General features: G+C 35.5%; 1 protein-coding gene across 1 annotated transcript; it reads left to right on the top strand.

The window, feature by feature from the left end:
• The first annotated feature begins 24,140 nt into the window (after positions 1–24,140).
• Positions 24,141–133,427, top strand: PIK3C3 (phosphatidylinositol 3-kinase catalytic subunit type 3). The gene is made up of 25 exons (XM_069468040.1): positions 24,141–24,258; positions 27,279–27,467; positions 31,927–32,070; positions 39,302–39,431; positions 56,916–57,002; positions 59,885–59,980; positions 62,565–62,636; positions 63,203–63,307; positions 63,962–64,054; positions 71,784–71,969; positions 75,624–75,778; positions 77,401–77,491; positions 81,053–81,120; positions 87,410–87,515; positions 89,003–89,119; positions 93,244–93,375; positions 95,253–95,381; positions 96,044–96,113; positions 98,044–98,108; positions 99,160–99,244; positions 104,155–104,229; positions 113,339–113,507; positions 118,074–118,164; positions 123,620–123,745; positions 132,872–133,427. Exons 1-25 carry the CDS (start codon positions 24,191–24,193, stop codon positions 132,884–132,886), a joined length of 2,664 nt encoding a protein of 887 aa, XP_069324141.1. The 5' UTR covers positions 24,141–24,190; the 3' UTR covers positions 132,887–133,427.
• The last annotated feature ends 10,752 nt before the right edge of the window (positions 133,428–144,179 follow it).

Here is a 144,179-nt window from a genome sequence, read left to right as displayed (position 1 = left end):
AAGCAATTATTTCCACTGCCAAAAAATATATTCCATTTAATAGATAACTTGCTGCAAGGTTTATTTAAAATTGAGCAGTCAAGGTTCATGTTTCAATTAAAACTTTCTTTTATTTACAAAAATGTAACTTGCACCAATATTGCATAAAGAGGAGCAGCTCCATTTTTTGTGCCATTGAATCTGCTTTTCAATTCTAATTTACATGTCACATGTCTTAATAATGAATGGAGCATGCAGTATAAAATACATAGTAGGGAAGTCTGAGAGAATTTATTTAAGAATAAATTAACTAATTTTAAAAAGTACATTTGCCAAGTATTTGTTGAAAAGTTTGTTCTTTAGTTTTTTTTTTTTGTTTGTTTGTTTTGTTTTATTTTAATGCCAACAACAACAATGTAAGGCCCTCAAGAGCAAAAATACATAGTGTCCTTTTCTGTAATTTCCAGATTTTTAGGTCTGATGGTGGCAGTGATCAAGCTAAGGATGTTAATGATAATGTAATAAAATTGATGGCAGAGGTATTCAAGACTGGCAAAATGAAAAATCTTATTTTTGAAATGAGCCCTTATAAACTGTCATCTCCTCCTTTTTTTTCCTTTCTCCATTGGCAATAGGCAGAGAATCACAAATAATTTCAAACTACATTATGTTCCTTGACACAGGGGACCATATCTTAAATCACCAGTTCTCAACCAAGGTGTCACGACACATTCACTTGTTCACAACAGCTGTAAAGTACTTTAAGATCTGCCTTAATGTATGATGTGATTAGATATTAATAGCGAAAATACTTAAAATGTAATTTTTAATAAACCAGTATATTTGAGTCCCTACCATGAACAATATCACTTTCTCTTACTTGCTTTCAAATTATGCTCTCCTTTAAGGAGAAAAAATGATGATATAACTAGCCTGTTAAAAATTGCACATAAAACCCTTCCATTTTGTCCATACCACATCCCTGTGGTAAAAACCTTCATGTATCTTCTTTTCAAATGTCCTGTCATTTTGTAAACAAGGGGAGATCCCAAAATTCAAGTCTGTCACAACCTAAATCTAACAATATGCTTCTCAATGGCAGAATTGGCATAAAAATCTTTTGTGAAATTTTGGATGGTGAATTTTTGCTTGAAAAATATAATCACCCTAGAAATCTGCTAAAAATATGTTTTTAATTGTCATATAACAGAGAAACAGAACCAGAGAACCATTACACAGACATTTAATCAAGTATAAATCAGGTATAAACCAGTAATACGAAAACCCAGATAAACAAAAATTCTCTTTCATCAGAGCAATGCATTTAACTGATAATTTCGTCATTTTTCCCTCTTCAAACTCTTTTTTACTATGTCCGTTAACAAAAAGAAAAAGAAAATGAGAAACTGCAAAGGGCATCCAAGCTTCCACGAATTTATAAGACCAAAAAGGGAGACATTTGGTTATATTCATTCCTGCAATAGATTGCCAGTCATTTGCAGTGCACTGAATAAAGAATAGTCGTTTTCAATTTACACTGGGGAGAGAGAATGGGGAAATTCTATAGGTAAAAAGGAAAATGTCACATTCACACAAAATACTAAAAATACAAAGTTGAGTGAGGGGGAAAAAAGAATGATTGGGAAGAAAAAGAGAAGAGGAGGAAAGAAGACGGTGGGGGTTGGGGTAAGACTGATAGAGCAGAGAGACTGAATTGAGTTTTTAATTTTAAGAGGAGTAGGAATTAAATTCTCCACCAGAAAAATAAATCAAGGGAACTTTTATAGGGTGACTAATACATTAATAACCTACAGAAAGAGCTGAGCTCTCAGGTGAAGCCAGTTCAAGGACAAAAGGGCAAGCTCCCCCTCTCGGAACACTGTCAAGGGATCTTTAATGAATGCACGGAGCAGAGACACAGAATCCAGAATTCTTAGAGATGCGCGTCCACATCCAGAAAGTCTCTTGTGTACATCTCTGAAAGGCCTTATTATTGACTAATGAGCTTGTCTGAAACACCTATTTGCTTTATTATTTGCAAGCAAACATACAATTATGCCTGAGCTCATTTGAGATTCCAACTTTTCATTTTTAATGCTGCTTAGTTAACGCGTAAAACCTTTCACAGCGTTCGTGACAAAAAGGTTACTCTTTCTTCTTTTGTGCCAGTGAGTTTTTCAAAGCAAGCTTCACCGGATGTCATTTTCTCTAGGAACTTTTTTCCCTCCTTCCATTAGTGGAACAGTCTAATTACTGCATAATCAAAAAGAGAAGCACACACGGCTGCCTGGCTTCACCACATCCACACAATGGTGCAGAATGCGTCTTAACAGTCCAGTGAACTGTCAGCGGCAAAAGTAATTGGAAATTGGGGGCTATTTCTTCATGTACTAGTAGTGGGAGTTGTTCTTGTGCTTTGTTAATAGGCAAATCACTCTCTCGGGAGGCTGGAAGTCTATAGTTTATAAAGACCCTTTATAATGTTAAAAAAATTTTTAAGACATTGCCTTACTCCCTCCTAAAATTTTTTTTTTCAATTACACATTAAATGACTTGGCATTTGAGGTAATGTTATCTAGTGTTAATTCACCTGTTAGGAAATTGCCTTTCTCTAGAACCTGGGGTTAATAGAGTGCAAAAGACCATTCTTATCAAGGGGTGAAAGAAAGGCGATTAATTTACACTATAAATTAAAACATAGAAAATGGAAAGAAAACAGACTCTGAGTTTGGGCCGTGCTCCTGAAAAGCTATTATGTTTTGTTGTTTTTTCTGTTTTTAATTTGTTATTTTTATCCACTTTCACAGGCCTCTAATCATTCCAGGCAGAACACACAGCATGGATGAAACTATACATGAAAGAATATGCTTCAGGAAGCAAAATTAATTGACATTGCAGGGAACATATTCACAGAGTCCATAGAGTTATAGCTGTGTGGCTTCTATTCACATCACAGTAGAATCATTTGTCTGGTTAATATTTGCAAAAGCACATTTGAAAAGGAAAACCATGAAGTGCTAAGTAGACTTGTTGACAAGCATTAGTCAGTCCTCTTTGTCATATTTCACATTTTAAAAAATAATGATGCTAATAATGATAAAGTCCATTTGTACCACATTCCAAATCCATGGAAAAGTAATGTAGGTCAGAGGACAGCTTCCAGCCAGTAAGCCTGGGAAACACTGTTTACAGACCACTATGCAGCTCTTTGTGAATATCAGTTATTATAAATAAAATCTATGGTGAATTAACAGTAAAAAATAAATAAATAACTGAAGTTATTTCTTTTCATTTCAGGAATCAGGACTTTGTTCTTTACTTCACTCATCTGCAGCAACTAAAGGTAACAACAGCAGGTCTTATCACATGCAAAATTGTAAATGAACTTACCATCCACTTCCTCAAGTCCCAGCATCCTCATAATACTGGGTTAAATACCTTCCCAGGAGCCCATACCCAGGTGCATCAAGTTAGACCTAATCATTTCCCTTCTCCCTCCCTGCCAATATTTACTTTTTTCATCATCCTTTCTTTTAAGACTCTGACGTAGGTAATCAAACCCAAGAATTTTGCCTGACCAACTGCTTACTGTAGAAATCAACTAAGTAATATGTGTGATTGATCAAGTGCTGCTCCCCGCCCCCCCACAAGTTTTGTAGCTTTGCGCATATTGCCTAATTTCTTAAGCCCCGGTTTCCTCATTTATAAAACTGAGTTGATAACCCTATAATAGGGTCTGGAGAAGATGCATATAAAGCACCTATCCCAGGGTCTAGCACATAGTAGATGCTCAATAAGTATTCGATATTGGATTATTATCCCCAGAGCCAAGCACAGTACCTGTCACAGGCTTGGGACTAAACCTATGTTTGTTGAATAGAATGAATGAATAAGGACAGATTGGGCCAGATTGTCATCAGTACCTGAAATGTCAGAGCAAGCCATCAATCAAGTAGCAATTATTTTGTGCATAAAATATCGTGCAAGTGTCAAATGGTTTCCAGAAGAACACAGCATTTTAGAGTGGTTTAGTTTACTCTCATGATAAAGCATAGATTACATAAAGGAATTATCTTTCAGTAAGGATAGAAGTTATCACAAATATTAACACTTAAGGAAATGGAATTGTCCTCATCGCTGCTACCTGGCATTATCTGAATTGGAGTTAGTTAACAATGACTCACTCTTCACTCAACAATTTCAAATGGTGGCCCAAATGACTCGTCTTTGCTACCCATTCTACTCGATCTATTTTTTTAAAAACAATGGCCAATTTTTAAAAACCAACTCAAGACTGTAGCTAAGAAATTTGAACATATCACAAAGTAAGTATTAGAAGACAGAAAGAAAATTTGAGATGCCCCTGACAAATTAGAAACGTTGCTATAAAATAGTAAAAAAAAAAAATCAGTGGGAACAATGGATTACATTTAGAGAAAATAAATAAGGAGAAAAAACTGAATAGACGAAAAATCTTTGCAAACAGAAAGAGGGTTTTTAAGGCAATGAATTCGGACTTGAATAAAACTCCTTCAATTTCTGGTTACATAACTTTACATACCTCACTTAGCCCCTCTCAGCCTCAGTGTTCTTATGTTTAAAATGGAAGGCATAATATCATCTGCAAGTTCCTTATGAAAAATAAAATGATAAGTATTCCAGGCACAGAGTAGGCACCCAGTAAGTAGCGGTGGTGGAGGTGCCAGTGACGGCAGCAGCGGAACAGCAGAAGCAGCAGGAACAGACTAGTCTTGGGGAGTCATATTTAACTACAGGCTAAATAAAAAGCAGCAATTTCATGCTGTAGGGAAAAAAAAAACCATAGTATTCTGCAATGTATATTTTAAGCATGTAATGGAAGGGGGAAAAAAACAAACGGCCAATAAACATATGGAAAAAAGTTCAATTTTACTAGTGAGCAGGGAAAAGCAAATTAAATAATAAGATACCATTACACGCCTATCAAATTGGCAAAGATTAAAAAGTGTGACAGTGTCAAATACAAGTGAGGATGTGAAAAGCAAGAGCTATGATAAGCACTTTGGAGGGCAATTCGCAGTATCTAGCAAAAGAACGGCACGTCCTCTGCTGCTCTCCAGTGGCATTTCTCCACTGGAGATACTGTCACATCTGAACACAAGGGGACATGTACAAGCCACGCTTGTAATAGATTAAAAAAAACCAAAATGGAACAAACCAAAATGTCTCTCAACAGGAGAATGAATGGATACGTAAAAGTGGTATATTTATTAAATAGAATTTCATAGCACATTTAAAATAAGTGAATCAAAGCTATGTGTATCAACATGAATAAATGTTTAAAATAATGTTAAAATGAGAAAACATGTTGCTGAATGATAAAAAATATATATACTACTTTGTATTAGTTTGGAAAAGTACAAATACATGATATAATACACACTAGATTCAGGATGGTAGTTTTTCCTGGGATGCGAATAAGACTAAAATCAGGCAGGAACATACAGTCTATGATATTTTATTTCTTTCAAAAAGACTTGAAGCAAATATGACAAGCAGATTAGATTTCTTAAACGTGGTCCTATGTATGCAGGAAGGCCTATCTAATCACATCATGTGGACAAATCTCTGGGGCTTAGAGTCACCATCTGTAAAATGAAGCGACTGGACCAACTAATCACCAAGCTCCCTTCCAGTTGAGAGATTCCATAACTCTGTGACAAGAACTTATAATGATGGGGCAGGCCAGTAAAGTTGTTCTCTCTGTCATAGCAAAAGGAAATCAATTTAAATTTAAGGAGAAATACTACTCAGCTCCCATAATCAAGACAGTGTGGTTCTGGCATAAGGCTAGACATAGAGATCAATGTAATAGAATTGAAAGTTCAGAAATAAACCCTTACATTTCTGGTCAATTGATTTTCAACAAGGGTGCCAAGATTGTTCAGTGGGGAAAGAACAGTCTTTTCAACAAATGGTATTGAGACAACTGGATATCCATATGCAAAAGAATGAAGTTGGACCGATACTTCACTTATACACAAAAATTAACTCAAAATAGATCATAGACTAAATGTCGGAGCTAAAACTATAAAATTCCCAGGAAAAAGCAAAAGCCATAGGAGTAAATCCTTGTGACCTTGATTTAGGCAATGTTTTCTTAAATACAATGCCAAAAGCAAAAGAGACAAAAGAAAAATAAAATGGATTTGATTAAAATTAAAAACTTTTCTGTTTTAACAGACAGCATCAAGAAAGTGAAAAGAGACAATACCTGGGATGGGAGAAAATATTTGCAAATTCTATGTCCAATGTACTTGTATCAAGAATCTATAAATAATTCTTATAAATTTCAATAATAAAAAGACAAGTACCCAATTTTTAAAATGGACAAAGGATTTGAATGGACATTTCTCCATATACAAATATACAAATGATATAGAAAGGAGCAATAAACACATTAAAAAATGCTCAACATCATAAGTTATTGGGGAAATATAAATTAAAACTACAATAAGATACCACTAGTATGTCTATCATTAAAAAGATAAACAATAACAAGTGTTGTCAAGGACGTGAAGAAACTGGAAACATTATACATTGCCAGTGGGATTGTAAATTGGCAACCACTTTAGAAAACAGTTTGGCAGTTCCTCAAAAAGTTAAACATAGCGTTATGATATGACTGAGAAATTCCACTTCTGAGTATATACTCAAAAAAACTGAAAACATATATCCATGAAAAAACTTGTACACAAATGTTCATAGCAGCATTAATCATAATAGCCAAAGAGTGGGAACAACCCAAATGTCTATCAACTGCTGCATGGATAAAGACATGTGGTACATCCATATAGTAGAGTATTATTCCACCATAAAAAGAAATAAAGTATGATACATGCTACAACATACATAAACCTTGAAAACGTTATGTTGAGTGACAGAAGCCAAACACAAAAGGTCACTGCTATGGTCTAAATGTTTGTGCTCCCCAAAATTCATACGTTGAAATCCTAACTCCCAAGGTGATGGTATTAGGAGGTGAGGCTTTTGTGAGTTGATAACGTTATGAGGGCACAGCCCTCATGAATGAGATTAGTGTCCTTATAAAAGAGGCCCAAAAGCCTGAGTGAAGTGGCTTATACCTATAATCCCAGCACTTTGGGAGGCCAAGGTGGCAGGATCACTTGGAGCCAGGAGTTCAAGACCAGCCTGGGCAGCATAGCAACACCCTCATCTCTACAAAAAATTTTTAAGATTAGCCAGCCATGGTGGCACATCCTGTAGTCTCAGCTACTCAGGAGGGTGAAGCAGGAGGATTCATAGGGAAATGGGGAAATAGAGAGTGACTGCTAATGAGTACTGAGTTTCTTTTTCAGGTGACAGAAATATATTAAAATTAAATAGTGGTGTTGGATGCACAACTTTGAATGTTAAAAAACACTGAATTATATGCTTTAAAGAGTAAATGTTCTAGTATGTGATTTACATCTCAATAAGCTCTTATTTTAAAATTTAAGGGGGAAAATTTGGGATTAGGTCTTGCAAAGAATAACTTGATTATCACAACTTTAGAATCATTAGAATTTCCTTGGAGAGCTCCAAGAAAATACATGGGATCATTATTGCAGAAAGGTTCCAGAAGAGAATATGTTACAACCTGTATTGATGTCTTTAGATTTTTTAAATCTGAAGTCATGAGGTGAGTATATACAATTTTATGAAATTTCTTCCAGTTTTATTTAACTATGAACCTAAGAATTCTGTTACTGAATATTGATTTTTCTTATGTTTCCCTCTTGGGCTTTATTTCTAAATACAAAAATGTGTTCTCTTTCTCATTAGATATGAGGAAAACCCTTTGTGGAAATTAAAATTCAATGTTACTGTATTCACCCATCATTGTGAAGGAAAGAGTTGTTCCATGTAGGTAGATATTAAAAAATAATTTAAATTTATCTGCAGCCAAGCCCCACATTGTGTTTTTCTTAATCCTATTTTATAGAAATAGCTCAAAAATGCTATATTTCCCTGACTTTTGAAGCAGATAACAGTGACCATACCCACCTTTTCTTCATGAAATGAGGTTAGCATTATGAATATCCATTCCCTGTAATACACTGCTATGCACTGTCTGGCTCTGCATTGGTTTTGGGTGTCAACTCCCCCCAGGCTGTCACCAGTCACTTGTCATTATGAATGACTTACGTGAAGGCTTTTCATACATTTACAGGATTGTTTCACTTTCCTAGCCCTCCCTCATATTTCAACCAAATTATTTAATATCAGTCACTTTTAAGGGTAAAAAAGAACTTTTTCATAGATAGAAAGTGCAAATAAAGGACGATTGCCCCGAACCTCACCGCAGCTTGACTGGTAGGTGGATGGCCCTTGAGTCCAGCCATTCTTTCCCTGTGGATAGAGGGCTTACGGTGGACTCAGGGTGAAAGAATGGAAGGAGTCCCAGTCTTCTCAGTCCCAGGCAGAACTAGAGGAGTTGGAATGGGCATCAGGACTTTATCTTCATAAGATAGATATAATGCCACTCCCAGAAGCCCTGTTCTGTGACAAGCACCCTTTCTTCCATCTCCTTTCCCTTCTCACTAATGTCCTTTCACTAAGGATGGTAAGGTGAGAGGGGAGAGGATTTTAGGGCGTGTGAAGGCACAAGAGAGACAGGATCAGGGTTCTTACCTTGACTTATTTCCTTCTGAGACAAAAGCAGAAGTACAAGGGATTAATTATCAAAGTATTAGCTTTTTCCTTTTTTTTTAAGACAGAGTCTCGCTTTGTTGCCCGGGCTAGAGTGCTGCAGCGTCAGCCTCGCTCACAGCAACCTCAAACACCTGGGCTCAAGCAATCCTCCTGCCTCAGCCTCCCGAGTAGCTGGGACTACAGGCATGTGCCACCATGCCCAGCTAATTCTTTTCCATTTTTTGTAGAGATGAGGTCTCACTCTTGCTCAGGATGGTGTTGAACTCCTGGCCTCAAGCGATACTCCTGCCTCAGCCTCCCAGAGTCCTAGGGTTACAGGTGGCAATAAAGCAATCCAAGATACTCACTGCCCTGTGGTTGCTCAAGCCTTGAAGTCCCTAGGCAGTCCAGCTCCTTCTTCCCACCATTCAGAGTCTTCTTATGTCTGTTTGGTCTGTTAAGTACAGGGATTTTTAGTTGACCTATTTCTTGGCCACGACCAAAAGTTTGGGGTATGATTCTTTAATTCAGACAGGTGAGACACTGTCCAGATTCACAGGTAGGAGCCAGCCTGACCAGCAATCTTCCCAGGTAAAAGTATTTTGGAGGAATGAATGAGTTATAAAATTTCAGTCATTGTCACTTGATTTGAAGAGTAGTTTCATCCCACTGTTGTGCGTTTTCATGTGATTTAACATAACCATCCTGTATTTTCATTCTAACACACACAAAAAGACATTTTACTGAAACAATTAGACAGATTCACATGAGAATATTCTATACTTAATTATGGTATGTATATTTCAAGATTTTAAAGAATAAATACTTTTTTATGAATCTCATGCTGGGCTTGTCTTCAAATCTGATCTTAAAATCTTTTTTCTTTGACTTTTAAAAAGCGTATTGTAATTTTTATTGGAAAAGTAATACATGCTTATTATGGAAAATAATATAGAATCATAATATAAAAAATATAGAAAAGTTTAAAGAAGAAACTAAAAATATCTTTAATCTTACTACTGTCAGTATTTTGAAATATTCTCTTTCAGTATTATTTTGGTTCTACATAGGTGCATTAATTGGATTCATATAGTGTGCTTAGCTTTAAATACTGCCTATTTAACTCTAACACTGTCCTGACCATTTCTTTATGAGACTAAAATTATTGGGAAATTTTATTTTATTGGCAGCAGAATTTGCCTTCTTAGGGATGAATCTTAATTTATTTGGACGATCTCCTTTTCTTGGACATTTAGATTATTCCTTATTTTTATTTTTTGCTACTATAAATAGTACTTTGTAGTATAATTTTTGAATAAATGTTTATCTTTATATAATTGTGATTATTTATTTAGGACAGATTTTTTCCTTCAATCTTTATGTTGTAGGACAATCTTATGCCATAAAGTTAATATCAGTATTTTGGTCTGTTCAGTAAAGGTTCTTAGTTTTGAATTTTGCAAAACACTGTGAAAGCATATAATTATATACATAGTTATATTGAAGGGGGTTGTGTTTCTAGTGAATATTTATATCTTTATTATTGGATGGTTTAATAGAGCTTGTGATTTCTTTCACTAGTCTCCATAATTACTCTGAATTAGTGATGAATCTCTCCTACCTGACATACTGGAGTTTTCCACTGAAATGTGAAGATTGCAATTTAATCTGAAATAGTCAACAATATCTTTAAAATGTACCTGAACACATGGCTGTTGTTTTTTGTGTTTTTGTTGTCTTTTTGCAGTGTTAGGTCTTTATGGTATCATGAGAAAATATATACCATGTGAATTCTTTATGGTCTGTAGGAAAAAACGTCGTTGAACAAACAATGTGTTTGAGAACAGCCATAGTAGCATGTAAATCAGTGGAATCTTTAAGTATCTTTGGCTTATAAAAATCACATGATTTTTAAAAGAAGTGAACCTGTTTATCATTGTAAAGCATAATATAATTAAGCTTCAGTAGAAAGGAGTACAAGAAATATCTCAAAGATGAAAAACAAATTGTTTGAATTCAGATGATTTCAGGATGAAAAGAAATTGTAGGTAAAGTTCTTCAGTTCCCAAAATGTCCAAAGGTAGACAAGATATTCGTATAAAAGAGTTTAAAGATTAAATTGCCTTAAATTGCCTTTTCTTCCTTCAGAAAATAGACACAATATGGCTCTTTGTTGCAACAGATCCCTTCTGTAATTGAAATGATAAATAAATAGAGCTGGGCAAAACCCGAGGTGGTTTGGAGTTTGAGCTGAGAGTATTGCATTTATACTTTCCAAGTTTCCTTTCTTAACTTGTGACTCTGGGGCTGAAATAATGATCTCTTTTTTTTCCCCTTTAAAATAAATCTTTCCCTGCTTCTAACTACCAGGGGAATATTATGAAAACATTCAGCACTAACATTACAGAACTAACATAGCTAAAAACCGTGCATCAGCATTGTGAAAAGGCCTATAATCCCAGGGAGAGAAAAACTCCAAACATTATCAGCAGTGCAAGGCTCTTTGCTGTTGATTCTGAGAAACAGTAAGTCTGGGGTTCTTGCTGCTCATTTAGCAAAAATAAACTGAAAGAAAGAAAGAAAGAAAGAAAGAAAGGAAGACAGACAGACGAGAGAAAGCAAAAAATAAAATAAAAACCTCATAGAAAACACTTCCTTGTGTTACTCTTCACCTTGGTATCTCATGACAATGTGACCTGTCATGTTGTCATAGTATGAGAGCTTGTATAAGGGAGGAATAAGAAGGAGAGGGTGGATAGAATGAGAAACATAGGAAGAACTTTAAGCTTCTGGGGTGTTGCTTCCTCCTCCATGTAGCTTTACCCATCCGGAGAAGACTATAGGTGGAAGACACCTGTTTTGTTCCACTTGCCTTCTCAAGCCAGTGTTGGGCTGGGCAGGGAATTTTAGACAACTCAGGTTAAAAAAGCAGATGTCCTTAGAACAATTATGACTATCCATTCTACTCTCTCTCTTTCTCTCTCTCTCTCTCTCAACCAAATGCTACCATCTTACCAAGAGTTTTCTGGCTCCTTTTGGTGTTTAGTAACTTTCACTGTAGTTTAAAATCCACTGGCATATCTCTATCACAACATGTACAACATTTTTTGGAGGGTGTGGTGGTGGTGGTAATTCTTTGTTTTACTGTCTTATAACTTGATTATGAACTCCTTGAGGGTATCCTTGAATCAAGACTGTACAGAGTACCTGTCATGTAGCAGGCATTCAATAGTAATTATAGTTGCTGATATTAGATACTTATTGAGTAACTACTGACTCCAAGAAATTATGTTAAATAATTTTACATGGACAATAAACAGAAGAATTAAAAAGAATTTAAAGGAATTAAGTAACTGATCCAAGGATCACCAGCTAATTGGGGCAAATCTAGCCCCAGGAGCCAGGCTTCTGATCAATAATGTTTCCCACACTTGTTGAATGAATATGGCAAGCTCTCTTGACCTCTCCCTGTTGTGATAACCAATTGTGACTACAGGTAGCTGATATTTTTAATACAGGAAGCTAAAAAAACTACCTTTTTACTATCACCAAAATAAGTGTAACTAGCACTAGTTTTAATTTCTTTTAAAATCAGAAGAAAAAACTGTGAATATAACCCAACCTGAATTATATTCATCTTTTACTAATGTGGTTGTAAACACACTTTTTAGTATTTTCTTATGACGCAAGGGGCTTATATGCCCAGGACCTAAGAGTCATGCCATGGCCCTGCTACAAGCCCCTACCCGTTCCCAAGTACACTTCCACCCCACTAACTCCTCCATCAGAGGACCAGAATTTGCCCCTAGTTATTGAGAGCCTGAGCTCCAGGCCACTGTTTTTTTCTCCATCCAAACTGTAATATCTGGAGTCAGCCCAACCATATACTGAAGCATTAACGCAAGAGGCCACATTGCTAGATCAGTCTCTCCACTGGATTGGAGATGTGTGTGTGTTTGGGTACATGCCAGAGACAGGGCTAAGGTTGGAACATAGAGTTGAATTTCCTGTTCATTCTGGATCAACATGGATATTGGGAAGGGGTTGAGTCTGCAAGTAGAGGGTCATGGCAGGCCTGATGAGAAAAGCTAGAGAAGGCAGAGAAAGGTATAGCAACTGAAGCAGAGAACAACACAACCATTTTGAGTTTTCGCCATTTATTCTCTCCCTTGTTAGATCCGGTTCCCCTTGGCCCCAGGAACAGAGAGGCAGAGTCATTGAGGCTGCAAAAAGGCAAAGGAGTTTATTGGCTAGCCCGAGCCAGGGTCCAAATTCCAGAGCACCAACGCAGTGGCCTCTCCAGGAACTAGGACCCCGCCCTGGGGTAAAGGTTAAGCTTTTATACTTTTCTGTATGCTAGTTTTCACATGACACGTTAGTCTGCACATGACACGTTAGTCTGTACACGACACGTTAGTCTGCACACGACATACTAGTCTGCACACGACACACTAGTCTGCACACGACACACTAGTCTGCTCTTCATCCCTCTTCAGTTTATTTGTTCTTTTTTAGAAGTGGCTGATCCCGTTGGCTTCCGGTTTGTTGACTCTAAGCTTCGGGCTTTTCGCGTTGGCGCCAGTTGTAGTTAATGTCATCCAGGGGAAGAGGAGGGTCTCCCACGGGGGAGGGGGGCTGTTGTTGCATACCTTCTAGTTTTTGGTTACAAGTGATACTGGGAACACAGAACACACGCCCTGTACAAGCCGTTCATGCGCTGATCATGTCTTGCTCTTCTTATCTACTTAGTTGGTTGGAGGGCCCCTGGACTCTCTAGCCCTTTATCAGGAAGTAACTTGCGGTTACATTCCTGGGGCTTTGTTTTCCTTTACTTTAGTGAAGCCTGCCATGGCTCCACTTATGCTAAGCACCAAGCCAGCAAGCCATATATACAGAAGCAAAAGTAGGCTTCTCACATCCAGGAAGCCTAGCCTATCATGGAGTTACCTTTGCTCTTATCCCTGTTTTTCATTCTGATTAACTATATTTATCAAACAACTAAAAGCAAGCATAGTCACAGAAGCGAATAGCATCAGTTAGAATCAAAGAGAGCACACATTTTTCCTACTATCAATTCCTGTTCTTCACCCTCTCTATAGCCTTGGTCACTCTCATTTACCTGACAGGGCTGGATGGAGGAAGGGGAGGAGGAGGAGATCAGTGTGCTCTTGGCCCAGTACTGCTAAGGATCTTCTTGTTTTCCCACCCTGGTTCAGCAGACCACATGCCCTCTGCCCGAGCGCCCCATGCCCTGAAAGTAGCCTGTGAGTTTTCAAGGTATTTCAATGTGTCCTGCAGGGAAAGCAAATGCTCATCAAAATGGAGGTAGAAAAAAATCCTGAATCCTTATTTTCCCCTGAAGCTTTCTAAGTTCTTGAAGTGCAAAGCACAGAGAAGAGCTCAATGTGTGTGCAGAGGGCTCTTGACGCTGTAAAAGCCAGCCCAAGAGAGTGCAGGCAGCACTCATTAGGCAGGAGCAGGAGAAAGTCTTTTCTTCAAAAGGCAGGAGGCAAGTTAGCAACGGATGGGGCAGACATGTTTGTTTTTTAGCTTAGGGTTAGTCCTGGGACCACTCTGTGGTGAAGGACAATTGCCTGGGGTCAGAGAATGACCCTGCCCCAGGCATCTCTCTCTCTCTTACTCTGTCTTTCTCTCTCTTTGTTAAAATACAAATTTACATCTGGAAGCAGCCCAGCTTCATAATTATGGAGACTGCCTCTGTGCAGATATAATCTCAGATTGATGGGATGTGGGGAGGGAAGGAAGAAGACAAAAAAGAGTTTATGAATTCACTCTGAGATTCAAATCACATCAGCGGCCCTGCCAGTCTCCTTAGGTATAAAATCGGGCACCACAGAAATCAGCACTGTACGTGTTGATGTTTCTTTCTCCCTCTTTTCTCTGAATCTCTGTCTACTCTCTTAACAACCTACTGAATGTACAGAATAGAGCCTTATCACCATCTCCTCCTGCCCCAACCTCCTTATTAATACATAAGGCAAAACAGAAGTAGGGTTTTTTGCTTTTGCTTTTTCTTAAATTCTCACTCTCTCTGGGGCTACCAGGAAAACTGAACATATTGGCTCACATTTGAAGAAACATTTTTCCTAGTTGCTCCAATGGGATGCCCTAAGGTTATTTAGTTTATTATTTGCCTCAATATTTAAAAGATTAGTATATTAATAAAAACAGGGATTTGCAAATGCTCACTGTCACCCACCTAGAAGCAGTTACTTAAAAGCTAAGCAAGTCTGCTAAACAATTTAACATCAGTACTTTTGTTTTTGAGTGCCAATATCTGTCAGGTACTGTTCTGAGATCTTTAGTAAATATGATAAAATATAGGTCATATTCCCATGCTGGTCAAGGTGACTAAAAAAGCAAACATGTGTAACAATAGCAAAGAAAAGGCACTATGCTAAATAAAAAAAGTGCCAATGGGCATAGCAATGTACCTTATACATTCTAGGTGTTCCACACATGTGTTGAATAAATAAAAGCTTATGGTTTATGTATAGTAATGCCCATAAATATATGTTGCCATTTTGTAGTTCTAGTAATCTCACCCATATAACATGTAAGTCTGGTTCAAATGGAATAAGAAAAGGTGAGTGTTATGGTGGAAAGCCTAGTAGGTGCTCATGGTTTAGGTGGAGAAAAGTTTCTCCTGCAGAGGTTAGTATCTATAAAAGTAAAAAAGTTAATTTTATTCTTTTAGAAAGAGAGAGAGATTGAGAGAGTGAGAGAGAGCAGGGAAATGGCGTGGCATCCCAAAGAAAGAGAAGGGCGTGCCAGCCCTGAGGCCAAGAGGCTTGCTGACTTTAAGGGGGACAAAGAGGAAAAAAATAGTGGTGGCTGTCAGTTGATAACAAAAGTGGCAGCAGATGTCAAAGTCCAAGAGTTGGTTTTCGTGGCTTATCGCAGGAGATGTGACTCTGCCCTCTGGATATGGTTGAGGCTGTAGCTCATTCTCCTGCTGTTTACTCAGGAACTCTGTAAAAGCAGATTGTCAAAAAACAATTTTAAAGAGAAAGATTTACATCTCTTTTTCATCTGCTCAGCTCTTTTCAGAAGTTGTGCAAAACAGAGCTCCCTCGGGGTACCTGTTAGCGGGAGAACTCATAGGATTGATATTTAACTGTTACTAGGAAATTGTGGAATTAGGTGTTTTCCTATTATTTTTGCAAGGCTGTCCCTTTCTTTGAGGTTCTTTTACTTTTGAGGTGAGATCATTTGTGATGCTGGAAAACAAAATCAACAAACCACAAAAAGATTATAAGTCATGACAGGACCAGGACTATTCAAATTAGTATTAGAAAAAGTAGCATTTTAGAATGGCACTGTTAGATCCCATTCCCCTTGGCCCCAGGAACAGAGAGCCAGAGTCATTGAGGCTGCAAAAAGGCAAAGCAGTTTATTGGCTAGCCCAAGCTAGGGTCCAAATTCCAGAGCACCAACACAGTGGCCTCTCCACGAACTAGGACCCCGCCCTGGGGTAAAAGTTAAGCTTTTATACTTTTCTGTATGCTAGTTTTCACACCACACATTAGTCTGCACACGACACGTTAGTCTGCACAGGACATACTAGTCTGCACACGACACACTAGTCTGCACTTCATCCCCCTTTAGTTTATTTGTTCTTTTTTAGAAGTGGCTGATCCCGTTGGCTCCTGGTTGGTTGACTCTAAGCTTCGGGCTTTTCGCGCTGGTGCCAGTTGTAGTTAACGTCATCCAGGGGAAGAGGAGGGTCTCCGACGGGGGAGGGGGGCTGTTGTTGCATAACTTTTAGTTTTTGGTTACAAGCGATACTGGGAATACACGCCCTGCACAAGCCGTTCATGCGCTGATCATGTCTTGCTCTTCTTATCTACTTAGTTGGTTGGAGGGCCCCTGGACTCTCCAGCCCTTTATCAGGAAGTAACTTGCGGTTACATCCCCGGGGCTTTGTTTTCCTTTACTTTAGTGAAGCCTGCCATGGCTCCACTTATGCTAAGCACCAAGCCAGCAAGCCATATATACAGAAGCAGAACTAGGCTTCTCACATCCAGGAAGCCTAGCCTATCATGGAGTTACCTTTGCTCTTATCCCTGTTTAACTGATTAACTATATTTATCAAACAACTAAAAGCAAGCATAGTCACAGAAGCGAATAGCATCAGTTAGAATCAAAGAGAGCACACATTTTCCTACTATCAATTCCTGTTCTTCAGCACCTTCTATAGGAAACTGGACTCCTTAGCTTCTGTACATTACACTGAAAAATACTTTCAATACGGTAATACTAAAGTTGATGAAGAATGTGAATACTAAAATGCATTCAAAATGTATCTGTATCATGTTAAATAACTATGCATCAAGTACTAATAAAGACAAAAATAGCATATTGTATAAGTTTACCCTTCAGAATATTTCTCTTTCTTCATATAGTTTTATATTGTTTTAGTTTAAATTATAAATAGTTAAATTCACTAAGATTTTTTTTTTTTTTTGAGACAGCGTCTCACTCTGTTGCCTGGGCTAGAGTGCCGTGGCATCAGCCTAGCTCACAGCAACCTCAAACTCCTGGGCTCAAGCAATCCTCCTGCCTCAGCCTCCCAAATAGCTGGGACTACAGGCATGTGCCACCATGCCTGGCTAATTTTTTTCTACATATATTTTTAGCTGTCCAAATAATTTCTTTCTATTTTTATTAGAGACTTAGGGTCTCACTCTTGCTCAGGCTGGTCTCGAACTCCTGATCTTGGGCGATCCACCCGCCTCGGCCTCCCAGAGTGCTAGGATTACAGGCATGAGCCACCGTGCCCGGCCCCACTAAGATATTTTTAAATTTTTATCAGAGGGTTATTGTGCTCAGAGAAGTCAGCCCCCTTGCAGAGGGTCCCAACAACAATATGTTTAATCAGTACATGTAAAAACTGCAGGATGAAATTCCAGTCATCAAAAGGGAAAAGAGAAGGCAGATAGAGTAGACATTGAAACTAAGGGTGAAGAGGAAATAATTTCACTGAACTCACAATTGTCAGTTAAATCCTGGATTTCACCCCAGGGTTGTTTGGGGACACTTGGAATCTGGGGCCCAAACAAGCAAAGAAATTGATTTTATTCAGTGTATTGCAATAGAGAGAATACCACGGATGCAAAGACCAGAGTTTCTTGGCAGAATGATTTTGTTGGGACTCAGAAACAATACTCAGAATAAAGGCCTCAGAAATAGTCTCAAAAACAAAAGATTTTTTTCTGACCTTATTGTGTTCTCCTGTCTCTCAGTCTCATTTTCCCCTGAGGTTAGTCATAGAAACTAGAATCCCTCTTTTCCAAGGCAGGTCAGAGGAAACAGAACCTCTTTTCCCCAAAGCCAGCCATAAACCTTAAAAATCTTACTCTAGTTTTTTTCTCACCTTTTGTGTAAAAACTGACCATATAAAAATTATCTGACTTTTCTTGTTTGACTGTAGGTCATAAGACCCCCATTTCAGAGAGGGTCCCGTTCTATACCCAGAAGGAGAGAATGCATACTCAGAGAGGCCAAGAAGAATCTATACAGACAGACCTTGCTGGATTTTCCCAGTCTGTTAACATTAGATTTTACCTTCTTTATCTAATTATACTTCTACATGGCTGCCTATACTTTGTAAAACCTGAGTAGAAAAAATATACAATTTCCCATATCTTTGCATCTTCATTCTGAAGTTTCCCACATACACATTAAATAAATTTATATGTCTTTTTTCTAATGAATTGCTTTTTCTGAGTTAATTTTTTAGCAAACCTTCAGAGGACAAAGGGAAAATTTTCCTTTAGCCGCCAAAGTTTGGTGTCCCAAACAAGATCAAAGCTCCGCTCTTCTGAAAGCCACAGTTAAGGGAGTCCAGGACCTGATCAGTTGGCAAAAGGGTAAGAATTTCTTACCAGCCAGGCCGTTTGCCTTTCTGTCTGTGCAATCCGGTTGAATAGACGGTAAAAGTCACTGTTTTCTCTGTAAAATTTTGATTAATGGGAAAATAGGATCTGTGTGATTGGTTTCAGGTGTAGCAACTCTGGTGTACCTGTTAGTACTTTGCGGTATGAATATTCATATTGTTGATCCCTTTCCTCCCAGCAATAGTATTTTCCTTTGTCTTCATCTTTCTGTGTTGTTCTGTCAATAAAGAGGGATACCAGGCGAGATTCCCTCTCACCTTATTTTATGTCCTTAAGAACATAACTTGTGACCAAGTGGAAGCACTCTCTCGTGGCCTCCATCATCCAGGGATTGTGATTTTCAGGTCACATCGGGTAGCCAGTCTGACAATGTCTGGGAATTTGAGACTTTTTGTTCCGGATGTGTTAAGCTCTTGGGAGACTTTGTCTCAACCTTTTTGGTCTGGCAACAAGACTCTTTTGCTATTTTAGCCTATTCCTGGGAGTAAATCTTTTTGGGAGAGATCTTTGAGATTGCTTCTTCTATGCTGTCTCCAGACCATAAAGAGACTATTGTATTAAGTCACTATTAAAATAAATACACCATTAAAAATTCTAATCCATGGCCAAAAGATAAATCCTTTAAATTAAAAAGAATCTTAAATTTAAAAACTTCAAGAGATCTCATATTCTAAATAATTACCTTATTTATATTTATGGGAAGATCAAAATTTTAAAAAAGACATATAATAGTATCACGACTAGCCTTAAAAATTCTTTTAACTAAATTAGAGAGCAAAAATATGACCTAAAAAAAGGTAAGATCCTTTACAAGCTCAAACTGCCTGCATGGTTAACAACAAAGTCTGCCCCACCTTATAGTCCAGTAGTTAAAATTCCACACTTTCACCACTGTGGCTTGAGTTCAATTTCTGCTCAGGGTACCAGTCCCTTTTGGTTTTATACTTCTTGACTTCTTGGGATACCCATTTACCTCTTTGGGGATGCCTCCTGCATCCTTGGTTAAACTATATTTTTGGTTACAATTTATTGGTTTCACTTTAAAAGGTAACTTTAGTAAAACAAAACAAAAAATAGTTCAAAAGCCAAAAATATCAACTGTTTGTCCTAGCTAAAATCTTATAAGAGATTTTAAAAGATTTTTTATTAAAGAACTTTATGGTTAAAAGTCAGCTTAATTAAAATCGGCTACTCAGTAGGGGGCCTAGATGGTGGACTAAAAACAGCCTGAACACTCTGCTCTCAAAGACAGGATTGAAAGTTGCAAGAAGATGTTCACCAATGGATGGATCACCTTGGAGAGAGCACTGTGAATCATCAGAGAAGTGACGGGAGACACCCAAGTGAAGGAAGGGGAAGTGGGGTGACCTACTCAGCAGGATTGGAGGTACCTGGGGAGGGGACAATGAGGAAAGAGAAGATTTTGGGGGGAGAGGATAGAGCATAAGCAACAAATATGTAGAGAAAAGTGAGTTGAACAGAAAATTGCAGTTGGTTGGATCACAAGAAGAGACTGTACCTTGAGAAGCAGTAGAAAACGGTACACCAAAAGTAGGCTGAAGAGGAAGAGGTCCCAGCAAGGATCCCTGACTTTTATTTCATCAAATGTGATTAGCCATTGAAGGGTTTTGAGCATGGAAGGGACAAACTCACTGTGATATGTAGTAGAATGTAGGCATGATGGAAACAATGGAATGAACTCTTATTTGAGCTTATTAGAAATCCTATTAGAAAATTTTGTTTCGGCCGGGCACGGTGGCTCACGCCTGTAATCCTAGCACTCTGGGAGGCCGAGGTGAGCAGATCATTTGAGCTCAGGAGTTCGAGACCAGCCTGAGCAAGAGCGAGACCCCATCTCTACTAAAAATAGAAAGAAATTATATGGACAGCTAAAAATATATATAGAAAAAATTAGCCGGGCATGGTGGTGCATGCCTGTAGTCCCAGCTACTCGGGAGGCTGAGACAGGAGGATCCCTTGAGCTCAGGAGTTTGAGGTTGCTGTGAGCTAGGCTGACGCCACGGCACTCACTCTAGCCTGGGCAACAAAGTGAGACTCTGTCTCAAAAAAAAAAGAAAAAAAAAAAGAAAATTTTGTTTCTTTTTAAGAAGTCTTAAGAAGACCTTCCATAGCTTAGAAGTGACCTTCAAGATACTTGAATAGATTTGGAAAAGGAATGCAGAAGGAAGAAGAAGAAAGCAGCCAAAGCAGGTCATAGCTTCCTAGGATGTTCTCACCATTAATTTAATTTGATGTCTGTCAGCATTGCAGAGGTTTAGCCCATCTATGAAGTCTTCTAGAAAACTAATCAAGTTCCAACTCTGTAATGACCCTCAGCAATTTACTTTAATCTCTACAGGACTCAATTTCTGTGTCTCTACATGAAAAGCAACAGGCAGTAGAGATTAGTACTACTTAAGGAGGCTTTTGCCTCACTCATTAAGAATGAAAACTCTCAGGCCTACTGAATTGGCCCATACCAACTGAATCAGAATCTTCATTTTAGTAAGATCCCCCAATGAATCATATGTACACTGGTCTAGAGAAGCTCTTTGTTCTCTTCTGAGAACATATATAGTCAAATCCCATTAATTATAGATTCCATAATTACAAATATGCCAGTTCATTGAAATCTATTTGTAATCCCCAAATCAATACTTGCAGCCACTTGCGGACATGCACAGAGTGGTGAAAAATTTAAGTCTGATGTGCATGTTCCCAGGTGAAATCAAACAAGGTGACATTCTGCCTTCATGTTTCAGCTTTAACACTGTATACAAGTATCTTTTTTGTGGTTTATTTAGTGTTATATATTTGCATTTCTGTGCTTTTTTTTGGTGATTTCATTGTTTGAAATGGCTTCAAAATGTGGTGCTGAAGTGCTGTCTGGTGTTCTTTAGTGCAAGAAGGCTGTGATGTGCCTTATGGAGAAAATATATGTGTTAGATAAGCTTTATTCAGGCATGAATTATACTGCTCCTGGACACAAGTTCAATGTTAATTAATCAACAACATAAATAAGGTGTTTCTAAACATAAACACACATAAAAAAGGGTATGTATTCATCATTTGATGGAAATGTTGTTACCAAAGGTTTGCAGGAACCTGATCCTGTTTTTCTCCTAGGAGCAATGGTTCAGTATTTGCTAATTCAGAGTTCACTGTGACTTTGTAGAACATAGCTACCACAAAGAACAAGAATCAACAATACCACTACTGGGTGAAGAAAATAATCTGAATATAAAATAAGAGAAAGGATATTATTCAGAACTGATAAACAAACATTTAGAAACACATAAAAAGTAACAATTTCAAAACAACTAAAACTTTGCTCCAATTCAGTATATTCCATGAGGTCCTGGAAAGGCTCTGTTCCTCTTAACTGTGGTGAATAGCCCTGGTATAGAACAATTTTGTTTTGTTTTTAGATAGAAAAAGAGACAACGATCCACCCCTGCATGTCGATTTGACTTGGTTTCTTTAAGAAGATGAAAGCCCTGGTGTTTTATTTCTCACATTCTCCTCATTTGAGTTTTTCTCTTTCCTTAGCAATCCCACCTTCAGCCCAACAAGCACCCCTTTCTTCCTGGAAGGTGTATTAACTTTGAGAATTCTTAAACTAATGCACGGCTCAAATCCAAGCAGATTCTCATGTGAACAATTCTCCATTCCCTACCCTCCCTTTCTTTTTCATTTCTGTGTTTTTCCTTTTAGTGTTTACATAAGCATTTTGTTCTTTTTATCATTAAAAGATAAATTCCTGAAATACAGTGGGGGCCTTTCATGGCCTTGCTAAAAATCTAGATATTTAGGAACAAAAAGCTTAAAGGACTCTTGGGAGATTCATTGCAAACAGGAAGATACCACAATGCATAGTCATCAGACTGGCCAAAATAAACATAAAAGAGGCCCTCCTACAGCTGTAAGGCAAAAGAACCAGGTAACCTACAAAGGAAAACCCATCAGACTAACTTCAGACTTCTCAACTGAGACCTTACAAGCCAGAAGAGACTGGGGCCCTATTCTCACTCTTCTCAAACAGAGTAACACCCACTCTAGAATCTTGTACCCTGCAAAACTAAGTTTCTTATATGAAGGCAAAATAAAGACTTTGTCAGACAAGCAAAAACTGGAGAAATTCATCAAGATGAGACCTGCCCTCCAGGAAGTACTCACAACAGTGTTACACATGGATCAGCACAATAAATACTCACCTCCGTAAAATTATCCAAAAGCTAAAGGTCAAAGGCCAGATTCCACAATGGCTCAAGAGAGAAAAAAAAAGCAACAAAGTTCAACTTTTGCTGTTGGACAGCTCTGATGATTAGAAACTTCAATTTTTATTGTTTGTTGAAATTACATTTCCTGTAAGTCCCAACCATTGGTGGCAGTTATACTTAGGAACAAATAAAAGCTGTTCTTTTTTTGTTTAAACTTTTAAGTTATAGAAGGATAGCTACCATGTTTTTCTTTAGCCTGTTTGTATCCCTTCCTTGTTTCAACAAATATTTTTGATAGCTTACTTTTGGCAAAGCATTGTGTATTAGCCATTTTTTTTCCTTTCCAGATTAAACAACTTCACAACTTTCAACTTTCCTTTGAAATATTTGTTTTCCTGATCCCTCAACATTCTAATTACCCTAATTTGCACATACTCTAGTGATGTCTTCCTAAAATGCAGTACCTAGAAATAAACACATAGAAAACGTAGATTATCATGAGTAATAATAAGTAGGAATTATTAAACTCAGCAATATATTATACGGAGGCACCAGAGGAGGCAGACACAAAAGTATATGGCCACACTATTCTTGCCTTCAAAGAGTTTTGAATCCAATTGGAAATGAAGATTATAATTTTAGATTATATTAAATATAAAAATAAGCATTATAGGGGCTAAAAGGGTTCACAGATCTGTGTTCTAGAGTTATTACTGGAAGTTTACAAGTTCTAAATAGGGTTGGATCCTGAAAGCTACATTGGATCTGAATATACCGAGTTTAAACAAGCACCCAGGTACTTTGGCCAAAGTAGCATAAATATTAGTAGGGCCTAAAATGAACCACCCAAATTTCTTTGTTTTCTGCTTAGTCTTTTCCCTACTCTCTAGAGCAGAGAAAAAAATCTTTGCTTGAGATTGCAAATTAATGATCAAATCTACAATTTTTGGAATGGCCACTGGAATTTAAACTTGGCAAAATTCTAATTTTTGTGCTTGCTATCTGTTTAGCCTGCAGCCAGAGAACCGAATTTCTTTTTGGGATTGATTTTAGGTACAGCTCAAGCGCAAATAATAGCATTGCTTAAAAAAATAAATAAATAAAAGAAAAAATTTGTTCCGTCAAGACAGGAAGATTGGAATGGAAACCAAATAGGGTGTGTTTCCGGAATCCTATTTACCCTTAAGCACGATGGTGGACATCTTAGGCACATGCGCAGAAGCGACGCTGGGGCGGGAAGTTCCGTCGCGTCGGGTCTCGCTCCGGGCAGGGATTGGCGGCGTGCGGGTTGAGGGGCGGAACAGGAAGCACCTGTGTTGTGGGTTTCAGCTGGTTAATTTCTGGCGTCTCTACCGCGCTTAGCTTCTCGCTGTAGGTGGTGCCTTTGCCAGGGGTGCCATGGGGGAAGCGGAGAAGTTTCACTATATCTATAGTTGTGACCTGGACATCAACGTGCAGCTTAAAATGTAAGAGACTCCTGGGGACACGAAATGGGATTCCTTGGGCATAGGGACGGGGCGGTGGAGGCTTGTGTGGAGTAGGGGGCGAGTAAACATGGTGCGTGGTCTGAAGGCTGGGATTAGGGCCGACCCAGAGGGCTGTAGCCAGGCAAACGTAGGAGTGAATCGTGGAGAGGGGCCACGAGGGAGAAGGATTAAAGACATGGTCTCTAGGAGACGGACAGCGGTAGGAATAAGCCCTTAAATTCCACAGTGTTTTGCGGTTTTCTAAGCATTTTGCTGTTCAGACTTCTGAGGGGTTATTACTGTTAGGTTTTACAAATGAAGAAATCAAGTTTCACCGTAAATAAGAGGGAGGAAGATCTTTGGAACGGGGCTGGAGCGTGGAGTGGAAGCAGCACATGGGTATAGTATTAATAGCATGAGAGGTGATAAAGGCTTCGGTTGAAAGTTTGGGCAGTCTGGCACTGTTAAAAGCAGAGCAGTTGGGAGTGAGTCAAAGATGAGGGTGCCAGGTGCAAAGGGACCAAGACAGTATGAAAAAAAAGTCTTGCAGAAAAACCCTGGGGGCACCACAGTTGAAGTAAAGACCAAGAGCATGACATCTTGAGATGAAAATAATGGAACTGTTATAACAATGGGGGACGGGCAAAACCGAGTTGGAAATTGTCTCTTTTAAAGTGATTATATAGGAGTTTTGTCAAAGCTTTTAGAAATTATTAACCACGTCATTCATAATCAGGTAAAAATTATTGTGTAGGTTCAGTGAATATTCAACAAATATGTGTCAAAGGGCTACATGTCTTCAGTATGTGATAAATACATTTTCTCAGTTGTCAGATGTACCTTCGAATGATTGATTACTTTTATTTTCATAAGTCAGTTTTTAGTCCCTGACAAATCCTTTACTTTTCAGTTTGCGGTGGTGGTAAAAATAATATGTCAACAACCAAAACTGTACCTTTGTATGGTACCTTCCTTCCATACCTGTTTTTAAGGTCATTTCTGCAGCATACACCACTAGACGTTTATACAGGATCTGTATTGTTATCATCTGATAAAGGGCTTTCCCTCAGTCTTGTGCCTCTCAGTATTTCTTGGACATATGAATGCAGTTTTTGAAACTTTTGAACATTAAAAAGAAATCGAAGAAATGAGTCCATTATTAACACACACACAGATACATATATTAAGTATTTTGAACTAAAGATAAAGCATAAAGCAGAAGTTTGGCAAAATTCAATACTAACAGTGCTGTAGCTTCTGAGACTGCAATTGTTGGACGTTTTGTTTGTTTGCTTGCTTTGGTGGAGGGGAGGCAGAAAATAGCAATTTAGAGTCATATCATCAAGAATAGTAAATTTTTTATTCTATTTATTTCTCCTAGGCCTTTTCATCTTATTTCTGTGGTTTTAATAATAACTTGTACATTGATATCTCTTTTCTTAGCATCATAATTGAATATCAAACTGCCCGTAGGACATGTTCACTTCAGATACCCTAAAGCACTATAAAGGAAGCTTGTCCAAAGTTGAGTACATCATTAGCTTACCTCCAACTCTGATCTCACTGTGTTTTGGTGATTGTTAGTTGCATAATCCAGCAAATTTGTTAACAGGGCAAACTGCAAGTCTTGCAGACATCCACCTCTTTCCTTCTCTATTCAGTCTCTCACCAAATTGTCTTGAATCTACCTGCTAAATTTCTTTGTTCCGTGCTCCATTTCTCTTCTACTGCCCCAGCTTTAGCATACCTTTTTCCTTTCTCTTTTGATGGAAATTCTTCTAACTGGATCTCCTTGCTTTCCGTCTCACCTCTCCAGTGGATTCTTATACTGCTGCTGAAATCATAAATACAAATCTTATTATTTTATTCTTTCAGTTCAAATAATTCCATTAACAGATTTTTAAATTGTTCTTTTTGTGCCAGGCACTGTACTGAATTTGTTGGCTACTTAGCTTCATTGTCCAGCCCTCCTTTCCATTCTCACCTTTAGATTCTTCCCTGTGTGAACTTTTATGCTTTCGCTGTATTATGCAAACAACTTGCAGTTCTCCAGACATACTGTCTTGCCTGTTTGCCTTTGTGTATGCTGCTCTTTCCCTTTGGGATGACTTCCTACCTCTATTGCTCCCACTCCTATATATTGTTCAGGCTCATTTCAGGTATCTTTTTGGGATACTAAGTCCCTGCCCCAAGCCAGGTTAAGTGCTCCTGAGACTCTTTGACTTATCTTACTATGGAGGGAGCTCCTCCTTGGCCTGGATTTTATTCCTAGCTCTATTATTTACTTTCTGACCTTGGATAATGAGTTTAATCTCTGAATCTCTGCTTCTTCATTTATAAAATAAGAATATGGTGAAAGTAAAGTAAGAAAGAATATATAAAATGCCTGGCACAATATCTGATATAATATTGATGTCCAGGAAATGCTGCTACCTCTTTAATAGTATCCTGTGCATACATCCTTTATGACTTATAACACTGTATTTTTTTAATTTAAAGAAATGAACACATAATATATGTACATATAAAAAAGTAGGAAGAGTACCCCCCAAAAATGCATTTAAAAAGTGAGATTTTTCTCCCCAGAAGTTGTGACATAACATTTTGTTTTAATACTTTATTGTTTATCTTATCTTTCATTTTTTGGCCCCTATGCCTACTACAGTAAATGTTTTCTGAAAGAATAGATGAATAAATGGTCAACTTGAAATGAATAAAATGAAACTAAGGCCTGGGACATTGGTGACTTCTAAATGGTAGATCAAGAGTTGGTGGAAGAGTTTAAAATTCCATAGCTTAAAATAGAGAAATATGTTGACGAAGATAGGAATGATCTTAGGTATGTTAGGATTTTAAGAGACCCATATTATATATAAAAGTGACTTTAATTTCATATACAGGAAAACATTGTTTAGGGAGTATAAGATTACCTTGACACAAACATAAACTCTTTTTATTGTACATGTGTGTATATACTCAAAAAATACATGTCTAAAAAATTGTTGTTCTTGTGCTTTCAGAGGAAGCTTGGAGGGGAAAAGAGAACAAAAGAGTTACAAAGCTGTCCTAGAAGACCCAATGTTGAAATTTTCAGGGCTATACCAGGAGACATGCTCTGATCTTTATGTTACTTGTCAAGTTTTTGCAGAAGGGAAGCCTCTGGCCTTGCCGGTGAGAACATCCTACAAGGCGTTTAGTACAAGATGGAAGTAAGTTGTTTTCCTGCATATGGTGGATTCCAGACTATTCTTCTATTTCTTTATGGAAGTTGCAAATGTTATTGTAATTTAGTAGGGATTACAAAGGAATTTCTTAATACCTATACATATTGATGGGATGGTGTGAAGCAGTAACATACTTAAAGTACTATGCATATCAGTATTGTAACTGCAGTTGATATGGAAGTAAATTTATGTTTGTATTCAGTATATTGACATTTTGATAAGCATATGACTGATTTACAATATAACTGAAACCAAAAACACATCTGTAGCATCTTTAAATTCTCTACCATTCTCTGCCCTTGAACACATAAACTCTTCTGCATAGTCTGGAATATTGTCTATCCTGACATTTGGAGCTTAGATCTTTAGAGAGATCTATTGTCATATGTTCAGATAAAAGTTTTATTATTTTACATATGAAACTTTTTTTTTTGGTTTCATGGTTTATTCAGCACGGTACATTAGCAAAACATTGTCAGGATGCAGGGTAAATATAATGAACATGAAGTTCTTGTTTTTCGAGAACAATATTGTGGATTCGTAATCTAACCTCTTGACACTTCTTATTTGATAGACTCCCTAGTGTAGTTCTAATGTTCGATCAGTGAGTTTTATTCACTACCCTGGTAGGCTTATTGTAGGGTACACAGGTTGTATGCTCTTAAGCAAGGAGTTTATACCCACAGTATTCATGGAAGACAAGATGAGGCCACATAGACAGCCTGGCTGTGCTGTTGAAGGTACCACCCAGAAGCCTGAATTCTGGTGATTGGGCTACATCAAAACCAATTATTTTAATGGTGTAATTTCCTTAGAAGATTTTTTATGGCAACAGATAGATATATGTACACACACAGCATACACATATATTTAATACTTTTTATTCTGGAAAATTTTAAACCTTAAATGTAGAGAGAATAATATAGTGAACTCATAAGTGTCCATCACCCAATTACTAATTACTAACTTATGGTGAATCTTATATTCCCACCATTATTTTGAAGCAAATTCCAAACATTGTAACATCTTAACTATAAGTATTTCTGTATATCTCTTTTTAAACATAACTACAGTACCATCATCATACCTAAAACAATGGACCAGAATTCCTTAATTGTATCAGAGATTCTTAAGCTGAAATCAGGAAATCTTTTTTTATTTTTTATTTTTTTGAGACAGAGTCTCACTCTGTTGCCTGGGCTAGAATGCCATGGCGTCAGCCTAGCTCACAGCAACCTCAAACTCCTGGGCTCAAGCGATCCTCCTGCCTCAGCCTCCCGAGTAGCTGGGACTACTGGCATGCGCCACCATGCCTGGCTAATTTTTTCTATGTATATTTTTAGTTGTCCAGTTAATTTCTGTCTATTTTTTTAGTAGAGACGGGGGTCTCACTCTTGGTCAGGCTGGTCTTGAACTCCTTACCTCGAGCTATCCTCCCACATTGGCCTCCCAGAGTGCTAGGATTACAGGCGTGAGTGACTTCGCCCAGCCGGAATCAGGAAATTTTTAAAACTCTGAGATTATATGCAAAATTTTGTGTCTTATGTATTTTTTCAGGACAGAGGTCAAAGCTTTAATTAGATTTTTTGAGGTGACCTGTCATTCAAAAGAGAGTTAAAACAAATTTAGATCTAGAAGGTCACAAACTAAAGGGAATTCCACTTTTCTTGGTAAGGAAAATTACATAGTGGTTCTGTTCCATACTTTGGCAAAAAAGGAAATTAGAGAAAAAGCAAATTCCCAATTAGAGAAAGATTAAAATTTTTCTCTTCTTCCTCCCATTTGCCAACGCTTCTTTGCATTATTTTGTATTATGTATTTGCAAGGATGTACAAACTCCCATGTTTGCTCTCCAAAAATTTGAATTTTTTAATTTATATTTTTTAAACTATGAAACTACTCAATAAAATAAGCACTGTAAAATTATTAAAAATGACTTTTTGAAATTAAAATGTCTGAGACAGCTGTATAGAGAAAATAGATTGAGAAAAATACCTTGTTTTGGGTAAAATAACATGAGAATAGGTTTTATTTAAAATATATCCTTTTTCAGGGATTAAGGGAAAACATTTATAGATTTTGTATATCCTGCTCTTTACTATTCAGAAATTGAATTTAGTACTAATTCATCAAAACAAAAATTGCGCTCATAAAATGGAGGATAAAACTTAACAAAGCCATAATTCTTTATAAATACTTGCTTAAAAGAAATATTCTATAAACTGTGGAAAGAAGAAAGTGTACCATAAAAAGATCTCTTGCTATTAATATTAGAATATTTGCATTTCCTTAGTTCAGGTAGTATTCTGGGGGTAGTATGAGATTCCAAAGTTTGCTTTTTGAGTTTCTGATAGTGAGTTGTGAGAGTTCTAATAATGAGGAATTCAAGGAGAATTTATCCAAGTCTGTCCTATCATATCCTATTCCATCTACCCTGTGCTTCAATAAGAGATCCAATAGTGAGGGAAACTTGTACTTTCTTTAATTACATTTAGAGTAAATTCTCATTTTTGGTGTATATACTGCAAATTTCTAAGTTTTTTTATGTGAATATATTCTGTAGGCAAGTAGTTTAAATTTTTAAAAACATTATGTTCTACCTTGTCCCATAAAAGATTTGAAATGGCATTAGAGAAACACATATAATAACAATCTAATATAATTTAAAAATTACTAAGTTAGGATTTAGAAGTATATTAATCAGACTGGAGAGTTAGTGCAATGTTTTGTGGAGGCGGGCTACGTGGTGGATTGTAGCATCCAAATTTAGGCTTTACAGTCTTGGCATGTTTTGAAAGTTGCCAGGTGAATTTAGTCTTGAAGTTGATGAAGGATAGGGAATGGGAAAGGGATGGTACATGAGGAGGAAGAGAACAAAATAGTGTTCAAAATATGTAGCTTTTTGGTGTCTCACTAGATCTTTCCATAAGTTCTAGATTATCAAGAATAGTTGTCAGACTTTTTAGCTGCAGAATCGTTTTCTTCAGAAAAACTCTTTTCCAGAAGCCCAGTATGTAAAACAGATTTAAGTGCAGTTGCCTTCATTTAAAGAGATGTCGTGGCCTGGAGTTGGATAGCAAAAGGTTTGAGACAAATGAATTGGTGCGTCACAGGTATTGTCTTCTAGTCACTACAGGACAGAATATAGATGTGAGAAGTTTCACAATTCATTTTGGATATTATCACTAATTTTCTTCTTTAACTATTAACCTCTGTGGTTTGTTCATTGGCAAAATATGGCACTGCTTCTGCCCTACCATGTGGATTGATATTAAATAAATTCATTTAGTTGCACAAGCTTATCTGTAGTAGGCAATGGCTTTCTTAAGCATGCGATTTATTTTGTAAGAACTTCATAGAAGAAAAGGATTTAATGACTTTTTGCTTCTCCTTGATATTGATAGCCATCTCTAATTTTCTTGGAGGTCCTTAAATTTTTATGATGAATATAAATGATTTGTTGTTTAAGTCTTTGAAAATTTTGTTCATTTTCTTCTTTTTTTTTTTTTTAATTTCAGAATACTTACCAGTGCAGATGTGTTTGACCTAGACTGGGATATGCCCTTTTGAGAATAATTTTGAGTAAAAGGAGAAATAGAATTCTGTGTGTCTCCTAAGTATTAGTTTGTGTATTGTTTTATAGTATTCTTTTGAGATTTTAAAAGCCATCTGCTGTATAAGAGAGTTGAAATTATCAAATGAATGCAGTGTGAAGTTTAAATGCAGAAAAAAAAATACAGAAATGAATAGACGGTAAAAAAAGAGCTGTGCTGTCATTAACTATATTATCAAAAACAAACATTCCTTAGTGAGATAATATATACAGTCATGCTTTGAAAGCTTAAGGTGCTACTAGTTAAATATTATCAGTATTAATGGAATAACTTGAACAAAAAAAGTCTCACCTAAAAAAGTCAGATGTCTGTTTAGAGCAGTCGGGTAACTTCTTCATGTGATTTAGGTAGTAGATACTCTATGTAGACTTTTGTGATGTTTTGGTTGCTTTTTTTGCTTTATTCTCAGAAGTGCTTTTGAGTATAATATGAGTAATTTTGATTATTTTATCTTCAGAATGTAAAATTGTGTTCTAAAAATGATTAAAGAAAATCACAGTCTGATTCCAAAAGTTCTTATAGGTTGAAATGTTTTCCTAGGTTTTTATTAGCCATTGTCATATCCCCTTGTGTTTTGGTGGTGGTGTCTTGAGTTTCTTGATTAAAGGTTTAACAGTGCTATTTTTCATGAGCTCTTTTTAAAAAAATTTCATGTCTTCTATATTTAAAATTGAAGTTGCCTTTAGCAAAATTGAGGTCACTGACACATTATTTTTTTAGAGTACTAACCTAATTTTTTTGGAACCTTTTCCTCTGGCTAGAACTTCTTGTATGATTTGTTAATTTAAAAGAAAGATATATATCTGTTTCTGTTGATTTTATTTTCGTAGCTGGAATGAATGGCTAAAACTGCCTGTGAAATACCCTGACCTGCCCAGGAATGCCCAAGTGGCCCTGACCATATGGGATGTATATGGACCAGGAAAAGCAGTGCCTGTAGGAGGAACTACGGTTTCACTCTTTGGAAAATATGGGTAAGCATTCTATTTGTCTCATCTGTAGGAGTGTTGTAGCTTTCTGGCCCATTTATTTTCTGGAGGGCTTTAATAGTTTATACCCAGTCTGGTTTTCCAGTGAAAACAAGTTAAGTACATATGATCTGGTCATTCCTGAGACTGAATTTCGCATATATTTCCCACAGGACATGCAGATAGATTAATTAAAGAAACACAATTTATATTACTCTGGCGTTAGTGATTCATAATATGATTTCTGTTAGAAAATAGAAGTCATTGGGAACTAGAACCTTGCCTTTACAGAAAAAAAGACTGTAACTTTTGTTATAGGGTTCTGCTTTGTCATAATAGTGACAGAAAGGATGATAAGTAGGATTGAAAAGCATTAATTTGCTAATGATAGTAATTTTAATAGAAAAGTTAATTCAGGTTTTTAAAAATTTACAGATAATAGAAATTTATTGTAAGAAAAAAAAAAATTCCATAGTCCTGAAGGGTATTTTCTCTCTATCCCTTTTCTCCTGGGACAGAGAGATCATTCTGTCTTTAGAGAATTGGTGACATTCTATTACTCTTTCTACATTTATTCATTGAATTTTTCCCTAAAGAACTTGGTCCTTTATCAAATATTTAGTTACTCTGGTATATAGTTATATAGGAAAGGCAGATAAATGTTTAACTTTCTTTCCTCTTTATGAATTTTAAGAATAATTAGTTTGTGCCCTAGTAAGTTGCAAAGGTGATGATTGATGGCATTTTTGTTTTTAAGTTTCATCATGAACTTTTGGACTTAACCATTTTTGATATGTTTTAGTACATTGCTGTCTTTATTTTTTATAATGCTCTAAAAATTCCGTTTTGGTCAGTAGGAGCCCCATGTCCTTTTGGCAGTACTCTAGTAGTAATTGGTAGCTTCTTTGCTTTCTGGTAGGCAAGCTACTCCAGGTTTGTTGAGGAATTTTCTGCTTCAGACCAGGAATCTCTGAAAGAAGTTCTGGTTCCTTGTAGTGGAAAATGTAATAGACCTTAATCTGTCTGGACATTATCAGATGTCTTAATTTTTACTTATTTTACAGTTGAAAATGTTATTTAATTTGTACATTATTGTATGAACGAGAAGGGTCATATTTTGATGTTTATTGACTATTTGTGTTTGTTTCTATGTATTGCTTTTTGATATCCTTTGCCCTTTTTTTTAAATTGAGATAAAATCCACATACCATAAATTCTTTGCCATTTTTTAAATTGTCATTTCTTATTGATATGTAAAGAATCTTTGTAGATGAATAAAATTAGCTCTGTGTATTATGCTACAAATATTGCTTTTCCTGTTTGGCTTATTCTTTTAGTATATATTTGTTTATTTGCTGCTATTCATGGATCTTAAATTGTTATGTTGAATTGATCAGTTTTTATTTTTGGAGGGCTGTGAATTTAATGTTTTAGAAAATTCTTTCCCGTTTAAGATTATTATTTAATTTTTTTTTGGTAGAGGTGGGGTCTCTCCATGTTGCCCAGGCTGGTCCTGGCCTCAAGTGATCCCCCTGCCTTAGCCTCCCAAAGTGCTGGGGTTACAGGCATGAACCACCCTTCCTGGCCAAGATTAATTTTTTTAAAAAAGGCTTTTTTCTGTAATACTTTTATTCCTTTACATTTAAATCTTTGATTACCTAAAATTATTTTTGTGAAAGGAATGATGTATTGAGAATCTGCTTTTTAAAAACAAAAACAAGAGAATTGTATTTGTCCCAGTGCTATTTATTAAATAAGCCATCTTATCCAACTGTTGTAAAACAGCATCTTTTATATACTCAATTCATTGTGTACTGAAGTCAAACAGAGGCAATATAGTATATACAGTCCTGTGGTGGTTAGGAAAGCAAGTTGTAGAAGTAAATTATCTGGCTTCAAATCCTGGCTGTGCTTAATATCTATGTATCCTTGGGCAAGTTGTTTAACCTTATGCCTCAGTTTCTTCATCTGTAAAATGAAACAATGATAAGTATCTATCTTATAGAGTAGTTTGTGATGATTAAATTACTATATACATTTAATGAGCCTAATATATATTATATATAAATATTACATATCAGATAATATATTTATGTATTTAATAAATGTTATAATAAGCTCAATAAATATTAGCTCTCATTATTTCTGGACTATTCTGTCAGTTTTGAATACTATAATAAAATGTTTTAATATCAGGTAGTGATAAGCCTCATAATATTTCCAGGTTTGTTTCATCAAAATAATTTTATTTGCTCAATTTTTTAAAAAACTCATTGTTATTTGTTAGGAAATCTTACTGAATTCTATATGTTAATTACAGAGAGAATTGACACAAATTTTTCTCCAGGAATAGAGTGTGTCAGAAAGGCTTCTGAATTTATGAATAAAATCTAGATGTAATCCTATTTAGAATACTTGATTGCTAACTAATGTATAGATATTTTAATGTAGCTATTAAGGAGATATTTATTATTGAAATCCATACAGGAAAAGTAATTTAGACATAGTCTGAAACATTGTAACTTTCAGTTTTTAAATATACTTTTTGATGAATTAGCATGTTATATCAGAATGGACATATTGCTAAATCAGTATTGTTCTTTTTCCAGAGTGTTTGCTCCATATTTTTCTTTACTAGGGAGGGGTTTGCTTGCAACAGAGTTAACAAAAAAAAAAAGTACAACAGTTTATTACTCTTTAGTGGCTAAATGTGGAATGTTTAGTGGAAACAGCCAGACAGACCTCTTGGTTTTTCCTTTGGAGTTCTGCCCAGATGGTCTGGAATATCAGCTGACGGTTCCATCATAAAAACACCTTTGTCAGCACTCGTGGGTCTAACTTCAGGAAATTTTCTGACTGTAGGTGTGGGACAATTGAAATTTCCACAAGAAGTACAGTGTAAATGACCTGCCTAAATCCAAGTAAACTCTTTCTCAGACTGACGTTTGACAGTTAATTTTTAAGTACTGCATTAAATCAGTCGTAATCAACCTGTCTATAAGAATCATCTGGGAAGCTTACAAGAAAAGGGTCTGAGGTTCTCACTAATTCAGTAAGTCTGTGGTGGGGCCCAAGAATCAGCATTTTACATAAGCATCCTGAGTGATTCTGTGAGAGGTAGCCTATGGACCACATATTAAGAAACACTACATTACCCTTTGTCATAGTAGTCTATTTATGTGACCTAAGCATGCAGTTCTTTTCATGCATTCTTCTTCCTTTATTCCTTCCCTTGATACCCACTTTATTTGTAATTCTACGTAGATACCAGTAAAAGGAAAATTCTTTTACCTCTCCAAACCAAGTTGGAAATGTGCCTGGAAGACAAATCAGTAGTACTTGTTCTACTTTAAAAAGTAATTAAGCCCCAAGGATTTCCATAAAGGTAGAAGTAGCGATAAGTCGATGGTAACTTCAATGTACTTTCTGGCATTAACTGAAATAAGACTTTGAATCTTGGAAAATCATCTGTTTTCTCTTAACTCTAACTGGAAAATAGTTCATGCTAGTCCTGCATGCCCTGAACACATCAGATGTCAGCTATAAATGAAATGTGTTAGAAAGCGGCACTGATTCTGTGAAATTATCTCACTTAGAGCAGGGTTTCTCAAACTTGAGTGATTTGCTCCCAACTTTCAGAATTCCAGCCATATTTCTGTACTAAGTATACTCTTATTTTTATTTAACCAAGCTCATTTTTTTTTACTTACATTTATTTTAAAAGAAAAACTTGATATCCCTGCTGTACATGGAACACAAGTATTATTTAACATTGGTAGGTAATAGTAAAACTAAATACAATGAAAACAATTATGCTATTAAATTTTTGGAAATTGAAGCCAAAAAAAATCCCTAATGAAATACAAATTATATGAAATCTATTTGATTTGCAAAGTATGCATACAATACCTGCAAAAAAGGGTCATTCTTTAATTAGAATGGTTTTGTTTGCGCATAGTCAGATGTAAGGAAATACCCAGCTCACTGTGAATTTAAGGTGAAGATAAGGTTTTACGTCAACATTTTCTGAACCAGTACAACTCCTGTGTGGCTGTAGATTTTAATATAGGTCTGTGGATGCTTTGAACAGTAGGGAAGGAGTGCAAAAAAGCTAGATCACCAATTCCTATTCTCCCTAGACTGGCAATTGTACTGACCTGCACCGCAGAAGAAGGAACTCTAAGAAACCGTATGAAGTTAGAACAACACCTTTTTCTCTCTCTGTCCTTGAGTCTTGCCCTGAGGGTGAGCTGGGTTGCAGTGGAGAAAAGTCAGGCATTATCTAGTCAGCTATAGGACTCCTTGTTCTGCTTTGGATTGTGGAAGATGATCTTCAGGATGTTCCAGGTGCTGTAACAGAATGCAAACAGCCATTTATGCTGCTGGGTCAGGGCTGCATGGTGCTGTCATCCAGGGAAACAAAGCAATGGGAGTCTACTGGGTGGTCTCAACAGGAAGCTTGTGCAAATCTTCCACCTATCATCAAAAATCATGTCATGTGCCACCACTGTTCTGATAACTTAGAGAAACACTCCCTTAGAGCATAGTTTCCTCAAATATTATTTATACAATGAGATAACACCAATTACCCCTCACCTTTTTCCCCAAAGGGTTCTGGTATGCACTTAGTAGCTTTTAGAAGTGGTCCTCAAAGCACCTAATGTTGTAGTATTGGTGATCTTCTGCCTACCAGCTCTTGCTATTTTCTAGTATCTGTTGTGTGTACTTGAGCCAGTGTGAAGCAGAATTTCTTGGAGAGTAGTCTAATTAATAATTGAATGACTGATCTGCTAGGATAAGGGTAACCTAATTAATAATTGAATGATCTGTTAAGATAAGGCTAGAATAACTTATTGTCCTTAATTTGAAGGTTTAACTTGGGAGACTTCTAAGTAGTTAAAGAATGGATTGATCATCAGGTTGAATTGGCAAAGAACCATAGGCAAGTTGCAGATTTCTCTTGCGGTTGTTTTTCTGAACGTGAATTCTGGAGTCAAGGCACTTGCCGCTGTAGTGCCTTGCCTTGTACTGCCGCAAGCTGGAGCATCAACAACGGCAGCTGTTGATGGGGCCTCTGCTAGAGTCTGAAGGAGATCCTGCTGTGTTGTTTCTTCTGTCTTGCCTGTTTGGCTTAATTTCCCAAGTGGACACAATGCTCTGAGCATCTTCTGGCTTGCCACCTGGAGGCTGTGTAACTCTCTGCAGTGTTCCATTAGTGTCAAAAGAAAGTAATATGTTCACTTGATCATTTGAGTTACTTGGCATCACCCCTACGCTCCATGTCCCCTATCCTTAAATCTCTTCTCCAGATCCATCCCAAGGAACCTAAATCATTTAGTAAACTGACTTCTTGCCAAATGTGTTTATTTTTGATTCAGTTAAGTTCAGCTAGCCATAGTATTCACTTGGGGAAGGGAAGGTGCAAAGAAGGAAGGGAAGCCTTCTGCTATTTCGGAAGTTAACATTTAAGGATATTTATTTAAAGTGGTATTATCATCTCACTGTACCCAGTTCCTTAGAGTCTGCTCTAAGCAGGTCTGCTTGGTGTTGAATCTATATCTCAGTTGAAAGGGAAAGAAAATTAACTTTACAAAAAGCATGTGTATGTGTGTGTGGTTTTTTTTAATGCAACTTTTTGTTTTGATGTTTAACATGGCAAATAAATGTTGAGGATTTTGATTCTTCACAACCAGTTAGTGCATTTTGTATTGAGCCTGTAAGGTAAGCTTTTATAAATATGGTTACTGGAATCGCCTGTTTTATTGCCAACTTTAGAGACCTTATAACAGATATGGTCTCTAATCTTCTTGTGCTCATGAGCTTGTAGCTATTCTTTATAGTTCCCAATGTACATGTTTATGGCATTATTACTTATATACATTATATAATGTTCAGTGAAAATCATCTTTATTACCTCAGGAAAATCTGTGAAGACATTTTCCATTAGCCAAACATTATAAGAACAGTTTAAAAAGTTTATATAACCCTTTTATAGTTAGACAATTTTTTAAAGATTAAAAAAGTATTAGCATACCCAAACATGTATCTTATTTTTTTGAAATATAATTAAATACAAAAGTGTACAAAATACTTTAGACTTGCCTACTTACCTATGCACACTTCTAGTTTTTTCCTTTCCATAGCAGTTGATAACTTGCTCTTTCAGCTTTGGAGCAGATACTATTTGAGTAGACGTCATATTTGGAAGTCCTTGTTCAAAAACACTTAAAAAAGAAAACACATTAACAGAAGACCGTCTTTAACCCCCCATAAAAAACAAACTGAGAAACTTGACAGTGGCATAATTAAAACACATAGTTGTCTAAAACTCTTTGAGTTTGTTTAGTCTTTAGATCTTCTTGGTAGCTTTTTGAAGGAAGCATGACAGTTCAAAGGTCATATATTCTTTCACTCTGAAGCAGGATAACCAAGCTTAGAGTGAATTCTGACTATATGCTAAATTTCTGATTTGTAGCATGGGAAATTTTTTATATATGAACCCACTATTGTATGCACTTTTAGAAAATTCCTTTTATGGAAAAGAAGACAGAAGAAAAATCAACCTGTACAGCAAAAAAGCTATAAAAGCTAACATTTATTGAATACTTACAATATGGCAGTCACGTTTTAAGTACTTTTGACTTGTTCTGATTTATTTATTTAATTATTCCAGTAACCTTGTGAGATACAGGTACTCTTTATAATCTCATTTTATAAAAGAGGAAACTGAGGTACAGAGAGGTTGAATGACTTACCCAGTGTTATCTAGGTAACAGCACAGCTGGAATTCAAACCCAGGCAGTTTGACTTTACAATCGACTATGCTGAATTGTCACTTAAAGAAAATAGTTATATAATTATTTTAAATTTTGATTTCAGTCATTGTAAAGATGACATTCTTCCATTGGATGAGAATTTGATCTCTGTTATTTATAGGATCTCCACCAAAGTGGTGAAGAGTGTGTGCTCATTACTGATCCATCTCTCCTTTACTCTACCTGTAGAATTCTTTGCAGTAGTTCTGACTGCTTGGAGGAGGAAAGAATGGCATGTGAAAAACAGTGACATGGATTTTAGTTGCTTGGTTAATTGCTTTACATCCCACTGAGGGCTTAAAGCTTGGCAATAGAGACATGCATTTCCTTGTGTAGAATTCTCTTTATTTTTAGGAATCTAAAATTTCCTATAATGAACTGTATTAATTTACTTCTGCTCTGAACATTCTCTTTTTCTCTAGCATGTTTCGCCAAGGGATGCATGACTTGAAAGTCTGGCCTAATGTAGAAGCAGATGGATCAGAACCCACAAAAACTCCTGGCAGAACAAGCAGCACTCTCTCAGAAGATCAGATGAGCCGCCTTGCCAAGGTATAAAGGAGATGTTTGGAACAGGTGGAAAGCTCTGAATGATGTCTATTGTAGTATACCATGACATTATGAATTCTGTCAGATTTTTTTTTTTAAATTTAAATTTAACTTTTTCATAACAGTTTTATTGGATATAACTCATGCCATAAAATTCACCCTTGGAGAGCGTACAATCTAATGGTTTAGTAAATTCACAAAGTTGTGTAATATCAGCACTATATAATTTTAGAACATTTTCATCAGCCCTATTGAAACCATGTACCCATTAGCAGTCCTTTTCCATTTCCTCCTCCACCCAGTTCCTGGCAACTACTAATCTACTTTCTGTCTCTATGGATTTGCATATTCTGGACATTTCATATAAATGGAATCATACAGTATATGGCCTTCTATGTCTGAAAATCTGCCAGATTTGAAAATGTGAAGGACTTGCAGATATTTTCAAGATGATCACCTACTTTGACTGGTGACATAGCATTAAAGAGATTCTTAGGTTTGGAAGTGAAGATTCCTTCTACAATTAACTAGTCTAAATTTCTTTCACCCTCCTTTTTATAAGCAGACTGGGTTATTATTTTTTCTTTCACAACTATTTTAATCAAGTGTTTTCACTTAGAAGTACAAAAACTAAGCTCAATTCTATGGTTAAATTGTAGCACTGTCACTTTGTGCATCTCCTTCCACATAGCATTGAGTTAGATACTATTTAAAGATCCTTTTATAATTCTTACGTTAAGAGACTTTTCTTTTAATTCTTACCTGTTTTTTTCCTTTCCAATCTTATTAGTTTGAAGGATTCCTTTCATGTCTGGAGAAAGTTTTGATGCCAAGCATTTAACAGCTTGTTTCCTTTACCTACATATGGAAGAATTCCTAATTATAAAGAATAAGTGCTAACATTGTCTAGGCTTTGTGCTGCAACATAAAAGTTTTGTCAAGTTCATTCTTTCTTTTTATATTACTCCTTTAAGGAAAAATGGTGTCTTAGGTAGCTAATAAGCATATTAACCAATATATTAATAAATAAAATTTAATATTCAGTTCATCTACTCATTCTGGGATTTTGTTTTCATTCTTACATAGGATGTAGGAAAGTTCTCGAGCTTTTCATATGTCTGCCTTCTCTTTAAGAGTTTATCTTGGCCGGGCGCGGTGGCTCACGCCTGTAATCCTAGCACTCTGGGAGGCCGAGGTGGGCGGATCCTTTGAGCTCAAGAGTTCGAGACCAGCCTGAGCAAGAGCGAGACCCCATCTCTACTAAAAATAGAAAGAAATTATATGGACAGCTAAAAATATATATAGAAAAAATTAGCCGGGCATGGTGGCACATGCCTGTAGTCCCAGCTACTCGGGAGGCTGAGACAGGAGGATCCCTTGAGCTCAGGAGTTTGAGGTTGCTGTGAGCTAGGCAGACGCCACGGCACTCACTCTAGCCTGGGCAACAGAGTGAGACTCTGTCTCAAAAAAAAAAAAAAAAAAAAAAAAAAGAGTTTATCTTTTTAAACTACTCTCTGTGACTTTTATACACCTTGAATAGTTAATAGAAATTTTATTAGAATCAGCTCATTTATAGCCTGTGAGTCCCTATAATATGAAAAAGGTTAAATGTCAACTGCAAGAGGAGTGTAGCATATATTGAAGAAGCAAAAGCTTTTACATTGCCTTTTAAGAGCAGCATATTGTAGATGAAATTCTAAATTTGAGGGGGAATGGACAGAACCAAGAGATATAAAGCTGTATGGTTGCATAATTTATCTACTTTGTTTCTCTATTAATTAGGCTTCTGTTCACGTTTCTAATTTTTTACCCTAATTATTTTTGATGGAAGGTTTAAAAATAATTTTATAATAGCTATGATATTTTTCAGATATCAGTTCATGTAATATAATTATTGGAATTTGTTCGAGTTGGACTTCTGGCTTTTTAATGTAGCACAATCTTATGGTATATATTTCTCATTTTAATCTTTTGAATTTTATAGTAGAAAAAAAGACATGACTTGATAATGATCAACTTTTTTTATGATTGAAACAGTAACTTCTTAAGAGTTGTATGGGTTCATATTTATTCATTTAAAAATCCATGTACATTAGCAACTCTAGAAATGATGACTAAGCAAATGCAGAACTAAATGAGGTGTTGGAAAGAAGCCTTCTTAATGTTTTTGTTAATTGGTAACAATCATCATCAACAGTCTAAATTCCTTATAAAAGCGTATGGCAAGTGGGTCCTACTTTTTTAAGAGATAGTTATTAAAATTTATGTGCTGTCTGCATTGCTCAGAATGGTTAGCAGTTTTCAGATGTCTTATAAATCTTTAAAATGGGGATAAAAATTAATTAGAATAAGCATCTACAGTCCTTCTGAGAGTAATTAGAGCCGAGCTCTTTTACACATTCTTTTACCCCTAACAGAATTGTACTTTTAACTTTTTAATGTAGTATATACTTCAGAGCTTGCTATGCTGTGACAGCTTGTGTTAGTGTTAACTTATGTTCACCAAAGATTGAATAGAAACCGGGAATGACTTTTTTTAAGGGGAAAAAATTGCATCCTGTTCATAGCATTGTTAAAGAATTGCTCCTCTTTGAAGGAAGCTCTTTCTATTTCTTGGCACTTTGGGCTAATGCTATATTCCATTCTCGATACAGCATTTGGTTGTGCTGTTTGAGGTTTCAATACTGTTATATCCCTGCTGCTATTGAAGAAATATGTGTTTTAAAAATGATGTCCTGGGTTTGACAAAATTGGAATCTTGGGCACTTGGAAGCACCTTACAGTGGGAAGAGCACTGTACCGTTATTCAGAGTTTTGACCATCCTTCTAACTTGGGGAAATTAATTTTGAGCCTGTAAATTCAGAAGTTTAGAATGGATGATTTCTAAGTTCTCATGCAGCTCTTCATATTCTGATTCTAAAAGTACTGACATAGCAAGTAATTGAGATTATTTATCTACCTGGATTTCATAGTTATCACCTTAGTAGAGAATAAAGTTGTGGTTATCAATTTGCAGTTGTGAATGTGTTGTGTTCAAGTCATTTCATTTTTTCTGCAATGTGTATGCCTAGAGTAAAGCATTAGACAGGGCTTGCCTGATGTGAATAATGGGGCTGTGTGCTTAGATTTTGTTGTTGTTTGACTAGTACTTGTTTCTTAAGTGTTTAAGACAAACTTTCTGAAAAACAACTTTTTCCTTACCGAAAGCATGATCCATCTGCCTTGCCTTATACCAGAGAAAATATACTTTGATACTTGTTATGGGTCTTAACTTGTTAATTTACCAGAGAGAGTATACTTTGATACTTACATTCTTAATTTAAAATTATACTTAAATTACTTTACAATTTTAAGAACAAGATAGTGCCTGCACTCGACTAGTGTGTGCCTGCTCACTCACACGCTCACACTCTCTCTTTCTCTCTCATTTTTCTGGTTACACATTATAAAAAGTTCAGTTAGATTGTCACCCTCACAAAACATTTTGAGATTGTCTTATGTGTAAAAAACTTCTAAAAACTGGGACAGGATTTGTATGCTCCCTATTTCCATTTTCATACAAAAGGTATAGAGATTGTAGATGTAATGCCTATATTTCTCACAGTACCATTTTAAGAAAAGAAATCAGTATTCGAATAGGTGAGGTTTTAAGTAGTTAGAACTGAGTGGTTTATTTCTTGTTGCACTTTGTTTGATTTTTTAAGCCAATGGATTTATTATGATTGTTTCTAATTGTTGAGAAGACAGTTGGCTTAAGAGTAAAAAGTTGTACATAAATTTTAATATAATAGCAAAGCATGGTTACAATGCATCGTACCCATAAGCCTAAATAAGTAGCGTAGTGACAGTTTGTAAGCTGCAATGTAAGACAGTTGATTCGGTTACAGAACTGCTTCAGTCTTGGTTGCCTAGGGATACTGAGACAAGAGGACTGTGAAATGAAGATTACTCTTTGAACTGTGAAAAGATGGTGTTAGATAATTATTAAGCAAAAAACCTCAGCTCCAAGCTGGACTTAATACTCTTATTCTGATTTATGGCTCAACTATGAAAGTTGAATTCTAACTACAACATGAATAACCGAAGTTTAAAAGCCTGCTATGTTTGACAATTTTTGAAAGCCAAATCCTTTCAGAATGAACTTTAGTAGAATTAACCTATTTAATGATTTTATATCATTTTGTGAACATGCCTAGTTTTCCTTTGAGGCAAAATGAGTATGAGAAAAGGAAACAACTGTTTTTCTCAGTTCGGGTCTTATTTTTTATAACTTGGATTTCTTAGACTTCTAATAGGGAGAAATGGAATGCATTAAAGCATACTATTTCCTACCCCACATCTTCCTTATTTTCTCATCTTTCCCATCTCTAAATTTCTCTAGTTAATAAAGTTTATTTCCATTTGAATTGATTTGTGAAAATAATAAGAGACTAAACTTCTGGGGCATTTATTAAACTTTCATTGTCCATGACCCAGCCTTTTAATGGTTGTGGGCCTTCCTTGAGCAAATTTACTCATTGTTCCCATCTGCTCTGTCTTTCAGCTTGTCATATAATAGGAGTTTTATGACTAGAATACATATCCACCTGGGGTTTTGGATGTGACTACCAAGCTTTAGTGTTTGATTTATATTTGAATCCATGTCTTTAGACATGAAAGGTTAGTGCAAAAGCATGCTTCTCCACTGTCTCCGTTTCATTTTAGCAGCTCTGCTTGATGCCTTTGGAATGTGCTTTAGTTTCTGTCAATTTGATTAAGAGGAGGCAAAGAGAAAGTAATGACTATATGAAAAATGCTTTGTGGTCTGCGTGACACAGATAGGTTTGGGAATGTTGAGTAGAGTGTACAGGTGAGCACTGCCGCAGTGAAGAAGTGGTAGTGTGGTGGTGTTTCAGGCTGAACCTCAGCGTGCCTGTGTGGGTTCATTGTGGGTCCAACGTCCAGACCTCAGGTTTATTGCAATAGGAATTAGATTTTTTAGTTTGTCTTGGAATAGTTTCTTGAGATTAGGTTCATGCCAACCACTTCAAAGAGTTATTTATAATCTAGAGCTGCAATGGTTAATATGATAGCTAAAAATTACATTTAAATTTAGGTTAATTAGACTGGGTACAGTGGCTCACACCTGTAAATCTGGCACTTTGGGAGGCCAAGGTAGGACGATATCTTGAGACCAGGAGTTCAAGCCCAGCCTGAGCAAGAGCGAGACCCATCTCTACAAAAAAAAGAAAAAGAAAAATTAGCTGGGCATGATGGTGCACACCTGTAGTCCCAGCTACTTGGGAAGTTGAGCCAGGAACATCACTTGAGCCTGTGAGTTGGAGGTTGCAGTGAGCTATATTCATGCTGCTGCACTGAAGCCTGGGCAACAGAGTGAGACCCTGTCTCAAAAAATAAACAAATAAAAACAAATAAATTTAGGTCAATTAAAATTAAATAAAATTAAAAATTGAGTTACTCTTTCGCCATAACCACATTTTAAGTGCTCAAAATCCCCGTGTAGCTAGAGGCTATCTATTGGACAGTGCAGATATGGAATATTTTTGTTATTGCCAAAAGTTCTCCTGGACAGTACTGATCAGAGTGCCAGTTTACTCACTTGTAATGGGTGAGTACATCTTTCTGGTAAGCATATTACTTGTGTCTGCTATGCAGGGCACCATTTTTCAAGGTACCTTAGAAATTAAATTAGTCTTCATGAGATTGTTGATTTCTTAGTGAGCCATGAAGCAGTTAGAAAGTTTTATGAGGTATTTCTCTCAGTTTGGAGAAATCTAAAAAGGACTTTCTCTCTTTATAGCTTCAGTATTACTTGAATGTGCTGGTTACACTACATCTTTTGAATAAGCATTGAGAAATTATCATGATCACAAAATAATTCTTTAAAATTGAGATTAAGATATTTTCTAACATGACATATTTAATTTTCTGAAGTGGGATTGAAGTTTATTTTAAATTATTTTATAGCACTCTTTGACCCACTGAAATCAAGAAAATATTTTGCGTTGGTACATTGCATAAAATGGGTACTTGTCTCGAGGCATTGCTTAGTGGACCTTCCTGAGATTTTAGTTTTATGTATGTGGACAAGTCCTCTTTATCCCCACCAAAATCACTTGGCAGGTCAAAGTCATGCTTTAAATGTTGGAGACCAAAAAAATATATTACTAAGTGTCTGATGTCGTTATTAGTGCCATTATGACTAATAATTATTTTTATAATCACCTTGTATATATAAAGTGCTTTAATATCAACGAAACTTTTAGCATAGATTGCAAACTAAAATGGAAAAGGGATTAAGATCATGACTTTGGAGACATTTTTCGTTCAAGTTCCAGTTGTGTTTCTTGTTTGGCTATGATCTTGAACTAGCTGAAATCCTTATATGTAAAATAGAAATAGTAGTTATTTCTACTTTTGGGGATTATTATAAAGACTAAATGTAAGCGATTAAATATTTAGCATACTGCCCAGCAAGCAAATACTGAGCACTAATAAATGTTAGCTGCTGTTATTACTTTATTTTATTTTTATTTGGTTCTGACAAGTGTAGGATCAGGACTTGTAACCTACATTGTTTCTAAACTCATGAAAAGATGGAAATTTAGAGAAGTTAAGTGATTTATTTATGGTTACAGGTTTGGTAAATTGCAGAACCAGGATCTTGTGTAAATCTCTTAACAAAGATAAGTGTCAGTGACACATGCTTAAGATTTAAGGATTGAGAAGAACTTGTTTGCATGAAGAATATATTGTTCTTATTCAGAAGATTAAAACTGTGAAGCTAGGAGAAGAGGGAGCTAGAATACGAAATAATGTATTCACTGCAGGTCCCCAGATACGGTATCAAAGGTGATATCTAATAACTCAGTAAATGGTGACCTGTCTGTGGTAAGCCCCCATTACATATGTGTGCTGTGAATGAGCTGGAGTTATGAATGATACTTATGGTTTCACTTGTTACCAATACGTTCATTAAAACCAATAAAAAACAGTCAATCTTAACATTTCTTTTCACCATAGTCAGTATAACCTCAAAGGACAAAGACCTAGGAGGAAAGGAAACATGATTGTGAAAAAGGTGTATATTGTTCAAAGAAACTATTAATAGGATAGGACCTGCAGGATACAAGCAATGTAAGAACCCCATGGTAAGTATATAAAAGACAAAACTAACTGATGCTATAAAATTGTGGAAACATTCTAGAGCTGTGGAGAGGAAGTAGCTGATATTTTATTCGTGTAATCATGAAAAATGGTGCAGCTAGAAAGTTAGTAGTGATTGTAATGAAGTTTCATTTATTCAGCTCAAACTTTTGTCAGAATACTGCCTTGATCACAGGATCATTTTTCAGAGACTGAGGGAAAAAGGACACTGCTTTTCTAGGCTAATTATAACAACTATGAAAGAACTGTTTGGTGAAAGGAAGTAATAGGAACTTTGGAAAAAACTGAAGATGTCACATTATACTTTGGGATTGCAATTATAGTCAAGGAGAGGAATAACAGTCCAAGTTAGAAATAAGTCAGTACGTACAAAGTTTGGAGAAAGGAAAGACATTCCATTGATTTGAGACTCTAAAGGGTAAGATAGACCCCCCAAAACCCAGTGATTCTCAAGGGGGTGATTTGGCCTGGACATGAGAAGGCTGTGGGTAGAATTGTCTAAAACTTGGAAGGAAAAATCCTTAAGGCTAAAAAAAAATTTTTTTTATATTTTTCCTTTTGTTTTGAATGGACTAAAAGCACATTGAAGAAGTAGGTCTATGGTAAACAACCCATTTGATTTTGAGTTTTGTCTTCTTTATCAGAGTGCTGTTCAGCCTAGGGGAGTTAGCCAAATAATTTAGTTAAGTGGTAACAAGCCCGAGATTGGTGAGAAGAGGTAGTAAAAAGGCATTCATTGTAGATTTATTCAGTTTCCCTAGTCCTGGCAAACTAAATGCCGGTGTTTTAAAATTATATATGTATGTATTTAAATTTTTATTTTTATTATAGAACAATTCAAACAGAAAAGTACACAGAAGTATGTAATACTCATCCATATTCACTATCAGGATTGAACATATGTTAACATTTTATCTTGTTTCACATCTTTCTAAAAAAGATAAAAAATATCACATAAAGATTGCCCTCATTCTTTCATTTTGTAATTTGCTTTTTTATTTTTTTAAACTTAATGCTGTTTTTTGATACTTTGTTGATCTAATATGGCTCACGTGCTTGCATTTAAACTGCTGCATGTTATTCGATTGTATGAGTAAATCCCAACAACTTCAAGTTTTTGGTGTTTTTAACCAATACGATGTTTGATAGAAACTGTAGTTTCTGGAACAGTGTTTAATAGAAATAGTAGTAGAGGCATCCTTTTTTTATTCCTTACTTTAATGAGAATGCTTTTTACATTTAACTATTTGGTAAGATGTTACCTATTCTTAGTATATTTCTTTCATCAGGTTAATAAAGTCTTATTTTACCAAAACTTTACATGATGAATGAATGATGAAACTTGCCAAAAACATTTTGGGGTTCTTTTGATCATGATTTTTCTCCTTTAATTTAACATGTAGATAAGAGTTCCCACAGTGGCACACACCTTTAGGCCCAGCTACTCTAGAGGTTGAGGCAGGAGGATTGCTTGAGTCCAGGAGTTCAAGTCCAGCCAGGGCAACACAGTGAGATCCTGTCTCTTAAAAAAAGTTAACATTGCAGGCCTAAGGCTGCTATCTTTAGAAAGGCCTGCTTGCAAATGTGGCCCTTGATTGGTTTCTGAGAACTGGGTTTCTGAAACAAGTCCTAACTGATACACGTTTTACTGTGCCTAGACTGTACCGTGTGATCTATGGTGAACACCTGCTTTCTTTCTGGGAGTCTAGAATTTTGGTAGTTGTGAGGCAGAGAATGCCTGTGTGACCAGCCCCCAGTAAAATCCCTAAGCTCTGAGTCTCCACTGGGCTTTCCAGGGCCACATTTTTCCTGTTAGAGAAATAGGGTGTATCTCTTCCCTGGTGAGGAGGAGTGAGCATAGAAAGCTTGTGTATAGATTTCTCCAGTCTCTACTTATGTCTTTTTCCTTTACTGACCCATCCAAATGTATATCCTTACTGTATCACTGTCATAAATCTTAGCTGTTGATTACAACTGCCTCTGAGTCCTACGAGTCCATCTGGTGAATCACTGAACCTGTGTGTGATCTTGGGGGGTCTCTGTAACAATAATTTGGTGGATTTACATTAATATTCTGTGTTCTTGGAGTAAGTCCTGTTTGGTAATTGTTTTATTTTTAATTGCTTAATATAATTTGCCAATTTCTCCTGAAATTTTGCATCTATATTTATAAGTCAAAATTGCCTATAATTTCCCTTGTTTTCATTGTCCTTCTCTAGTTTTGGTATCACGGTCATATTGGCTTCAGCAGGTTTTGTAGAATCAACTTATAAAACCACATGACTTTCAAAAGGGAAAATTCTTCTCTATTCAATATTAAGGCTTAGTGTATGGCTATGGTCATAATAACGACTTGTTCTTTTCTTCATGTTTTGATTCCTTGACTTATGTTTTATGTCTTTATTGTTTTATTTTGAGATACTTATTTCTAATTTTCTATATCTCATTTTCTGGTGGATATATTCTGTTGGTATGATGACCGACTAGCTTTTGTTGGATTATGATTTAAGATTATAAATTTATCTTTTGAAAGGTTTACCTTTCTAGATTTTTATACCTATTTTTCTGTTATTTTGCATCTTTAGCTGTTTGTTGTGGGAGGATTTTCAGTTTTTCTTAGTTTTCTGTGTTATTGAAACTGGAATCAAACCCAATGTTATTTGCTTATCTGCAGTTGATGTTAGAGGAACCTGGAGAATGGGAAGAGGTATATTGAAAGACTAAGATCAGCAAATGTTTGGGTTTTAGAATTGTGTTTTACGAGGTGATTTTTGTTATAAGTTTTACATCATTTCTTGTTACAAATCCTAGAATAGGTTATCAAATTGATGATTTATGTGGATTTTTAAATCTATACCCATGTAATGTTATTTTGTAGTTAGATTTTAGAGAAATGGGAAATATGAAAGTATGCAGGGAGGTGTTTTAAAAAATGAAGGAATTACCTTCTATTTTATACTTTTAAGATTGATAGAACTATCAAAACTATTGGAAGATTTAAATAGTAATGAGATACATTGTAGCTGGGGAGAAAGACTGCTAGTCAAGACCCTTGAGTTACAGATCTCAAAGTCAATTATTGCATAAGCAGTTATTTCTGTATTTTTGGATATATTTCATTGTTAAAATGTGGTCAGTTGAACTTCATTATATCTGCTAATTATAGGAATAATAACAATGCCATCGTTGTTGTTATATTTTTAGCTATTCTGAAAAGGAAATTAACCTCAGGGACTATTTTGTTTATAGGTTATAGCAAGTTAAGTATACTTTCCTTGGATTCTGAATACATTTCTGCCTTGAAGAAGTTGTATGAAATAATGTTTATGAATAAACTGGCATTCTGGATAAATTAATAGAATAAATTATTTAGAAGGGCCTATTGATAATCTTTTCCCCTTCTAATAATTATGTAATTTAATGTTTTCCCAGGATAACACTAAGTTTCTAAAGTTACTTTCTATTGATTCTGTATGTTAGAGCTTTTCTTGGGAAGTTGATATTCTTTGTAAGAAATATCTATACTTAGTTAAGTCTTCACTTAGGCACCTCACGTAAAGATTACCAACGTTTGTTACCTACAAATGAAAACACAGAATCCTGGCTATAAAATTTGGGTTGGGTGGAAGAGTCTCATATTTTATTTTTTTAAACGTTTTGTAAATGACAATAATAGACAACAAAATTATGATAACTGCTGAAATTATTCAAGGCTATCAAACTTATTCAGTGGCACCACCAACATCACCAAATATACCTCTTAGTTATGGGTTTTTGTATAAATTTGTAGTGTAGCTTATATAAATTGTTTATTTGATTTGATTCTGTGTTGCCATTCTTTTGTGTTATAACAGAAGGGTTTGGGAATACCTTGTAAATTTATTCCTAATGCTACATGGTACCATCCTTTTTATTAGTTACTTGGTTTGCTTACTGTTATCTAAGACTGTCAAAACTTTTAGATTTGTCTTGGAACCAATGGTAGCAAGTAGACTAAATTAGTTTTTGCCAGTGTAATATTAAGCCCTAAAAGAGTATTGATTTATGTTCTGTAAATCTATTGTCTGTCTTTACAGCTATAGTTTCTGCCAGAAAAATAGAAAGTAGCGTGCTTTTAAGACAAGATTTATCTCTGAGAAGTTTAACTAAATGAAACTTTTATGAGGCAAATACTACTCTTCCTGAATAATAAGATTTACATGTAAAGTTTGAAAGTAAAATTGAAGATTTGTGGCCAAGACTTCATTAATCAGGAAGATAGAAGAAACTCTGATGCTTGCTAAGAATTAAATACACAGGCATGTACATGCTGTTTAACACACATGCACATACTCCTAATTCCTTTTTAAATCTCAGTAGTTCAAATGAATTCTTATATACAACTGCATTTTGCCATAAGTTATAAATTACTGTATTTGATTTAAAATTCATATTGCCTTATGTTTTTTGAAGAATTACACTTTTTAATAATAGAAATTTATGAAAGAGCCATAGTGCATCATGCAGCTATATTAGCAGACCAATAATGATACTTTGTTCAAGAACTTATTCATTTAGCTCAGTTCTATTCTAGGCTCAGGGAGGCATGTGAGTTGAAAGAGAAAATTATGGCCCTTAACTTGAGGGAGTTCAGAGGAACAAGATATGAAGTAGTTGAAGAAATGCAATCTGTATGAGCATGCTGGAAAAAATATTCCTATATATGGTAGTACTAGACATTTTTATTGACCAGTATGGCTACAGATAGATGTTTCAAGAGAGAAATTTTAAACATTAACGTAGGTTCTATGAATTTGAAAATTTTGTCTCTCAAGTGACAGAGCAGATTTGTTTTATTTGTTTATTTTTAAGTGGCAGAGAAAAGTAGAAAAAAAATACAGCTTTGTCAATTTTTTTTCTTAGATTCCCTAGGAAAGCATATATGTGTCTGGCTTAAGCATCCTATCTATTATCTATTGTATAGCTTTTTTTTTTTTTTGCAAAGGCCCTTTGTCTTGCAACTCTCTCAAAGTTTCTTAAATAAGATTTGATACATAAAGCCTATAAATTTCCACTTATAAGACTTTTTATGAAGCACGTGTTGAAAAATAGTAACATCACCTAATTTATATGTGTCTTTAGTTTTAGTTGGATCTAGTTGAAAGGCCCTTGGAAGAAAGAGAGAGAACAATCATGTTTTAATGCTTTGTTCTCATTTAAGATGGTAAAGTTAGTTAAATTGATCAGACAGACTTTATTCTTTGAGTTTTTATGATGAAGTAAAATCACTTTATTTAGCATCGTCTTTATGAATACTAATCTTTAATGGTTTTATCAACAGATTTCTCGACAACTGTTTTTAAAATAACTTTAGCTTTTAAATAACTTTTGTTTTTTTCTTATTACAAAGATAATATACATCTTCTACAGTGGTAGAATATTGTTAAAGCATGAAGACGATTATGAAAATCACTCCTAATCCACACCCGAAGATAACTATCATTGATATTTTTATAAGCATATATATTATGTATGAATGTGTGTGCATTTATTTTTAAATTGGGATCATAATGTGTGTGTATGTTTAATTGAATCCTGCTTTTACACTTAATAGTATCTCAGAGTTGTTCCAGATCATTTAAGATATACGTCTATAACCTCATTTGTAAAGGCTGGAGAGGTTTGCATAGTGTGGATATACCATAATTCATTTCAGCAGTCTTTTGTGTTTGGATATTAAAAATGCTTGGAAACCTTTGCTGTTATAAAGCCACTGTCTACTTTAAATTTCCTATTGGTTTGAAATGAAAAGTGAGTATCTGATGGCCTAAAATCAGGATCAAAGTTTAGGGAATATCTTCAAATTCTTTCATTTCCTCAGTTAATATTCTGACTTATGTGCTTATTTTGTTTTCATAACTAGGTATTATCTTCCTTGAACAATCATACCATCTGTTAGTAAACAAAACTAACCTACTTTTCATAGCATCCGTGAACTTGAACCATGTATCTGGCATTGTTTAATATTAATAAATGTATATTGATTGATGTCTGAGGGAGGGAGGGGTGCGAGAGGTAAAAACTTACAATGTACACTATTCTGGTGAAGGACACACTAAAAGCCCTTACTTTAGCATTGTACAATTCATCCATGTAACAAGAACAGTTGTACCCCTTCATATTTTGAAATAAAAATTAATTTAAAAAAAGATGACGTAGGTATATGAATATGAAAGAAGCTGACCAAGGCAAAATTTGTAAAGCAGAAATCATTTCTTTCCAGTTTTCTTTTGAGTCAATGTGTGTCTGTATGTCTTTTTGTCTCTTTCTACCCATTTACCTCCTACAGATTTTTAGACTTGAAACAGATAAACATTGTTTTTCAGTCTTCCTTACTCTTTCCGGTATAAAAATCTAGATCATGATGAACCTTAAGAAAGCTGATTCCCAGTGTAGTATCTTATGCATATATAGATCTTCTCACTCGCCACTCTGAACAAAACTTGATTTATTTAATAAATAGTTATCGAGGTCTATGATTCTGGTCTCTCTAATACTTGAGCACATTAAGTTTACTGATGTGCTGACAAACAGGTGATTTCCTCTCCCTGGAAAGTTTCATCCTGTTTGTTTGGCTAATTCCTTATCTTTCAATCTGCCTAAATGTTACCTGTCTGAGATACCGTCTCACCCCGACTCCCATTATTACTTTCATGTCACTGTTTCAATTTATAGTTAGACTTTTAAGTGCTTACCGTACGAGTGACTCACCCCTCTCCACTCTGAAGGCAGAGAACTTGCTTATGTTGTTTAACATTCTGTGGTTATCGCAAGGGCAGAGGACGTAATGGTAGTTTGTTACTTACACTAGCAATCAAGTAACATATATTTGTGTTCACAGTATATAAATACTAGGGAAAATTAACCAAGGGCAGGAATCATTTTTTTCCCTCCAGTTTTCTTCTGAGTATTTTCATTGTTTTCCATCCTGTCACCCATCCACATAGAAAATCTATCAGTAATTATAAATAGTCATTGAATGAATAAGTGCTAGGTTGTGTCAACCATTCAGAGTGCTAGCACTCACGAAGTTTATAGTGTAGTGAGATAAGAATAAGGAGCAATGAACTATGAGTTGTGGTGATCGTGGACATCCATCTGTTTCTGAGATCATGCACTGCTTTGACATTCGTTTTCCCTGTTGTTCTTAGTCTGTGTGGAGTGCTGTAAGTTGGCCTACTTTTAGCTCTGTTCTTGGTACTTTTATTAAACAACTCCAAATCTGAGACATCTTCCTCAAGCACATACTTTTGTTATTCTATTAAATCTGATAATGCATAGTTAGTACTCCAAGAAATTTACTGGGCATGTTGTTATTTGGTTCTTGGAGACCTTCTTATTTAAATAGCTCTTAAAACCCCTTGCTGTTTAATTATTGGAGAAGTTAAGTTAGGGCTTAGTTATTTTTGTGACAGTGGGTTTTTCTTCCCAAACTCTGTATGACTTCTTGTGAATTCTGTAGAAACCTATTTTCCCTAAAAAGTGAAAATGTCACTTTTTAACCGATTTCTTGACCTATCTCCTTCCTAGAATGAGCATCCTAGTGAGGATTATTTCTTCATAAGCAATGGAAACAGATTGAACTACTTTTACCCTGCTGCTTAACAGAATGCAGATTTTCTCTTTGGAAAGATGTAGGTCACTGACATTTCAGGCCCAGAATGAAATATAAAGTGTTATGCCAGTAATGAAATAGTAGCTCAGTACTCTCATCTATGCTTTAAAGTTCATTTTTGGTCTGTAGTGTCTATAGAAGTTCCTGGATTGGGGATAACTAGGAGCTGCTTTGTATTGGTGAAAACCACCCAAGGCTGTCTACATTGTTATCACCACCTACAAGAGGTACAGTGACATAGATTGAGGGCTAATTAGAATCTCTGCTTACAACTTGTATAGTGCTTTATAGTTTCATAAAATTTTATAAAATTTCTAATAATATTTTGAATCCAATTACTACTTGTTTCATCTGCATTGAGCCCTAAAAGTAAAAGGCCTTATGATTTGAAGAATTGAAAAGAGACTGTAGTGTACTGAGTTAGTTGGAGAGTTAGATTATTTTCAAGAGGAAGACAGAGGCTAATCATTTAGCAATTGTCATAGCTAATTCTAGACTGTCCCTGTTGCCTAAAGTCCAGCCAGGGGCTGACTTGGCCCTCTCCAAAATCTACCCCCCTCCTCCTTTGTAATCAAACAATCAATTGTGTTATGTGCATGGACTCTGATAAATATCTAATAAGTGCTGTGCTCTAGCTGGTCTCTAAGGGTGGCCCTCAATGAACCATGCCTCCTGATAGTCACACTCTTCTACATTAGATCTATACTATACTGTGACTCACTTTAACTGACACAGTGCAGCAAAAGTGATGCTGTGTCTGTTCCAGGCAATAGAGCATGACAGCTTTTGTTTCTGCACTTTTTGGGAACATTGAACTACTGTGTAAGAAATTCAGCTATTCTGTTGAAGTTACCATATTGAAAAACCACTTGGAGAGGGAGCAGCACTGAGAATACATGGGTGAAAAGAGAGGGCCCACCACCCTGTTATCCCAGCCAAGCCCACCCTTTTCCACTCGGTGTTAGACATGTGAGTAAAGCCATCTTGGATATTTCAGCTTAAGCCGCCAAATGACTGAGTCACAGTCTCTTGAGGAGTTATAAGTGAGACCAATAGAAAAAATTATTCAAATGTCCCTTAAGAAGATGACTTCTCCAAATATCATGAGAAATAACAAAATGAATATTTTAAGACACTAAGTTTTCAGGTGGTTTGTCATGTAGTGTTAGGTAAATAGGACAATGGCTAGAAGACATTTTGAGTGGTAACTGTTCAGTTTTTCAGAAATTATAAGATTAACTAAAACAGAGAAATATCCAGAATTTCTGCTCTCAGTCTCAAAGTCTGGTGCAGGAGACAAACATGTAAATAGTTGTCACAACATAAATGAAGCAGTTGTTTCATTTTGCACTCAACAGTATCTTTCCCTATCAAGGTATATAGATTTTTCTGTCTTTTTGACTATAGTATTTCATAGTGTGTGTGTGCCATGGTTTACTTAGCAGTTTCCACTATTGATGGACATTTGCCTTCTTGTATGTCTGATTTTTCTGTATTGCAAATAATGGTGCACAAATGTGAATGTGTTTTGAGGATAATTTAAACTTGTCCTCCATAGTGGCTTTACCAATTTTAGTATTGCAATGCTGACCATACATTCTTTGGTAGCTCTTCGTAAGATTGAGAAAGGTCATATTTGATATTGAAATAGGAAAGCTAAGCATACGCTATGTAGGAAGTAACACATATTAGCAGCAAACATAAATTCTGGAGCCCATGAAAATGACTTTAGAACATTTCTGATTTGTCTGGATAATTTAGTGAAGGAGGATAAAAGGCCTCATCACATTCTGTTCTGTGAGAGAGGTAATAATTGGTGTCAGTGTTTGGCGTCCTTGTAGGAATGTTGTCATGACGTGGACAATGAAGAGGAAGACAACTGACACAGATAAGCTAGTATGTAATGCTTTAATGCCCAGTTTTGCTTTATGCTATGAATTTGTTTAGAAAGAAAGTGAGTTTTGATACATTAATAAAGCTGATGTTTAATATTATACTTTCTACTACAAAACCTAGTTCTAATTTGCGGACCTTGGGACTTATCTTGAATTCTCTGTGGATTTGAAGAGTTGATGTATTATTATTTAATTTATAAAACTGAGAGTAGATTGGTATGTAAGACCTCATAGGACTCTACCAGCTACTGTGCTAGAAAGCTAAATCTTTGTTATCACTGTTTCCAAAATTAAAGCGTGTGTGCCTATGTATGGAGCTTAAACCTTACTGTATTAATTTGTAAGTCCCAGAGAAATGCCTTACTGTCTATAACTGTCATTTTTCATGTTTGTTAGACTGAAACATGGGAAGAAAAGAGAAACAGTGGTTTATTTCCTATTCAAGAAACTATTCTTATTACAATTCCCTCCCTTTTTAATGATCAAAATATAAGAAATATAAAATGGGGATAATTTCAGGAAAGATTTCATTATTTTTTAACATGTTAAAACATGGCAGATTGTGGACGTTTTTCAGAAAAATGTTTTTAAATTGTTTTTCTTTAAAAAAGAACAATCATTTACCTCTTGCCAAATTTCTTATCCTGATAGTTGCATATGATTTTTGTTGTGTATAGGACTATATCATATGTGAAATTGACATTACCATCCTTTATTTTCCTTTCTGTTAGATCTATATTAAAATTTTCCCCATTGTATTTGTTCTGCAGCTTACGAAAGCTCATCGACAGGGACACATGGTGAAAGTAGATTGGCTGGACAGATTGACATTTAGAGAAATAGAAATGATAAACGAGGTGAGTTATAGCCTTTTTTATTTTAAAATATTTTCTCCAGATTTCTAAGTTAACAATTTTTTGATAATTGTTTATTGTTGGGTATCTCAGAAATGTGGGATTATCAAGTTAACCTCTGTATCTCTGAATTCTATGCTGATAAATGGAAAATCTGGGATATCTGCCTTTCTTATTATTAAATGTAATGTCAAACCATAAAGTAGGTAGTTGATATCCTAAGATGTACTAAATATGTAAGTGAAGCCCTTTCAGGCATGTTGCCTCACCTTGTGTGTTCTCTCTCATGGCATCTCATGTTCAAGTTCAAGTCAGTGTTGAATAAATCTTCCATCAGCATAGAGGTAACTTCTCATTTCAGTTACCATAAATTATCTTTAGCAAATTCTCTCTCCAATTAATATATCGCTTGTCTTATGTACTACTTGTAGGATTCTGCACGTTTAATAAAGTTACGTGATTTAAGTAATTTTTTTCCTTGTCTCCACGTATTAGGCCAGTGTGTATGTTTAAAGATGACTTCAGGCCGGGCGCGGTGGCTCACGCCTATAATCCTAGCACTCTGGGAGGCCGAGGTGGGCGGATCGTTTGAGCTCAGGAGTTCGAGACCAGCCTGAGCAAGAGCGAGACCCCATCTCTACTAAAAATAGAAAGAAATTATATGGACAGCTAAAAATATATATAGAAAAAATTAGCCGGGCATGGTGGTGCATGCCTGTAGTCCCAGCTACTCGGGAGGCTGAGGCAGGAGGATCGCTTGAGCTCAGGAGTTTGAGGTTGCTGTGAGCTAGGCTGACGCCACGGCACTCACTCTAGCCTGGGCAACAGAGTGAGACTCTGTCTCAAAAAAAAAAAAAAAAAAGATGACTTCAATGAGAGTCTTTTCTAAAGTTGTAACAAAAAGAATTTTAGTTTTTGTATATTTGCTGTAAAATACCAGACGTTTGGCCTAACGTTCTGTGCCTAGAGAACAGAATTAATAATCATATTAGTCAAATTAGGAGAGAAGGATATCAATTTTGTGATACATCTAACTTACAATGACCACCATAAGGCACAGCTGATTTAATTTATATTCTCCAAATAGTTTTCAGCAGGTAGAAAGAGAGAGAGAAGTTTCTAATTTATGGTGAACTATTCTAAGAGTTAGATTTTACCATTGTTCTTTTTTTTAATGTATTGCTGTTTAACAGAATTTATATTCAATTTGAATATTTGGTATCTTTTCTAAATTTATTCGTAATACATTCTCATATACTCAAACTGGAAGAACGATTTACTTTTTGTAATTTTTATAATAGTCACATTCCAAAAAGAGTTTAATCAAAATGCTTTCTTATACTCTTCTGTTCTTCAACTTAGGTACCTCTGGGTGTAGAAAATGTAACGTTAGAGTTTACTTTGCCCAGCCCTTCTCACCCTCCCCACCTCTATCCTTTAAAAGATAGGAGACCATTATCACAGTAGACTATAATATACTTTATAAAGCTGAGCAATTTAAATAACCTCTTTAGACCTTTATGATTGTATGCATTAGACTTAAAGCTGTTTATAAAGCCGTTTTGGGTCAAGACTAATCACCTTTTTGACTTCATTGTATTTTCACTTCATCATCCCCATAGTACAGTCAGGGAGCCTCATAATGAAGTTTTGGTCAACCATAGACCACATGGTGGTCCCTAAGATTATAATACTATATTTTTACTGTACTTTTTCTCTGTTTAGATATACAAATACCTACCATCATGTTATAATTGCCTACAGTATTCAGTACAGTAGCATGCAGTATAGGTTTCTAGCCTAGGTAAATATACTCTATGATGTTTACACAACAATAGAATTGCCTAATGATGCATTTCTTAGAGTATGTTCCTATTGTTGAGCATGACTGTGTTTTGCTTTTTTTTAAGGGGACCATCTATATAAAGAAGCAGCATTTTTTTGTTAGGGAAAGACGTAATTATTCCCTAGTGTGGATAAAAATTTACAAATGACAAATCATTTTAAGACCATTTATAAATTGTGAAAAACTTGTAAAGGTTATACTTGGTAGGCTTAGATGGCCTCTGTCCTTAGTGGCATACTGTTTATTTATTTTATTCTATTTATTTATTTATTTATTTATTTTTGAGACAGAATCTTGCTCTGTTGCCTGGGCTAGAGTGCCTTGGCATCAGCCTAGCTCACAGCAACTTCAAACTCCTGGGCTCCAGCAATCCTCCTGCCTCAGCCTCCCGAGTAGCTGGGACTACAGGCATGCACCACCATGCCCGGCTAATTTTTTCTATATATATATTTTTTAGCTGTCCAAATCATTTCTTTCTATTTTTAGTAGAGACGGGGTCTCATTCTTGCTCAGGCTGGTCTCAAACTCCTGACCTTGAGCCATCCTCCCGCCTCGGCCTCCCAGAGTGCTAGGATTACAGGCATGAGCCACTGTGCCCGGCCCATACTGTTTTTTTAACTTTTAGTTTTTGTAACACTTATTTCTTTAGTTAGATTAGTCATATTAGTTTAAGGGTGAACTTTGCTTAAAATTGTTAGAAATAGAAAACATCTTTTATTTTTGGAATAAAATAGCTCTCTTGCAAATGTATGCAAAATACCTTTAAGATTTTATATAATAAAATCCACATGATTGAATAAATCAAAAACGTTAAGTTTGAGGAGGCAGTTGTAAGTACACTACTGAATAAAACAGGAGTGCTATATATAATAAAATAATAGTGCTGTACAAAATATTACATGCATATAATGAAATAAAAATTTGTTATGTTTTAACTTGCATTTGATATATGCATGTATTACTGAATTGGGAAAAATACATACGGATAAGATAATGTTGAAAATGATTTTTTTATGAAAATCTCTTCTCTTTTTTTTAGAGTGAAAAACGAAGTTCTAATTTCATGTACTTGATGGTTGAGTTTCGATGTGTCAAGTGTGATGATAAGGAATATGGTATCGTTTATTACGAAAAGGTATTTGCCTTAGAAATGTTTTTGGTCTCTAAAGTAGTGGGGAGGGGAAACATTAAAAAAAAATTACTGTCATTCCTGCTGAGATGAATTATTTGGTTGCAGGATAGCAGCAGACAGCTGTCAGCAGCAGCTGTTTATATATATACAAATCAAATCATATAGCTGCAACAAGATTACAAAAGCCAATCATTCATGTAATGTGGTTCTGGGTTATAGAATTCAATAAGTCAATAAATATGCAAGTGATTAAAAACTTTTTGATTAATTGTTCTGCAAATTGGCAAGTAGGTCACTAAAGCAATAGCTTTATTTACAATTATTATTCATTTGAAATGTAAAAATAGGAAATCTTATTTTTTACATGCTAAGCTGTGGAAAGTTAAGGATATGTTTGTTGACTGTGTATGTAAGGTGTTGGAATTCTGTACATGACCCCAACATAAGTATGCTTATTAATGACTTCATAAATGTTCATTTATTTATATAATATATGTAAAAGTAAGAAAATCATGTTACCATCAGGCCGAGTAATAACAAATAACGCAGTTATGGATCTGCTCTGGTCTGCTCATTATGCAAAAGAAAGTAGTTCTGTGTCTGGTATGTAGCTTCTTGAAAAAAACTGCCTTAAATGCTTGCTGAAAAGGCTTCATTTAAGTACTGTAGAAATAACTATGCATAGTAGGAAACCTCATAAACTAGGTATCTTCTTTTACGGTGGAAATAGTAGACAAGTGTTTAAATCAGTGCAAATGATGGCAGACTTTTGATACATGGAGTGATAGTGGATTAATATTTCTTCTGGCATATAACCAAGCTTATATGCAGTATATTTGTTCATTAGGAACAGCCCTTTTAAATTACATTTGCAGTTTAGTGTTATTTGTTCAAGCTGTCACAAGTGATTTTTAAAAAATACATACTTCAGAACTATAAATGGCTATTAGAAAGGTTTTTATAATGAAGGTTTTAGGGTTTGTATAGTTATGACCATTTTTTCAAGTTAATATTTATATATTTTTTTCCTTTAGCTTGTAGCCCTTTTACTGTAGTAAAGGAGTAGGAAATATTGACTTATTTTAGCCTTTTATTTTATAAATGATACTCCTTGGGGGAAAAAGAAAATATGAAGATAGTTGATTTAACATTGTTTATTAATTTATTAGAAAAACTATATCAGAAAGGGAAGTATAGGTGAGAAATTGTTTTGTCACAAGTACGTTTTAGTAAAATCTCTTATACTATATGTAATTTCATTGAAACCAATATTTTCTTCCCCTACAGAGTTAATATTGCAAAATCATGCTAATAGAGGCGGTACTTTTGAACATCAGAGATGTGAAGGGTCTTTTGAAAGACAGCTTTGATAGCAGATGAAATAATAATAGAATAGAAATTAGAAGAATTTCAAGTGTTTTTGAAAAGGTTCTTGACCCCTTTCTATTGCTTCCTGAAAATTGCTCATAAATTAATGCCTGTCTACCCGCCCTGTCATATTTCCACTTAGTGTAAAGATTGCTGGGCCAGTGTATTGAATCTAATGGAAATAGACTTTCTTGTCACCTGTCTTTCGTGACAGATAGCCTTAGTGAAGATTACTTGTCATAGTTGGGCTGATAAATGTGTTTTCTGGTGTTGTGCCTGAGAACAAACCTGTTAAACAACGGCTGTGGGAATTTGTGGTTTTCCGTAAGACTCAATTACTGAACTGAAGTCAAGTCAGAGTGTTTCCCCTCTCTCAGTGTCTCCTGATTTTGTTGCACATATCTAAAATTGAATGTATGCTCACATTTGGAAAGTGATAGAAAAGCTTGATGTGTCTACAATCGTGAGAAAATGAATTTTGACCTTAATTAGTTTAGCCTTTCCCAGTATATTTGGCAGTGACATTTATTATGCTGACTTACCTTTCTTGCCCGAATTGGATAAAAATAAAAGCCACACTCTTCAAAAATGATAATACTAACAAAATAAGTCTGCTTTACTTCTTAAAAATTGATTGATGTTTGTTATTCAAGTTTGGATTGTGTTGAGTACCTGTTCCGTTGAGAAACAATGTTCCTGCTTCTCTAGCTGTGTATAAATTCGAGTAATATTAACCCCCCATTTAAAATTCTCCTTTTAATGGATCTTAATTGTGGTACCTTAAAAAGTTACCAACATCCACTTAGTTTTTCCAAATGATGCAACACATCCATTGTGCCATATTGTAATTATTGTCTATGGTTTCTTGTTCTAAGTTTGAAAATCAGCACATATTTTTAACCTACTATTATTAGAATGAGGTTAATAAAAAAAGAACAAATAAGAACAATCTACTAATTTCCAAATCTCATTTCTGTGAAACTATTATGATACAAATTTTTGTTAGATTTTATTTTTCTCAGCAACAAAAGAGGTAAAAAGTGTATATGTGTTTTATAGTAGTTGAAAGAAGAATAAAGATTTTCAAAAAGAGAGGAATAATGTTCATTAAATAGAATTAAAATACATTGGAGTGCACAGTATCACGTATTGTTTCTTACCATTTGGTTAAATTTTCTTTTTTTTTTTTTTTTTTTTAACTTGCTGTGCTGTAATCCAGGATGGTGATGAGTCATCTCCAATTTTAACAAGCTTTGAATTAGTGAAAGTTCCTGACCCCCAGATGTCTATGGTAAGTTATTGTGCAAGTTTTTTATGAAAGCACTTTTCTCTAGAGTGATTATGACTTAGCCACACCATGCACCTTCTTTAAAAAAAAAAAAAAAACCTAATGTGTAACCACTTCAGTTATCTAGAAGTGATTCGTAAGTTCACTTCCACTATCTGGAATCAGTTTCAGATGGAATTTTTACAAGGAATATTAACATCCTAAAAATAATATCAGGATGCTGTAGGGTTGTCAGGGAAGATTTTAGAGTGAAGGTGATATTTGAGTAGATAGAGGATGTGAAAACCTTGAATATGTGGAGAGAGAAAGGTAGACATTTTAAGAAACTAGAATGGCATGTGCATGCACATGCATATTATGCCAGTGAGGGAGTTGAATTCATACTTAGTTTCCCAGTCTTGAGTACATACTTTTAAGTTACATAGGAGACTAAAGTTGTACCAGAATAAAACAGTAGTATAAAATGGTCTTGAGTAAATACCTATTTACTTTTATATTTCTGACTCACTATTGAAATTTCCTTTTGGTGAAGTTTGCATTCTCAATTAATATTTTCAAATAATTTATAGGAGAATTTAGTTGAGAGCAAACACCACAAGCTTGCTCGAAGTTTAAGAAGTGGACCTTCTGATCATGATCTGAAACCCAATGCTGCCACAAGAGATCAATTAAATGTAAGATAATTTATACAATATTAATATAAAAATAATTAAATGCATATTTTTGGGTATGACTGGTATCATATCATTTCACTTGAAAATTATTCAGATGTACATTTTTTCCAGGTCGATGAACCCGATATAACGTCAACAGTTTCACATATCTGCAGTTCTATTATCATTTGGGGGCTTTTAGTAAGTTTATTAGCTCTGAAGACAGAGCTACAAATAGTATGTGCTTTCATTATATAGCATTCTTAGAAACTGGCCCCAAGACGTTGCCTGTGAGAGGACTTTGTATGTACACATGTATTGTTATGTACATGGACTTGACAAGAGAAGAGTTTATTGTTTGTTTTTTTTTTCTTTTGGTGTGTGTGGAGGGTGTTGTTATTTTGTTTTGTTTTGTTTGAATTAAATGAGTTCTATAACTATATACTTTTATATGGAGTATGACTTTCTTTTTTATTCTCTTCACATTCTAGTAATATACTTTTTGGATGGATGAGTATAACAATTTTAGATCTTACTTGGCAGGATGTACATCTTCCTTCTTGTATTGTAATTCTATTATAGAAATATTTAAAGAAATGAAAAATTGTAGGTGAACTAGAAACATATAGGAATTACAGAGTTGATAAAATTAGTTCTTTTTCTTCTTTGTTGTAGATTATTGTGAGTTATCCACCAACCAAGCAACTTACGTATGAAGAACAAGATCTTGTCTGGAAGTTTAGATATTATCTTACTAATCAAGAAAAAGTGAGTGTCTTGAAAATATTCATATGTCCAATTTATCTCCAGACTGTTACTAATGATCAAGATGAGGGAACTGCCATGGAAATACAGAGTCAGTGTCATTTAAAAAAAAAAATTACAGAGCAATATATGAATACTCAATTTTTAAAAAATTACCAGGGTATACACACAAAGATACTTGTGTCTGTTGACATATAGACAATGTCCAAATGAGTTTTGAAGTCAGACTTTGGTTCAATGTCTAGCATTACATCTTATGAGGTAGGGTGAGGCAAATCATTTTGGAAGCTTGATTTCCTTATTTTTCTAATGGAGACAACTCTCCTTCACAGGTAAGATAATAGAGATAAATAAGCTGGCCCAGTGCCTGGTACATAGTAAGTACGTCCTGTCTCATTCTTCTTACCTCTTCGAACCTGAGTGACTGGGGGAATGTTTACACTATTATAAGAACTAAATTACATTATTCTGGAGGAGCCATGTGCCTAGAAGGAGAGTATGAGGAATATAATTTGAAATGTGGAAATTGAGTTGGTGGGGTAGTATACAGTTGGCATGCAGGAGAGAAGCTAGGTCAGAACTAGACATTTGCTTTCTATAATGAAACCATGAAACAGATAATGTTTCTGAGAGAATTGTGATGAAGTAGTGAGCACTAAACTTGAGTCTGGAGACTTAGTTTTGAGTCTCGCTGTTGCTACTAAGAAGCTTTTTGACTGTAGGCAAATTACTTCACCTATGTGAGTTTGAGTTTCCTCATATTTACTATGAGATGATCATATGATCATGAACTTTGTCTCTGTTTTCTAGTTCTTTTTTTTTTTTTTGAGGCAGGAGCTTTGCTCACTTGCTCCAAGTAGAGTGCAGTGGTGTCATCATAGCTCACTGCAACCTCCAACTCCTGGGCACAAGTGGTCCTCCTGCCTCGGCATCCTGAGTAGCTGGGACTACAGGCGCACACCACCACACCTGGCTAATGTTTTTTGTTTTTGGTAGAGATGGCGTTTCACTCTTATTCAGGATGTTCTCAAACTCCTGACCTCAAGCGATCCTTCCACCTTGTCCTCTCAGAGTGCTAGGATTACAAGTGTGAGCCACTCTGCCCAGCCTCTTCTAGTTCTTAAAATAGTCTGTAAAATCTTGGAAAAGAGGGCCGAGAGCTAACTCTTAAGGTACTATAATAATAGCCAACATTTATTAAACAGCTATGTGTACCAGGAATCCTTTAAATCCCATAACAACTCTACAATGTACATATTATTGTCACTGTTCTACAGCTGAGGAAACTTGAGCCTTAGACACAAACATTAAAGAATCTGTGTGGAATCACAAAGCTTATAAATGCTGCCTCTTGATTGATATGCTCGCATTGATGAATTAGAAGAGAAAAGACTCAGTAAAGATATTGAAAAGAGAATTGTTAGAGAAAACATTTGCAATATCACGGATATGCCTTAGTAGGAATTCTGAAATGCATTAGGAGTAGAACAGAGTAGCATCAGGAAAATTAATATCTATGAGGAAGCTGTTATATAATTATGCAAGAGTGAATGAATTAATATGTTTACAATCTCATGAGACAGTCTTTACTTTGTTTTAACTTGTTTTTCTGAACCACTTGTATTTCTATTAGTTTCTATAGTAAAGATAAAAATATGGTTACAGCTCATCTTAACTCTTCAGCTTTTCTTTTTTTTCATTTATTGATGCCTTGGGAAATTCTTTGTAGATGATTCATGTTTATTCTCCTTTATATCCATAATAAGAATGAGAGAGGAATTTTAAATTTACCATAGCTTTGAGTTTTATTCTCTTCTTCACTGAACAAAAGGAAATATTCATCAACAGAAGCACAAGTTTGTGATTTTATGTTTTATAAAAAGATTTAGTTAATATCATGATACTGTGTTAAATGAAGAATAACCTTGGTCACAGATACTGCGCCCTGAATGCAGCACAGTGTCATCTAAAATACACACCAAGATATTGAATTAAACCTGTTGGAATGTATGGATTCAAGAAGCATAGAATAGATTTACCGAGCAGAACTTCCTTAGATAGAAAGGCTTGCAAGAAAAATTGTTTGTTTAAACAAGTAGTCACTTCCCACTGAAATTGAATTACTTCTAGATATGTACAAAAGAAATAAAATGCTCAAGTGATATAAAGTATGTGACAAATTTCTTTTAACTAGTTGATTTCAAGTTTTTGAAAGGTGAGTGATGAAACTTCAATTGTCAGGACATATTAGAGGATTCCTACAACCACTAGTATAGAGTCAACAGTATGTTTTAATGTTCCAGAGTCATTTTTGAGTAAACCAAACATATATAGGCTTTGAAGTGACCAAAGGAATTATTCACACAGACACATTTGTTTCTTTGTAATAATTTAAAATGGGTTTTGTAGAAAACAAATACTCTTATACCCATGCCCCTTAATTTATTTACACAAAGAAATTATTTTAGTCTCAGGCCCTCAGAAATTGTGACTTAGGACCCAAATGCCAAACAACGTAGGGGTCAAAAGCTTTCCTAGAGAACAGAAGGCAGTGCTCAGAAAACAAATTTGAGGAATTGGTTCTTACAAAGTTATACTTTGTATTTTTTAATTAGATTTAACCTTTCTACCTATTTTATTTTCAATGACCTGTCTTAAGTATTCCAGATGAAAACCTTCTAGTCTGGACTTGATGTACCTAAAAAGTTCACAGTAATAATGTCCAACCATTTAAATTTATGAAGTATTTTAAAATTTGTGGTCCACAGCAGGTAGGAAGTGACTCATTTCTGTGGAACCTAAAATGTGAATATTGTAATTTTCCAAAACTAGCTTTTGTAATGGCCTTTCTTTTCATAAAAGTGTGAGTTGAAAATAACTTACATTGACTCCATGCCTTTTGATTATGATGAGGGAACAAAAGCAGTAGGAAGAGTCACGTATAGTGAAGATAATAGAGATGCACTGAATGTTCTTATAAGGCTGCTCTGAGACAGTGACATCAGGACAATAATCATATTTGTGTCTCCTGGCGAATTTGATGATGAACCATAGCAGAAACGAATTTAGTTCAGCAAGCATTTATTATCAACTCTTGGCCTAGCATTATATAAGGATATGGACTTTGAGGTATCATGTCACTGTATTCATATAAATTAAAATTGTTTTAGGGTAAGGATATTTACACACAATAAAAAATGGGGAAGTATAGGCTAGTAATTGATTAAGGGTCACTGTCTTAGTAAACATGTAGGTAATTACTATAATAGATATGTTGAAGTTGACAAGGTCAGTGTGCTGTGTGATGTGAGGAAGATTTCACAGAGCAAAGATTGGCCTTAAAGCTTGAGCAGACTTTTATGGCATTTTTTATTTGGTGATCATTTTTCATGGGGAAGAAAAGCATGAGTAAGGCAGGCTGTTAGGTTAGGAGACAGAAAGGTTTATATGAATGATTATGAAATAGAAAAGATGGCATCAGATTGTGATGAGCCTTGAATTCTACCCTTGGGAATTGGATTTCACTGGCAACAGGAAACCACTAAAGCAGGAAAATGTGTCTTAAGTGATATTTTAAGGAAGACAAACTAGGGTAGATTGGAGCAGAGCTGAGAATGAAAAAAGAGCGGTTTATGTACTGGCTTAGAGAATGGTGTTGGAGGGCAAGGGAATGAAAGGATACTGTATAGGTAAGTTGACATGGAGACGATTCCCTGGGGTTTGGGCCTGAGTCTGGAATAAGGAAATATGGCAGGTGGAAGGAAGAGGACGAGGAGGTGTTTTTATTTTTGAGTATTTGGAGTTGACAGTATTGGAAGAGCAGCAAAATAGAAATTTCTAATAATTAAGTTGGTAGAAGTTAAAATTAGAAATGATGTAGTATTTTCAGTTCCAAAGTGATTATGATTCTACAAATAGGAAATAACAATAAGGTGATTTTATGATCAGGAAGGAGATTGACAAAATATTTATTGCCGTTAATTTAAAACATAGTGTTAAGTATAGCAAGGTTTACGTTTGACAGTAAACTCAACATCAGAAATAGAATAACAATAACTGATAATAAAGTAACATTTGTTGAATATTATATGTAAGGTACTACTCTAAACATTTTATATTCATTAACTTAATCTTTACTACAACCCTATGAAATGGGTCCTTTAAAAGTTAAATTATGTGCTGTAAGTGACTCAGCTAATAATTGATGGAGCCAGTTATTAAAATTTGAACCCAAACACCCTGGCTCTAAAACTTGTACTCTTCTGTTATCTGTGGAAACTCTAGAGATAAAATTGCATTTGAATCCTGTATCTTTAATTTACATGGGTCAATAAAGCATCTATGGCCGGGCCTGGTGGCTCATGCCTGTAATCCTAGCACTCTGGGAGGCCAAGGTGGGTGGATCGCCCAAGGTCGGAGTTCGAGACCAGCCTGAGCAAGAGTGAGACCCCATCTCTACTAAAAATAGAAAGAAATTATATGGACAGCTAAAAATATATATAGAAAAAATTAGCCGGGCGTGGTGGCGTGTGCCTGTAGTCCCAGCTACTCAGGAGGCTGAGGCAGGAGGATCGCTTGAGCTCAGGAGTTTGAGGTTGCTGTGAGCTAGGCTGATGCCACGGCACTTGCCCAGGCAACAGAGTGAGACTCTGTCTCAAAAAAATAAAAAATAAAAAAATAAAGCATCTATAAAAGACCTGGGGTTAATTGTCAACATTATTATTACTATCTTCAAATTCTTATACTTTTTGTTGTTCTCATTCTTCTCCTCCTTGTTTCCTTCTTCATTCTATTGCCTCCTTGTTTACATTTGTAACATTTAACATTATAAAGTTGTGAAATTCTTTGTACAGTGCCTTATGTTCTTTGGCAGCAGTCTACTCTATAAATCTTACTAATAAGTGTATAAATCTGAGAATCTAGGAGTTAGATCGTTTCAGTTATTGAATTTAGTACATTGGCATGCTGCAAGATTTGCCTACAATAGGTACACAGCACACATTTCTATTAAGACTGCTGATGTACTGTGAAATGGAAAAGCTTTCACTGTAGTTATTTAAGAAGTATTGCTTTGTTTCCACATTCAACCTAGAAATACATTTTAGAAGTGCAAAATAAATTCATGGAATAAGTTAGTAGGGCAATCTATATGGAGAGAGGGAACATTAAACTAAACGGTGTGCGAGAGGTGCAGAGGAAATGGACAGCTGTCCTTGGGGAATGCAGACCCCAGTTGTAGAGATAAAAATGCCCACAAAAGCATTTGGCAGTTAGAAGAATGTCATTTAAATGATGGTAGTAAAATTGAGCCAGCTTCCAAAGGAAGAGCTGGCTGAAAGTTGCTGAAAACTTCCTGGAAAACTTGAGTTTTTGGCAAGCTGGCCTTAAAGAAGCTATCATTGTTTCGGTTAAGAGAATAAGGAAGGCTTGTCAATCAGAGTTAGAGTCATGGATAAAATAGGTTAATTGCACTGAAGCACAGAAGGGCAATGGGAATTCAGTGAAATAGAGGTTTGCGTTGTGATGAGAGGAATCAATGTGATGTTTTCAGAAAGAAACCAATGTTAGTTAATTAGTTATGTCTACCATCTAACTGAAACCACATTACAATGGTATGGTAATCAGCTTCAAGTATTAGAAAGGCGTCCATGTGGTGTGGGGCAGAATTTACCCTCATTCTCTCCAGAGTGAAACTGACCAATGAGAAGTTAATGTGAAGACATTTTTGTATTTTGGTTCATTATAGTTAAAATCAAAAGAAATGGTTTAGCTATCTATGAATATAATGGCTACTTTGGAAATTAGTTCTGGGAATTGCTTAAGTAAATATTGGGTTTCTTCTTGGCAGTGATGTTGTAGAATAATTTTCTGCTGACAATGGGAGATTTGTGTTAAGATCACTTCCAACTTGAGCATCTTAGAGTTTGTGGGAAATGATTAAAAGAGAAACTAGTATTGAGGCTCTTAGCTAGAAGGCTACGTCAAATTCCAGATGTGTTATATAATGAGAATCAGACTGAGGGGAAATATAGAAAGTATTGTTAGAAAATAATTGACAGGGACTGGGAATGGAGTTAGGAGATCATTGTTGGTGCAATAATGGCTCCAAGGGGCATGGGTTTAGCTACGTAGGGAATGCCAGTGCCTTAGTGGTAAGGAAGTATACCATGTGGTGAGAGAAGCATGGGGCTGAGTTGGTGGCCTTGGATTCTAGGTCTAGCTCATTCACCATTATGAGATCATGAGTAAGCCATTTAGGTTTGCTGAGGTTATGTAAGATTTAAAATTGGACTAGATAATGTTCATAGTGCCTTTTTTTCTTAATTTAGTAAAATTTAGTTCATTTTGTGTCATAGTAACCAGAAGTTGTGTTTTATTGTCCAAATGGATATTTTTTGAGAACTTGGTTAATTTACTAATAAAAAATTTTACTTGGGCAGGGCAAGAATTTAAAGTTTTGTCTTTGTTCAAGAGATAATTCACAGATAAATACCTAGAGGAAAGGAAAAAGAAGTCAACATCTTGGGTTCAGCCAGGAAAGTGTTGTCAGTTAGGAGATCCAGCAGTAGGGGATCTTTATGGAAAACAAACATGTGCCATTTTTTTTTTTTTTTTTTTTTTGAGACAGAGTCTCACTCTGTTGCCCTGGCTAGAGTGAGTGTCGTGGCGTCAGCCTAGCTCACAGCAACCTCAAACTCCTGGGCTTAAGCAATCCTACTGCCTCAGCCTCCCGAGTAGCTGGGACTACAGGCATGCACCACCATGCCCGGCTAATTTTTTTGTATATATATATTTTAGTTGTCCATATAATTTCTTTCTATTTTTAGTAGAGACGGGGTCTCACTCTTGCTCAGGCTGGTCTCGAACTCCTGACCTCGAGCGATCCACCCGCCTCGGTCTCCCAGAGTGCTAGGATTACAGGCGTGAGCCACCGCGCCCGGCCTACATGTGCCATTTTTAAAAGAGCATTTATTATATGAAACAAGTACTATACTCCAAGATAATTCACTTAACTGACAATCTTGTGAAAACTTCAGCATGCTCTCTATCTAAAGAAGTGAAGTTCCAGAAAGATGCTGCAAACAGCTGGCTGAATTATAGATTATTTGCTGCTGCTTTTTGTGCTTATTTATTTTTATGAGTGTGATTTGAGTTTTAAGTAGTTATTTATCAGGGAGATATACAAATTCTAGTTTTTTTGAGTCTTCATGTGTGAATATCTAGGAAAGCCGGTGATCATACCCTGGGAGGTGATGGAGAGTGAGACTAGTGGTGGGAATTTCTACCTGTGCTTGGCTTGTGAGCTTTTCATTGAGTGGATGTGGTGTTTTGTGTCACACTGTTAATGTTAGAAAATGAATGCTGTTGCCAAGGCATCTTAGAGTTCGTGAGACATGCCTCAGCTATTTCCATATTTGAGTCCTATATAGTATTTTCAAATAACAAAAGCAAAATGAAGAAAAGCCAATGCATTTTAAGATTTACAGTGCTCTGCAAGTGGTTTGTCAGGGAAAATGTAAAGTTACAGGAAACATGCTTTTTTTCTGTCCTACAGTGCTTCTCTAGGATCATATGTATAACTTCATTCAGTGTTTACATAAGTAGTCTATCACTGACTCTCTGACTTTGCCACCAGGACCAAGTGGAACTCTGCCTAGTACCCTTGGCCTTCTCTATCCTATCCTAGTGAACAGGCTCTTGTTTCTAATTTTACAATCTTTTCTGACTTTAGGCTTTGACAAAATTCTTGAAATGTGTTAATTGGGATCTACCTCAGGAGGCCAAACAGGCCTTGGAACTTCTGGGAAAATGGAAGCCAATGGATGTAGAAGATTCATTGGAGCTGTTATCCTCTCATTACACCAATCCAACAGTGAGGCGTTATGCTGTTGCCCGATTGCGACAGGCCGATGATGAGGTACATTATTATTCATTACTTCCATTTGACTGGGTATATTTTAAACTAGGGCCTAATTATAGACTATGTGTTTGGGGTGTGTGTGTGAGAGAGAGTGAGAGAGAGAGAGAGAGAGAGAGCGAGCACACACACACATGAGAGAGATTTTTAGAAGGGAAGAGGATATACTGGGTGTGTTTTCAGAAGGAAAATTAAAATATTCCTCCAAGGACTCCTCTGTGAAATGAAAATTTACTTCCTGATCTGTTACGTGATAGGACAATCTCTCCCAGGACATTTACCTGGCAGCAGAGCTTGTATTGCTCTGTCTGGAAAAAGGAATTCTAATGAAAAATGGTTTAACGCAGCACCACCTAGGGAATAATTCAGATCCCCTCTATCAGTCAGTATACAACAAGCCACATTTAATTGTAGCCTTGAAAAGCCCTTGGGTCCTTTAAAGCATAGAGATGCATGGTCATCTTACTCTCCTTCAAACTCCTCCTTTAGGCTTTCAGCTGCTGACAATTACGCGTACATGCAGATTTTCTGAAGGTGCTTTTGAATACTCTGGAAAGCAGATTTCAAACTTTATGCCCACTGTTAGTATATATAATCATGTGTCGCTTAATGACTGGAATGTGTTTTGAGAAATGCATCCTTAGTCAATTTGGTCATTGTGTGAACATCATAGAGTACATTTAAACAAACCTGGGTGATAGAGTCTACTGCAAATCTAGGTTAGATGGTATAGCCTACGGCTCCTAGGCTATAAACTTGAACAGCATGTTACTGTATTGAGTATCACAGGCAACTATAACACAATGGTAAGTATTTGTGTATCAAAATGTAGAAAAGGTACAGTAAAATTATATTATAATCTTATGTTATGGATATATAACCTTATGGGACCACTGTCATATATGCGGTCCGTTGTTGGTCTAAATGTTCTTATGCAGTACATGATTGTACATGTAAGGCCACCAGCAAAGGAGGACCACTCCTTTGTGTTGACACAATGCATTGGTGGATTTTAAGTTTTACTAATTCTTTATGGGATATGAAACAGAGCAGCAATTTTTTTCTTCTTAATTTTTACAGGGTGAATGTGTTCTCAAACATAACCTAATAGTTTATGTTAGCCAGCAGGCTGGGCTTATGGGGTGTAGAATAACTTCTCAAGTTTCGATACATATATGGGAATGCTGATCCTGTAGAATAACAATTATCAAAGACATTTTTTAGGGGAGGGGAAAAACCCAGTGAAATCATTTTAACTTAGTAGTGGCATATGAATTTCAAGAAACAAGTGAAGCATTTATTAATGTCAGTAATTGTATGTGTATATTTAATTATAGTAAAATTTAAACACTGAAATCAATGGTATAGCGAACCCTTACATATAATTAATTCACCAATCTTTAGCAATTGCCAACTCATAGCCAATCTTGTTTCATCTATAACACTGCTCACTCTATCTACCTTCACTAATCCCCTAACCTCTACTAGATTATTTTGAGATACCCTCTGACTTCTAGCCTACTGACTGTAAATCAGAGGTTCCCATGACCCTCTCCTTAGGTTCAATAATTTGACTCACAAAACTCAGGGAAACATTGCTTACTATTATTGATTTATTACAAAGGATATTCTAAAGGATACAAATGAACAGCCAGTTGAAGAGATATATATGGTGAGGTCCTAAGCACAGGAGCTTGTGTCCTGTGGAGTTCAGATTGTACTGCCTTTCTGGCATCTGGGTGCATTCATCTTCACAAGCCTGGAAGCTCCGAATCCTGTCCTTTTGGGTTTCTTATGCTATCTGAAAAAGTCAGTATATGTTTTTTTCAAATCTATATTATTTTTCTTTCACTGTATTAGCTAAAAGCTACAAATAATAATGGCAAATAATAACAATGATAGTGTTCATCTTTCCTTGTTGCTCATTATTATGGAAATGCTTTTAGCATTTCACTGTTTAATGTGTGTTTTGTACTGGTTTCAGTCAAATGCTCTTGTTTATGTTTAGAGAGTCTCTCTCTCTCTCTCTCTCTCTTCTTTCTTTCTGTTTCCCCTTCTCTCTCTCTTTCTCTCTCTCTATTTAAATCAAGCATGGCTTCTGTATGTTATTACACACTTTTCTGGTACCTGTTCATATCATATGGTCTCTCACCTTTAATTTGTCAGTGTACTGTAAGTGTGCTGATAGATTTCCTATAGATTTCCTAATGTTATACCAGACATACCCTTATAAAATAAATCTTAATCTAATACCTATCTTTGATATGCTAGTATTGTATTTAAAATTTGTTTGTCATATTTTTACTTCTGTGCAGTTCAAAAAGAGAGAGATTCTGCTTTATAATTTAATGAGGAAGTGGTATTTGAGATAGACATTGAAGGAAGTGTACAATTTTCACAGTTGGAGCTTGTATTCCAAATGGAGAGAACAATATGAGTGAAAGCAAGGAGACTGAAAAGCATAGGAAAGAGTGTGGTGTATATATGTAGCTGTTGGGAAGGCAAAATCAGAACCTATGTCTCTAACTGAAAATGCCTATATGAATAGTTATACTTAATTCAATAAGAAATGGGAAGTCAGTGAGTGATTTTGACATAGCGCTTTGCATTTGCACTCTGAAGCATTAGAATTAACTTGTTCTTGGGAAAAATGATGATCACTATCTAGATAAAATTTCATAGCTCTTGGGAAATTTTTACTGAATTGCCTAAGATAGAAACTTGATTTTTTTTTTTTCTTTTTTGCTTTGTTTTACTTGAATGCTTGTGTCCTTCATGCTTGGAGGAATTTTCTATTTTTCAAGATGTGACTATATAATGAGAAAACAGACTTTGTACTATTGAAGTTAATTCATTTTCATACAAATGAAGGAAAGTGTAGTTTGAATATAGATTACCAAATGACCAACAAATCAGATGGTGATAAGTACCTTAAAAAGATGAAAGTTTTCTGGGCTGTAAATACAGATGAAATTTCACTTGCTCCCTGCCCCTTACCTCCTACTTTGTGTGCCCCCCGACCCCTTCCTAAGTTTCATGGAAGACAATTTTCCATGGATGGGGTGTGTGCAGTTTTATAGGATCTTACATTTAAGAAGCAACCCAAATGCTGTAAAACCTGAGCTTTCAGGAAAATAACAACGTAAGGTTTTTTAAAAATCCTAACTGGAAAAAGAAGAAATTCTGTGAAAACTTTTGAAAATTTGGAGTTTGTTATGTAATATTAAACACAGAATGCAGTTATCTATTGCTGAAGAAAGGAATTCTTTCTTAATTTCTGTTTTACATGAACCATCTTGATCCTTCCAACCCCCTTCTCTTTTCCCCCCCCCCCCCCCTCCTTTTTGGATACTACTACTTTAAACAAGTCATTTACTCTGGCCACTTACTCTGTTCCAGACACTATTCTGTGACTTCCTGTTATTAACTGATTTAATCCTCATGTTCTTCTCTAAGGTTTGCATTATGTCCATTTCACAGACGAGGACTCTGTGAGGCATGGAGTGGTGAAATAACAGTAACATGCCAAAGAAAACACAGCTGAAAAGTAGTAGATAAAAGTAAAATGTTACCTTGATGTGTTGGAATAAATTATATCTATAATCATATGAACTTTGTTTTCTAATATTAGCTTGCTTTTTGTCTGTTTTCCAGGATTTGTTGATGTACTTATTACAGCTGGTCCAGGCTCTCAAATATGAAAACTTTGATGATATAAAGAATGGATTGGAACCTACCAAGAAGGATAGTCAGGGTTCAGTGTCAGAGAGTGTGTCAACTTCTGGAATAAATTCTGCAGAAATAGATAGGTATGGATATCCCAGGGAGGGCATATTTTAAAATTCAACGGTTTTCCCCCCTTTCACATTGTTACCTTCTTTCCCTTCCCCCCAGATATACTAAACCCTAGTATTGCTTATTTTGAACTTTTGCCAGTGACTGTGGCATGAGCACTCACTATATTAGAAACCACTGTTTTGCTGGCTATTGAGTCAGAATACCTGAGTTAAAATCTTGACTCTGCCACTTACTAGCTGTGCAAACTTGTAGACATTATGTATTCTCTATGTGTCCCCAGTTTCCCATCTTAAAAATGAGGATAGCAATAGTAGCTGATCTTTAAGAGTCGTTTGATCATTAAATGAGTTAATATTCATAAGAAATTGTAATGTATAGTGCTCAGTATGTGTTAGCTACTGCTACTTATTCGTGTTCAAATAAAATGAAAGAAAGGGCATGTTAGCTCAAATAGTTTAATGAAAAATTGTATTTTTCATTAACTGCTTTTGCCTCTTTAGTAAGTTATACTTGAAAAATAGCATATTATTTGAATTGCAAGTTAATTGTTAACAATAGCAACAATTAGAAAATCCGACCTTTGTGTATGATACTGTGTGATGTGGTCCACATACATTATCATGTTACAACTATCCTCTGAGGTTCGTATTCATATCCCTAATTTAGAGATGAAGGACTTAAAGAGAAGTTAAATGAATTGTCCAAAGTCTTATGTCTCGCAAAGCGTAGAGTTGACTCCAAAGCTCATTTTCTTTCTACTTTCGCATTTTGCTTTTCAAAACGTCTTAAAATTTGAAACAAATAGGAACTTTTGGGTAAAAACTCTGAGGCTCAGTGATACAAAATGGTTTTTGGAAAGTCATGAGGTTTGTTAATGACAGAAGCAGGTCTAGATTTCAGATTTCCTAAATCAGTCTGGTCATTTCAATTATTACATGAGTTCAAGATTGGATTTCTGAATTCTTCCTTACGATTATGGTAATGCTAGGCTTTATCTTCCATGTTTTATTTGGAGAAGAATGGAAAAAGGAATAAAATAAACATTTTTCTTTCCTAGGCTACTTTATAGTTTTCTATTTTTAAGAAAAGAGACCCTTTATGTTTTCTCTCACTATATATTAGAGGTCTTCAACCTCAAGTCATGCTTATTTACCTTTTTCCTTACTTATGCCACATAGAATGTTTTAGTGGGAAAAGTGTATTCAAAATTTTATAATGGATGAAAACTGTAACCCAGTATTTCCAATTTATGGTCTACTAGCAAATAATTTTGTGAGGTTTTTTTTTTCTTTTAAAAGATAAAAAAGAGCTGGGTGTCTTGTGGCTGGATATGTTTGGGAAATTCTGGTTTAAACTTACATGGGCTTTAAAAAAGAACACAGTACTTTTCAAAATCTTTAATATGCAAACTTGCACATAATTTTCCCAAGAGGCTGTAACCCATAATTTTTGACCATGGCGCATAATGTTACTTTTTCCAGAACATAATGTGACTCTAGTGTTACACAGAACACACTTTAGGAAGTGATACATTAACCAGACACAATTGAGGTGAACTATGCTAAAAAATTTGTGTCTTCTCCTATAGATGGAGTATTTTACATTTCACTGATCTCTCCTGTTGCTTTTTCAGCTCCCAAATTATAACCAGCCCTCTTCCTGCAGTATCTTCCCCTCCTCCTGCATCTAAAACAAAAGAAGTTTCAGATGGTGAAAATCTGGAGGTGAGTACAAAGCTTTCCGGCATCTTATAGGAGAGATCCTACCAGATAAACATGTTATGTCTTTCTTTAAAACCTTGATTTTGATTAAATAACCAAATATTACAACTTTATTAAATAACTCGTTTTATGATGCATGTTTATGACTTTTCCCCTCAGCATAAAGTGCCAGATAATCCTCAATTCAAGTCATTTTATTGGTGCTTGGGGCATATAAATGGATTCATATGCAATATGAAAATGAGCTTAAATATTTTATTAGGGAAACTCAGAATATTTACTGTCGATGTATTTATGAACATAAATGTAATTGTCGGTGTTTGTGATTACATTGTAGAAATGTATGACTTTGATAGTAGGGATAATAAACTAAGCAGCTGCTTTTAACCATACAGATGAGTAGACTCATTTTTGAGGTAAAACTGACCTATTAGACTAGTGCTACTTTGAAAAGTACATTTGCAAGTGAATTGCAGAAGCTGATTTAGTATGTATTGTTGAATTCGTCCCCAAGATTTCTAATTTAGGAAGAAACTTTCACACCCCTGATGTTAAAAACAAATAATATGTGTTTTGATATTAGAATTTTTTTCTGAAGAAACAAGCCCATTAAAAGTGGGTGCAAAGGTCAAGAACAGGCATTTTTCAAAAAAAGACATACAGATGACCAACAAACATTTGAAAAAATGCTCAACATCACTGATCATCAGAGAAATGCAAATTAAAACTGCAAGGAGAGACCATCTTACACCAGTCAGAATAGCTACTATTAAAAAGTCAAAAAACAATAGAGGTTGGTGAGGATGTAGAGAAAAGGGAAGGTTTATACACTGATGGTGGGAATGTAAATTAGTACACCTTCTATAGAAAACAGTATAAAAATTTCTCAAAGAACTAAGAATAGAAATACCATTCGATCCAGCAATTCCACTACTGGCTATCTACCCAAAGGAATAGATATCATTATATCAAAAAGATACATGTACTCATGTTTGTTGCAGCACTATTCACAATAGCAAAGATATGGAATCAACCTAAGTGTCCATTATCAGATGATTAGATAAAGAAAATGTGGTATATGTATATATACTATGGAATACTACTCAGCCAAAGAAAATGAAATCATGTCTTTTGTAACTACATGGATGGAGAACTGGAGGCCACCAGCTTAAGTGAAATAACTTAGAAAGTCAAATACCCTATGTTCTCACTTATAAATGGAAACTGAATAATGTGTACACATAGGGTGGAATAATAGATACTAGAGACTCAGAAGGGTGGGAGGTTGGGAGTGGGGTGAGGGATGAGAAAGAATTTAATGGATACAGTGTACACTATACAGTTGATAGTTACACTAAAAGCCCAGACTTCACCACTACACAGATAAATCCATGTAACAAAACTGCACTTGTGCCTCCTGAAGCTATAAAAATAAAAAAAGAGAGAGACAAAAAAGTTCATATGAGTTTTTCTTTTTAATTGCTTTTAGTCAGATTTTAGGAGTTAATGACTGAATGAATTTTTTGTTTTAACTAGTAAACATTAACGTTTGCATGTTTGCATACCTCTTGATATAACAGAAAATGCTTAACTGAAAAAAGAATTTTTAAATCAGAGGATCATGGAATCCTTAGATAAACTCTTTAAACCATCCCCCTACATCTAATTATTTTGCCCTTTCAAAGCTAATTCATTGATTGATTCATTCACACAGATTTTTTGAGCTCTTAATATGCACCAGAAACTGTACTGGGTGCTGGGGTTGATGCAGCAAACAAAACCAGCCACAGCCTTTGTCTTCTTGGAGCTTACACCCTACTGTTGGGATGGTGTCACTCTAAATTCATAATCAGAAACCTCAGATGAGCACTCAGTGCTCTCTGCCGTCTTACATTTCTCTAGGTAGGTTGATTTCCCTGCTCTACAGAGATTTTTTTCATACCTTTTCCGCTCTGTTCTTCATACTGTGCCTCCCAATCTGCAGATGACAATTCTACCTAATATTTAATGGAAACAATAGAAGCTACTAGGTGAGAATGGTCTTAGTTTCCCATCACCAAGTTTATCCTTTGCTTTTGCTTTTTTACACAGAAGAAACACAACTCTCTTCAACTATGTGCTATTTTCTTTTCTTGATAGAAATATTGAAGTATGTGTTAGTACTTTCCGTCTTAAAAATTCAGAAAAACAAATAAAGCTCTCCCTCGACACCACATCCCTTGAACAGCATTTTATTTTTTCACTTCCTTCTCAAAGGAATTGTTTATACATACGTTTCCTTTCCTTCTTTTCCAGTCTTTAGTCCATGTCATTCTGGCTTTTGCTTAAAACTTGCTTTGCTAAGTTATTAAATGACTTTAATGTTTTTGATTATACATACTTTATGGTTCCTTTTAGAATATTGAGCAAAGTAAGTAACTTTCTTCTTGAAAAATGAACTCTTCTCATAGTTTAGGTGATACCATATATCCCTTGTTTTCCTCTTCATCTCTCTTGCTGTTCTTTCTCAGTTTCCTTTGTCAGCAGTTTTTCCTCTGCTCGACATCTGAATGTTCCTCAGGGTCCTCTTCTAGTCTCAATTTATACTCTTGCCCTAGGCTATACTAATAAACTCAAATTTATATTTCTAGCTCAGATCTCTCATCTGGGTTTCAGACTCATGTATCCAGATACCTACTTGATCTCCATTGTATATCTGCCAGGTATTTCAAATTTAATATTTCAAAATATAATACAACTCTTTCCCTTCACTCCATAGCCAGCTCCTCTTCTAAAATTTCCATCTGTGACATAACAAATCAACACATTTGCTAAATCCAGAAATTCGGTAGTTTACTGTCCATTCCTTTCTTTCCTGTTTCCTCTCTATCTGCAAGTCCTATTAATTATACTTCCAAGATATTTCTTCAATTTGTCTCCTTCTCTCCATCTCCACTCTCACTGTTCACTCTTCTAGACTACTCTAATAGCATCCTCACTGATCTCGTCCACACTTTTTAGAGCAGCCAGAGTCATTTTCATAAAATGTAAATCAGATCATCTCACCCTCCTGTTAGGATCTTTTATTAGGAATCCATTGCTTTTAAAATAAAATCTATACCCAATGATACTGTGATTTTAAAGGTCACATAATTTGACCCTTGCTTGTCTTTTCAGCCTCTTTTACTTTAGTATTCACTGTATTTTAGCTACATGGTTTAAAATTCCTTGAACAAGCCAAACTCAGAGCCTTTGTACATAGTGTCATTTTGGTCTTGCCTGAATGTCAGGTCCTCATCGCTGCCTTTTCTAACCTCCCAACCTAAATTATTTTTATGACCATTTCTTTAATGTCTCCTCCGCTACCAAATATTAAGCTCCAGGAGGGCAAGGCACTCTGCGAATTGTGGCATCCTAACCTCTTATATATTGTCTGGTTTAGAATAAATACTGGATGGATGGATGAAAATCGAATCTGTGACATAAGGTACACAGATGAAAACTGATAATAAAATACAGACATGGTTACCTCACTCCTGTTAATAGCAGATGGTAATATATGTACATTTCTTTTAATTCTTTCAGCAAGATCTGTGTACATTCCTGATATCAAGAGCCTGCAAAAACTCAACGTTGGCTAATTATTTATACTGGTATGTGGAAGTAATTTTGTGTTTATTTTCTTATTACTCCTAAGGACTATTTTTTCTTATGCTGTAAATATAAAGACAGTTTGAAATAAGATGTGAACATTGATCAAAAGTCTAGATACAGTATTTTTATCTAGCTGTATTCATTTACAGCTGGGCTTATAGAAATGTGTGTTAGCACCACTGTTTCTCTTCCCTATGCTAACTTTCCAGGAGCTGGGATATAAGTAGATAAGGTAATGAGTATTTTCAGTTTGATATCTGTTTGTCTTTTATGCTATTTAAGTAGTGTGAGTATGGTACTTCACAGTCCATCAAGAGTGTCTGTTTTCACATTATTTACCAAAACATTGGAATCATTTAAAAATAGGAAGTTGGAATCCAAAGTTACCTTGTTACCTTATCTCGTTTTAAACATGAGGAAACTGAAGCTGAGGCTTTCTGTAACTGAACTTGGTAGAAGCTGGCTTAGGATTACATCATTTTTCTACAACTTGGCCATTTGCAGAGTATTTCAGGGATCTTTTTTCATTTGTCCCTGTGAGGTTAAATGGGGCATGTATAAGCATCTCTATTTCACATCAGAACAATATCCTGAGTGAGTTGAAGGAAAGAGAAACGAAGGCACAGGAGGCATAGAATGGCCTTAGTTTCTAAGTATTGGAAAACTAAATATTACTTTTTAAACTTCTTGACATACTTGAAATTTTTTAACTGTAGAAATGATCTCTGATCTAATCTTGTTGCACTGTTTACAGCCGTTTTAACTTAAATGGTGCAAATTAGTAGATGTCCATTCTAAACGCTCATTATAGGTTGAGCACCCAAATCCAAAAATGTGAAATCTGAAATGCTCCTAAATCTGAAACTTTTTCAATGTTTACATGATGTTCAAAAAAATGTACTCATTGGAGCATTTTGGATTTTGGATTTTCAGATTTGAAATGCTATGTATAATATAAATATTTCAAAATCCAAAATTCTTCTGCTCCCAAACTCTTCAGATAAGGAATGCTCAACTTGTATTTCTGAATAATAATAAAGCATTTTGGTTTTCATGAGGAAATTTAACAATACTGTCTTGCTTTAAACTGGGTTTAGAGAAACTGTTCTGTGGGTCAAATCAATCTTTAACTTCATTCTCTCACTCTATAAAGGTAATATTATTCTGGATACTGCCCCATAGCCAAGTAGTAGGTTACTAAATTGGAGCAATCTTTTAATGAACACATGTGTTCATTATTTACATAAACAATATCTGTTTAGTTTACTCCTTTATGTTTCTCTTTACAACAAAGAAAAACTGCTACCAACCATCTTAACTAAATCAGTCGTTTTTTTCCCCTTTCAGAACCTGTGATTTCTACCAACCACCTGCCACCATGGGCCTCAATAGTGGGGAGAAAAATAGTTCCCTACTTTTACTTTAGCAGTTTAATATAATATTCATAAAACTACATTTCCCTCACGTTAAATTTCAATATGTCCTTGAAAATATACCGACAGAATGTTTTGGCTAGTTATTAACCACCATTTTTTCTTTGAAAAATTTACTTTGAAATTCTCATATTACCAAATTGCTACTTTTTCCTTGTAATGTAACCTCTTGCTTCCTAATGTTCTCTGTATTCTGATCTGAATTCTCAAGCATATGTCTATTCGCTGGTATTATAGAAAAATATTTCCTCATGAAAATCTAAATATTTTAGATAGATAGAGAATAAAGAGAAAAATGTATGGGGTATGTTGCCAATGATTTGAGTTTTTTAAAGCTGCTTAGGTATTTTAAAAATTAGGATTTTAAGAATTCCTTTATAGATATTTTTGTATTCTTACAATATTCGTGGAAACTTTTCTCTGGCTCAGAACTTATAGTATAGAGTAGTCACTACTGTAAGAGTTGTATGTGTATATATTGATTATGAGGAACTTTGAAATTTTGTATTTTTGGGATTCGACTGTAAACCAGATTTCATTTAAAATTTGAAATTAGTTTTGATAGAATCTTTAAATCCTTTATTGAAAGTAGGAAGAATTTTCAAATCATTCCTAAAGCAGCTAAACAGTAGGAAACCTATTAGATTAACAGTTTCCAACATGGCAACTGTTTCTATTCAGAAACAGCACTCTGTTTTCTTCATAGATAATAAACAAAGTACAGCCCACGTCCCCAGTCTTATAAGCATTCCATCAAACTTAGGTTTGATTTGTGTTTTCCCACTGTATCTCTGATTCATTGAGGCAATTGCATGTGCTGTGTCTGTTCATTCTCTAAGGAGTAATTGTTTTTCCCATATTTACAGTCTGCATATTACATATTCAGAAATACTCATGAGGAGAAAAGCTATTGATGTGGACTCTTGACTTTTGTAGACACTGCTTTTGTGAATGTAGGGTAAAAATATGGGAAAAAACTTCAAATAGTTGGTTTAAAATGATCATTCTCTTCCTTTGAACATGGACAAAATAATATAAAAATAATCAAATGTAAGAATTTAAACGCCTCTCATTCTAAGCTTACTCTATTATAACAAATGTATTAAAATATCAATTTTAATTGGTTGTGCTATTTCCTTTTGAACATTTGAATTTCCTTTTTTTCATTTGTTTCCTTTCTAGTGATTTAAACAGGATTCTTGCTGTAGCTAAACCCTGAGGGCTTTACAGTTGTGCTGACAATCGTTTTTAAAATGAATAGTGTCAACCTTTTAAGCCACAGAGGGGAGTTATAGTCTCCAATCTGTAAAATGTTGGGCATCAGTATCTATAAATTGTTCCAGATTTTTATAGCCATTGCAGTATGTTGAAATTGAGAGTAAACTTTGGATCCTTTGACATGTTTTCTATAACTTTTAAGACCTTTCAAGGTAATAAAGTTTATTTACTCCACAAAATTAAATTGCCAGGAAACAGGTAGCCCACTGATGTCATCTTACAATGGGTAACTGGACAATTTTGTCTGCATTTCTACTTTAAGATGACAGTTTTCAAAGGAATGCCTTAGAGTGCTTTGTAGAATCTAATTTATTGGTGTGAACAGAAAACTCAAAAGTGATTCAAATCTAGGTCTTCTAGTCTTGATACCTTGTCTTTCATATTTGAAGATGACACTGTCATTTTTATTTTGGATGGACTTTTTCTTTGTAACGGAACTTTGGTTTGAATGACTTTTCAGAGGTGTTTGATACTTGACCCTTATCATGAGCATCAGTGATGCCTTCAAAAATAGGAAATAGCTGCAGCCATAGTGCTTACTTGGTGGTCAGAAAGTCCTGAACACAGGAGTCGGCCTGTATATTGTGGTCATCTGTATGTTCATTCAGAAATGGGTTTGCTGTGTAAACACACAGGAAAAGACACTGAATATACTAAGGTGACGGAGATAGTCAAAGACTTTAACTAATGGGTAGAAGGATATGCATTGGATTTAAGACCATATTAACAGTTATACAGTTTAGAACCACTGCCTTTTTGGCGTTCTTAGGTGTTGTCCTGAAATAACCAAACATTTAGTTGTTTTTAGCTTAATTATCTATGATCTTCTGCAGTGATGGAAATGATCTTCCATTCTGTGTATGTATTAATAGCTACAGAGCACTTGAAATGTTGATAATGTGACTGAGAAACTGAATTTTAATTTAAATAGTCATATGTGTCTAGTGATGGCTCTAGAAGTTCTAACAGACATTCTCGATTCAAGATTTGGGAATGCCTTGTTGAATTTTTGGTTTTGAACTTTTGGAAATATGATCTAGTGGTGGATGTTTGTCGTGGTTCAACTTCTCATACCACTTTACAGAAAACTCTGGGTTATATATGACTTGGGACTGCTAGAACATCTGTTATTGTCACGGTAAAGCATTGCACTGGGAAGTGGGAAAGGGACAGCTCTTACTTTTATCAACCTTTAAAACACTTTTTTTTGTATCAGAGTATATCGGATATATCAGGGGATACTGAAAGCTTTAAAGATATGGCACCTGGGATCGGTTTCTTTATAACCTATGAAGGGCACTAAATGATAGTTAAACATGTGAAACAGTGACAAGCAGGGAACATTATCAGCACAAGTTGTGTGAGAGGATATGCCGATTCTAGGAAGTCAGAGAAAGAAGAAATTGTTAGGATCCATGAAGACTTCCTGGAAGAGAAAATGGCAGCTAAGCTTGAAGGATGGATAGAATATGGAAAGGTGAAGAGATAGGGAAGGTATTTCTGGGCAGTACTACAACGTGAGCAAAAGTACAAAGTGGGTGTCTAATGAGGGATATTAGGGCATTGACCTGAGTAGAGTATGGGGGCATAAACCGGGGAGAGTGGAAGTTTGGAAGAGAAACTTGGGGCCATAGAACCTGTTTAAAATCGTAGAAAAGAGGTAACCATTGATGTTTTTGTTAACACAGATAGGACGTAATAAAATTATTTTAAAGATGAAAAATTTAGTGTGAATGAATTGAGGTTCTTTTTAGAGTTAAGAGAGGCTAGATTTGTGGTATCTGCCATTTGATTCTAAGTGGGCTGCCTAGTACAGAACCATTGTAAGAGGCATTTAATAGGAAAAGTCAACAAGGTGTGGTGACTAATTGAGTACAGGTTTCTGAGGCAGGGAAGTGTGAGCTAAGTTTGGCTCTAGATGCATGGACCACAAGTTGAACACACAGTGCCAACAAAAGTGTTAGGTAGGGTTTGTGTTCTCTGGTTCGGTCACAGCTCTACCTCTCCCTGTTTTCTTATATTCGAGTGATTCATACCTTTGTTTCCTGCCAAACTTCTGTGAAAACTTGAGTTTGTGAACCGTGCCTCGTGAGAATTTCTAACCCAAATACCTGGACTAAATATTGATAGTACCTTCATAGATAGAGGTAGAAAAAAATCCTATTTAGTGGGCTAACTTCTGTTTTACACATATTCAATTAAAAATGGAAAACGGTGTCTTGAAAAAGGAGCCTGCCACTTGAAAATTAGGGTGGATGAATGTGAAAGCAGACCACATAATGAAATGCAAGAGTAGAACTCAGATGTTAGAAAAGGAATGTATATTTATATTTGAGAATTATCAGTATTGAGATAATAGCTAAATCCATGAAAGTAGAGTTATTCATTCATTCAACAGTAATATATTGAATATCTGTTATGAGCAGGCATGGAAGTGCTGAAGGTATAGTGGAGAACAAGACAGGTGAGCTCTCTGCTTTCATGAAGTTTACCTCTAGGTGGTTGAATACGATATACTCTTTCCAAGAAATAGATTACGGATAATGAGCATCTGTGACTTGAAATTTGGGAAATGTGGCCTGAGTTCCAGTCTCAGCTCTACAATCAACTAATTGTGCTGCCGTGGGCAAGACACAACGCCTCCAAGTTTCACTATTAATAAAGCAAGCAAGTTGATCTAGATGTGTGTTTTTCAGACTACACATCATGCTCCGTTGAAAGTAATTTAAAGCTTCACAGTATCCTATTTGTTATTTAAAGGAAAATAGAACAGAGCAGCAGATACTACTTTGTGAAATTTTTAGTTTTATGCATCAGTGTGCACACATATGGCTCTGTTTACCAAAGTGTGATGTAAATGTTACTTGTTATTATGGTTTGTTCCCATCAGAACATTTAGAAACACTGGATTAGATGACCTCTAAAATATTCAGATCATTGTTTATATGATTTTTGTAACTGTATAAGCAGATTAGGTTTAAGAAAACATTTAAAATTTCTTTAAGTCTCTAAAACCACAGTTTTGTAATAGAAAAGTTGAAGATTATATATAGATTTTTAAGAAATGGGGAAATTGGATGGGAAAGGAAAAACAAAATTTAAAATTAAATTCATCTTTCCAAAGTATGTTAGTGAGAGAAGTAGCTTCAGAGTAGTTTTCAGAGTTAGAGAGCCTATGTAATACCAAAGTATTAAAGTATTACATAGATTATGAAAATAATAGTTCTTACTGAGTTATTTGGTATATATGTGAGCTTAGATGATTTTTGAGGATGTTAGTACCCTAAGTACCTCATAAGCTAATAGGAGAAAATGCTTTTTTTGGTGATAAAATTTTTAGAAAATTTAGGATATTGCACAAATTAAGGCATTACTACTGTTAGCTTACCTGTTTTTGATAGTTGTATATGTTGCTCCTTAATTTTTCACTTTTAGGAGTGGTGATAAAATGTGTTTGTTACTCCAGTTTAGTTATTTTTGCAAATGTGAATTAATCTGTTTTAATGTAAAAGTATAAATATTTTCAAAATGAACGTGAGTTTTCATATCACGTGAATGACTTAAACATATTTTTAAGGTATGTGATTGTGGAATGTGAAGATCAAGATACTCAGCAGAGAGATCCAAAGACCCATGAGATGTACTTGAATGTAATGAGAAGGTTCAGCCAAGCATTGTTGAAGGTAACCAAAGTGGGGGTTGACAAATTGCAGTGCATGGGCCAAATTTGGCCTGTTGCCTGTTTTGGTACATCCATGAGCTAAGAATATTTCTTATATTTTTAAATGGTAGAAAACAAGTCAAAAGAAAAATAATATTTTGTGATGCCTGAAAATTGTATGAAATTCAAATTTCAGTGTTGATAAAAAAATTATTCGAACATAGTCATACTCATTTGTTTTCATATTGTCTGTGGCTACTTTTGCAGTACAATAGCAGTTTAATAGTTGTAATGGAAACAGTATAGCCAAGAAGGCCTAAAATATTTACTCTTTGGTCCTTTACAGAAAGTTTGTTAATCCCTGATTTAATGAAATAAACCTATATATGGAATTTAAAAAATAAAGCTTTGCTTTTTTATTTCCTTTTCTACTTTATATTCTTCTTATCAAGACTATATACATTCCCAGAAATCTAGCAATAATTATATTGCAGATACTTTATATAACTTATGTGACTTACATTTTTGCTTCTTCAACAGTTAAGAGATTGTGAGGCCTAAATCTGCTGGTGTTCTTTTGATTCTTAAAGCAATGTCACAGTTCGGCCAGTAGAGGGTGCCAAGGCAGTGAAAACTATCATATATGAATCGTAACTTTGCTACAGAAATATTTACTTCATAGCATCTTTTATCTGTTGTTTCATGTTCTTAAAAATTTAAATCACATCTTATTAAACACATCGAGACTAAGCTTTTATATACTTCTCATAGCTCAGAGCTTCTCAATATCAAACTGATTGGCAAATAAACCCTTTGTCTTCTCTTCCAGTTTTACTTCTGTCTCTTGCAGCTTCTGTCACCCTGTGAAGACATTTCATTTTCTCTAAGATTAAATTTCCTCATCTTTGACGTGGGGTTGATAACATGTGCCCAGCTGCCCTTACCAGGGTAATTGGGAAGATTAAATGAGAAAATGCATTTTACAATATTTTATGAACTGGGAATCACTACATAGCATTTAGTTTTTATGGCTTATATTTTACTAAATAAGCACATATTGTGGTGCTATACAAGTATTTTTCTTTCCATTTTTTTAGTTTCTTGACGATAGTATCTTTGTTTTTGCCATATAGATGCCTGGCACATTTCTGAAGACATCCTAGGCTTCCAGATATTTATTGAATCAAGTAATGAATGAATACATTTCAGGTTGAATGAATCCTATCTCATCACATGATTGTATGTTGGGGGGGGAAGCGTGCTGTCATGGATAAACCACTATGCACTGAAGACTCAGATAATTTTCAATTGTGAATGCATTGGTGGTGTTTAGCTAAGATAGCAGGTTTCTCGTTATCTCTAAATCAAGATAATTAATCTTTTTCAGTTTTGTTTTGTATTGAAGTTTACAGCTTTTAGAGGTATAAATAAAGATCACCCATGCTATTAAAGAAACCCTGATCACTATGCTACATAGAACTAATTTTCCTTTACTTTGATTCCCTTCAGGGTGATAAGTCTGTCAGAGTCATGCGTTCGTTGCTGGCTGCACAGCAGACGTTTGTAGATCGGTTGGTGCATCTAATGAAGGCAGTGCAGCGTGAAAGTGGAAATCGGAAGAAAAAGGTAAGCCTGTGGTGTTTGCTTTTGTTTATGACTAATACTTGGCATTATAAAATACTGAGTTTTGGCTATTGTCTCTTTGAGCTGATTTATTATCTGAGCTTCTTATCTTGCAATTAAAGTAACAGGAACACTTATAAGCACTGATTATTGAGTTTACATATATTGATACAGTATTTAATCTTCACAAGAACCCTATAAGTTAGGAACCATCATTCCGATTATGAGGAAAAATAGGCAAAGAGAGGTTAAATACTTTGTCCAATGTGACACATCTATTAAGTATTAGAGTTGAGATTTGTGCTCAAGCATTCTGAGTCCATATTTTTGTCTACAATGCTGTACCACCTCTCATTTTAGAATCTTAGTATATTAGAATATAATACATTTGAAATGGAAAAGGTCTCTAGAGATCATTTAGACTAGAATTTTTCTGAGAAAATGAAGGTCCAGACTTGCCCAAGTTTGCAGAACTGGTTGTTAGTAACAACACTGGCTTTGTATCTGTTCTCCTGGCTAGAACATTTATCTTTCAACTCTGAGGCTTCTGCTTGATGAGTAGAATAGATGAGTATATACATAGTCTTCATATGTCACTTTTTCTGATCAGTGGGCTACGAATGTTTACTACGTATGATATGAAGGATTTGCTTGGTGTTTTCTCTTTTCCTATTCCCATTAGATACTAGGCAGGTCTTTCTTGGTCACCTTTGTAAAACAACACAACACATTTTACGGTTATTCTTCAGACTTGTAAGAGGAAAGCAGAGAGAAGAAAAGGTGAAGAATTGAGTCAGAAGTTCCGAGGAATCAGGTTTAAAGGTTTAAAAAGAAATGCTGGCAGAGACATGTACAAGGAATAACGTTCACCCGGTTAGAAAGGGGAAGATAGGCTGAGGGGAAACACATTTTTATCGAGTTGGCATTTTCTTTGTTGTTGAGCAGAGTCACAGACCATGGTCAAACATATAAATTCCTGCTGCTCTTCTCCATGGAGCTCCTCTCCCCACAGGAGCCGGTGAGAAGCAGTGTAATCCCAAAGGCCCACCAGCAGAGGGAGTGTCTTTCCTCTGACATGCAGTTTGGGGCTTAAATTTGAAACCACAGTTTGCTTTTAAGTCACAGGCTCTTCTATTCAGCAGACACTTGAGCCTCTGGCTGCACTTCAGTTTAGCTATCCTGGAGGATGACAACTTATCTGAGATATCAATCAGACCCACCCCCCCAAAAAAATAAATTTTGTGTTTGCCTCATAGCCTGTATTTCAAGTCAAACCATCCCAGATATAGCGTCAACATTGGCTAAAAATCTTTCTGGGCATTTTATCATAATATGACATGATAAAAGACAACCTTAATTGTATTTACATAGATTTACTAGAATCAAGCCGTGGTACCATGGAGAAATGCAAAAATGGCTTTTAACTACTATTATTTGTGTTAATAACAGTAATAATGAAATAACCCCTAATAATTTAAAATCATATATATATAGTACTTTTCCATTCCTCATAATTAATTTGAGGGAACTATATCAGGGTGAGTGTAAGCACTGATGTTTTAGACTTGTGACAAGGTATATTAGTCTGTTTTGCATTGCTATAAAGGAGATACCTGCGGCTGAGTAATTTATAAAGAAAAGAGATTCATTTGGCTCACAGTTCTGCAGACTGTACAAGAACCATCACCTCAGCATCTCTTTCTGGTGAGGGCTTCAGGGAGCTTCTAATCAAGGTGGAAAGTGAAGGGTGAGCAGGCGTGTCACATGGCAAGAGAGGGAGCAAAAGAGGGAAAAGGTGGTGCCCAGCTCTCTTAACCAGCTCTGAGTGAACTAATAAAGGGAGAACTCACTCATTATTACCAAGCCATTCATGAGGGATCTGACCCCATAACCCAAACACCTCCTGCCCAGCCTCACCTCCAACACTGGAGATCAAAACTGAACATGAGATTTGGAGGGGCCAAACATCCAAACCATATCACGAAGTAATCTGAGTTAAATGTCAAATGGATGAAACACATGGTAATATTGTTGCTATCTTCTTTCCTTTGTTGACCTTTCGTTTAGGAAAAATTGTTAGAAGGGATCTCTGAGACTAGGTATTTGAGTTCTCATAAAAATACCTATTCCCTTGACATTTAAAAAAAATTAACACTTTCCTTTTTAATGTTATAAGTTGTCTCTTCACTTTTGTGATTCTTTAGGGAATATTTATTATTTATTCTACAAATATGAAATAGGTATTGCACGCCCATTGTGTGCCATGCACTTTCCTAGGTTCTGGGGATACAGCAGTGAATATAAAAATCTCTTCCCTTATGGAGCTTAAGTTCTTGTTGGAGAAGAGAATAAATGCAATAAGTGAGTAAAGTGTATATAGTATGCCAGAGAGTGGTGTGTGCTGTGGTGAAAAATAAAGCAGGAAGGGGGCATAGCAAGTACTGGGGTCAAGTAATAAGGCATATTTCACTTCTCAATAGAAAATGCTCAGGGGAGTCTTCACTGAGCAATTGACATTAGAACAAAGACCTGAAGCAGGTGAGGGAGTCTTCTGGAGGAGACTGTTCCAGCCTGAGGAACAGCAGTGCAAAGGCCCTGAGGTGGGAACATATGTGACAGGCTTGAGAAATTGGAAGAAGCCTGGTGTATTTGGAGCAAAGGGCATGGGGGACAGTAGTAGATGAGGACAGAGATAGTGGGGAAGTGGATGGAATTTATCCTTATAAATCATTAAAGAACTTTTCCTTAAACACTGAGTAAGAGCGGAAGCTCTTCAAGATTTTGAGTAGAAGAGTGCATGATCTGGCGTCATTTCAGCAGCAGCACTCCGGTTGCTTTTGATAAGAGACTGTCAGAGGGCAAACGTTGAAGAGGAAGAGCAGTCGGGGGCTGCTGCAGTAATCAAGATGAGAAATGACGGTGGCTGGGTCCCTAGGGCTTAAAGTGGTGGAGATGGTGAGAAATGAATGGTTGGATTTCTCACCCTTTTCTTATTATCTGCCTTTTGGTTGTTTTATTATTTATCAGCACATCAACTAAAAATTGGTTAAGATAGGATAACTTCAAGACATCATTTCACATTAGTATATCTGACCATTCATTTCATTAGGAAGTAGATTTATTGATTTTTGTAAGACATATATGTAGAAATTCATACTAGTTTTCAGTTGATTTTAACTTGAACATGTCATTATTCAAAAGGAGAGTTGGAGTATGACTGACAGGAAATAATTTAATGTCTTGGTGGTCCTTGAAATATAGTTTTTCTTCTCTCTTTAATTCCAGAGTTCTTTTCTTTGACGCAGACCCTGCAACATCAAGCACTTCAGCCTCATAGTAGCATTGTAGTTGAAGTGCTTTGTGCTGCTGGGATTGGCAAGCAAAGTTTTCACTCTTAAAAAAACAAGCTCACTTATTTTAAGAATGCAAGACTTCCCCAGCTTTTAAAGGAAATTGTTCTTTTGAAATTGAATAGAAGAACTTCATCTAAGCAGTATAGATGTTGCTAAATGATGAAGCTGTTTCACTATGACTTAGATTTCTCAGTTTCTGAAATGTTGGCTTAGTGTAGTATATATATGAGCTGAAGAAAATGAGTGATAATATCTCAGGAAAAGTTTGATCAGACAGACTCAGTGAAAGGTAGAAGGTAGGGTCCTAGTTCCTCCAAGCAAATTAAATTTCCTTTTTAAATTCAAAAATTGAACTGGGGCAGCATAATGAAATTCTCACTTAATATTTGGTCATGCAAAATTAAGCTTCACATGAAATTACAGTTTCTCTCTGTGGCTTCACAAATCCTTGGGAAGCAGAAATTGAATTTTTAGGTCCAACTTGAATATATTCCTGATTCAGCAAGTGAAATGTATTCTCTATCCTTCCTGTGAAAGTCCAGCCCTTCATAGTCAAGGGATTGCTCCTTTTAAAGCGTGCTGCTGCTATTGTTAAGTGGATTATTCATAAGTCCCCGTCTCTCACATAGGCACTTATCTCTTTTGCATTAGTTTGGTGCTTTGTAAATATTTTAAAGTTAATAGTAATAGAATCATTTTTATTTCTTGTCTATAGGTTTTAGAAACTACTCTTCCATTTTAACCTAATTAATCCTTTCTGATTTGTTCTTCTAGAATGAGAGACTACAAGCATTGCTTGGAGACAACGAAAAGATGAATTTGTCAGATGTGGAACTTATTCCTTTGCCTTTAGAACCTCAAGTAAAAATTAGAGGAATAATTCCAGAGACAGCTACACTATTTAAGGTAGTTCTGATGGATCTTAAATATATACGATTGGAACCCATTTCTCTAAAACTAAATCAGAGACACTACCTTGGCAAATTATTACATTGCAGAGAATATCTATAATTCTATTTGATTTAGTAAGTATTAGATAAAAGGGTAGCTTTTATTTATCATTGTGTTTTGACTTAAGATCTTCTTGTGTTACCAGTACCTAAGCATTTTTAAATGATCTATGTAAAATGTTCTTATATCTCTGGGTTTTTTTCAATATGTAATTCTTTGAGCTAATTGTTAAACAGAGCCACAACTACTTTTCTTCATGTAAGCTATTTTTTTTTTTAAAGGTAAACTGAAAAACTTATGCATTCAGTTCACGAGTTCAGATGGTTAGAAATGAGTCCCAGTTGACCTTTTTAACATTTCTCAGTCTGATATCTGTTCTATGAACCTTAAGTTTTTTCTTATATTTTTAAATAGCCAGTCTCTTTAGTCCTTGCTAGCACACCAAGCTTGATGTGCTTTCTTTTGGCTGGCCATCAGTACAGGCAGAAACAGCTGATGCAGCCGCCTTCCCTAATTAGGCTAAAGGGCCAAAGGACTGAGCGTCAATACTGTCTGGGCGTCATGCTGCAAGATCTCTGGTGAAACACATATTTTTGGGTTTTGTGATTCTAGTGGTGAAAGGGCATAAGTTGCATTGAACATTACTTTGCATACAATAAAGGAAGGGCTCACAGAACAACAATTAATGTGTATAAAAAGGAGTACAATTTTTTTTTTTTTTTGAGACAGAGTCTCACTCTGTTGCCCAGGCTAGAGTGAGTGCCGTGGCGTCAGTCTAGCTCACAGCAACCTCAAACTCCTGAGCTCAAGCGATCCTCCTGTCTCAGCCTCCCGAGTAGCTGGGACTACAGGCATGCGCCACCATGCCCGGCTAATTTTTTCTATATATATTTTTAGCTGTCCATATAATTTCTTTATATTTTTAGTAGAGATGGGGTCTCGCTCTTGCTCAGGCTGGTCTCGAACTCCTGAGCTCAAACGATCCGCCCACCTCGGCCTCCCAGAGTGCTAGGATTACAGGCGTGAGCCACCGCGCCCGGCCAAAAAGGAGTACAATTATAGTAGAAAATAGTTCATATTTTTTAAGAGGTATGTTTCAAGGCAACCTGTTGCAGCTCAGTTCATACAACTAAAACATACATTTCATAAAGCAATATTTAACCTTACTGCATGTTATGGACTGATGGTTTCTATTCTTTTAAAAATTATACTGTTGCTTTAATTTTTAAATGTTGCTTACAATGTATTTAATTGGCTTTAAAATTTATTAACAGATTACACCTGCAATTTGAAAATACTGGTGTAGGGGATATAATAGAAATATTTCTTAGTCCGTGCTTATAATCCACTGGGGGCTAAAATGTGCATTTTTATGTCGTACTATTTCACCTTATTTATTCCAGTATATCTCCAATAATTGAAATAACAATGGTGGACATATATAGGATGTCTGCTGTGTATCAGGCACAGTGCCTGGAGTTTCTGATTGCCTTAACATCTCTGCAGAAGAGGTATTAACTGTATTTTGTAGGTGAGGAAACAAGTTAAAGAATATACACAAGATCATCCAGCGACTGCCTGGCAGAGCCTGAATTCATATTCATGACTGATTTCAGAGCATGTGCTCTCTCCTCCATGTAATCTTCTGATTATTAGCAAGTTCATTGTTCTCTCCAGGACACCCTAATGTATCTCACTGACAGCCCAACTCGTTTTTTTTAGGTCCTGTTTACTTGTGTGTTTATCTTCTATATCAACATTTTCTTCTATGTATGGCAAATCTTTTGCATTAATTTATGTCCAAACTGGAAAACAATATTTTTATTTTTCAGAGTGCCCTTATGCCTGCTCAGCTGTTCTTTAAGACAGAAGATGGAGGGAAATATCCAGTTATATTTAAGCATGGAGATGATTTACGCCAAGATCAACTTATTCTTCAAATCATCTCACTCATGGACAAGGTGAACATAACCTCATGGTGATGGGGAACATTATTTCATTTTAGAAAATTATGGTTTGGTACATATGCCGTTTACAGAGACAGAAGTATTTATAACATTCAGGTATAATCCTAGAAAGTTCAACAATCTCCGCTTGACTTTGAACAAGTTTGTTTTTGTGCACTTCAGAATAGTTCTTGTGATGAATATAAAAAGAAACTGCATGTGTTTAGAAAACATTAAAAATGTTTTCTAAATTGAGTTCTCTCAATGTCAGATTTAGTAATTTTTTCCTTAGTCTATCTTATTTGTTTGTTTATTTATTTATTTATATTTAAATTCCCATTCCTGTCCCTGGTTTTAAAAGTATGTTGCCCTTAATACCTTTTTTCTGAGTTTCAAAATATTTTATGTCCAGAAAGAATTTTGTAAAGTGGTAGGAGGGACTCTACTGTTCATTGAAAACCGCTGACAGATTTAGAGTAGATCAAAAATTTAGCCTACCATCATTTAAGTGGTTAATAAATTTAATTTTGATGATCAAAGTTAAACTAATTAATTAAACTTAATTTCCATTTACCTCCTAAATCTATATTATGTTAAACTGCTATAATATTTGCCCACAAACTGTTTTTTAAACAGTCTTTACATTTAGTTAATATATTTTATCTTTTGTTCAAAAGCTGTTACGGAAAGAAAATCTGGATTTGAAATTGACACCTTATAAGGTATTAGCCACTAGTACAAAGCATGGTGAGTTTATTTTACATCATGATTGCTCGTTTCAATGTCTGGTAATTATGTCTCTTTTTTTATTTGGAAATTTCTAAGAATGTTAGAGATTGAACTCACTTGTACACTAAAGTCCAGTTGGGCTGGCCTGCCTACCTCCCTGTCTCCTCTCCCTTTTTTTTCTTCTCTCCCTTTTCTTCCTCCCCTCCCCTTATTCCTCTCCTTCCTTCCTCCCTTCCTCCTTCATCATAAAATGGCATATTCAGAAAAAAAAATTAACTTTTATAAATATATGCTTTGCATTCAAACTGGTTGAAATTCTCACAGTAGTTTCTTAACATGATAATTTGCATCCTAAGTTGTCATTTTAAGAGTTATCATGACCCAGAAAGGCTTTGTACTGTGCTCTACTTTTAAAAGCCACTCAGCAAATGATATCAACTGAGCTCTGTTTTATATATTTCAACTCAGTTTGTGGGGGCGGGTGTGTGTGTGTGTGTGTGTGTGTGTGTATACACACCTCAGGCATCTCAGTCTTTTTGAGATTGAATAACCTCTTGAAGTTTGGTGAAAGAGTCCCTAGGAATTCTGGCCCAATGTGTATTGTAAATCCCATAGTCTTGTTACTCTTAGAGCTTTATACCAGTAGTTACAGTAGTTGTGTTGGAGAAACAAAATACCTGTTTTAGATTTTCTGTCCTTTCCCCGGCCACTCCCAAATCTTTTTGATGGTTTAATTATTCTTTTTATTTTCTCCTCAGAATGATCTTTTTTAAAATGCAAATATGCTTCTTTACTGTCTTGCATAAATTTATTTATTAGCTTCCATTTTCCTTTTGGACAAAGACCAAAAATCTTTACCTAGTTTCTAAATTCTTAAACAACGTGATACACCCTGGTGTACCTCGTGCCTCTTTCACCACTTTCCCTGCTTCCTAGGCTTTAGCCACGCTGGCTACCTTTGGTTTTCTCTAATGTCCCGTGCTCTTTTCAGACTCCAGGCCTTCACTTACGCTGTCATCCATAGCTTTACCTGTTAACTTTATTATGCTTGAAAACATGGCTCAAATGTCAGATGTCCTTTGATCCCTACTGTAACTCAAGTCTTCCTACGCTATTCCCTTTCATAGTACCCTTTCAGTTACAGTACTTGTCCCATTAAATATTGTAAGCTTTACGATGTATGTAGGCAGGGTCAAGCATCTGTTTTTGCTTACTTGGCAAAGTTCTTGCTACATAGTAGAAAAATAATAAATACCTGTTAAATGAATTAATGCAGACTATTCTGTATTTGTGATATAAGAATAAATGAGACATTTCTTACTCCAAAGGGGTATATAATCTCCTAATTTACATGCAAATTATAATATATTTGTTGTTTTACCCTCCTGTTCTGGTCCTCAGATTTGCCAGAATGACTTTTTTCTCATTCTCTCACGTAGTATCCCCTTTTTCTTCTTTTTGTTAGTTTGAGGGATTTATACTTACCTCTCATATCATTTCCAGGGAATGACAGAAAATGGAGTATTAGACAAAGGAGTCTATGGACTTACATACATTACATAGGATTCGGGGATTGTATTATACCATCGCAAATTTCTTAGGATGATTTTAAATTTGGAATATTTTTAATTGGTATATGTTATAAAACTACAGAAAGAAGAAATTTTTGATGTTAAATTTAAGAAGCTTATTCTATTACTTTGTGTCCCTCATGTTCTATGATAGAAATTAGCCTAGAGAAACATACAGATTAAATCAGCTTAATTTTTAAAAAGGTTTCCTTTAGTTACTATGACATAAATGCCAGTATAAACTTAATATAGTGTTCATAGACTTTTTTAAGTTGTTACATGTAGATTTACATTTACAGATGAAGATGATGCTTAACAGAATCTTTTATTTCTTATCCATTAGCTGTGCTTAATTCAGTGAATTAATTTCTGTGCAGGCTTCATGCAGTTTATCCAGTCAGTTCCTGTTGCCGAAGTTCTTGATACAGAGGGAAGCATTCAGGTACAGTGTCAATTTTAAAGATAAAATTCATAAATATATTCTTATAATAAAAGGATCTTTATAAAAAGTATATGGAGTTAAAAATAAAAGTCTTTTTAATCATCCTTCTTTACTCAAGGTTTCCCCCCTTTCTTCAGAAGAAAACATTGTCCACAGTAGGAAATTCTTCTGTGTTAATACATAAAGATGCTCAATTCCTTGAATGACCGTATTACATACATGGCACATAATAGATCAGGAGTTAATTGATGAACAAATTAAAAATTTGTTAGTTTATGGCTACATTATTTTTCACAGTATGGAAATATTGTAATTTATTTGACCATTAATTGATGGACATTTTGATTATTTCAATTTTTGTTGTTATTGAGAATAGTGCTATAGTGATATTCTTGCTTATACATCTTTGGTACAATTTTTTTTTTTTATGGCCCCTGTTTTCTACCTCTAATCTCTTGCTCCCCTTCAATACAAGAAAAGGTGTGTTGCTCTTGGAATAAAGCAATATATATCTTTGGAATTTTCTTACGCTTTAAATACATGGATTAGTTCTTGTCACATCTGAATGATTTATTTTGTTATTTTCTAACTATAATTGTCCTTATTCTCTGTGTAAGAAAAATGTATATAATTAACACGTAAATATTTCTTCATTCATTCACACATTCGTTCAGAGACAGAGTCTCACTTTGCTGTGCAGAATATGATCAGGGCTGTGGCTCCAATTATAGCTCCCTGTAACCTCCCCCTCAGCCTACTGAGTATCTAGGACTATAGGCATGCATCAGACTCGGACAATTTTTTATTTTTTGCAGAGACGGAGTCTTGCTCTGTTGCCCAGGCTGGTCTCATACTCCTAGCCTCAAGTGAGCCTCCTGCAGTGGCCTCCCAAAGTGCTGAAATTATAGGCATCACACACTGCAACTGGCTCTCTTATTGTATTTTTATTAAGTTTTAAACCAGGCACTTGTTGGTCATTATATATAATTTTAAAATGACTAATTTGTTTAATTGTATTGAATTCTCAAACATGTAAATAATGTCTTTTCAGAACTTTTTTAGAAAATATGCACCAAGTGAGAATGGGCCAAATGGGATTAGTGCTGAGGTCATGGACACTTATGTTAAAAGCTGTGGTAAGTTTTTTAGGCTATTACTTTCCATTGTGATATCTTTGAATAAAGAAAAGCAGGCCATCCTGATATTGCCATGTACATACACATTGAAAACATGTTAAGATTTAAATGTTCTATAAGAAGGGTGAAAGATAAATTGTTGATAAAAGAAGTCATCAATGCTTTGATGTAACAGTAGTAGCAAGGTATAAATTCTATTAGTCTTTAATGAATTATCTTTGCAATCCTAAACTATTTTATATTTACAAGTTATGTCTTCCTAGAAGCTGTCAATTTTCCTCTAGATTTTCCCTGTTTTTGAGTAACTACAACTAAGTAGACCATGGGAAAAGTCTCAGCCAGAAATAATCATATAAGTACGTTTGCTCATAAATGTGATCACCTATAGTATATTTAGATTTAAAGACTAAAAAACACTGATTGAAGGCTTAAAAGAAAATGTTTCCCCTTGCCTTCTTACTCTGTATTTATCTCTCTTTTCCCTCCCTCCCTCCCTCCCTTCCTGCTTTCCTTCCTTCCTTCCTTTCCCCTATTTTTCCTCTTTTCTGTTTTTCTCATACCTTCAAGTCTGTGTTTCCTATGATCAAAAAAAATTACAAATCACTTAAAGACTCAATACCCAAGGTGGATCACTCACATGACTGGTACTTACACTGTCTTTTAGCTAGTTTGTCAGCTGAATCACCTATACTTGCCATCTCTGTGGCTTGGGCTTCTCAGAGATAGGTTCCAAGAGTAAGGAAATAGAAAATGTTGGTTTCTGAAGGCCTGGGCTGAGAAGCAGTACTATATCACTTCTGTCATATTCTGTTGATCAGAGCAGTCATGGAGCCTGCCTGGATTTGAGGGACAGGATGTAGACCCAACTTCTGAAAAGTGTGTCAAAAAGAATGTGTGGCCATCTTTAACACACCGCACCTAGTATTATTAGTTGCAGTGTTTTGCATGCTATGAAATAATTATCTTTCATCTCCCTATTTGACTTTCAGAATGGTTACTGTAAACTTTTTTGGGTCATAAATCTGTTTGTAAAGGAATTTTAACTTTTTCCATTTGAAATACCTACATACACATGCCCTATAAATATTGACTAAAATTTGAAAATCGTGCTTTGTAAAATTATCAGAACACTATGGTATAAGTACACGCTTAAGTGTCGTAGCATTGTGTCTTTTATATAATGGTCCATTTTTCCCCATGAGCTATTGAAAATATGACTGGCTTTTTCATGTGGAAAGAAATAGTAATTTAAATTATCATACCTATTGGACAGTTAAATTCAAATTAGATCTTATTCCTCTCTCGTTTCCCAACATTACACATTTATTCGTCCCTCAATAACTGATTTGATGGCAGGCCTTCTCATCTTGAATAGTCTTTTTTCTGTATGTCTTGCTGTGTTACAAAATAATCTGTTGTGTTTCAGTGAGTTTGGTAGCAGCCTAGGTAATGTTGGAGGATGAAAGCCATTATCTGAATTTTTCATTAGAGGATTCAGTACTTAATAAAGTTGCTGCTTTGCACCAGAATCTGATTGTTGGACATTGTTATACAGATGGATATGTACCTTACATTTTAGAAAGTAGTGTTTTAGTTTTTTGGCAAGGTGTTAGAAGAAAGTGATAATAGTTTTGGTGTCATCTTTTCCAGATTATGTAAGCTGTCAAGTCTGTATCATACAAGTAAATGTGGGAATACTGATTATTCTCACACGTATGTCTTTATTAAGTGAAGGGACATAAGATCACTTAGTCATCTGTTTTTCTCTGTATTTTAATTTAAGTCACAGTTTTATAAAACTAATTTCAAGATGTTGCATATCATACATGGAGTCAGAAAACTAACAACATCATTTTGACAAGATTTTTTTGGACAAGTGTAGTGTTTCCATTGTATAGTTAAAGAATAACTTCCTAAAAATTCTCTAATAAATTTATTCTGGACTATCTCAAGTCATGCTGACTATCATTTATCTCCTGAAACATTTCTGGCAGTCACCCCACTGTTGCCTCACATATCGTCTCCCTGCCCCCCACCCCATGTATCCTATATTTGAAGTACCCTCTAAGTATTGACACTTTATTAAAAAGTCCTAAATTCTCAATTTTTATGTTCACCATTAAATATGGCCATATACATGCACACACACACACACACACACACACACACGAGAAGGAGAGAGAATGATGTTACCTCACATGCCTAAAGAAATTTATCAAAATGACCATGAAACATATTAGTGACTATAAAGCCCATGAAGGCAGGGTAAAAAGACAGTTATACATTTCCCCTTTCCATGTAACAACAAAATACCACTCACTGTAAAAGCAAATTTGATGAAGAGGAGTAGTTTATACAAATAGTTTGCTTTATTCTGTAACGATAGGCAATGATACATGAATTCTTACATTAAAATTTTAGGCCAAAAACACTTGCTGCATTCTGTAGGGATAGCTAAACAACTTGAAGCAAAGTAAATAGTGATACAACTAAGCTAATTGTAATTTATAATTTAAAAAAAAAAAGAACAAGAATACTAAGTAGTTTCATATTGAACAACTCAACTGCACCAATATTACACAATGATGTTCTTTTTGAAAATTGCAAGAGTTTCCACTGTCTTCCTATGTACATTATCAGTAGTTCTGTGCTGTCGAGTGGCGGCTAGATTTCTAAGTGAAGAGAACTAAGTGTACTAAGTTCTACTGTGTTCTCAGTGTATTGTACTGAATTTCTCTTTATGAATTCAAATTTCATATCCCTTAGTAAGTCACTTAATAGGTTTTCAAAGGAGAGCCTTTTGTCATTTGCGGAATTGCATATTTTACAGCAGTTTCAGAGCAGTGCTACTCAAAGTGTGATCTATAGACCAGCAGCATTGGCTTCACCCGGGAGCTTGTTTGTATTACAGGATCTCAGGCCTTGCCCCTGATGTTTTGATCAGAATCTGCATTTTAACAAGATTCCCAGGTGATTCTTATGTACATTAAAACACTAAAGCAGACTTCTCAAACTTTGGTTTCCGATAACAGTCTTTGAAAGCTTGTTAAAATGGACTTGTGGCTACTGTCCCTAGACATTCTGATTCAGGAGGACTGAGGTAAAGCTTATGGGTTCACATACTTAACAAGCTTTTAGGTGATAGTGATACGCCAACCTTAGATCACATTTTGTTTAGCGATGCTCTAGATCAAGGATCTGCAAAGTTTTTCCCTATAGCTTTGCTTGCAAGTAGTACATATTTTAGGCTTTTCAGATCAAATGGTCTCTTGTAATCATTCAACTCTGCCATTGTAGTGCTCAAGACAATATGTAAATGAACGGTGTTGCTGTGTTCCAGTAAACTTTACAAAAACTGAAGGGGACCAGATTTGGCCCTCAAGCCGTAGTCTGCTCTACTTTCATCTAGGTGCCTCTCAAGTCCTCCCCAGTGGACCACTAAATGTGTTAGCAATTGCACTCAGCTACATTTAACATAATCTAACTATGGTGGCTTAAATATATTAGAGTTTATTTTCTTTTTGTAACAAGACCAGGTGTAAGGGATTGCTGTTGCTTCAGCTGCTTAAGGTGGTTAGGGCCAGCCAAAAAGTCTCTGGTTCTCTCGGCCTTTTCCTCATGATCCCAAATGACTGCTGCAACTGCACTCATCGTGTTTGCAATGTAGCCAGGAAGGAGAAAGGCCAAATGGGTTAATCTCCCAGCTGAGTCAGCCTCCTCTTTAAAAATGCTCCCCATGCAACTGTGTTTTCTTGCATTTCACACTGGATGCACACCTCAGCCTGATGACCTTGAACAATCCCATTAATTCCTGGAGCCTGAGGTTTCTCATTTGAAGAATGGTTATAATATTTAACTGGCACATTAAAAGGGCTAGAGATGATGAATGTAATATGCCAGCTAGAAGCCTAGCCTTCAGTACATTGTAAGTGATTATTATTAATGAATTAATGATTTGTCTAATGATGATAGTATTGCTCAAGTTGCTTTTGGACTTCTGGAATGGCCTTCAGAATCTCAGTCAAATGAACCTTAATAATTATTGAATTTGAACAAGGTTAATTTGGTTATTAACAGGTAGTCCAATCTTTTTTCTACATATGGGCTGACATAACATGTTTTTGTAAATACTATCATAGTTTTATATGTTTGCAGATTGTATTTGTTGTCAGGTTACTAATTGGAGAAATAAACATAGTGGGAAAAAATAAGCTACAAAAAGGTGCTATTTGCTACATTCTTTTTAAGTAGCTTCAATAAATGCTAGGTTTCCAGACTTTTTTTAGAAGAGAAAGATAAAAGAGGACAAAACTGGAGCCAGTGACTCTGCCCTGCCTCTAGCCTTGATCATATAATTTTTCTTAATACTTTAGATTATTATGTGAACTTCATAATTCCCTTTACTACTCAAATGAATGCATTTCATTTCCTGTGTGCTGGCATGTCAAGATTGTTTCTCTACGGACTTTTTTTTTAGCCCTGCATTTACTTCTATCATCTTGTAGATAATACGGTTATGTGTTATCGGAAGGTTGACGGTTGACTTTATTATGTGTGCTTCTTTTTTAATGTTTTCTTTAACATGTGTCCAATTCAAAATTGGAAATGGTAGACACGTTATAATTAAGGTTCCTGAAACCTAATTTGATTTCTGATACAAGTGACTTCTATAATTTGACAAAATTCTACAAGGTAACTTTTGGTGTTGCAAATAGTAATTTCTTTTGAGTTTCAAGTGATAGATTCTTCATAGAGTCAAATAAGATTGTAAATTTGAGAATTTAGATGAGAAATCAAAGATAGTAGAAAGCAAATTGAAATTAAAATAGCACAAACTACTTTTATATGAAGGGAAATATATAACTTGGTTTGCATGTATTTTTCACAATTTTTTTTTTCTGTTATTGCAGCTGGATATTGCGTGATTACATATATACTCGGAGTTGGAGACAGGCACCTGGATAATCTTTTGCTAACAAAAACAGGTAACAATGGCAACTAGCAAACATACCTTTTATATGCCAGTGATTTTTACTCTGGAATCTACTTATTAACAAAATAAATTACATAGATAAATCAGAAAGTCTTAAGAGTCCCTTTAAATGGTACCATGGAAGGACATTTAGGGAAAAGTCCTTATAAGAATATAAAAGTTGTCTTCTTCCTCTACTCCCTGCTTAAAACCTGCTCCTCACCTCATTTTTGGGTTTCGGTGCATAGCAATATCATCCACAGTTGTTCAAGCCCCAGACCTGGAAGTCAGTCTTAATACCTTGGTTGGCCTTGTGTCACATATTGAACCTCTTGACAAATCTTGCTTATGCCTCACCACCAAAATAGATCATGAAGTTACCCACTGTCTTCATTTCCACTGCTTTCATCCCCTTTGAAACCACCAACATATTTTGCCTAAACAATTTGAATAAAATCTGAACTCCTTACTATGATCCTGTCACTTGCCCATGTTGGTATTCTGTCTGAATGTCAAACCACTCCTGCCTCAGGCAAGTGCCCTTGTTATTTTCTCTTTCTAGAAAGCTCTTTATCCAGGTCTTTGCAAGGCTGACTTTAGTTATTAAGTCTAAGTTCTAATGGTATCTCCTTAAAGAAGCTGTTTCTGGCTCACTGATCTGTAACAACATATTTGCCTCTTCCTCAATTATTTTCTGTTTTGTTTTCTATATAGCACTGTTCACTAGCTGAAGTTACCTCTTTTGATTAATTCAACCAATATTTGTTGAGCACCTACTGGATGCTGGGGAATACCGAAGTGAACAGAATAGACAGAAATCCTTTCCCTCATAGAGCTCGTTGACTTCTTTTTTTTTTTTTTTTTTTTGTTGAAACAGAGTCTCACTTTGTTGCCCAGGCTAGAGTGAGTGCCGTGGCGTCAGCTTAGCTCACAGCAACCTCAGACTCCTTGGCTTAAGCGATCCTACTGCCTCAGCCTCCCGAGTAGCTGGGACTACAGGCATGCGCCACTATGGCTGGCTAATTTTTTCTATATAGATTTTTAGTTGTCCATATAATGTCTTTCTATTTTTAGTAGAGACGGGGTCTCGCTCAGGCTGGTCTCGAACTCCTGACCTTGAGCAATCCACCCGCCTCGGCCTTCCAGAGTGCTAGGATTACAGGCATGAGCCACCGCGCCCGGCCAAGCTCGTTGACTTCTTACCATCATCTTCTCCCATTTAGGATGCAGGTTCAATAGGAGCAGGGACTTGTCTGTCCAGGTTACCACCATGCCTCCAGAGTCTTGAATAACACCTGCTTAAGTGTTCAGGAAATCAGTGTTGAATTAATGATGAATAAATATTTGTGTTCTTCCACGTAACCTTTTCTTCTTTGGGCTAAATAATCCTATTTTCTTCAGCTTTCTGCAAAAAATAGATTTTCACATTACTCTTTAAATTGGTTTCTCAAGACACTTTCTGTTTTGTTAGTATTCCCCTAAACTGTGATAGCCAGAATTTAACATAATACACAAAGTGTAGTTTGATTATTAATATAATAACCCTAGAGTTTACAAATATGGAATTTTGCATATTCAATTTTTAATTATTACATGTGAAAAATCATCTGTGGTAGAATTTGCATGTGTGGTATCACGTGTGTGTCAAGGTCAGGCAATCTTTTAATAACCAAGACTGAAGGAATATAATCAGATTGTCATCAAAGTTCTTGGCTAATTTAGCAAAGGATATTTAAAAATGTTATGGTGTATTTGAAGAGAGTTATAATTTGCAAGTTTTCATGTGGTGTTTTCATTAGCTCTTGCTTTTGGTTAAATCTTTTAACCATATGAATCAAGCTACCGAAGTGATTCCATTTGTTTCCAGACTATAATCATTTTATACCCAAAATGGAATTCTCTATTTTGTAGAGCAGTATTACATCTGTAATATTATACTCACAGATTCTACTTGATTTTTCTTTTGGAAATTGATAAACAGTCATGCTATAAGAGACTTTTTTTTCTGTTAGACTTTGAGAAGTGCTCTCTCTTGTGTGTGTGTCTGTATGTGTTGATAGGGATATTTAAGAATAAGATTTAGAAAGAGGAGTCTACCTAATATACTGTTTTTGGCCCAGATCTCAATTACTTATTTTATGGAAATTGAATAAAATTTCAGAAACACAGGCTTTTTAAGCATCTCATTGCCAGTTTACCACTAGAGGGCGCTCCAAATTTGCCTTTTAGAACACACACATTTACCTTAAAGTGTGCTAGATAAGAGGCACTTTTTTCCTATTAAAATAGCAGTTCATTTTTGAACTGCTCTGGAATTGTTTCATCCAGTTACATTATGCAGTTAGCATTTTAAATCTGCCTTACTAGGATGAATGTTTTCAAATTTTCAGGTTCAGTTTGAGAGAAATTAGAGTATATAAGTAGAGACTGAGGTATATCAAGACAAATAGAAGTGTAATACATTCCTCAACTTCTAGTAATTTATAATAATTTAAGAATTTTTGCGTAGCCATCTTTTACTGATAGTCTTTACTGATAGTCATATTTCAAAGCAGTTTCAAGTTATATTAATTCTAGATATGTTGTAAATAGACTTTGTATAGTTTAGACAAAGTAAATTTAGAATGTGGTTCATTGTAGGAAATATATTTCAATACTTTTAGGTAAAACTGCCTCAACTATCATGAAGCATCTTCCATTGTTTATTTTGGGCCATTATACCTGCAATTTGAGAACTTTATATTCTCTTACATAGCTATCAATCTCTTAACGGCTGATGGAACATTTTTTAATATATCAAGTAACATTTCTCCCATTCTGCAAAATAAAACACCTTTGTCTTCGGTTCTCATTTGCTAGCCTGGGCAGGTTTAAAGTCTATGACTCTGCTTTAGATTAAAGTGGTTTTGAATTATCATAGACTTCCACTGTATCATTAGTGTCTAGTTTCCTGGTGTGAAGGATAGAGCAGAAGAAAGAAACACCCAGATTTCATTTCACTTGTGTCTTTTGGGGACTTGCCCCTGACAAACTGTTCACCTTGTAAATATAGATGAGATAGAAAATGACCTGGTTAAGAACTCTAAGTGTGTGTGAAAGAAAATTAGTCACTGCGTATAGAAAATGTCAAAATTTATACAAAGGTAATGTGCTGAAATGCAAAATATGAGTCTTAATTATAGATTTCCCAGAAATATTTTTTTGCTCATGCTTTATTTGGCTTGGGATACTTTTAGCTTGGTTGAAGTTTCCTCTACTTGTACAGCAGAGGGCACTGTGTACCCACCATAAATGTAAAAGTAAGGAAATTCTTTTGTCAGTGTATTGTCATCTAGTCAGTTACAACACTGCTTTCTTGAAATTTGGGATGAATGATATTTCACTTAATAGTGCATTACTATAGATTCTTTGGGCAAGAAGTTACAAAATTTGAGCTGTGGTGCGGGATTAAAAAAATACAAAATTTTTTTTTTTTCCCCAGAGTAATTGCCTTTATAGGAAGCTTTAAGAAGCTTTTTTAGGGTAATCAATTGTGGCAGGATTCAAATAAGACATGATTTAGGTTTATCTCAACTCTTTGGAGAAAGGTTTAATTTTTGTTTTTATTTTTGAGAATTTGAGAAAAAAAGGGAGGCCAGTATAACTGAAAAATGCGTTCATTGCTAATGGCAAACATACTTTAAAATAGAATTCATATGTGAAATTAATATGGATATAACTGAAAAACAATCACAAATGAAAACAGGGAGGTGGTTTCTGTACCAAATGAAAAGTTAATTGTAGGTCCTAAGGCTGGCCCTTCTAATTCTGAATTATCCTTCTGTGAGAGGAGTAGTGGCTTTTTTGTCTTTCTTGGCACTTCATAGTAATGCACTTTAAACCTTTTATCAGACAGCTCAAAGTAAAGAAAAACAGTTGTTCTTATTGTTATCCTGATTGTATTTTTTAATACATCTCCTATCCTGATCTTCTTTATTATTTAATTTTATATAAAATTGATTCACCATTTTTTTAGAATCTGAGGAACAGTCTCATATAGCAGTTATTAATAATATGTCAGGCTCTAAAGTCAAATTTGGGGTTTAATTTGCCCTTTCCCCTTTTGGTGATGTTGGGTAAGTTTCCTAATATACTCTTGACTTGGTCTCTTCTTCTGCATATAAAAATAATAATAGAACCTCTTTCTTGGTGGTGGTGTAAGGATTTTATGAGATATGGTAGACATTTGCTTGGTATTGAGCACCTAGTAAACATTCCTTAAAGGTTGGCTGTTAGGTTTTGTTTGTTTGTTTTACCACCGGGAGATGAGGAATGCCTTCCTTTTTTTGCTTATGTAGTCGTTACTTGGACTCATAATGTTAGAGATAAGAAAATAGTTACTATATTTCAAAAATTTCTTTTTCCTACCTGCTGTACTTTGGATATTTGACCCCTCCAAATCTCATGTTAAAATTTGATTCCCAGTGTTGGAGGTGGGGTCTAATGGGAGGTGGGGGGGAGCACCAAATGGATCATGGGAGCAGATCCTTCATGCACGTCTTGGTGTTATCTTCTTGGTAATGAGTGAGTTCTCACTGTATTTGTTCCCAGGAGAGCTGGTTGTTAAAAAGAGCCTGGCAACTATTCTCTTGCTTCCACTCATTTGCCATGTGATCTCTTCACTTCACCTTTATGTCTTACTGTTCTTTGATACTCCAAACTGTTACTGAAAAATATTACATTATTACTAAGCTTTTACCTATAAGTGAAAATACTTCTAACTGAATATCTCGTGAAGGTTTAAGTAGTAAGTCCTGGAAACAGTGGGAGTATAGGTATAGGGAGACTTTTTAATTCCAAAAGTATGTATAACAATAAGCAGTTGTTTGTCACCTTCTTTTGTTTCTAGGTTTAGTGGTAGGACAACAGGAAAGATAAAACATTCACATGAGAAAAAAAGACATTTTGTGCAAAAATGGTAAATGCCAGGTTATATAGCAAAAAGTTGAAGACAGTGGGAAACTCATTGTGAAGTAGGATGTCAGGGAAGAAATTTTAGAGTTGGGGATTATATGGAATCTTAAAAAAAATAGAGTTTGGTTTATAGGGAACAGCAGAAGAAAGTCAAATGGAAGGGGAGTAAGCAGACGTATGAAAAATGGAATGAATACAGTTTTGAGATTGGTCACATTTATTATTAATATATACATGAAATAAGAATTTGAAACATTACCATTAAATGCTATTAATTTCATTAGTATCTATACTCTTTAATCCAAGAACTACAAATGCCTTGGACTACCATTTTAGAAATAAGTTCATGTCACTTATGCAAATAACAGGAAAATTTAATTAGCACCTCTTATTCCCTATATGTGGCAAGTCAGGGACAAAAGGAGGTAATTATAGTCAACAACCAGTTTGTTTTATGTACACTTTGTCTCTTGACTGTTTAAGGTGATAGATTTGAATAAGACCACACTCCCTGAACTTCTTAAACATTTTTTATTTCATGAAGTGCATTTTTAAAATCTGTACAAGTTTCATTTATAGATATTAACTTTTAAAAAACCATTCCCTTTAGTATGTATGAAGATGAATTTTCTTAAAATATTAATAGCCTCTTTTCAAAATACATGGCTTTTTGAACTTGGAAAGCATAATAATGGTTTCATTGTTAGATACTAAATCTTTTATGCCTGATAATTAGGTAGTAATCCTATTCTTCGAGAGTTTTCTTACAAGAAGAATAGAAATATACCCTTCATTTGCAAGCAGTGATGCATAGGCGACATTGGAATTCCAGTAATGCCTGTAATGATACGAAAATTGGGACTAGGTTTTCTATTAAAAGCATGCAGCCTATTAAATAAACCATATGAGATGGCAATTTTATATCAAAGATTGATCGATTGCTCTTCTGCTGAAGTATAGAATATCATTAGAAATTATATTGATAACAAAACATTTAAATAATTAAATAAAACTGAGGAAAGATTATACTTGTAACATTGTGAACTTCTCATCTCTTTACCTCTTGAAGGGTAGTGTATCCAACAAGGTATTAATAGAAAAAAAATGGGAACTCCAGAATGGGAATAAAGCACTAAAATAAGTGCTTAGTTGAACAAAGGATATACATCCAGTTGAAGGCAATAAAATCTTCAATAGAAGTTGATCATGAGCTTTTCACCAAATCATAGGAAATTGAAATGATAGCATATGCCCCTTGAACTGTAAGAGATTAGGAGATAATGCTTTTCCAGTGAGTACTGAAGTTATCAAATTCCTTATTCTAAAACTTGTTCCTCATATTTTTTGAATCAAGAACTTCCCTTGGGAATCTGTCAAAGTGTATATGGATCGCCCCAAAAATCAGTGTCATTGTGTTTAAAGACACTGAAGCTCATTTTGGTATTCTGAAAAGGTATCTCTCAGTCATGAGTGATTCATAGGTTTTCTCTGAATGGAAATGAAACCCCTGGTGCTGCATATTTTATAATCTTAAGTACGTACAACATGAAACTTGATATTAACTTCTTTGTGTCTACTCCTACATAGCACAAAATAAAAACAGATTTATAAATTAAATCAATGTTACAAACTAGTGAAACTTAACACCATTAATGTGATAGGTGATATGCTATTTATGGAAACTAAATTGCCACTTACAATGTGAATATGGTACAGAGAGTATAGTGTAAGTTTGAGTTTGGAGTGCTTTTATAATAATGGCCCATGTGAAGATTCTTTTACTGCTTTTCTCCGCTTGAACTATTTTAAAACCTCTATGTCCTCAGGATACTGTCATGTAATTTCAAGGTATAACTAATTCTGCTTCTCTTCTGTTAGTATTACCCTGCAACAATTTAAAATAGCATTGCTGTTTAATTCCAGCTGATCAAAACCATTCAAATCACAGAGCAATAGTGAGTATTAAATAGTAAGGTGGCATCCAGATGATCTAGACTCAGTCTATATTAATTTTATTTTAGATCATCATGGAAATGAAAATATAAAATTTTAAAAACAAAACAACTTCTCATAAGAACTGTCAAACTTCTAGAAGAAAATTCTGACATCAACAATGTTATTAAAAGTTTTCTAAGCTGTGAATGCGGAATTAGGATGTCTGTTGGTTAAAAAAATACAAAATAGACACCTTGTTTACTCCTGGATGCTAGACATTGTCCTAGGTTTCAGGACTATAGTAAAGATAAATAAAACAAGATTCTTGATTATAGTAATACTCTCACTGGTTCATTAAGAGTTTAATAGTGATAGAAAGATAAGTGAATAAATAATTTCAATATATACTTAAGTAAGGGATAGTAATAGATATAGGTGAAGTAAGGAGCCTTATTAATGGCTTACCAATTGTCTGCTGATTTAGATAGCCTTAGTGTGGGCTACAGGAATCATTTAGCTAAGATGTTATTCCTTATTTTTTTTTTTTTTTTTGGAACAAAGCCATTTTTCCATTCTCTATAGATTCCTTGCTATTTATATCTATTTATAATTCCTTCTTATCTCACCTCCCTCATATATCATTTACTAGACTAGATATAGCCATTTCTTTTTAAAAAAATCAATTCTCATGGAACTTTGACCAGTCCTCCAGTTTGAACATGTTAAACCTAGTTTTTAAGCTAAAAAATAAATAAATAAATATTAAGACAGGGAGGTGATAAATGGAAAATTGGTTTCTTGTGCAATACTTATATTGATAATAGCTAATTATTCCAAAGCCAGATGATTAATATTGCTTAAACATTTGGATAGTTGTTTTTATAATCATTCATATACGGGCTATTTCTCTTTATATATGCATCCCGTGTCCCAAATTTGTTCCTGTGTACAATTTCTGACAAGATAACTGTAGTTTTCTTTACTGTTGTTTGAAAATAGTGCTATAGGCCGGGCACGGTGGCTCACGCCTGTAATCCTAGCACTCTGGGAGGCTGAGGCGGGTGGATCATTCGAGTTCAGGAGTTGGAGACCAGCCTGAGCAAGAGCGAGACCCCATCTCTACTAAAAATAGAAAGAAATTATCTGGCCAACTAAAAATATATACAGAAAAAAAAAAATTAGCCGGGCGTGGTGGCACATGCCTGTAGTCCCAGCTACTGGGGAGGCAGAGGCAGGAGGATAGCTTGAGCCCAGGAGTTTGAGGTTGCTGTGAGCTAGGCTGACGCCACGGCACTCACTCTAGCCCGGGCAACAGAGTGAGACTCTGTCTAAAAAAAAAAAAGAAAATAGTGCTATTATCTATCTTGAATTTTATGTAAATTTAATATTATTATTGCCTAACATTCAGACTTTTTTATTATCTGGTCTTGGAAGATTTGAAATTATTTCTCATTTTCAAAATAAAGTAAAATTTCTAACTTGCTGTATTGTTTCGTTTTTCCTTGTGAGAAAGATACTTAAAGGAGTTACAAAAGTAGGGTTGCTTATCCTTTTAATATTTATTTAATAATTTTACTAATTCCTGACAGTTGTGATCTCACATGTAATAGACATAAATATCAATTCAGTATATTCAAACATCTCTAAAATGGTGTACTGTAGTTTAGTATTTAGTATGGTAAGTAGCATTGTATTTACTTTTGAACAAATTTAGAATTTTAGTTTTTAAGTGGTATTTGAAATATTTAAGATAAACATTTGTAAGCAGCTTTAAGAGACCTAGTCACTAGATAGTAAATGGGTTGATTAGTTTTGTGTAAGTCCTGTGAGACTAAAAAAGGATTTTTCTCTTCTGACTGTAATGCAAGAAATATGCTATAAGATTTTAAGTTCTGCTAAACAAAAAAAAAAGAAGAAGAAGAAGAAGAAAAAGCTATCCAGGCTTTGACAATCTTTGATTCTGGAAACCTAAAAATAGGATTTAAATTTTTAAATTACTATTACTATGGGATGCTTTTAGGCATAGTTTCATCTGAATAGGAGTTAAAGTGAACTAAAATATGCTTTAAAGGCCCCTCTCAAACCTGGAGTTAGATGATCAAACAATTTAGTAGGCTCATCATGAACTAATATTCTTTATGAAAAGACCCTGCTTATACCAGGTGTGTGACATATCCCCTGTCCAGTTCTTTAAGATAATTCTGGAAACAAATGAATTTCTTGTCGACATCCAGGCAAACTCTTCCACATAGACTTTGGATATATTTTGGGTCGGGATCCGAAGCCTCTTCCTCCTCCCATGAAGCTGAATAAAGAAATGGTAGAAGGAATGGGGGGCACACAGAGCGAACAATACCAAGAGTTCCGCAAACAGTGTTACACGGCTTTCCTCCACCTTCGAAGGTAAGTTGATTTGCTTAATGTAGAGAATTTTGGTAAATTCATTTTATACAGCAAGAGAAGGAGTTGTTCAATGTATGCATTCTTTAGCAACAATCTTTTTCAAAATGACATAGGCAATATTTCCTAATATGTATTTGATATCTATTTTGATAGGCAGTCTGATATCAAAGGAAAAAACATAAAATTTCTTGCTTTCCCACTAATTATCTCATTGCTAAATCCCATCAACTAGGAAGCTGGCATTACACAAGATTAGGAAAATACGGAGGCTTCCAACTCAATGAGTTGACATCATTTCAATAAGATGTGCTTCTACAGTACTGGGGTAGAGAAAAGGTTGAGGAACTTAGTGTCATTCAGATCTCCCTGAAGACAGTCCTGGAGGATCCAATCACCATGCTGGGTTCTCATCCTTCTACCTTGCTGACTCCCATGTCTTTATCAAAGATTCAAGGATTTAACTAATTTAGAGTGATACTAGATCAATTATTTCTGTTCTTTAGCACCTTTATCAGCTTCCACTTTGGGTACTTTTCGGGAATATTTAGAAGTTTGTTCAATGATTGAAGTAAATGTTACAAATGATATTTTTCTTTCTTTTTAACGCCTCATCAGTCATTCTTGCTACAAGCAATGTTTTTTCTCTATTTCTTCTTTGTTTCTTCAATGCCACTAAATCTCTGCTTCCTTTATCCTGATTTACTTAGAACTGAATATCATACATCATCAGGAAAAAAAAATAAAAGTCATGTTTGTTAAATTCAGGACATGGCTCTGACGATTAGTCAAAAATGACAGGATGATTTGACTCTGATGCTGTTTTCAACCTTACTATGCAAAATGAATTTTCTTAGTCCAGCAGAAAATCCCAGCCCAGGAGACATATTTACTTGCCTCATACAGGTGAAAATATAACCAATAGACAGGGAGTTGCCTGTGCATGTGGACTGTGTCTTCTTCATCTTCGTAACCTCAATCACTCATATGGTGCTTGGAACACAGACACTCTATGTGTATTGGATGATAACTCTCATTGTTTGTATGAGACCCCTCAGAATTTCTGCTTTAGATCTGGGGTGGGGTCCCAGGTGATGTTCCCAGGTGATGTTAATGCTAAGAGTCTCAGGAGAATGGCTTTCCTGTATTAATCAGGTTTCATTTTTGCAAAGATTAGGCCTTCATTGTAAACTCAGTCTTTTCCATGTATCACAAACTGTATAGCATGCATTTTACAAATGGCCACATTATTTATCCTTTGGGTGGCAGAATGGCTCAGTTTTACCCTCTAGAAATACAAAAAGAATAATGAGAATATCAGCACTCTTTCGATTTGCTTGGTGATACAAAAGCACTTTCATAGAGATGAGAGTTCCATTTTAATATCTTGGAATTTTAATTTTAAATAGTTAAAGCCTATAGAAAACTAGACTGAACCATGGAGATCTTAGTGAGGTGCCAGACAAGATGGTAAGGAACGATAGCTAAAGAAACGTCAAAGGTGCTCTATCTTAGTGAAAGCAGAAGGAAAACAATGTGCCTTATAAACTGTCACTGGTAATGGATTAGTAGCAATTCAGTAGAATGAGAAAACAGGCAGGTTATTAATGGAAAGCCAAAGTTAACTTTCTCGCCACAAAGAAAAATCACAAAGACATTAATCTAAATAATCTTATGCTAAGTTTTAATGAAAATTGTTTTCTTTTTATTTAAAAAAATTTCCCTGTATTTCAATTAAGATTAGCTGGACCTTGGTATTTTGACCAATTTATCTTTTAATGTTGTATTTTAGAGTATGGTTCAGTTCGTTTAAAAATTGCCTTTAGGACATGAGAATTGACCTAATAGTTGAAGGCTTGTTTGGAGCTAAGGTTATTAACTTTTCTTATTAGGCTTTGTAGGTATAACCAACTACCTTCTTTTATGGTTTTTGTTGATTAATTTTCTCAACAAGAAACCCCTGAATACACCATAGCACATAAACAGGGTAGTCCCTTTTGAATTAAGTTATGAATGTTTACAGTTGTGCAGATGTAAAGACATATTTAATGATGTGATGATTTTCATTTTATAAAGTATGTTATCATCCCTTATTAATCAGTAGATATCACACCAGCAATTAGTTGGCACATTTATTTTTGAACTCTCATGGCAACAGTACTGAAACATTTTGCATCTCAAGTGTTCACGGAAAACATAACTTTCTCCTAACCCATGTTAGGAACTCTGTGGCCTGATCCCTAACAGGCCACTGACTGGTTCCGGTCTGTGGCCCCGGGAGTTGAGGACCACAGCATTAGGGGACAGTTCTGGGCCCCATCATATTTAATTGGTCTGGGATTGGGCCTAGACATTGATATATTTAAGAAACTCCCCAGGTGAATCTAAAGGGCAGTGAGATCTGAGAACTTCTAAAATATCCTTTTCAGAATTGAGTCTTATATTCTCCCTGTGTTACCCTATAGTAGATTGCTAAAGATTCTCCCATGGCAAGATGGGAAGAAACTGTGTACCCGTATAATTAACAATGAAGTAGGATGAAAGTAGGAATCAAAGTAGGAAAGCTTTCATTCCTACTTTCATCCTCTTTTATGTAAGATCCAAGTGCTGATGGCTGCAAGCTAATACCACCAGCACTGATACCTCCTCTGAGATATATCTAACTGACATCTCTACTGAGAATCTAGTAGGGATCTCAAACTCTACATGTCTAAAATGGAATTCTTGATTCCTTGTCTAAAATCCTGTTACTCCTCCATTCAGCCTTTCCTATTTTGGTGAGTAACACTTGTGTCCGTTGTTACTTACACTAAATCCTTTGTGACATTCAGTTCCTCTACCCTTCCCCGTCACTTCCATTGAAACTGTCAACAAGTACCATATGCTTCATCTCCAAAATATAGCCTAATGGCCTCTATGTTGTTTCTTTTCCACATGGAAGTCTATGATATGGTTTCCCTACCTCTGTTCTTATTCCCCACAAGATGGCCAGTGTGAGCTTTTAAAAATGCATATCAAAATTTGTCTCTCTACTCTTTAAATTCAGTTGCTTCTCCCTGCATATAAAATAAAATTATAACTCTTTAAGATGGCTCTTTCTTTCCCCTCCCTATCAACCTCTGATCTATTTCTTTATTTTTTCCTTTTTAAAATCTTTCAATCAATCAATCAGACATAAAATTATCATGTTTATCAGTTTATTGTGATTTTCCACTCTCCTCCAGAATGTAAACTTCATGAATGTAGAGATCTTGTTTGTTCAGTTCACTGCTATATTCTTAGTGCCCAAAACAGTGTTTATAGTGAATACTCAGTATATATTTGTTGGCTGAATGAATAAAATTATTATATGAGTAGAAATGAAATAACATCTGTATGCTTTGATCAATTTTTACAAGGAAATCAGTAACTTAAAGCTAAGTTAAAGCTGTGTAGCTCTTATAACTTTTTTTCCTAAGAGTGTGAGTGGGTTAGGGCCTGATTTGATCAAGGTAGAAGTTTTCATTATAGTTCCTCCTGCTTTTTATGGGCAACATAAAATTCAGAAATGATGATAAAATAGGTCGTTTGAAACTCATATGGATAATCATTTTTCTATAGAAGTTTTATCATCATTACAGTTCAAGTATTAAATAACTTTTTAAAAAGTTTGTGCTTTCTTTTTTTTTTTTTTTATTGTAGATAGGTACTCACATCCATCCCCAAAGGCAAACCTGAATTTATTTTTAGCATGATAAGAGGGGGCCACCCAGAGCATAACTACCTCAGGTGGAAAGTGTTCTGGAGCAGAAGGTGGAATGTATGTACCCAGTGTAGATTATTTAAACCTTTTCCCACAAGGCTCCACCTTTGGAAATGAGAGCATTTAAAATAGTAACATTCCTTCTCCTTGTTTGGGGAAAGACGAGTTTAGGATTGGTGAAGATAAACTGTTAAGTACTTGTTAGAGACCAGCATACTCCAAAGATGATATTATTTAGATATCTTGCTCATTTTTAATGCAGTAGAGTACTAGCTATTTTCTTCTCCATTTAGAATTACTTTTATCCTGGCCATTCACTGTAGTTCTTGAAACCATGATTGGGATATCTGGAAGATGCTCAGGAGTGATTCATGGGATAACATTATTTCCCTTTCATTCATTTAGCCATGACACACTGAGGTAGTTTTAAGGTAGCAGATTGTTGTCATCATCTAGCAAAAGCAAATCTTCATTGTTATAAAATGCTAATTAGATTTATAGTGGATTCCCCTCATACCCCTTCCAAAGAGAATATACTTCCTAAGGGACAAAAAGAATGGTGGGATTAGATGGTTAGTTACTCCAATACTTTGTTCCATAGTATGAGATCTAAATATGGTGTTATGTGAAGACCCTAAAATAAGATATTTTTTCAAGGCCTGTTTTTCATTGAGACAGCCAATGAATAATCTCCCATTCTGTTTTCCATTGAAGTAACAGCAGTCATTATAAAAATCCAAGTACCACTACTTCTAGAAACTTTGTTAATATAAGAAAGAAATGCAAAATTCTAACTCATTGCTCTTTTTTTCTTTCCTACTCTTTAGGTATTCTAATCTGATTTTGAATTTATTTTCCTTGATGGTTGATGCAAACATTCCAGATATCGCTCTTGAACCAGATAAAACTGTGAAAAAGGTAATTTTTATACATCCTCAAATATCACAATCTACTTTGCATATATAAAAGATATTAGGATTTTAGCAATCCATTTTCCCTTTTCCTAGCCCCTTAGTAACCAAAATTAAGAGAGATCTTTTGTATAATTTTTTCACAGTCAAAATCTGGAGAGACAGCTTACTACATCAACCGTTGCTCTATGTCCTGAAAGGTTTAGCTTTTCCTTACATACGTCGAATGGGATACTTGATTCCTGGCACTCCCAGGCAAAGCATGCTAAGGATGTAATGCCATATAGGAGAAAACAACTATTCTTTATTCTTTCCATCCATACCGTTTGTTGCAGGGGTTTCTTACAATGTCAGAAGAGACCTGCTTTTTAACTCATTCTGCAAAGAGAAGAACAAAGGAAAGCCATCATGTAGATGAACAGTTATTCAGAGATTTCTTACCTTGAGTTGTAGCAAGAGATGGGAGGAAGGGCAGTGGATTTGAAGGTTGTTATATGAATTAATTTTTTATTCTATTATTCATTGGGCGGGTATATGTAAAGTATTTACCCGAAGGTTATATGAGATGATCTTAAATGGCACTATGATTATTAATACTGAACTTCAAAGAAAGATAGTGTAGGTTTTTTTTAACTTGTGAAAGTATAAGATCACTGCAAGGCAGAAGCAGTCTCAGGGATGGGGTTGCTCTGGTGGTTGAAAATAGTAATTAGCATCAAAAAGCTCTAAGTTCTAATATAACTGACTCTGAACATTATTAGATACCTCTGTGAATTGAACATGAATGATACTAATCTCTTTTTTTCTAATTTTATACATCTTTGGCAAGCAATGAGAGAAATTTTAATGTAAATATTGTATTACTTAACCATTTAAGAAAATTATGCTCTCAGGATTCCATTTATTCTTTATCGAGCCAGCACTGTTTCAATAAAAGTTTCTTTTTCCCTCACTAAGAAATAGACTAACTTATCACACTCACTTTTAGACTTTTTTTTTTGTCACTTTATTTTTTATGGACTAATGTTCATCCATCACGAAATATAATTGATTGATGAAAATTTTCTTAATTATAAACAATGGCTGTACCAGATTTTTAATGTTATTGCTTTTTTTCTTTCTTTCTCTCTCTCTTCTTTTTTTTTTTTTTTTTTTTTTGCATCTACTGTGGTCAGGGTCTGTTTTGCTCTTTACTTTAAACCCATTTATCTTATATCTGTCATATATTCACTTTTCCCTAACTTTACTCACCTTTAGAAATCATTGTCATTTATGAAAGTTCTATAACAGTGTTTGTCAAACTGAGATAATTTCTTCTGTCAGCTAAGCTATGTTGTTCTTATTAGATCTTTTGTTCCATCTTTATTTTAGGAAATCATAATAATTGCCTTTTGTTACCAGCTATCTTTATAGCACTATCTTTTAAAACATGAAGCAATTCATTTTATGGGGGGGAAAAACATGTTTATTAGTTTGCTTTCTTATAGACTAGTACTGCCGACCTTTTTGCTCTAGTTTCAATTAAGTGAACCTTTAAAAAGCATTCACCATATTTTTTCCTTGAAGAGTATTGTGTAAAAGGTTTCTTTGCTTTCTGGTGTTATATAAAGAATCAGTAGATTTTTATACTTGGATGAAATAATGATTGTTGACATTACTTCACAGCATTACTAATTGGAAAATTTTTGCCTTGGCCTCATGAATCAAAGCCAGTTAGAAAAACAGAGTAATGCATTTGAGACTGAAGTCTTTAAAGAAATACAGATTATTCAAATTGTATGAGTGGTCATAACAAAGCACAATGATGGTTTTCTGTCTCCATACCTTATGTTACTATGTAACACTTTTGTTTTAATTTTTTGGAAACTGATAACTTATATACGGAATACATGACATTTTTGTTAATCAGATTTGTTTATTTGTTAGAAAACATGATTGCTAAAAAATGTGAGATAGGATTGACAGGGTTCAGGACATACTACCCCAAAATATGGCACCTTGGCATTTGAGAAAATAGCACAGAAGCAGGAAGGTCTCTCTGACCATTGGCCACTGTTCTCCCCAGAGGATGCCATAAAAGAATTCTCTGAGCTTCCTCTAGAGTAGGTTATAAGACCCTCATTCAAGAGAAGTCCTGAACTATGCCCAGAGGAGGGGACTCTCAGACAGAGATGCCAAGAAGAATCTGAACAAACAGGCCTCGCTAAGTTCCCCCGCAGTTTGTTCCCATTATATCATACCCCCTTTTGTCTAATGATGTTTCTCTACAACTACGCACTTCTTCATCAGACTTAGCAAAAAATAAACAGTTTTCCCTATTCTTTGGGTCTTCATATTTTGAAGACTCCCATATTACATAAAACTTATATTAAATAAATTAGCATGCTTTTCTTTTGTTAATCTGTTTTTTGTTATAGGAGTCGTAGCCATGAACCTTGTGATGGATGAGAAATCTTTTCTCCCTTAAAGTTCAAAATTTTGAACATATAAACATCAATCACAAACATTGATTGCCTTGCTTGGTAGTAATAGGTAGGTTAGGGTGCTACTCAGTGTTTGGTGCTGTGAAAAGATGACTCAAAAATTGAGCTGGTGGAATAGCCAGGAAATTGGGGAAGAAATTCTGGAAAAAAGGGGAAAGTCACAGAGAAAGTGAGTTCTCACCTTTCCCATATAAAATTTTCCCAAATCCTAACTGAAGGTGAAACTACGGAGAACTCCTGGTCGCAGCAGAGGAAGAAGCAGCAGGGTGAAGCTTGAATAACTGAGCAGAGTTTTCAGCTGTTGTCCATCACAGGGAGGACATATTCTGGATTTGATTTTAGCCAAGTTAACTGCCTGCTAGAATGAATCTTTACAGGAGCACAACAGAATTCAGAGCCTCTATAACACATCATTCAGAATGCCTGTTATCTAATTTTAAAAATCACTAGATACGTGAAGAAACAGAAAAATGTGATACAAAGTCAATGAAATAAAAGAGCATTCGGTGAAAACACACCCAGAGGTGGCCTAGAAATCAAAACCAACAGAAAAGGACTTTAAAAAGCAGCAATTACAAATGTTCATGGGCTTAAGGGAAAATAAATACATAATGACTGAACAGATGGGGATATCAACAGAGAAAAAAAAACTAGGAAGAAAAGAGAACAAAATGAAAATTCTAGAGCTAAAAGTATAGTAGCTAACATGTAATATTAATTGGATAAGCTTAACAGCACAGATATGGCATTAGAAGGAATTAGTGAGTTTAAAGGTAAATCAGTAGAAATTATATAATTTGAACAGAATGTGCTTGAAGAAAATGTAGCAAGATGAGATTATATTAATATTCTCTTCTTTCACAGTCTATATAGGAACAGAAACATTGTCAATCACTGCCAAAATAAACTAGATCTTCTAAAATATTTCCTCTCCTGTAGAATTTCCCTGTACCCCTGCAAAGTCCTACTTTAATGGATCTATAATTGCAAAGATGAGAGATTTTTTTTTTTTGAAACAGGGCCTCACTCTTGCCTGGTGCCTGGGCTAGAATGCAGTGGCATCATTATTTAGTAGCTCACTGCAATCTCCAAGGCTGGGGCTCAAATGATCCTCCTGCCTCATGAGTAGCTGTACGCTAATTTTTTTATTTCTTGTAGAGACATGGTCTTACTGTGTTGCTCAGACTGGTCTCTAACTCCTGGCCTTGAACGTTGCCCCCGCCTCAGCCTCCTAAAGGGCTAGGATTAAGGCGTGAGCCACCATGCCCAGCTGAGAATTTATTTTTTAGTTCATATTTAAGTTTAAAGTTATAATTGATTTTCAATAGCATCAAATTCTAGAAAAAAATCTGTGTTTTAAGAATCTAAGAACCTAGGGGACAATGACAGGTAGCCTAGTATAAGTCAGTAAATATGCTGTATGCAGTTAACCCTCTTTGTTGTCAAAGAGAATCTTTTCATGTTTGGTAAATAACATTTTTGTTTTACTCCAAATACCTATCTTCTATTTGTAATTCAGGCACTTACACAAGTATGCAAGCTTTGATAAATTGGGCTAGTTTTATTTTGATTCTTCTGCTCTATAGTTTTTTTACATTCTTAAAAATAGTTCCAAAATTGTCAAAGTTGAAGTTAAGAAAAGCAAAGGATTAAACTCAAGAAACATGTTTGTCATTATCTGGCATCAAGAAATTAGAGAGCCAGTTCATTAAAGATACACCCTTAGATGTCCCTCCACCAAATTGTTTTTCACTTTTTACATCCACTTCTCTTTTGCCTTCCTTATCTTGAGGCTGCAGAACTATCAGATCACCTGATGTACCTCCAATGCATTGAAGAGACAAGAGCACTGAGCTGGGGCTATGGATTGTTGTACTGTCTGTTCTTTATTATTCCTGCCTTTCTCGTAGGTTAATCCTGTGCTTGAAAGGAAATACTAAATGTAGACCATGTTTCATCCACTTGGAAATCTCATTTTCTCCTAGCCTGCGTTTTAGAAGTATATAAGAGAAAGGAATGATGTGTGATGGTTATGTGTGGTGGCATGGGATTGTCTGGAAGTATATGCCTCTGATAAGTTAAGGGTCCCTGAGTTGTCTTCATAAATTCTCTGTGCCTCAGTTTCTGCATCTTATAGATGGAGATATTTTCTGCCTCAGGATCATCTAGGAGTCAAATGAAATGTTTCATGTATAATGCTTTGCACAGTGTTTTGTACAAAGTTGTTGTTCAGTAACATTGGCTTTTGTTTTTTAGGGCACCATTTTGTCAATATGTATGCATATGCACATAGATATACACACTAATTTTTCTAGTATTTGATTGGTATTGAAAATCAACTGTAACTTTAAATATGAACTAAAAGAAAAAGTCCCTTACCTTTGGAAACTATAGACCCATTGAAATAGTCCTTTCCAGGGATACAAGGAAATTCTGTAGGAATGGAGACATTTTAGAAGATCTAATTTAGTTTATTTTGCCAGTGATTGTCATAGTTCCTGTTCTCATACAGGTAGTGAATGTGGGGGAGAATATCAATGTAACCTCACCTTGCTACCTCCATTTCAAAGGAGTTGCAGGTATAAACTGAAGCAGATTGTTAATATGTCATAATTTAAATCATTTTGTACTAGATTTGAAATTTTTATAAAAGGCATACCTTTGAGGTAAAAGAATAGTTTTTTTCTATTTTTAAATTTCTGGGCCCTAATGGAATCAAATTTTTTACTTTGTTCATTTTTTTTTCTTAAAAACTGTTCGCAACCAACAACAGATTGATATAAAGAGCATATAACAAAACCGCAAACTTACTCAAAAGAATGGCATTCAGAACTGCTTTTATAAGTTACTAATCACTTATTTGGCATAGATATAGTTCATGCTGTATTGTGATGTCTTTGTCAGTTTGATTCTGTCTCTTCAAAATATGCCCCTGTTTTTCTTCATTACAAAGACCGTAAACAGACTGTTACCTTGTAGGTTCAGGATAAATTCCGTCTAGACCTGTCAGATGAGGAGGCGGTGCATTACATGCAGAGTCTGATTGACGAAAGTGTCCATGCTCTGTTTGCTGCAGTGGTAGAACAGATTCACAAGTTTGCCCAGGTAAGTTCTCTGAGGACAATACATTTTTCTCACCTTCTCCATGGCTACCCCAAAATCCTCAGAGAGCCATACTTTTCTCCTGCCAGTTGACATCTTTCCTGGTTTTTGTCAAGCCTTTTTGACATCTCGTTAACCAGTTGAAGTAAATCATGTTCCTTGTATTATTAACTCTAAAACTTCTGCTTTTCATAGTAAAGACTAAATTGTAGTGCATTAACATAGGTATTTTTGTATTTAGTAGACGGTGGTGATTATAAATTCTTGAGAATGATTTGGGGTCTAGCAGAGTCCTTTCACAAGCAAGACTTGGAACTTGTTGGGTTTTGGAAAATGGAGAAGTGCTAGGAAGAGGGTTTAGAAGCTAAGAAAAGCACTCCATTCTACACACTAAAAGGTCTGTCCATACACTTAGTATTAACAGTATCTATAAATATGTAAGGAAATATCTTTTCATGCCAGCCTATGATGGTAAGTCTTAGATTTAAAACCTGTTTTACTTATGAATGTCATAATGAGGACGATTATGAAAATGGTTAGCAAACAGAGAAATTTAAGCTGCTTTCTTCTCCCACATCCTAATGTTCTCTCCTTGTGAACTCCTTCTTCCTGACTTTACACATTCAATTCAAATGATTTTCTAAGTGTCTGCTTTGACTTCTCCCTCACTCAGTATCCAGTATCCAGTATGTCACCGAGCCTTGTCAATTTATGATACCTCGGATAAATAAAACTCTCCACTCTTCTCTCTGTTTAAATCTTTTTGTGAGCATTCTTATCTTTATTAGTCTAAATATTCCAATCAGATATATTTTTATAAAATAATGTTTTACCTTGCCTGCTTTTTAAAAAATTTACATGTGTATGGTGTTTCCCCATTGCCTAACAGTGAAGTCCAATCTCTGGCAACTCAAGGCCTTTCAGAATGTTGTGTTCTATGCTACTTTCCAAGCTGTTCCCTAATACTCTCTTTCTCTGAATATTTTGTTCTCTTTCATCTTAGTGACTACTTTGCTGTTATTATTTCTTTAGCCCATAATATCCATCTTCTTAATGCATCTTACGTAAATTTCTACATGCCAAAATTCAATCTATCCTCCAAGGGCTATTCTTATTTTATTTTTATTTCAGAATAGAATGGCTGTACAAAAGTTTTGGTTACATGAATTGCTTTTTGTCCAAGAGTTATTCTTAATGCCACTTTGCTTCATCTTTCTCTGAATTTTGATAGTACTTTATACCTTTAATATGAATTGCAATTACAATTTGCATTCTATTATAGATTTTTGGATTGCCTTGTGACCCCTGAAAGGCAGACTTCCTGAAGGCTGGGCTTTGTCTGTCTCTCACCTAGTAACTATACAATGCCTTAAAAAAAATCTAATGAATGTAAAGGAATTTCTACCTCTAAATGTTAGCATATACTCTTTTTCTGGCTCAAAGAAAAGTTTCTTTTCCTTAAACACCAATCTTGATCATATTTTTATTACAAGGGCCACCTCAGGGTCTGCTTTGTGGGCCATTAATTCTAACCAGTCATTTATCAAGGTTAACAGTGACTCAAATTATAGGTAGGTGAATTGTCAAAGTCAACCAACTAACGAATGGTAGATCTGGTTATACATATAGCATAGCAGAGTATTTTAGAGTTATAGGGGAAAAAGGCCCAGATGGGTATAATTGCTTACTTAATATCATATTACTAACAAGGGGAAGAACTAACACTTGAACCCTATCGGGGGGTTGCAACGCAACACCTCCGATATAACTGGGTCCCCAGGCAGTGTGCATTGCAAGAGATGGGAGAGACAAAGACGGACACAAAAAGTAAGGTGAAAGGATGTGGGGAAGTCGGGACCACCAGCATTCCTGTGAGCCAGGTGGTACTGACTGAAGCCTAGCACCCCCTTTTATTCTGTTTTTCATGCTATAAATTACAATGATTTCACACGAAAAGCTTGTGGGCTACAGTGTGTAGAAGTTTCAGGTCTCCCCTGAAAGTCACAAGATGCCTTAGCTAATTACTCTTTTATCTATAGAAGCAGGAACACATAGCTCATTACTAAGCACAACTATGCCTTACGGTATGTACAGATAGCATCTCTGAACTCAGCAGCTGTGGCCCATTCAATAGAGGAACAAAGAGACTAGTACTTCTTACTGGGAGGTTAGCTTCCCGCTAGCTGAGGTGTTCTGAAAAGGGGGAGGGAAGGAACTTAACCTGGTGTTTTAAGAATTGGAGCCTGATGTCCCTTCTCCTGAGCTGACATTTTGCAATCTTCCTCTACAGCTGTGGGAGGCTTTCTTTCATGTCAAGCCATTCCTTGGCTTTTTAGGCATGAGGCCCCTCAGGCTTTAAGGTGGGAGTCTGCTTTGCTGTACTCCCAGATCGCTGGAATGTCCCGCAACTAGGCAGTTAACTTCTGCCCTTACCTCCAGCTCCTGCTCAGGCAGCATTCCTTCACCTCTTCTCCTCCCACGGCCTCAGAAATGGGCTCCCTAAGCCCCGGTGGTCTTATTCCCATCAGAACCCAAATCTTTTGACTCCCATATCCAGTAGTTTTGAAACCAGTGTCTTGCTTATCACTATACTGTGTTATGTGTCAGTGAAACTTTTCTTGGCCATGGCCCACACAGTCCTGTTATCTTCTGTCTCTCTATATGTACACCTAATTTTTCCTTTTTTAAGCTCAACTAGTTACAATGTCCTTGAGGTCAGAAACTTTTAACTTCTATGTCTTTGCATTTCTATAGCAGGGGATTTACAGGTCACAGTTGATCATTTAATTTTATCTTGCTCTGTCCCTATCTACAAGTGTACAGATTTCTCTTCTTCATGGGTTTTCCTTATATTTGTGGATTCCTGTTTTTCCCCTTTACTGTCCTGGACAATTACAATACATTGATATAATGGAGCTAAAACCCCAGACTTGCAATTAATGCTGCTACCTAACACCTCATTTCAGTTATCCCTAGCTACATAAGCAACGCCAAAATTACTAGCTTTAAAAAAAAATGATTTATTATTTCTTAAGATACTTATATCAGGAATTTAGCCAGAGCCCAGCTACAAGGTTCTTTTGTTTCCTATAATGTTAGCTGGGTTTACTTATTCAGCTATATTCAGCTGGTAGTTGGGTTTTCTAGAAGGTCCAACAAAGCTTCACTCACAGGTCTGGCAGTTTAGTGCTCCTTTGCATGGACTGTCTCTCTCCACTTCTCTCACCATTTAGGACTATTGCCTGAGCTGCTACTCTACAGCATGGTGACTGATTTCTCCAAGAGTATGTGAAAGTAGAAGCGGCAGCCATCTTAAAATAAGTCCCAAGGACAGCCCAGATTCCCAGGGAGAAGAAATAGATGATACCTCTTCATGGGAGGAGAGGCTTGCATATGCAAAGAGGAGAGGAATTAAGTGTGGCATGTTTTAAGACTTAACTGATACCTAATGTGCTCCAGCTTAAATTTTGAGCCTTCAAGTTCTGTAAAATGAACTAGTGGCACACTTCATTTTAGTAGTCTAGTTTTGAAATTCTGTTGTTAATTTGCATGAGATGCCCATTTTGCTAGCTGGATCTAAGTAAAGAAGGATTATTTTTCTTAATTCTCTGTATTAAAGATGGAAGACAGAAAGAGCCTAAAAGGTGGGGAACCTGCGGCCTTCTGATTCAGGATTGTTCTTTATTAAACACCAACGGAGGCAAGAAAAGCTTCATCTTTCTCTGCTGCACCACTTTTAATAAAAGAATTTGTTGTGTAGAACTTGGAGTCAGTAAAAAGGCCACACTTAGGGACCTAGGAGGCCACATGTGGCCTTAAGGCTACAGGTTTCCCACCTCACATTAGTTTACCAAAGTCTCTGGGCCTTGGTTTCCCCATCTATAAAATCATTGATATCGAGGTAAAAACTAACATCCATTTTTTACATAAATCTAATGTCAGGGATGCAGAAATGTTAATTGTTTTTCGTATATAAAATTAATACTGACTTCCACAAAGTTTAGTAGATAAAATCTGCCTGCCCTTTCTTCCCCACCCTAGGGATAAATTGTGGAAATTGTTGAGAACTCTTTTGAGTTACTGGCCTGTACCTTTTCTTCTATTCAGAGAGAAAATATGAATATGGATGATGTAATGAATTGGTAATAGAGATGGGCATACTCTTAGACATTGGCGAGATTATTTTATAAGCATTAACTAACAGATGATTATAATTCTTGGAAAGAAACATTAAGTCTGTTTCCTGGGTTCTTATTTTCCAGTTCTTCAGTAAAATAGTAGTTAAGATATAGAAATCCTAGATAGCTAATTAACATTATTTTGGCCTTTGTTGTTACAAACGCTTTTGAACTAGGATAGTTTCTTGATAACAAGATCGTGTAGAAAGTGAAGGTTATAGTAACATAAAAATAAGAGTTAAGGGCAAATATCTAGATGATTCCAGTAATGTAAGGATTATTATCATCTTAGACTTGTAAAAAGTGGGAGTTTAATGTAGCATGAATATCTATGTAGATGAACTTTTTAAAATAGTATCTCCTTTCTCCATTTTATAACGATAAACACAGTGTCTGAAATAACAATAGCTTCACTATTTCTTTGAACTTTGTATTTCATATAGTGCTTCCCTTTTTTTAATATATAATCCTTACTATAACCATGTAAGTGTGTTTTAGTGTTATCCCCATTTTATAGATAAGAATTCCGAACCACACAAAAAATTGTTTCCTAGCTTATCAAATTCAGGTCTTTACCAAAATCCCAAATTCTTTATCCTAAGAGATGAACTTGAAAATTTGCATGCTATTTTTTAGTTTTCCTTAAATATGTCATCTGTACTCATGGTGCAACTGAAACAATATCAAAATAAGAGTAACCTAAGGATGTTTAATTTTGTTGGAACTTGCTCAGGCATTGAAATGTACCTAGGATACTGAATAAGGTCTTAGCTTCATATAAGTCTTTTCAAATTACAAAATTATAGGAGCATAGCTGTTTCTTATCTCTGGAGAAGTTTATTTTTTTCTTTGAAACTCACATTTTTATGTATATGATTTAAGTATTGATATTAATAAATCACATGGGAACTCAGATGCTAATGGCCAACATCTATTTTTTGTCACTCATATCATTTATTATAATGACACAATATTACTAATTGATTTATGGTAATTTTGGTGCATTCCCATTAATCATTATGGATTGTAGGACCAGGTTTTAAAAAAATGGGAGTAGACTGATACACACTAACAAAAATTATAGTTATTTCAGCATGAAAGAACTTAAATTCAAAAAGAAGATTAAAAATTGCTAGATACAACTATTATGTTAAGATGCTAAAAAGGCTTGTTTTCTTTCATCATGCAATTTCTTAGGAAGGGTAGACATTAAACACTGCAATACTTGTTGCCTAGCAACATCCCCCCATTGGTGCAAATTTTCCACTGAAAAACACATTTATTTGGATCATTGTGTTTGAAATTGCATCATTGTAGCTCTTCTCTCTGCTGAAATGATCTTTAAAGGGCCTTCTAGTCTTTTCTACACGGCAAGGTAGAGGTCACATAGTTTGGGTCATGTACAGCTGTACAACTAGGCCTTTCAGTGATAGTCTCACACTGCAGTCCATTTCCTCTCTGTCTGCTTCCCTCTTTATTTATTGATAGTAAAAGTCTAGAGAAAGGGGTGTGATTTCCATTAGTCTTAATACATATTAAATCTCATTAATTGAACTTTGGCAGATTAACTAGAGCTAGAGATATATTTTTTTGCAGACTATTAAAAAGTAAGACTAGATTGGGTTCAGAACATTTACCTAAGTTCCATCTCAAGGTACTAGGAACAAATCACTGCCATTCATTTAGCAAGAATCCTTACTTTTAGCACCTGTACTGTTCAAGGAGAGAAATCATAGATCTAGGCAGAAGGGCATGTGCCTCTGTAGCCACATATTTTTAAATTAAAGACCACGTGCCTTTAACCTAAGGGAATTAACTATATATAGTTGGTAGGGATTTCAAAACAAAACAAAAATAATGAAAGGAGGAAAAGGATGTGGTTATTCTGCCTGAATTCCCCCTAAAGAGCATATGTCCTCTGAGAAATGTGAGAGTGGCTCCTTCAAAAGTGTTTCCGATATTAAGAGCCTCTCTTAGTTAACGTGGCACCTTACTATGCCGAGAGTGATCCTAGAATTGAAGGTTCTCATTTTTTGTGTGCATGTGTGTGAGTATGTGGGTGTGTGTACACGTGTGAGTATATGTATGTGTGTGTGTGTATGTGTGTGTCATGGCTTCTAAATGCAAACCGTTTGCCCCATGTGCTGCTTACCTAAAGAAATTGGGTGGGGGGTTTTGGTGGTTTTTGGATTTTGGTTTTTTTGTATCAGTGCTGAGGGGAAAGCTTCCTGTTTTGGACTTTTTGAGAGATGCTTGTGTCAAATGTATTGCTTTCTAAAGGGCTTTTCTTGGGTAATTTTGTTTATATTCCTCTTTTGCCTTATGTGCTGACTTTAGCACCTAAACCAGTGTAGAGTCGTTCCACTATAACTACTGTACTCTCTCATCTTCTTTGAGAAGACAACCTTCCAGGTCAGTGAGTGACTCTCTTGGAGTTCAGAATTGGGAAACTAAGACCATTTAAGTGTGTTTCTCCTTTTATTTTTCTAGGTAAAGTCCAGACATTGTCTGTGTCCAGAGGATGTAGAAACATAGTTGTTTTAGGGCTATGTGCATATTCCCAGCACCTTTGACAGTCAAGAAATCAGTATTTGTGCTGGTATTAACTCTTCCATTTCCTTTCAGTTATTTGAAAGTTGCTATTTCATGGGTCAGTGGAATTTTGTTTTGTTGTGTTTTTTGGATTTGTTTTCAAGCCTTTATAATAATAGTAAAATGTAACAATAGATGTTTAGATGTACTTATAGACCCTAGTCCATATAGTCTTAAATTTTTGTTTGGTGAACTTCATTTGATGTTTGGTCTTGCATGGTGCCTTAGCAAAGCTAGCTCTGTTTAGGAGCCATACATCAGCTAATACCCATTGTGGAAAAGGAAAATTACCACACACTAGATTTTTCGTTTACTTTTTTCTTTAATAATTTTATTTAAAGTCCTTACACCTAGACCTGTAGTATTATTTGGGGTCCTAATTATTAATATAAGTGAACAGATAAATAAAAAATATAATATACCTTAATTTTCTAATGAGAATATGCTCTCTTCTAACAAACACATAAATGGCCTTAATAGTAAAAATGTTGATTAAACCCCCAGTTCACAAATTTTTTATTTCCTGCTGCAAATATTAAGTTGACATTTAGTTTTTAGCTGCAGCATAGATACGTAAGTATGTAGATGCAAAATAGAACTAAATTATTGAACATATAAAGCATTACTAGTACTTATATGTTAAATCTAAGTACAGATCTATGTATGTTTTCTTTTAATTACTATAACATTATTCATACTTTCTACTTGTTTTTTCTTTTAGTCACCCATTTTTGCCTCCTTCTCTTTATTTTTTTGAAACTTCCCTATTTATATAAATTGGCTGTAAAACTGAATTCCTCTTTGCAAACTGAACCTCTTTCCCTTTCATGATCCCTCTCTGAAGTCAGATTGGAGAACATGGAATACTCTGTAGTTCTAAATCTTGTTTTGCTAAAGTACCTTACTCATACTTCCCATAGAGTTTTCCCATATGGTTGAAAGCCACATAGCCTTGAGTACTCTAATAGTTATGTACAAAGCAAAGAGTTAATGTTGCTCAGTACGGCTAAGTCACGCAGAATCTCCCTTTATATTTAGTTACCCTTATTTTGCCACTTTAAACAGTGTGACTCTTTGTATGATAACCGAAATTTGTTTGGAACATTAGGTTTCATCCTACTTTATAGACGCAAAATGAAGACTAAAAAGAAGAGAATAGCACATATTTCTGGATTTCTATTATATGGATCTCATTTTACCCGTAAGAATGAAGAATAGCAGTGTACAATATTTCATTCAACAAAACAAAAATTATTGAATTCTGTGGCCAAATAGAAATTATTCTTCTCTAAAACCAAATTTTTTTTTAATTTAGTAGATAATTTTCTAAAAATTTAGAACATTCTTCTATGAGTAGCTTAAATATCATAACACCATAATTTGTAAGTACATTATACAAAATTATTTCTTTAGGTTATTTATTTATTTGGATTATTCTGGGAAGAATAACAACAATGAAACAACAATAACAGACTATTGAACATTTAAATGTACCAGGAATTAAGTAAAGTGCTTTCTCTGCCTCACCTCATTTAATTGTCACATCTGTGAATAGATATATTTTTCAGATCAGAAAACTAAAGGTAACATGTGGCAAATGCCAGATTCAAACCCAAACCCTGGGTTGTAGAAATAGACAGTACTTAATAAATAATTTTTTGTGTACTTCTAAGCTTTACTTTATTAGACATGAATAGCCTTTGTTGTGAATAGTGAGTTTTTAAAAATTTGTTTGTAAATTTAGGAAATGATCCTTTTAACTTTATTTCCTTAATCTTTTATTTAACATTAAAAGAAAAATGAAATCAGCTGTGTAAACAGCCAAGTGAGTATGATATATTAATATAAAGGAGTCACTGCAAACAGTTAATACAAGATAAACAGGATAAATATGGGATAACATTTATTTTGCACATTGACCAAAACTAGTCTTGAATTTCATTGACCCACCTGTGCTCTCTTGTTGCACTGCAGTTAGAATTGCTGCACTAATACCCATTAAAACCCATGATATTTAAAAAAGCTGCATGACAAATGTTTTGAGGTCTTAAGATTAGTTAATTATCATAATAGCAGCAGTCAGCAGAGAATGCCACATAATAATTGGGTTATCCTGAGCTTAAAGTCAGCAAACATCTCCTCCCCCAAATATTTTCTCATATAAACTGATTTTTCAACCAAGCCTCAGGCACTCTGTACATTGTGGTTAATTGCAGTCCTCTTGATGTCATTTAGCAAAGTAATTCATTCACTTTTTAATGGAAGTCTTTTTGAAACTATAGACTCTATTGTTTATCTTTCTTTGTGAACAGTGAAGTAAATTATTTTCTATTTATTTATTTGTTTTTGCTTTTTGTAGTACTGGAGAAAATGAAATTGGGATTAGTCCATCAAGATCCTTGGCTCAATAACAAAACCACTTTAGAAGCAACCTGTGTATAATGAAGACTTCAGAGTAACCAGCAAGGAAGGGAAAACTTAATTTTCAAGATACTGTATTTTGTAAATGTTACATGGTGCCTCAGTTTCATTTCTTTAGATGTTACTGCTTAAATATGATCTTAATAAGTTTGTTTTGTAATATTGTATATATTTATTTTCAAATGTATTCATTGTTAATAAGCTACAAAATAAGAAGTTTTTTCCAGGATTATGTACATATCATGAGAGTTCTAGAGGAATTGTATGTATGTAGAAATAGTAAAACATTTTAGACTTTGGGTTTAAAATGTTATTTTTTTCCTCTTTTATCTTCATTTCAGGACAGCAGTTACATGAATTTGGATTAATTGTCTCAGTTTGGATTTTTTTTTTGTTGTTTCTCTCTCCCTGCTTCCTTCCCTTTCTCTTCCAAGCTACTGCCCCCACTTTTGTTTGTTATTTGTTTTTGCCTAATTTACACATTTAAGGTTTTACTTAAACATTTACTTAAAGTTTTACATGGTCTGGCTCATTCTTTTACAATTTAAGAATTGTTCATATTTTTAAAAAAGTCACTTTTCTCTTACATTGTTTTAATGAAGACGACAGTTCACAGTTCTCCTAGATTATAAGTATGTAAAGTAGAATATGAAAATGTAGCTATCTGGTGTGAACAAAAGTTCTCTGAAAAGGAATTTGGAGGACAGAGACTTTATTCCAGTGAACAGTTTGCAAACCAGGTAGATGAAGCCTTTGGTGTGAAATGAAGGTACCTTCCAGAGAACAGAAGGAGGTTCGGCTTTTACAGAGAAAATTTCCACCCGGGTTCCCAATCACGTTCGTATATGCAAATGAAGGTGTCAAACTTGCTTAGTTCTGACTGGTCAACACATCTGAGTTTTGATTGCTTGATGCAGGCCACGACCTATTGGTTAGCTCAGAAGACGAAAAGTCCCAAAGTTAAACAGAGATATGGGTTTTCCAGGAACCCAGAATAACATGTGTGACCTCCAGTTAGCAAATGGCCATTTGGATCCATTTTAAATTTAGGCCCAGTTAGCCAGTCGGGATTGATCTTGAGAGATTGGCTCTTTCAGGTTCACACTGGATAACTAGCCAACAGGTAATATGACCACAGATGTTAGCACTGAGCATTAGATATTTTATACATATTCATGTAAGTCAATGTAAATTCTTTGTGCAATAAATTCTTTTTTGATGCAAATTTAGTTTTCAAAACCTTTTTTGAGATAGCTCACCTAGACCTATTAATTAATGTATTTTATTCTTTCTGATCAAAGCAAAATAATTTTTTGTCTTTTAAGACCAGAAGCCCTATTAATCCATCTAGCTTTTTTTTGCCTTTGGAAATTTGGGGAAGGAACATTATACAAAGGATGTGAGTAACACAATAATAATATTCACAGATTAATACATAGTCATGTAATTTTGACTTGGAAGGAAAAGAATATCTCATTCTTTTGGTGCTAAATAAATATTAAATATCAAATGCCAGAAAAGAAAGGCGAAATTGTGGCACAGTTCCAGAGAATGCCACTAATTATAATGTTTATTTGTCACTAAATTCCTATGTCTGAGTTTGCCTCTGTAGAGTGGGGTTACCAGCTGGAAAGCAAGCATATAATTAAGAGACATCTTACGGTATATGGAATGTGATTTGTATAAAACATCACTGCAGATTAGAAGAGGAGTAAAGATGAAAAGACCTTTGTAAATCATCTTAAGAGAGTTTATGCCTAAACTAATTGACAAGCTCCATCCTCTATCTTGCTTTTTCTTTCCTTCACATATTTATGTTATTGTTTATATTGCCCAGAAGTTTTTAACCCTTCTTCATGCTTATTCTTCTAATTCTATTTTGATTGGCACCTGCATACTTTTTGTCTGAATTATGCTGTTGAAAGTGACGTTTCCTCCTCTTGAACTCCTGGAATTATTATTTTTATAGCTTTTTTTCTTTTTTTTTTTTTTTGAGACAGAGTCTCACTTTGTTGCCCAGGCTAGAGTGAGTGCCGTGGCGTCAGCTTAGCTCACAGCAACCTCAGACTCCTCGGCTTAAGCGATCCTACTGCCTCAGCCTCCCGAGTAGCTGGGACTACAGGCATGCGCTACTATGCCCGGCTGATTTTTTCTATATAGATTTTTAGTTGTCCATATAATGTCTTTCCATTTTTAGTAGAGACGGGGTCTCGCTCAGGCTGGTCTCGAACTCCTGACCTTGAGCAATCCACCCGCCTCGGCCTCCCAGAGTGCTAGGATTACAGGCGTGAGCCACCGCGCCCGGCCTATTTTTATAGCTTTTTAATTGGCATTTAGCGAAGTTCAGTATTTTTGTTATACTTTGCATCTCCTATTTCAGGGGTTGGCGTACTTTTTCTGTAAAGGGCCAAGAAAGTAAGTATCTTCAGCTTTGGGAGGAATATGGTCTTGGTAGCATCAACTCAACTCTGTGGTCCATTTGACTTTAATTCATATCCAAAAGACAAGGCTTATTCCTTTTCTTATTTTTTGTCAAGTTTTATTTTCCCCTTTCTTTTAACAGGATTACCAAAGGCACAGTCAGTAATCAGTAAACATGTTTAAGAACTGTATTGTGTCATCATGCCACATATTCATAACTTGCCTTGGGATGAGAAAAAGATCATTCAGTAAAAAATACAGGTAAAATAAATTTTGACCATGCAGTTTTTAACCTACTGATCATGTTTTACCCCTGTTCTCTCTTTTTAAAAGAAAACAAACAAATTAGTTTTAGGAATTCGGTAAAATTCAACTAAAAGTCTTCTCAGAGTGTATCCCGTTGTCTGTATACCTTCAGCCCCTTTACACAGCACTAAATGATGACTTATGTTTATAATCATGAGCTTTTGCAAGATTTCCAGTCAAAAAAAAAAAAGTGCTTTCAGTTAGCTACCTAATAATAGGATGGTTAGTACACTTACTCTAGTAAGTATTTCATAAATGAGTAAATGAATGGTTAAATCTCAGTTTACTAGAACATTAATTAGAACTTCCTTCACCAAATTCTTCATCAAACATTCCCTTTTAAACCTAATAAAAAGATCTGTGTTTGGTATTTTATAAAAAGTTTAACACAAAGTTAGCATACAACACTGCAATTTCACTCCTAGATCTCTACCCAAAAGAAATGAAAATATATCCACAAAAAGGCTTGCACACAAATTTCCAAGCATAATTTCTAATAGCCCCAAAAAGTGTAACACTCAAATGCCCATCAATTGGTATATGGCTAAAAATAATGTGCTGTATAAATTCTTAGTATGGGATAGTACTCAGCAAAAAAAAAGGGGGGGGGGAAATAAACCACTAATATTGCACCAATATGGATGAACCTCAAGAATACTGTGCTAATATTTTAAAGAAGCCAGACACAAAAGGTTCCATTTCCAAAAAGGTAAATATTTCAAGGCAGAAAGCAGATTAGAGGTTGCCAAGGGCTGAGACTAGGAATGGAAATTGACTCGAAAAGGATGTTGAGGGTACTTTAGGCGGGGATGGAAATGTGCTAAAACTGTGTTTTGGTGATGGTTGCATAACTCTAGATTTACTAAAAGTCACGAAACTGCACTTAGAATGGGTTTGTTTTATGGGCATTTAAATGATACCTCGGTAAAGTTCGCTTTAAGAAAAGAGATCCACAAGGGCTTTCCATCAGCAGGACACAAAGGTGCGGGCGGGAAGGAAGACTCCCTCCGTCCCCACCCAGGACCCTGCTGCCGTGGCCGGAAGAAGTGGTGCCATGGCTGGAAGAGGCGGTTCTGCGGCGACTTCAGCCCTGGCGGTAACTTCCTCTTGTCCAGCTCTTGGTCTTCTCGGCTCTGTCTGGTTCTCCACGTTCGCCCCAGCTGGAGACCTGGGGCAGCCTCCGAGCCTGGGTACTCGCCACCTTTTCCCAGTCGGTCCCCTCACTCCCCCACTGACGCCATGTGTGCCTCCAGGCCTGACACCGGAAGGACCGCCCCAGCCCGGCTGCTGCCCAGAAAGGAAAGGCGCCTGGGAAGCGACAGAGAAGCCTGAGGCCAGGAGCCAGCCTGCCTGACGCAGTGCACATGGCAAGTCCAGTTTGCTAAGACGAGTCACGCTCTTGAAAGAAAGTGTGGTGCCTTATTTAAGCCTCTATATCATACAAAACGTCAAATCACCAATTCAGAAAATTGTTGTGATTGGAAAATTGAGCATGAGGTGGATACCAAACAGGCAAAGCTTAAAGAAGGAAGAGGCTGAAGGAAGATCCCAAAGCAGTAACTGAGGCAAAGGCTGAAGAAAAAGAATTTAAGGGAATTTCTGATGAGGAGGCTAAAGAGGATGCCAGCACTAAAGGAATTTCTGGATTTTGCTTGAAAGTGTTAAAGAATGTTCTCTTGGTTTTGTGATTAAGAAGCAGGATGAACTTGTTCTAAAATATTTGAAAGATGTTAAACTAAAGTTCTCAGATCCTGATGAGTCCCTAAAGTTACACATTTGAGTTTTGCTCTGAGCCCAATGATTATTTTAAAAAGGAAGTGTGACAAAGACATAAACTAAAGTCTTGACCAGAATTTAAGTGAAATCATTAGCTTTCTCAGGGATAGGAAATTCACAGCTGCATAGGATGTCAAGTGGATTTTGTACAAAGGAAAAAGTATCACTGTGAAAACCCTGCAGAAGAAGAAATGCAGTGTAGATGGAAAAATTAACAGTGACTAAAGTAATTGTGGTGATTCATTCTTTAATTTTTTCAGTCCACCCATAGTTCCTGAACAATGCTGTCCTATCCTAGGATGAACAATCCTATCCTAGGACAAATTAAAAAAAAACCTATCCTTGCTTAGAACTTTGAAATAAGTGAGATTACATGGTGATACAATTACCAAGTCAGTATTTTACCTTACAGAAGTTTCTCATTTTCTTGAAGAGGAATCTGACAACGAATATGACAGCATACTTGATGAGGATGGGGAGAAATTTTTAATTATTAAGGAATATGAAGACTGTCTCACTAGAAGTACGTAAACTGCAAGCTATAATGTATAATCTTACAATTATTTATTTATTTATTTACTTTTGAGACACAGTCTCACTCTGTTGCCCGGTCTAGAGTTCTGTGGCATCAGCCTAGCTCACAGCAATCTTAAACTCCTGGGTTCAAGCGATCCTACTGCCTCAGCCTCCCGAGTAGCTGGGACTACAGACATGCACCACCGTGCCTGGCTAATTTTTTCTACATAGTTTTTGTTGTCTGGTTAATTTCTTTCTTTCCTTTTTTTTTTTTTTTTTTTTGTAGAGACAGGGTCTCGCTTTTGCTCAGGCTGGTCTTGAACTCCTGACCTTGAGCAATCCTCCTGCCTCAGCCTCCCAGAGTGCTAGCATTATAGGCATGAGCCACCGTGCCCGGCCACTTATAATAATTTAAAGGCAACAGCTATTTAGAATCTTCTGTATATTTTCTTGGCGGAAATATTTTTAGAATATGCCAAGAAAGTTTTTAAGTACTAATAAATTCTTAGCTGTTAGTAGTAGTATTTTCTGCAAGATATGGAAAATGAAGTAAATTCCTTACAACAGATGAGTTTGTTCCTATGTGTTTACTTTGTGTGGGGTCCTTTTGATAAGTACCTCTTGAACTACAACTACAAAAATTATTTGAACTATTAACTGTGGTATATATTTACATACATATTTTGTTTTGGCTCAGTTGAAGGTTTGTTCTAGAGCTAGAGGTATTTATTCTGCTAAAGCAGTGGAGTGGGTTATTAAACTAAGGTTTGCTTTTTTAATTTGTTAAATCAATTATTAGTCCACATTTAAGAATTTCCATTAAAATGACAGTTAATGTTAACTTTGCTTTATTAGGTTTTTTAATATGTTAGTAATCTATAATTAAACTATCATTATGAGGTATTTACTAATATTAATATAATGTTCTTAAATGTTTGCATAACACAATATGTAAGATGACTAAGCGTATACCATTCAGCAAACTTTGTTCATGTTTTTATTGATCTGAAATGTCAAAAATAAAAGGAAGAAATATTTCTGTGAGAGAAGATGCATTATAGCAAATAAACAACTTTTTGTTCTGCAAATACTCTGCTTGAGTAGATAAAACATTTTGCATCCTTTTATGGTCTTCTCCCCAGTAGAAGCCCAAACAATAGTGAAATGATTAAAAAATAAGAAAATAGTGAGAACAAACTGAATAAGCAGCGGAACACTTTAATAAGAGAAAATGTGTTTGTTGGCTTCAGAAGGGGTTTAATATGAAATAAGAGAAATTTAACATAATCTGTCTCTATCACCTTTTAGAAATTATATATTCTGACAGGAAGTTGCTACCAGGACAATTTTAGAAATTACATTGTTTTCCAAAAGATTAGAAGATGAATTAGTAAGAAATACTTTATTAGTAAAAATGACTAAGTAATGTGTTAGTAATAAATTGTGTTAGGTATGAGGATGGGGAACATTAAAGCTAGCAAACTTGGATTCAGAATGGGCAGAGAGGTTTGCAGAGTGGCCAGACATCCAAGAATATCTGAAATCCTGCCTTATTTCCAGGAATAGTCTACAAAGGGGACATTAACATAATGGAAATGAAAGTATCACTGGTGCTCTGTATGCCAATGTTCAGTTGTGTTTTAAAAAGGGTGAAAAATCTAGATTTGAAGCACTAGGATTAAGGACTAAAAAGGGCATCTTCTGAAATCTAAACCACTGCATTTTTCCTCTTTCCCTAGCTATATGAAGGAAAGAACTGAAAGGGGGTTTGCCTGGAACAGGTGGAGAAAGATACAAGGAGGTAGGTCCTGTATAATAGCTCTAGGTTAGCTTATCCACTCATTTCATCTTTGGAAATGGTGGGGCAGGAGAGAGTATTACTGTGTGCATTAGGTTCTTAACTGCTGCTGTAAAAATGTACCACAAACTTAGGGGCTTAAAACACCACTGATCTGTTATCTTAAGGTTCTGGAGGTCAGAAGTCCAAACTGGGTCTCACTGGACTAAAATCAAGATGTCAACGGGGCTCCATTCCTTCCTTGAGACTGTAGGGGAAAATCTATTGTCTTAACTTTCTCAGCTTTTAGAGGCTGCAGATATTACTTTCATCCTCAAAGCCAGCAATGGCTGGTCAAGAGAAAAAGCCAACTGTGTCACATCTACAATTGAATAAGTGGGGGAGTGGGGACACTGCCATACTCAGGAGGCCACATTTTCCATTTGAACCGGAACTTGCTTTGGACACAGAAAGAATACAAGCAGTCAAGAAACCCAGTGCATGTGAGCTATAGGGGCAAAGGTGATAATATGAAGGTTAAGACCCATCCAGTGCCCTGTGCCCGTGATGAGGCCTCCATCTGAGAACACTGTTAACTTCCTGTACTCCTGGGCTTCCTCACTTTCTTCTAGGACCAACAGCTGTACCTGAAAGAGTTGACAGCTTCAACCACCCACGTTGTATTGACCCTAGGTTACCAACTTAGACTTCTGATTCCCTTAAGAATATTTCACTTTGAGGTCCTTGCTGCCTCTCATGTCATTGGGCTTTTGGGAGGCACCTACTCCCATCCCATAATACTCCCTTCTCTCTGACTCTCAGAAGGAGTTGCAGTAAATGCCCTTTTTTTCCATCAAAGTTCTTTGGGATCCACATGCAAATCATTCCATCCTCTCTCCCAAGATCTGCGTGCAGAGACAGGGCGGAGAGGGTGCCAGCTTCCTTAAGTCAACCCAAAAGTCCTCTCCCTCCTTTTCCACAAATGCATGCCTTTCTGGTATACATCAGTGTAGCATAGGTGCCTGAGCCAGAGTGCCTGGGTTTCTAAATCCAGATTTGCTTATATCTTACCTGGGTAATACTGAGGAAGTATAGTTTATCCTCTCTGTACCTCAATTTCCTCATCAAAAAAAATTGTATAATAATGAAGTTGTTATGTAGTTTAAAAAAATAATTCCATTTAAAGGAGTTGTAACAGTGTGTGGCCTATAGAGCATTATGTAACTGTTCTCTATTATTTTTTGAAAATAGGTAAAAAGATATTTATTGAAGTAATTTATTGTAACCTTATTTTATGCTTAGCATTAAATCACAAGATATTTGTAAAAAGAACAGACATGTTTCCTACCTGCATTGATCTTACAATGTAGTAAGCCAACAGGTGGACAGTCAGATACGAAGCAAGCATGTAAGTAATTTAATTAATTATTATAAAATATAGTAAGTTTGAAAGAAGCAACTGCGTGCAGTGAAAAAGGATACAGGAGAAAGACCCAGTTTAGATATAGTCACCAAAGCAAAGTTCTCTGAGTATGTAATACTTCAGCCAAGAACAGATGATCAAAGGAAGCATACCTGGAAGATTAGGGGGTCAAGACAGCAGGAGGAGCGTTTGAGTTAGAGGGAGCAGCATGTGCAAAAGCCTTGAGCCATGAAAGGACTTGCTTTGTGCAAGAACCTGAAAGAAAGCTGGTGTGTCTGTAACAGAATATACAAAGACTGACATGTGAGAAACCTCTGTGCTTAGAGGTTGGGTAGGAGAGTAAGAGCAGACAGAGGAGACTGCAATGGAATGGCCAGAGAGGTAGGAGAAAGACAAATGTGTGGTGACACAAGGCAATTAGAAGTGTTTCAGAAACAAAGTAGTGGTCAACAGGAATGTTAACTGCTGAGAGCCTTTTTTTTTCCACAATAGAGGCAGATGCTGAGAGCCTTTAAGTTCAGTACCAAAAGATGACCATTGCGTTTGCCAACATAGTATTATCTTTATCTCCTATTCTACTGTAAGTTCCTTGAAGGCAGGTTGATAAGAGCATCAGTTTATGTGGAATGGAGCAGAGACGGAGCAAGCTGGAGTGGGAAAGGCAATAGGACTCTTCTTGAAGTACTGGAGACAATAATTGTAGACAACTTTTTTTTTTTTTTTCTGTCTTTCAAATAAGCAGATAAGTGAAGGGAGAGACCGGGTAAAGGGAGCAGTTTTTTGTTGTTTTTTTTTTTAAACATATAAGATTCTTGAGCCATAGATAATGGTGATGGTAATGATTCAATAAATGCAAAAGAGGCTGGAGTAAAGGAGTGAAATCCCCAAGAAGGTGAAGAGACATGTCATCTCGCAGACAAACAGAGAAATTTACTCTAGGTGGGAAGGAAGTGATTCTCCCATTGTAATAGGAGGGTGGTGGAGCAAAGTTCCAAACTCTCTTCCTGGAGTGTACAGTGGCTTAGGAAAAAGAGACACAGGTTCTTTCAGCTTGGATGCGGGACAGTCTGAAAGCTGCCTTTAATGATCAAAAATTCCTTCTTTTGCAACTATTTCTAATTTTACTTCAGCCCTCCCACAGTTCAAATGTTCATCCAGAGTGGCTGGCCCTTTTCAGTATTTCAGCCAATCAGATAGCAGCTCTGCTTCAGGTCCCAGCCAATCCAATGTCTGGGCACATATGTGATTGAGCTTAGAATGAAATGACACTTTTTAATTCTATTTCTAGAATGACCTCATTCTGCAGCCCCACTCCTCGTAAAGGCGAAAGGAGTTGAGAATGTGTTCACACACCCATTACTTCTGTTCCTATACCCTAATCTTCCTTTGCACTTCCAAAAAAATGTTCATATTATGCTTCATGGGGGATTTTATGATGAAGAGGACAACTCTCTACACCCTCCCATTTCTTTCACTACTTTCCTAAAAATGTGCACAGATTTCCCACTTCTACATATTTCTGCTTTAGTTGAGAATACTTCTGATTAAAAATGAGCGTTGCCATTGAAATGTGTCAAGTTACTAAAGCATTTCTACAAATTATATAAAACTTATCCCCACCATATCAGTGGTATTTAAATTTTTTAATAATCACAAACAGCTGGGATCTTGAAAATAAGTAAATATTGGGGTAAGTAATTTTTCTCATGTTGCCTAAAAAAGTGAATTTTCAAAATCTTTACATGTGAACTGAGGTTTTCCCCATTTCCCATGGATGTAGGGTCAGATGTCCATCGTTACAGAAAATATTTGAAAGGCACCGTTTTCTTTTTATAAGGTTTTATAAAAGGTCAATGATTAGAAAAAACAAGCAAATGAATCTTTGTGACCCATAATTGCAATTTCTGAAATCATGACATGATTAGAAATCATGGAGTTTAAACTATTCATTTTATGGAAGAATCTGAAGTCCAGAAAGGTGACATGAGTGCTCTGTGCTCTGAATCACAAGGGAATTTTTGTGGGGCTGAGACTATGTGTTGACTTTTCAGTTCCCAAATTTGCTCATCCTCCTCAAGGTGAGGCCCAGCAAGACCTTCCTTATTGTGTTAGTTGGTTCACTAATGATGAATGAGATTCCATTTTCTCATCTTAAATGAAGGGGTTGATTTAAAACTCTAAAGTTCCACCTGGCTAGAAAACAAGATTATTGTAGTCTCTGAATTTGTGAAAAAGGAATGGAAGTGGCAGGAGAAGAATGTGCTAAATGTGGCTTCTTGTCACTGTCTCAAATTTCGATCATTTTTTTCTTTAAAATAATAATACAGAAATTCTGTGCACTTTTCTACCATTCCATGCAGTTCCAGGAAACCTTTCAGTTATGGTACATGGCATTCGCAGCAACAGAGGTGGCTATTGTGACCATGTGACTCCTGCCTGACATAATCATAGTATGCAGGCATGTTATATGCATGTAGATTTTTCGTGCAGTCACTGGAAGAAGATAAGGACCCTTTGCTCTGGAATTACTAGCTGGGATGATGTCAGCCTAGAGCTATGTATCTGTGCATCTGTGGTCCCATCCTTCCATCTCCCAATCCCAGGCCCCACCCCCCACTCCCGACCCCCAACCCCAATAAGGAAATCTAAGTGCAGGAGAAAACCAAGGGAAAGAGAGGGGGCAGGAAGAGAAAGAGAGAAAAAGACAGAAAGGTAATAATTTGAACTCTTGATTTATCTCTGTCTGAAGTGACCTCCTGGTCTTCCAATTACATGAGGCAATAAATTGCTCCTTTTTTGCTTAAGCTAATTTAAATTGGTTTTCTATCACCTTTATCTAAAAAACCTCCTGACTAATGCAGTTAACTATGCCCAACAGGGGCATTGAAGCCAGGTCAGGAAAAAAGCCTCAAAATAAATCCCAAGGATAGTGGATAATATTCACCCAATTATTGGACTTGATCCTTAGTTACTTTCATTTACTCATTCATTTACTGAGCACTTTCCATATGCAAAGCACCCTATCTC

The sequence above is a fragment of the Eulemur rufifrons genome, chromosome 5, assembly GCF_041146395.1.
Source record: "Eulemur rufifrons isolate Redbay chromosome 5, OSU_ERuf_1, whole genome shotgun sequence".
Taxonomy (NCBI): domain Eukaryota; kingdom Metazoa; phylum Chordata; class Mammalia; order Primates; family Lemuridae; genus Eulemur; species Eulemur rufifrons.
Note: the sequence above shows the minus strand (reverse complement) of the source record. Positions and strands in the feature narration are given on the sequence as shown.

Bases quoted from the DNA above. Each gene is read 5' to 3' on its own strand.
- PIK3C3 (XM_069468040.1), top strand. From the start codon at position 24,191: ATGGGGGAAGCGGAGAAGTTTCACTATATCTATAGTTGTGACCTGGAC. The intron at 64,055-71,783 runs GTGAGTGTCTTG...TTCTGACTTTAG, and splicing joins ATCTTACTAATCAAGAAAAA to GCTTTGACAAAATTCTTGAA. The intron at 98,109-99,159 runs GTACAGTGTCAA...ATGTCTTTTCAG, and splicing joins ATACAGAGGGAAGCATTCAG to AACTTTTTTAGAAAATATGC.